This window comes from Lepidochelys olivacea (genome assembly GCF_965140295.1).
Source record: "Lepidochelys olivacea isolate rLepOli2 genome assembly, chromosome: 1".
Classification (NCBI taxonomy): domain Eukaryota; kingdom Metazoa; phylum Chordata; order Testudines; family Cheloniidae; genus Lepidochelys; species Lepidochelys olivacea.
The window spans coordinates 122,238,907-122,383,085 of NC_140411.1; the positions used below are offsets into that span (position 1 = coordinate 122,238,907).

The 144,179-nt window shown below is 41.1% G+C and overlaps 1 protein-coding gene across 4 annotated transcripts; it reads right to left on the bottom strand.

Moving 5' to 3' along the window:
- Positions 1-232: 232 nt before the first annotated feature.
- Positions 233-98,368, bottom strand: UBE3A (ubiquitin protein ligase E3A). Of its 4 annotated transcripts, none has more exons than XM_084628512.1 (14): positions 98,296-98,368; positions 75,087-75,154; positions 65,842-65,988; positions 65,079-65,132; positions 56,722-56,766; positions 30,860-31,170; positions 21,560-22,815; positions 13,573-13,717; positions 7,828-8,033; positions 5,626-5,790; positions 4,405-4,560; positions 4,237-4,310; positions 2,235-2,378; positions 233-1,905 (listed from the first exon to the last, which is right to left on the bottom strand). In XM_084628512.1, the coding sequence occupies exons 4-14, from the start codon at positions 65,096-65,098 to the stop codon at positions 1,785-1,787; spliced, it is 2,643 nt and encodes an 880-aa protein (XP_084484638.1). In that variant the 5' UTR covers positions 65,099-65,132; positions 65,842-65,988; positions 75,087-75,154; positions 98,296-98,368; the 3' UTR covers positions 233-1,784. The 4 variants fall into 4 exon arrangements, with proteins under 4 accessions (XP_084484638.1, XP_084484636.1, XP_084484637.1 ...); XM_084628510.1 differs by having other exon boundaries at positions 65,079-65,193; XM_084628511.1 differs by lacking the exon at positions 65,842-65,988 and having other exon boundaries at positions 65,079-65,193; positions 98,296-98,327.
- Between the last annotated feature and the right edge of the window lie 45,811 nt (positions 98,369-144,179).

Here is a 144,179-nt window from a genome sequence, read left to right on the forward strand (position 1 = left end):
GTCTCATTTAAAAAAAAAATCAATTTTTAAGGCAATCTTGATGGTTTCGGCTCACTCATGGTTTTTGAACACTTAGGGTTGGCAACACTGAGTTATGTCATTTCTGGAGAGCTTAAGGTTTGTCTCATCCTCAGCATACAATATACTTTAAATAAAGGTTTCAAAATAAATAGTTTCATGATGCCCCATGTTAATTTATGAAAGGAAATCACTGTCTTCTTTTTCACTGAACCATGGTGAAAAACGTCACTGTTTTATTCAGCATTATAGTTACATAACAGTTGTCTGTTTCTATTACTAGAAAGAATTTATTAAAATAATCCTGAAAAGACATCTTTTCTCCCTCCAATGATTTCAAAACTATGCCCTTTACTGCCAATTTCACACAAATCATCAAATGGATTCGATCTGTAGTAGAGTCAGTTATAGCAATTGTCAAGGCACAAGCTCAGCTCTGCACATCAGCTGTTGCTTGTTGTAAAACGAGATAGGCCAATTATGTCGTCTTAGTTAAAAATGCATAATCCCTTTATTTTATATTGCAACAGGAGAAGTTAACATTACATATACAGACTACGAAAGGTAAAGGATTTACTTCTGATATGATTTGTAGATTTAAATTCAAAACCTATTGTATATTTTATGTAGCAGAGGAAAGTAACCTTAGTATTTCCTTTCCAACAGTATATTTAACAGTTGGGAATAAACAATATAAAGTAAGCCTTAAAAGTTTGTTTTAATCATTTTCAATGCTGTCTATTGTCAGATGAAAAATATAAGGTACAATAGCCATCCCTTTTGATATGTTGCAACACTGATCATGTGCCTTGATAAAGGAACAACAGTTCATTAAATAAGGATGATGACATAACATGTAGGGAAGACTTTGGATTGTCTATTTAAAATGTCAACGTAATAGGCAATTAATAATAAAACTTCATTTTAAGTGCACTTCCACATGCTTTTTGTTTATAATATAGCAACTTCCTATCCTTTTTTCAACAAACTTCATTCTCTACTCTAAAGCTGTTTGGCTGAAAATGCACTTTCCCCAGTAAACTTTTTTTTTTAAACAATGTAACTAAAACTCCTACCCTTTCAGAGACTAAAATATGTTTTGCTAATTTAAAACACAATATATTACAAGACATGTGAAGACAACACATAGTGAAATGAGTTTTAATTGTTGTGCTGTGACTAAAGTAAAGTTCTCAAGGCTGCAGTTTAACATTCCAAGTTCTCCCTTCCATCTTTATTGATTAAGATTTTGAACAGAAACTCTTTGGGGGCTAGAACAGCAGTAATTGCATCACACTGTTTTCCAAGACTTCAAGTTTCAAAAGCAAACTTCAAAAAAGTACAGTTCCTGATTTGATTAGATACAGGGACAAAAATATAGCACATACTTGAAGGTTACAGGGTCTACAAATGATGGCAATATTTTCCTTGGGAGAGTACAGTTTGTTTTCTTGTAAATACTCAAAAAGGCTCAACTTCAAGCAGTAATAAACACAAGCAAAAGTGATTTAACCCTTAAAATAAATATTCAGGAAAACCTCTCTGTACATACAAGTGAAAGAATAGGTAATACTTTCACGCTAAAAGAAAAAATAAAGAATTTGTTCATATAAGCAGCTGAAATCTGCTGTTCCAGCCCAGTGTCCCCAGTAAAGAAGGGAGGCACAAACACAGGTGACTACTGTAGCTCACTATCTTATGGCCTTTTTTGGACAGGGACATCACCACCACCAATTTTAATCCCTTTTGTTAGACTGATTTATTTATTACAGCATGCCAAATCCTTTGGCATATGTGATGGCCTTCAACAATCTCTCTTTAAGTTTTTCTTTGCTTGAGTATTCCGGAAGCAAAAGGACATTAAAGCATGTGTGAGATGTCGGTAATCTGAGGAAAAACAGAAAAGGAAGAATTCAGCCATTGGAATGCAAAACGCACACATATAAGTATCATCATCTTTTCGAAATACCATGCTATTTCATCTGCTTCCATAGGTAAGAACAAACAATACTCCAGCTTTGCTTTAAAATTTATACCTGTTGTTTTCACGTAACCTTGAGGTCAAAGCACGATAAAATATTATTAAAATGCTAATTTAAGAGATACTTAACTTTAATGTAAAGATTTGGCTGCTAGTATTTTCACTTTGCAGAACTCGTCTTAATTTTTAAGAAGTCAAAATAAAATTTTTACCAAATAAAAGGTCAATATTTTACCTCTCTGTGTCTGGGCCATTTTTGGCTATAATCATCTTTAATTTTCCAAGTCCTCCCACAGGTGCTCTGTCCGTGCCTGTTGTAAACTGCAAAAATAGTCTTTTCTGCTCATCTGTAAATGAATGGACTATTTCCCAGAATTCCCTATTGAGAGGAAATTAAAAACACAGTTGAGAAAGCAAGAGAAAAATATTGTTAAGAATATTTGATACAAACAAGACCTCCCCCTACTTGTATGTAACTTTCACAACTGCCAGAATTATGCAATTTGGAGCTGCTAACTGACACATTATCATATATGACACCATATTTGATCATCTAACACAGATACAATAATCAGCATACAAACTGAGCATATAGGAGTTGAACAAGATTGCATTCAAACATTTGCTAACTGCGGAAGTTTTGAAGCTACATTTGAAGTATTTCAAAATCCTTGAAGGTTAACCTGTTAACTTTTTAAGACTGTTTCAGTTTATTCTAAAATTAGCAAATAATTTGCAGATGCTGTCCATTTCTTTTCAATACTGTTTGTATTTTCTATATTTTTCAACTATTCTTATTGCAAAGCATTGTCTATTCTCTGATAATCTTGTTTCTCTCTTCTTCCTATCATATTACCAAACATATCAATATTTGTCTGACTAAACAGTTCAAGTCACGTGTCAGTTACCAGCTGTGTGTTAAGATCAAAACTGAGGTGAAATTAAAGGTGGCTTCCAGAAAATTAGAGGAATAAAAACAATAATTCATCAAAAATGTGTCAGCCTGATTATATGTAAAATAATCTGAGCAGTTTTTGGAGCCCCTACATTTTTCTATAATCATAACTATGGTAAACACATTATTTTGCACATCCTCGTTCTTGACAAATAACATGGTTTGAAGGCCTTTTGTTTGGATTATATGTGATAATGAATGAACTCACTAATGGCCCACCAGAACAAATTATGACACTTCCACCCATCACAAAATCTTATTAGGATAATTCATCATTGAGGAAAAAACATCACCATCTCTTATTTCATGGTCTTGAAGATCATCTGAATATATCTAGACTTATAAGAGAGACTACACACACAATATTTCATTCACATTTGGGAACCTCAATACTAGAATGATGTAGACAGACTGGAGAAGGATTAGAAGAGAAAGACAACCATGGGCCGGAGGGGAAAGCAGACAGCCGAAGATTACAAGAACTATACCATCCTCTCCCAGAGGAAGATGGGAAAGCTCTCTACAGCATTATTCCACTTTTGACCCGACAAGCCCTTCTGTGCAACATGGGCTCTGTGAGTGAGAAGGATGTGGTTGAGCAAACTGTGGCATAAATCCTGTAAGAGCAACCCCAAAGGACTTTGAATATTAATCTACCTGCTACCCCTGCTGTGTACTAAGGAACTTCTCCCCTGAAGGGTTGACTAGTGAATTACAGGGGAACTTTACCAGCCCGGCTCCTACAGATTCTCTCACACTAAGAGAAGAATTAATTGGAAATTCTGCAAGCAACAAGATGTGGAATTTCCTTTCCTGTATGTGGGAATAATCCAGGTCGGAGATGAAAAGGCCCTAAACGTTTATGAGACACATTTTTTACTAAACTAGGCAAATAATAGGTAGCATAGTGTTAGAAATAATCCTGGCCAGTTGGGGATTATCTAATGAGTCCCTTCCATCTCTCAACAAGAAAGCACACGAGTAAAAAAGATCAAGAGCAAAATAATCATCATTTTTTACCCTTCAGTTTCTTCAATAGCTTTTGATAAGTTTTCCCTTGTTTAAAGAGTTTATTCTATAATAGCATGTTAAACATCTTATCATTTGCTGACTTTATTAAATACTCATAATTCAGTAATAATAATAAATGATACTTGGCTCTTGTTGGACTTCAGTGTGTACTTCAAAAACATGAACCTCACATTACAGATAGTGCCTCTTCATCATGAATTTAGTAAAATACAGTTTACTTGTATATCCCTTGAAAAGTTAAAGAACTTACCTAATAATAAGAGAGTCTCTGCTATAGCCACCATCATATTCTGTAGTTTCTTCTAATGCTTGAAAGTCTAGATTCTGTAAATGTAAGACATTTTATCACCACCCATAATTGTATCTTTGGGATAAGAAAACCAGCAATTTGTTTTGTTGCACATTCCAGATTTCTTACCCTACTTCCACAAATAAGTAATTCAATTTCCTCTGGTCTAAATAAATATTTCAGTGGAGACTCATTGGTCACCATATGGAATCCTCTCCGAAAGGCTTTGAACTGCTTTTCTACTGATTTGTTGAGAATGTAGTCCGCGTACAGATTGACAAATTCCTGTAAGAAAACAACCCCAAAACTTACTTAATAGTTAAAAGCCAAATCCTACCCTTCAAAAAACAAGATACACCCAACAAGACATTTTGGACTAATGTTTTAAATAGGGAAAGCAAGTATTTCATGGCATTGTATAATTTGTTTTCTCATAACTGGAACCAAGCCAGGGTACACTGCTGGACTTGGCCCACCTACAATCAATCTCCGAGGCAGCTGAGCTATGACTGGACAATTGTGTTAACTTTACATGTACTGAAATTTTTCAACAGAAATTATCCACATGCACACACAAAATAGTCCAAGTGGATTCCTCCCAGTTGGTGGACAACTTCATTTGAGAAACCAAGTTTATGAGCAAGGAAAAATTCTCTTTCTCCTACGCACACATCCACCAATCTGGAGGACTCTGGTAGGGCACCGCAAGCAGTAAATAAAGTTTAAGCAATCACAAACAATGGTAGGATTCAAAATCTAAGATAAAAGCTCACTTCTATGTGTATCAAAATTTTGTGTAGTCTAAATTTGTATGAAATCTAAGACCATTCAGCAACAAATTACAACTAAAGGAGACAGTAGATGATCTTTTGGTCTGGCACATTTTCTTAGAAGATGATGCTCAGATGCTGAGTCCAAAATGTATCTGGGGAGATACACAATGTGAAGTCTGGTATGCACATTTCAATTTACTAGTTTTATTAACAGTTTACTCAGCAATCTGAATATACACAACAGAATCCCGAATAGATATCTAGGTTAATAGTTGCTTGTAAACAGCAAACATTAAAAAGGAGTCTTAAATTTCTGACTTGTTATACATAAACGTGTGTTACAGAAAACGTATAATACAACTGGTGTTCTCAAAGTCATACATGCAAGAGAATTTTACAGAAGTGTTTTCTTCTGCTTCTTAACCCAGTTGGACTATTAGAATTTTAAATTTAACTATTTCTTTATCTCTAGCTGAAATTAATGTTTTAGTTACATGCCTACAGAATATTGACTGAAATTCTGAGATACATAGTAATAACAAAGATCATTCCACCGTTAGAGTGCCATGTGAGTTACCTTTCTGTTTTCATTTGTAATAGGAATTTTATCTCCATTTTCCTTTAAATCATGCATCATTGGATTGCCGAAGAGATCCGTATGAGATATTTGGAAAGTTATCATCATATCATCTTCCACACTTCCCTCATACTGTAACAAGTCTCTTAAACTCTGATAAAGAACCTAATAAAATAAAAACATTTGATGATATATAGTGGGACTTTTATTTTACAACTCTATCACCAATGATAATCAGAGTACAGCTTTAGATACGGATTGTCAAAAAACATGCTTGGATTGATCAGCTATATCTTTTGGGTGAGGTCACAACTTTGTACCAAATCCCAATTGTTCATGATTGGGACATAATCACTAGAAGTGACAGGAAAACGTTTGTGCACATCATGTGAAGAGGAGGAAGTTGACGTGTTGCTAAATACTTGACCCTGTCTTTGAAAAATAAGCACAAGTTAGGGTCAGACATTGAGCAGTATAAGTGGAATTTTAAAAAATGAATTTAAGTTGTTTGAAGGGGTTTAGGGAGCCCTCCGAGTCCCTACACTAAAGCAGTAATAAACCCTGCACCTCTGAGGAACCGCCTAGGAATACCTCCCAGCAGCAGCAGCAGGGGATGTGCAGGCAGTAGCTGTTCAAGGACTCCCACTAGGGGACAGAGGTATGAGCCTCTCAAGGATGCAAACTGAAGGTCAGAGAAAGTGAGTGCTCTTTAATTGGAGAAAGTATAGTGAACTTTCCCCATAAACTTATTGTAAGTTTTAGCTGCAATCCTCATCCTCTCACCAGTTGTCTTCCTCCTATGCTCCACAAACACTTTCAAATGTACCATGTTAGTAATCACTGATTTAGGAACACTGCCTTTTAAATAAGATCTGGCTTTCTTGCCCTCTGAATTCTGGCTGTGGTACTCAACAATATCTAACGTGGCCTGACTACTTTGAATTTTATACAGTTTTAAGACTCTTAATCAGCATTTAAATATCTTGGTCTGTCTAATGGAGTTTATGAAGGGTGATATTAAAGTAGGGATGGCAGAGTAAGGCAACTGTGGAAAAGGAATGGAGGTAACAGGTAAACTGAACTTTTAAATCCACCCGTTTTCTTCCCACAAAAATGAGACTGGTCACCCCACATTTTGTAGCCTCTTGACAATTCTGAATTCACTTGTTACTAAAAATAAAACTAAACTGGGAATCTGAAATAGCTCAATTTACTTATTACAATAAAAAAATGAGTTTAAAGTTGCTATAAGCCCTCAAACTACAGCTGAAAGAGTGGCCTGACTTGGCATACTGTTGGAAGGAGAAGCAAATTAAACAGACCAGGGAATCTATAAAAAAATTAAGCTATTTTTTCTGATACAGTAAAATAAAAGGCATTTATAACCACCTTTATCCTATTCATTTTCTCTTTTCTTTCTTTGAAACATTTGCGATAGTGGAAGGATTTACTACATAGCTCTTACAAATAAAAATGGAAAAATTACCCCCAAATTAATTTAAATAAATCATTCTAACAGCACTAAAGCACACTAGGTTGCTTGTTAAAAAGCTATTGGTGTTCTTTGGATGGTTGAAGGCACAGGACCAAAATATGTGAGATGTGCCTTAACTGTTTACTCACAAATAGTTATTGTGGCTTATTGCTATTTTACAGCAATCAGCAAAAGAACCTTTCCTCCCACCTTTATCGCTATTGTTTTTAAGGTGAGACAATAAAAAGCATGTGAGAAAACTCATAATTGCTTAAAGAATTTGTGAATCATCTCCATCTGCCACAACTGCCTTTCACTTTAAAAAACTTAGTCACCACAGCGTAGCAGAATTTTTTAAAGTGTTTTACAAAAGATTGGTAAATAATATTCTCATTTTGCAGACTTGGTTGTTGTGGCATAGAAGGTTAAGTGACTTGCTCACATTCGTGCAGCGAGGCAGAAACAGAACCTACGTCATTTGACCTCCAGACCTATTAGCTATCCTATTGCTAGCCAATGCATACTCCTCCAAATTAGATGTACTGGTAGCATCATGTACCAATCCACACATTTTAACAAATAACCATAGAACGTTTCCACTAACCTGACAGGGCATTTCACTTTCACCTATTCTGACAGTAAGCTTGTGTTGAAATCAAATCTTAATTAAATGAATATAAATTTTCCACAACCTGGAGTAATAAATTCAAGGAACACAATGAACTTACAGGGTGAGAATCTGCCAGATCACGGAAAGTTCCTTTTTTGCCCATTAGCTTCCTGTAGACAACCATGGGAAAATGTACATCCAGTATACAGTTATTGTAAATAGCCAGACCCAGTACTATGCCAATCAGTGTAAACTGACCCTCAGTTTCAAAAGAGGATGGGTTAAACCAAAACAGTTTTGTAGACTCATCATATGTGAACATACCTATAAGAAATGAATTTAAATGATTACTTTTATATTTAGAAAAACAACAAAAATGTAGAGTAAACATGAAGTTTAAAAATCCACCTTCTAAATCATCTGCACCAGATATACATGGACAATTACATTTTAAATTTAGTACTGTATAATTTACCAAAAACATTACATATTCATAGCATGAATTAATTTTTCCAGTTTTATAAAATGTGATGCTCACAGCCTATAGAAACACGTATGTCAGTTATAAAGCCACACATTTATAACCAATCTCCCAAAGTCTCCCTGCAATGGGATGGCACCCACCTCTCATGAGTGCCTCCTGGTTGAGTATGTGTGCCTGCAGACTCTCAATTTGTGTTGACCCTTGTCAATGGTTTCTCAGGGAGGTTTTCAACAATTTAGCCCCCCCGGCTGACTCTCTCACACAGTCTGTATGTCAAACAGAACAGACCCCTTCCAGGGTATGCAGTCCAACTGGTGCCTATCCCAGTACCCCTCTGTTGATATCTCTGCAGCCCTCCACGGGCTTAGTCCTTAAATAGTCCCAGCTCTGGTATGGGGCCATACCCCAGGGTTTGCTCCCTGGAGTAACTGACTTCCTGCAGCCCTCACTGGGCTCAGTCCTTATTCAGTCCCAGCAGCCAACCAGGAACGCCTTCTTGCTCCCCCTCAGTCCCTGCCAGCAACTCAATCCTCCAGTTCCAGGCAGCAACTGACTGACTCTGGCCCTGCAGTTCCTTTTATGCGAATCTGCTGGGCCCTGACTGGCCGCTTGGAGGACTTCTCTTCTGCTGCTCTCTGGGATGGGGTATGGTAGGACCCAGAGGCCTCCAGCAGAAGCCTCTGGGCCTAGCGCACCCCATTACATTCCCCAAATCACAAAATAAGGTATCCCACTCAAGCAACCCCCTGCTGACAAAAGCTGAAGGCCAACAAATTCTAGCTCACTTGGACCAACAGGGTAAGTGAATTCCAAATCCAGGATTGAGACCCATTCAAAAAAGTTGGCCTGCCTGCAGGAATTTAGGGTTATAAAAGTATTTTAGTAGATCTCAACTAGTGGAATGGTGCATAGAGAGAGAAGCAGTCTTTAAGGGACTGTCTATATGTGGAATTACTCCAGAACAGCTATTCAGGAATAACGCCATATGTGGACTCTCCTCAATCCAAATTAACGTTCAAGCGTAGACAAGCCCTTAGACAGCAAGGCAATGGACTGGAAACCCCAAGCAGTTTTTGGAACACAAGTATATGTTCCCTATGAGACACATTACTAAGTAAAGTGGGAGGCTACATTCTGCTTTTTGAATTCAGTGAAGTTTCAAAGTGGTCTTCCAGACTACCACTGCAGCAAAAATGGTGGCATGTACTTTCTGTAAATTGAATGAAAAGTTAAAAACATAGAATAATGAGCAACTCTTGCAGTGTTTGCTGTTCTGATGGGGGAATAATTTAGAACTCTAGTTTATCTGAATCCATATTCATAAGATATCACAGATAATGCAAAAAGTAAAAGTTAAGTCAGAAAACACATTAAGATTGTAACAAAACAAGGCAAGCAATGAGAGCCACCATAAAGGATGAAGACTGCAATATCTTTTAAAAACAGTCTTGTCATAATTAACCTAGACCCCAGCACAAAAAATTACTTATTCGCTTCCCCTTTACCATAATGATTTTTGATAACAAGCATAATAATTTTTACTCATCCTTCACTTTCTTCATGATTTCAATTTTACACAGCTGTTTTAAATTAACTTTTAAACAGATTTAATATGCAATAGGTAACAGAACTCATCTATACTAATTTCCTAATAAATACTTGCTTATTTTTATGACACCTATTGGAGTACAAAGATTTCAAGCACCCTAAATTATATTTTTGAGATTTTTCTTACACTCCCATTGAAACACATCCAGATGTTCTTCAAATTCACAGAAGCGACACCTTACACATATAATGACCTAACCGTGATGCTATAATGCATGTTACCTGTGGGAAAAAAATGTAAAACAACAGCAAGTAGAAAAATCTGAAATTATTTAGTTGTATTTCCTGTTTAAGGACATATACAGAATTGCATTATGAAAGCAAACATTTTTTATCTCATCAAGCCATACCATTTCTCATTATATATATATGTATTCTGAACACCAACAAGTCATGTCTAGTCTAAATCTAATGAAAACTCAGCACAGAAACAAGTCTAAAGAAATCCAGTATAAATTTCTTAATAAAGGGAATTAATGGAAATACTTACCAACTCTCATCTATGCTGTTGAATACAATTTCAAACCTCAAGCACTACTATATGTCCATGCTCAGAGGATAAATGTGCATTTCTAATCTATTTATCTAAATTTTATGTTTATTCCATATCTAAAACTACAATAAGAACGGTAAGGTTACAAAGTAAAATAGCTGAATTAGGAAATTACAAAATTAAGGAGGACCATGCAACAAACCTTAATTCTGTCAGGTTGAGCATAGGTATGTATTTTCCCACAGGACCCCCCCCTCGTAATTCAGAGCCTGATTCAAATCCCATTGTAGTCAAGCTGTCAGTGCACAGCTTGGAGAGTGAATGAGTCTCATCCTGTCTCATTCACTAAAGAAGATCCAAGACCTGAGTTCCATTACCAGTGCTAAGGCAGATTCCCTTTGGGACCTTGATCAAATAATTTTCTGTCTCTCTGCATCAGTTTCATCATATACAAATTAAAGATACTACCTACCTCTCAGAGAGCCCTAAAGCTAAAGCTAAACTAATTGGTGTTTGTAAAGTGTGATGAGTTTCTTCAGTGGAAGGCACTGCAAAAGTACAAGGACGTATCATCACGTTTCCCATTCAAATCAAAGACCTATACAATTCCTGTACTACCTTCATAATATACTTTTCCTATGCAAGAGATGTTTGGATAATTTCATCCATTTTAATCTTTTACGATCTGCAATGATTAAGTTCCTATGGCTGCAGATATCTGAAGCCTGGTATACATCAGTGGTTAAGATGTATAAACCACAGTAGGCAAGGTTTAAAGTATCCAGAGTCACATGCACAAGGCCAAAAAAACACACAGAGTTCGAGAGAAAACTGCTGCCTGGAGTCCTGGACAAACTAAGAAGGTACCAGAAGTTTGCTATATTAACTGTGACACTTTCTCATATATATATATATGTATATATAGGTGTGTATATATCTACTGTATGTGGAGAGTGCACAAAACGGGTATAGCGCTGAATATTATTATTTTTTTAAAAGAGTAACAGATTTTGCTAGCTTTCAGAAATTTGTGCTTTATTAAACTACAAAATTCTATAAAGACTTCGAAGTTTAATAAATGTACTTTGATTGCTCCTATCAAATTAAAGAATATTCCAACTCAAAAATTTCTAGGTATCAGAGTTATACATAAAAGTTTTTTGTTACCACATTAAAGGTTTTAAAAGGCACAACGCACTTAATTCCCATTAACTTCCCCGTTACTCCCCATTGTGCTTTTGAAAATCTCTCTAAAATGTTTGATAAATAAAAACCAATAACCTACAAATTTCTCGCATTGATTTCACTAAAAGGGATAAAGCGGAGAAAATCTTCAGTCTAAGGTATACGTGATGCAATATGAATGTGATCCTTTTGGTTGCTATAGTTTTATTGTATGTACAACATGGAATATGACAAATTAATTGAAAATACATTTCACTTAGAGGCGGGCGGGCTGGCCAGGCTGACACCTCTACAAAATGGCAAGAGTTAGGTATCTCACTGCCAGCTCTGATGCCTGCCAAACCCAAATGTTCCCCAACAGCAGTGTGCTCTCTGCCCTTCTGACTTGGCTAGTAACAACTTAGAGATATCTCTTTCGAAGTTCCTTTAGGGTTGTTGCTGGCACTGGAAGCTTGTTTTCCGGCAGTTTAGTTGCTGACCCCCTCAATGCTGATTGTGTAAACAAACGCCTAACTAAAAGGCAGGGACTCCTTTTCCATTTAAAATGGGATGGTGGGGAGGTTGGATTTCAGAACAAATTATTTACTTTTCAAAAGTGTGAATTTAATGAAACAAGACATCCTTTCAGAGGAAGATTTTTAACACTCAGATATCTATCTTCACCAAATAGGTCATAAAGGGCATGAAATAAGTCCACTGAAATGCATCAGATACGGAAAGACTTCCTGACATGTTTTAATTTAAAAACTTTGTGCACAATAGGTGTAAAAAGGTGGTTACATATGAACAGTTCAAATTGTAATTGGTATGTTAAGGAGACATTTTAATTCCTCTCCTACATTATGCACTATAAAAGTGAAACTGAAAAACACTCAAAAAACTTCTATTTTCTATTTATGTTGTCTATACATTTCATTATTCTGACCTTCAACAATGAAAGGAGACTAGCCAATTTCATGTTTGTTTCTATTCCATTTCACTTTCACTTTCAAGTTCTTACAGTGTAGCACAATGATGCAGTGATTGATTACCCAAATATTCCCCTGTTACAGCACAAACTGTTTTGATTACAATTTTTAGAAGATTTTGGGAAAGTCTCTAGGGATCTTTTAAGTTTTGTAAAAGCTTTTCTCAAAAAGACTAAATTTGGGGACAAACTGGACCCAAGTATTCCTTTAACATTTCTTCCTCCTCCTCATCCCTACATAACAATGTCCTTCAGCTATATTCAATTTTAAAGGGGAATGTCAACTTGATAAATCATACCAATCTGAATTTTTAAAAAAAGTTACAATTTTAAGAAACTAGACAGACTTTTTTCAAGTTCATTTTATTTTTTTGGCATAGAACCGTGTATTGTTGGTTTCATTGTATCCCCTATAGTCAGTTCTCTTATATGAGTGGCTCTTTCACACAGCAGTGGAGAGTGAAGGGAGAACAGGACAGAAAAAACATTTTAAAAAAACCACACCTCAAGAAAATGTGATTGTTAAACCACAAAAACCGGTAGGGGAACCCAGGAGTAGGTGTAATACAAAAACTACTGCTTTTCTTTTTAATTGATTTGCATTTGACTGTATTTCTAAACTTTCCACAACAATTTAAATCAGCATCACTACTTGAGAATAAAGTTAATCCTTTTTTATATTGCCAGATTTTGAAAACTTGAAAAAAAAACACCTCACCTCGTTATACAGGTTTGCCTTGGACACTTGGTAAGACATTTTTTTCCCCTCAGATATGATTACTAACCCTAGAAGCAAAACTTGAAGCCAAGGGGGAAGCCGAGAGAAGGTTTAGATTCAAATTTTAAGAAGCGGGTAAAAATAAAAATATTGCATTATTTGTTAGTGATCTAAATGTGTACGTGGTAACTTTCACTTGTGGCAATTAAGGTATTTCAGTCATTCCAGTTGTCCTTGGGATGGCGGCTCTGTCAGATGCAGGATCCCAACCTGAATCAGATGCCCTTTTCGCTCAAAAGGGATACAGAGAACCATCAGAAAGAGAGTACCTATATTAGGGAGTAGATATGGGGAGAAACTGTGTGTGCATGAACTTCATAGAGATGAGGGAGTTATTAAATTGCATACCAATATCAGGGTTGAAAATTTCCTCCACAACCAGTTGAAAAAACTCTTTGGAAACACCTCCTTCGTCTACCCCTTGCTCTCCTTCAAATTCCACGTATAACTGCTTCTTCAAGTCTGCAGGATTTTCCATGGCAATCATCTCTAGCTATTGGGTCAATACAAACATGTCATTAGTATACCCATTTTACTAGAAAAAATGATGAATACAGAACGAATACAGGAAAAACTGAGAAACAGAAAGGCAGGCAGATGCCACCCATAAGTGTAAATATGGGAAGGTAATAAAAATCCAGAATCTGACTAAGTGCATTCTGTAAGCCACGAATTTGGGGGCAAAGGTATCTAATGAGGACTATCATATCTTACCAATAGCATAAATGCATTAGTGCCCTGTCTCTTATTTTCAGTATTTTCATTAAAGTTTTTGGTTTTGAGACAGATAAGTCAAGACAGTGTAAATAGAAAACAGAATAAAATACAAATAAACTACAAAATTTATCAACGGAATAATTAAAAATTGGGATTTCCATTACGGTCAACTGAATATCATTTAAATGCTTGAATATGAGTAACTCATTGTTCTTCACATTAAAAGTTTGGTGAAATAATTATTTAAACAAATGTCCTTATTAACACCTTTCCCCCTTTATATCAGTTTTCAGTGAAAGGAATCATTATATTCAACAGTCTCCCATATCTATACCTAGCTGCATGAAAACTGAAAAAATGGAAAATAAAGGCAAAACCAGAAAGGGAAGAACAGAGTATCAGGCTCACCAGCTTCTCCCATCAACCTACCGAAGAACCCTTAGAAATCTCTTGTACTAATTTCTTTAGTTTCTTTAACAAAACTAATGTATGAAAGTAGTGCATGTGTGAATTCATTAATCCTATAATTGACTCTTTGTGAAATGTCCAGTGATTTCTATACAAGAATCTTTGATGGGATTGCATCACTTTTCTGTCTATCCACGAGTACTCTTTTGGCATGAGAAAACAAAAAATATTTAGTCTTCTGGATTACCTACACTGGATTTTTTTGCACCAGAGGACGCACACCATTATGCAGATGCATGAACGTAAGCAATAGCTTGTTGTGGTGCATCTTAGTGCAGTTTCCACACCTGCATAAATCACTTTTTACACCTGTGCAGTATGTTTACATCTGTTTACAGGGAGTTTGCATCAGTGCAACTATATTGAGGTTCTCGATGCTGTTACAAAAAACCTCAGCATAGACAAACTCTTACTTTAATTGTTCTTGTTGTATGCATTGCCACACAACAGAAAATCCATGCCAGAAATACTTGCCTATAATCCCAGATATTCCAAATTATACCATTCATTTAGTTTGCTGATCAACCATAGGAAAAAAATCTTAAATTTAATTATTATTGAAATTATTTGCATTATAGTAGTGCCTAGAGGCCCTAGCCCAACTGTGCTAGCCTCCCCTCCCTGCTGCCAACCACCCTGCCCCAAACATACCTAAGACTACCTTCCCGGTCCCCATAAACTTACAATTTAAATATAAAACAAGAGAACAGGTGGATACAACATAAAGATAGGGGGAAGGACAAGGTAACAGTGAGAAAATTACAGGTGTACTGTGATCACTGCTTAAGAACTGCCTAGCCATTGTCAAATGTTTTCTAGGCATCACAGAAGAGGTGAATGTTAGTTCTGGGGGAATTCTGCACCAAAAAGTTAAAAATTCTGTCCACAATATTTTAAAATTCTGCAAATTTATTTGTCAAAACAACAATATAATCACACGTTTCAAATTACTTTGGTAATTTATTTAGAAATACCTGTCAACAAGTATGTCCGTAACAATACAGACAACAAAAAAGATTCAGGAAATGTATTTGACAAATAGATTCATTAGTTCAAATGAATTCAAAACTATGATTCATACAGAACTTTGAGTATTAATTAAACTACAGTATAGAACCATATTTTCTGTACCCCTCAGAAGTAGTGCAAAGGCTTGGGGAAAAAGTTAGGGTTAATGGAGGAGCTGAGGGAGAGGAAAGTAACTGCTGGGAAGGACCCTGGGTGTGAACCTTGAGGGTTGTTGCGTGTGGGTTGGAGAAGTATGGAACAATTTATTTGGGGGCTGGTGGGAAGAAGGGATTGTTGGAGAGCCGCCACCATGCAGATCCCTAGCCTCTCCCATTCAGTCAGTCAGACACCTCTGTCTCTTTCCCCAGGTGTTCCTGCACCCACCTTCCGCCAACCCCACGTGTCCCTGCACCCCCACTCAGTCATCCCCCATTCCCGGTGTCCCTACACCCCCACTCCCATTGAGCCCTTCCGCAGTCTGTCCCCCCAAAAGCCCTTCTGAACCCCAGTCTATGTGACCCCTGGATACCGTGCTCTGTCTGTCCCCCCAGTATCCTGTGCCTCCTCACCTGGCCTAACAGACAGGGCGCTCTGAGGAATGCAGCCTCTCCTCTTCGCTATCAGCTGCTGGCTACTATGGCCGCTGAGCCAGCTGCCCTCTGTTCTGGTGCGACAGCAGCCCTTGGTGGGCAAAAATTGTAACTTCAGCTCCTCTCCGACAGAATGTATTTTCTGCAGAGAAAAAAAACCTCTGCAGGGGACATGAATTCTGCATGTGTGCAGTGCTGCAGAATTTCCCCAGGAGTAGAATGTGGAGGAGGATAATGTAGTGGCCTTGTAGATTTTTATGAGGAATTCCTCTCATGCAAAAGGGGCAGCATGAGAGAAAGTATGTAGGTGTTTCCTAGATAATTTGACTAACTGGCAATGAAGGCAAGCATCACTAGCAGAGCAAAGATGGGTACTGATGGCTCCATACCATATACAAGAGGGGGAGGGAGGAAGAGCTAAGCCTTCAAGGGTCCTAAAAGTGAAGCAAAGAGGTTAATGGAACTAACTAAATGGGGAATGATCAAATTTTATATCAAATTTACAGGACCCCAGGGTACACACAGTTGTGGTTTAGCTGAAAAGGACTGCCCATTTGGCTTCCCATATCTTCAGTAAAAATTAATTCATATTTAGTCTCAAGGATCAAAATATTCTTGAAAGAGATACTATCTTTTTTCAGTACTAGTGCAGCAAAACACCATAAAGTTATATTAGTTCTCCCCACAACTACACTATATCTACCTTTTGTGTCTCAGTTCAAATTTAGGACTGAGAACTTTTCACAAAAGAAAATCTTTTTTTGGTGTGTACAAGGGGTCCTGATCGGGGATCACATATGCTACTGCAATACAATTATTAATAAATATTTAAACTAAGTATGAAGCGTATGCCGCAAGGATTTTCATAAAATTATATTAAGAACACTGGACTACAGAGAGGCTATTTCATTACTTTGAAAAAGTCACAACTGTGTTAATGAAGGTTCTGTCACAGATCTCCACCTTGGGTAGATAAGAGTCCTCCCGCCTACTCCGTTTCTGTTTACAGTTGGCTTTAGTACTACCCACTGAATTTTCCACTGAATGCATCCAATGAAGTGAGCTGTAGCTCACGAATGCTTATGCTCAAATAAATTGGTTAGTCTCGAAGGTGCCACAAGTACTCCTTTTCTTTTTGCGAATACAGACTAACACGGCTGCTACTCTGAAACCTGACAATGTATACACTATGCCTGTATTTTTTAATCACAACATAGAAACACTATAACATTATTCAAATCCTTAATTTTGGAAGCAGAAAATTAAGTATGTTTAAAATTAGTTTTATTTTAATAACTATTACTTTTAGATTTTTTTAAAATTCAACATGGTTTGTCAGAAGAAAATTCAGAATCTTGGAACAGAGTATCAGTGATCTCTGCCTAATGATTGTGGGAGCACATCCAGCATAAGGAGGAAGCTGCACAATCACAGTGGGTCTAGTGTTTGAAGGGAAAGTAGTATCAGAGTCTGGTGGCATAAATCATTTTAAGTATAACTTGCATGAAGTGCAGACACTTGTACTCCAAAAATGACCCTGTCACTGCATACTTTCATAGTTATCCCCTAATGACTCCAGGCAAATCAGCTCTATTTACATATAAGGATAGTTTTCTTAACTGCCAGCCCTCCAAATTCAGCCTGGAATTAGTCAGTCAAGCGAAGTTCTTTCTTGGTTTGTGTGGGACCATCGACAATAAAGATTCTGCAAGTGGAACTTAATTCCATTCAAGGAGTATAAACTGGAGAGGAATTAAGGTTGCTCATTCATAGTTGTAATGACTTTGAGGTGTTAAGAATAAAAAACAGTAAAATTAACAAGACCTCAAGACACACAGGGAGTAACTATGTTCAGCAAGATTCACTCTTTTAAAACAGTTACTATTCAGACTATAGCCACACACTAAAATATATAGCATGTATTACAAGGAAGCCAGTTTCAACAAGTCCATTCTAATCCAACAGATGAAAAAAAAGTGGAACAGCTTCCCTACAGGTATAAGGAAACAGACTGAGCAAAGAAATGGAACCTTAATAAAATTATACATAAAAGGTATATCAACAACAATCACGACCACCTTTCTATCCTTCCACCAAGAAGCAAATTAAAGCAGCTATCTAGCAAGTATTTAAATTACTAGTTTAATATTATATTAAAATACAATAGTGGGTCAGCAAAGTTTTATTTTTATACTACTTTGCAGTACTCAAGCAGTGTGATCACGGAGTGACTAGCAGTCTGTTTTTTCAAATGTGCAACTTAAAGTTATTTATGCTACTTATTAATAAATTATGTAGGAGATTTTTTCAGGTAACTAATTATATGTACTTAAGTGGACATACTCCTCCTAACTCAATTTTAATAAAATCATAAGCAATACATTTGGGGAGGATTACTGCATGCCTCAGCTGATGTAATGAGGCATCTGGTTGAAGGGACTAATTATTCACAATGCAGTTATTCCATGAGTGAATCATATGAAACAATTAATAAATAAGAAATTACCTAGATCTGTACATTTACTGACTGCTGAGTATGTAATGACTTACTGTTCCTCAGACAGCTTAATTAATGTTCACAGCAATAAAATAGTTTCATAATATGCAAAAACTCCAAGATAAATTAACATGAAAGTTGCAAATTTAAATGTATAAAAGTCAAAGTATTAAAAACATTCTTACAGCAGCATTAACTCACCCATGAACTAAACACTGTATAAAAGTATTTAACAAAGTAACTATTTATCTAATCAGATCTGAAAATTTTACTTTTAAAATTGGAGAACTGATCCTGACAATCCATTTACTAATACTTTCAATGATACTCAAGCTTGAATGCACTAAGTCACTTCTGAAAATGGGACTTAGATGCCCACATCATTCAAGTCCTTTTAAAATTACACCCCTAGTCTTACTTAACTTCCATTATGATCAGGAAAATTTGTAAAGGATATTAACTACAAATTGTTTTGAATACCAGTGAGGACAGAGAAATAAGAAGGGCCCTATAAATATTTGCATGAAAACTGGAATACTTAATACTTGGTTTGCATTTATGTGATTGCTTTTTGTCGAAAGGCCTCAAAATGCTTTACAATGAGGTGGCTAAGCATATTAGAGAACCCAGGTGCCCCAAAGCCCAGTTTTTCCCTCTAACTACTAGATAACACTGCTTTCCTGTTCCAGGGTTTTTACCTTGTTATGGACCAAGGTAAAAACCCTGGAGTAGGAAAGCAGTGTTATCTAGCAGTTAGAGGAAAAAACTGCGATTTGGTGCCATACATATCTCAAACTGTAATGTAACAAGAGAGAAGTGTTCTAACTAGTTTCCCTCACTTTGCTGTTATACAAGAGCCAGGCCAAAGGGTCACATTTTGTATCCTTGCACAGTATTTGTTAGGTCTAATGGATTCCTTCATGTCCACACCAGCCTACATGGGATCCCTTACTGCATCTGTTGGTGAGGGCACCCACAGTTCGCTTGCCTAACGAAGAAAGTGAAGCTTCACTTCCCTAATGGTGGAAAATAAGGTCTTTATTTCTAGGAATGGCCAGCAGTTCTTGTCCCCACTAACACACACCACAATTCAATTCCGCTTGTCTTAACTGAGATCAGGTTTATTAGAAAGCGATCAAAACTGAGCCAGTTCAAAATGCACATGTTCCTCAGATTAACACTGGTAGGCAGGGACATCAGTTCTTTTGTTCTTGTCAAAAGATTTTAATTTCCTTCCACAATAAGCAATCTCCTTCTAAGGTTTGGTCTACACTACCAATGCATGTTGGTACAACTACATTGCTCAGTGCTGTGATTTATTCACACTGCTGAGTGACATAGTTATATCAACCCAACCACCAGTGTAGACTGGAGAACTTTTCCTGTCGACAGCTACTGCCTCTCAGGGAGGTGGAGTACCTTCACCAATGGGAGAAGCTCTCCCTTCAGCGTAGGTAATGTCTTCACTACCTTCACTGGTGTAACAGTACCGCTGCTGCGCTGTAAGTGTAGATAAGGCTTGAGTACTTTTTTGCATATTTTTTTCCTCTCTGATCAGTCCTCCCTGCATGAATTTACAACATTGAACACTCCTTTGAAATTGGCTGTTATCTAGTTTTAGCCCATCCTCTCAGAGTATTATGAACAGAAAAAGTGTACTTTACCTCCTGCTGTCTCCCACAATTTATGCATCTAGAAGCCATGTGGAGTTTATGCAATAATCCCATTAGGTTAAACACAACACTACATATTTGGTTATAGCTATAAACCAGACAAGCAGTGAAATCACGAAGCACATTCTTACTCAAATGATAAAAGATTGGTACACAGGGTAAACTTAAGCTTTACAACAACCTGGCTGTTTCTCAGGTGCTGAATGTGTCAGATAAGTTCAAAGGGAAAAAAGCCATTTTCCCTCCACAAGTTCCATGCTAGTACTTGAAGCAGGACTCTTCCCAGTTTGGTCATACTTATCACCACCCAAGAAGCAGCCAGGCTGTTTGAAAGTTAAAATGTACTCACAACATTGAACTGGGAGCTCATTTAGGGCTCTCAATTCTGTTTCTTCAGTAACAGTATAAATTAAATAAATTTAGTATCACCAATGTAGTTTGTTAGCAACAGAAATTGTAGGTAAACAGTAGCTGAGCACATAGAAAAACTTGGAAGGGGAGAAGTGGTCTGAGACGATTGAACCTTAAAAAAAGTTAAATTGTTATATTCATACAAGAAGATGTTTACAACTTCTCTCCATTATATGTTATTTATCTACTATGTACTATTTTTCATAGTGAATGCCTTGCATAACCCACTATTTCCTTTGTGCTCAAAAGTGGTTCTAACAATTTTTGTTTTTATACTGGAGTTTTAATTTAAGAAGCCATATCAGAGTATCTATTAGCAGGTTACTGGTGCAGTTTTCAGGTGCTTGAAGCCACTCTTCCTTCTGCCCTACAAGGTGTGGTTTACTAATATACCTAGATGAAGCCACAGGAGTCTTTTAAAATGTAAGTTTTACTCATTGTGTGTGCATTCGAAACTTTTTTTTTTTTTTTTTTTAAATAAAATAGAAACTTCTCTCTTTTGTGGAACTCAAAACAATGTAATGGCTTTTGTTCAAACTCCCTCCTGAAAAATAAAATTCACCTTTGGATTAAGGTCAAGTACAGAACATTTCAGCCCAAAAGGATAATTTAAAGAAAGTTTGTTCATGGGAAAATAAGGAGCTTCTATAGACACGAAAAGAGTTGGCATGCCAATGTCCAGTAGCAAGGGTTCCATTCAATACTGAATACTGTACTACTAATGGACAAGATGTTTATCAGTTTAGGTTCAAAGTCTGCAAACATCAGGAGTCATACTTACTATCCAAAGTAGTCCCATGATGCTGTACCCTCAATAGTGTGTGCAGGATGGGACCTTAAGTTTGTACGATGCATTTCACCTTGAAGACCCCTAATAACTAATAGGTACATTTTTGCTTTTGAGGTAGTGAAGGGTTCTAGCTACTATTACAGCATAGCATATTTAAGTTTTACATTGTTGCATGACTTACCCTGACAAGTGCATCATCTATGATGTGATCACGCCTCACTTTGAGTCGCAAATATGGGTTCAACTGCTGTCCTTGAACTAAACTGTAGAGCACAGTTATGCGTCGTTCACTGTACATGCGGATTCTGTTGTCATAATACAATCCCAGGTTCTTGGTAACAGCATTCAATATAAAGGGACATGTCATAAAAGAGAATTTATTTTCTGTTTCTACTTTGAAGAAAGTGTAGTCTTTGTCCATTTCTAGAACATCATTCAGTGGTTCATTAATAAATTCTTCAAAAGGGATAAGTGGTTTTCGGCAATCTATAGTTTTTACACCAAGCTCAGTTTCCAGTGGGTCCACTCGAGGCCCTTTCTTATTTCTTCTTTCCTCACCCAGAAGCTCTTGAAGAGTTAATTCACTGGATTCTGGGAGGGGCTCTTCATCTTCCTCTTCATTGTGGTCTGTGTCCACATCCCCTCCGACTACATTTGCATAGTAAACCATTTTCAAGCACTTTGAAGCAGCAACAATGGCATCATCATCATTCACTAGATTGCGACTGTTGAATTCATTGCTTATGACTTTGTAGGTGATAAGCTGTTGAAATGTTTCCATCATTCTCCGAATCTGCTCTGCACTGTATTTAGACCACAATCTGACTAGTTTTGCTTGAGCTGCTAGAGGTAGCTTGCTCATTGCTTTGCAAAACAACGGCAGAGCCATTTCCAGATATTCAGGGCTATGAAGATTACCATTCTCCATAACAATTACAAACAAATTCAGATAGTTAGGATCCCGAGAGTACACATTATGGTAAGTCAAGTCACATTCTACATTAGGTGACAAGTACACAAGTGCATTTAAAAAGGCAGTTTCTATTTTTTCATTTGAAAGCAATCTACTGTAGACCCGCCTGACTGCTTCAATATCTACAGATACTTCGTCAGGGCCTAATTTTTGTAGGTTGTTATCTCCTTGTGTGTTGTCACCTATTCTCGATGAAGAGGACGACGATGCTCCGGAATCTTCCTCCATCGCAGCAGTGGAACAGGCAGCTTTTTCTTTTTCATCTTCATCCTTATCTTCGTCCTTTCCTTGAAGAGACTTCAGCTCTTCCTTGGTGTGCTGCTTGGCCTTTCGGAAACTTTGTACCAATGCCTCAGCACTAGAAAACACTCTCCCAATGACACGGATTAGAGGAGAATAGTCCTCTTTCTCTCTACACAGTTCAAGAATTTCATCTACCTTCTCTTCTGTTAGGTAGGTCACATCTATAAAATTAAAAGAGAGACCACACTTGAAATTTACCTGATACAGTAAATACACTCACTTTTTATGAAGTTGCAATGATATACAACATTTTTTTTACCACCACCTCACATCTAATACCTCCTACTCTGACAATGTTGAATGAGTTTAAGACAAATTTACTTTGTAATTTCATTAACATGAAGAAACAAACTCATCTATTTACAGTATCTATCCTACCCTGGTTTTTTTACTCCTTACTTCTATGGAGCTCTGTGACCTAGGAGTGAATTGCAATAATGAGACAGATTTGCAACAGAATTGCAGGAAAAATGAAATAGATTTGGTAATATATAACGGTATTATAGCCTGGAAACAAAGTCAGTAAAATGTTTAAATGTGTAAAACATTAAAAACTTTAAACCATGAAGACCAACCCATCAACGTACTTGGTAAAACTGCCTCCATTTGATGTTATAGGACAGGATACCACTGTTTTAAATTAATTTTTACACAAACATCTGTTGATCAAATGCACATTAAATTAACTAAGCTGAAAATTACAAAAAAAGGGTCACTGCTCAGTAGCAACTATTTATGTTAAGGTACCGTAAGAAATGTTAACTTTTAAAAAAAAGATTCTTCACAAGAGTGCTAGTCAATTGTTGATTTTGTGATACAGTAAATGAAGGATAATATAGTCATTTATAGTAGTAATTTCTAAAACAGTTTAAAAAATCTCATGAACATGAAACATAACGTCTGAAAAGCATTAAAAAAAATACATAATCAATATCAATCTCAGAAATTGATGCTGCAATGTATATGACATACATAACTGGCCTCGAATCAAAGGGGTTGCTTCTGTATGTGCTGGGCCACTTTATTAATTGCACAAACTCTAGTAGGCAACCTTAAGAATATCTGTTAATGTTAATTCAAGTCTACACAAGTTGATTTTTAAAAAGGTAGTTTCAGTGGGTGCCAAACTGTCATTCTCATAGATTTGAAAAAAAATCTTATTTTTGAAAGGTTTCTTTAAGATTTATCCTTTTTCCTCTTTATTGTTGCTGCTTTTCTCTCCATTCCTTCAGAAGCCCTGATCTTGCAAACAGCTAAGTTGTTTGTAAGTTACTTATAAATTACTTTACCTACACCAATCTCATTGATTTCAGTGGAATTACCTATGCGCATGAAGTTACTACTGTGCCTAAATGTTTATAGGATCCGAATGTAAAAAGGTTAATAGATCCAAAAGTCAGATGGGACCATAGTGATCATCTAATCTGACCTCTGGTATAACACAGGCCAGAAAACTTCCCTGAAATAATTACTTTTGAACTAGAACATATTGTGACAAAGCTCTGAGCCTGTATTGGTGGTCCCGCGCTTCCAGGCAGATTCAGTGGCCTCAGAAGCTCACTAAGGCCCTCAATATGACCTCCCTTTCTCAGTATAGCGGCAAAGGTCACAGGTTATTGAGCTGCTTTCATCACAGGCCAGTATGGGAGGTGGGAAGGTGGAATACCCACAGTCTCTGTTGCTCCTGAGAGCTTAGAAGGTGCAGTTTGGCCTCCTGCCTGGACCAAAGTCTGCTTCCTCACTCAAGGGGATCTCTGTAAATCACGGGGGGAAGGGGGGAACCTGGGCCCGCCCTCTACTCCAGGTTCCAGCCCAGGGACCCTAATAGTAGCAGCTGTTGGCGGTTTTCCCTTCACCATTGAAGCTACTTTGATTCTCTAGGCCACTTCCCCATGATCCCCTTTTTCCTAGCTTCACCCTAACCTCAGGATTCAGCAATGCTTCCTCTCCTCCAGCTCCTTTCACCTGGGCTTCCCCGAGGGAACTGGAAAAGAGAGCTTTTAAGCAGTATGAGACAGACCTTGATTGGTTCCAGTTGTCTCCATTAGCCTAATGGCCTTAACTGACTCTTTGCCTGTTAACTGGGGTCAGGTGCCAGCATTAACCTAACAACCTTAACTGGTTAATTGGCATCAAGTGTCTTGATTAGCCTGGCATAGCCTTTGTTTGGCTATCCAGAGAACAGGGACCTGCTCATTCTGAAGCTGATATACCTGCCTTCTACTACTCTCTTATATCTGTCTAGTCTGTCACAATATCTTTTTAAAAAAACACACCCAATCTCAATTTATAATTGCTAGTGGTGGGGAAACCATCACAACCATTGGTAAACTGTTCCAATGGTTAATTACCCTCCCTGTTAAATATTTACACTCCATTTCCAGTCTGATTTTGTTTAGCTTCAATTTTTAGCCATTGAATATTGTTATACTCTTGTCTGCCAGACTGAAGAGCTAATTACCAAATATTTATTCCCCATGTAGGTACTTATAGACTATAATCAACTATATAGACTATAATTGTCCCTTAACATTTTCTTTGTTAAAATAAACAGATTGAGCTCCTTGAGTCAATCACTATAAGGCATGTTTTCCAATCCTTTAATAATCCTCATGGCTCATTTCTGAACCATCTCCAGTCAATCAACTTCATTCTTGAATTGTGGATGCCTGAACTGGACACAGTATTCCAGCAGCAGTTGCATCAGTGCCAAATACAGAAGTAACGTAACCTCTCCATTCCTTCTCAAGATTCCCGTTTACACATCCAATGATTGAATTAGCACTTTTGGCTGCAGTATTGTACTTGGAATTCATCGTCAGCTGATTAGCCACCGTGACCTCTAAATCTTTTTCAGAATCACTACTTCCCAGGACCGAGTGCCCCTTTTCGTAATTATAACCTACATTTAGCAGTATTAAGACACACATTATTTGTTTATGCTCAGTTTACCAAGTAACCCAGATCACTCTGTATCAGTAACCTGTCCTCTTCATTATTCCACTCTCCCAATATTAAGTCTCCTGCAAGCTTTACCAGTGATGATTTTATGGTCTCTTCCAGATCACTGATAGAAAGTCAAATAGCATGAGAGCAAAAAATGCAAATAGCAAAAAATGAAGCCCTCTGGGATCCTACTAGAAACCTATCCGATTGATGATGATTCCCCGTTTACAATTACATTTTGGGAACATCCTATCACTTTGCAAGTTTTAATCCATTTAATATGTGCCATGTTAATTTTATATTGTTCTGTTTTTAAAAAATCAAAATATTGTGTGCTACCAAGTCAAATGCTTTACAGTAATCTAAGTATATTACATCAACACCATTATCTTTATCAATCAAACTTGTAATCTCATCAAAAAGATACATCAAGCTAGTTTGACAGGATTTATTTTCCATAAACCCATGTTGATTGGCATAAATTACATTACCCTTCTTTAATTCTTTATTAATTGAATCCTTTATCTGCCACTCCATTATCTTGCTCAGGATAAACATCAGAGTGACAGACCTATCATTACCTGGGTCAACCTGTTTACCCTTTTAAATTATTGGCACAACATTAGCTTTGATCCATTTTTCTGGAACTGCCCCAGGGTTCCCAGACTTAGTGAAAAACACATTAACGGTTCAGCAAGGTCCTCAGCCAGCACTTGTAAAACTCTTGAGTGCAAGTTATCCAGACCTGCTGATTTAAAAATGTCTAATTTTAGTAGTTGCTGTTTAACATCTGTGACATTACACCCCATATTCTTCATAGAAATGTTATGATATGAATATGGCATAACTAAAATGTTTTATGCAAGATGGGTCATGTGAGGTATCACTGGAAAGCTTATGATTTATTGAATGTGATTATCCAATTTGTATGTCTGTATCATTTCTGTATCTGAAGTAGGAAATATTGGCTATGTCATAATTACAACTGTGTGTATACTTGGGGAATGCCCACCAGACAGTATGCAATCAGCCTGGATGGGCCATCAGGAAGGACAATAGGACTTTGAAGATATTAATCTCCCACCTTCCTGACAAGTTTCCTGGGATGCTGCTTTGATGCTGCAGGTCATGTGATCATGTCACTTGTTACAGGTTACAGCTTCCTGAAAATAGAGGAAGGACTCAGCTCTTTAACTTCTTGTTCATGTGGAAAAAAGCAGACCCCACTCATTTGCATTAAAATGTTATTGCTAAAATACAAAGCTGTAGTACTGAATGCACTAGAAAGTAATTCTATTAACTACAGATATGCTTTAGGTTTGTTTCAGCATACATATAGAAATCAAATTGTGATATAAAAAGAAAGTGATAGTCAACTATTTCAAACATTTTCAGTTCTGTGCCACGATAAGTCTCCTAAACCAGGTTTATGAAATACTAAATTCACTGGCTCTGGATTACAGAGGTTATTAGCTGTAGTGTATAACAAATGGATCATTTTATGACAGTGATTATTGTTGAAATATACTGCATTTCAAATCTCACCCACTTCCAACAAGAATATATGTATCATATTCTTCTATGTTAACATCCAAAAAACATATCTAATGCATGTTTCTGACCAAATAGCTTGCATTCCAGGCACTTAAAACAAGTTTTATAGTTTCATACCTTATAAGCACAGTCCATCTGATCTATTTATATACTGGTAACATTACCAGTAACATAAGAACTACCATACCAGATCAGTCCAATATCCTGTCTCTAATAGTTCCTTCTATCATTAAGTGTGTTGCCTTTCAATTTCATTGAATGTTCTTGTGTTATGAAAAATGTAAATAAGATTACCAGATCCATCACTTTTGTACCATTCGTTATTTTAGCTCTATCATGTCCTCTCTTATTAGGAGTTTCCCTAAACAAAACAATCTTTTCAATCTCTTTATATGGAAGCTTTTTCAGGCCTCTAACTGTTTGTCACTCATCTCTGGACTCCTAATTCTGCCATTTTTTTGAGAGTAATCAGAACTGAATACAGCATTCCAGATGAGTGTGCACCATCAATTTATGTAGTGGCATTATATTGTTTTTAGAAATATTTTTCAGCGCATACTTTATACATCTTCACATTTGCTTTTTTGAGCATCATTAAACATTGCATAGAGATTTGCACTGAGCTCTTGATACCACCACCCAGGTATTTTTCCTGTGTGGTCACACTTTTTAGGACCCAGCAATATGAGTAGTTCAAGTTATTTCTTCCAAAGTACATTACTTTGCATTTTCAACAGTGACTTATTTGTACTATTTACCCATTCACCTAGTCTTGTTACATCTTTCTGATATTTGTCTCATTTAACCTCCACAATTGTGAGCCATCTGCAAATTCCGTCACCTCATTATTCATCCTGTTTTCCAGACCTTGAAGATATATATGTTAAAGAACAACAGAACATGGAACTTTGGGATACCTCATTGCCAATCTTTTTCCTTGCTAAAAATTAACCGTTTGTTCCTACTCTGTCATCTGTGCTAGATGTTCTGTTCTTCCAGAGAGTTGTCCATGAGCAGAAAAAGTATGGTGCTAAGGCCATGATCAGTAGCAGCATAAAGCATCTCCACAGAGAATTTTCGGCAACAAGTCAGCAGAAGCTCTAGTACTGCCACAAATACTCCCCTGGTTGCTCTTCGAACACTGCTAACTCCTTGGAGGGTTGCTCCTTTCTCTCAAGCTGACTGAAGAGACAGAGGCTGATGTGACTCCCTTCCTGAAGTGATTTAACCAAAAGAAAATGGTCTCTCTCCATAACAGCAAATGAAACAAAGGTCCCCCACTTTCTTCTATGAATTGGGGCTGCAGCTTTTTGAGACTGGCCTGAGTTAGGGGAAAGCTCACTGTTGGGCTTATGGTCAGTAGCACAGACGGCTAAGGCAAACCCAGATGGTTGTTTAACAATGGACTTGGTGGGCTTTGTTTTGGGGAAGCTGTTGAGCTTTTGGATTTAGTCACTTCAAAATTGCTGTTCCAAATCAAATGTAATAGCAGGCTGCTTACCCTTTTCCTTGGCATTTTAAAGTTTGATTGCTGCTTCCCCAGCAACTGCAGCTGCAGAAGGATCACCGCAGTAATTCAGGATTTCAAATTCCTCAGAAGTAAGTTTTGGTTCCAAAGCTATTTGGGAGCCTCAAATGGACTTCAGAATTTTTTTCCTCTAGGCACTAACGCTCAGCAGAGGATGGTCAGTCGGTCCAAGCAGCTATGGAGACAGGTCAATACTGGCAGGTTCTGCAATGGTTGGGGCCTACCCTGAAGCAGTGACTCACAGGATTGGTCTGCCTCCAGAGTTCCAAGGAAACTATTGTCTAGAATCTATGTACATAGCTGTGAAAAAGTAGAGAAACTAAAGACACCCTGTTAAAATATAGAAAGATTAAAGGTATAGATTAGACAGAATGCCCTCTCACCACAAAGATGCAGAACATGACACTTGCGACAATCACGCTGTTTAGATATTGGATCCCTTTCCCTAACCCTGTAAGAAATTAGGGGTCAGGTCCATCTCTTACTATGTTCTTGCACATAGTGCCTAACACAAATGGTCCCCAATCTTGACTGGGGCCTCTAGGTGTTATTGTAATACAAACAAACAGGATGATACACTACAGGTGCAATCCATTCCTTTATCCTTGCTAAAAAGGCTATACCTTCCTTTTAGTTAATTGTTAGTGAAACCCAACTTGCATGTCTGCACAACCTGTTGCAACCGTACCCTAGTAATACTAATTTTGGAAATGTGATGGGCACCTCCACAGTTAAAGGCTTTGGGTTTTTCAGTTAATGTGGGATTTCAGCCTTTGCTAGGGATGAAAGTAAAGTATTGGTCATAACCAAAGTTACACAAGTCACTCAGAGTACAGATGTAATTTCCTGGAAAGCCAGAAGTAAATAGGCTTAACTGTTTACATGTTCAAAAGAGTATAAAGTGATAGTTATGGGATGCTGTATTTTTTTCAGACCTCTAACTTACAAATGAATGTGTTTTAGCACGTTTTAGCTTTTATAGATGTAGGTCTAAACAAGATCTTTCCACAGGACAGGTATTTTTTCTGTTTACAACCAAGCCATTAACATTATACATCCTTAGGGTTTTTTTTCTTTTTATTTATGACATTAAGCCAGCAAATGTGTGTGTTTACTGTAGCAATCTTATCTGTAAGTTAATGATTTGCATGTGTGTCGAATATCACCAGGCTCAGCACAGAGCCACACTGTAAGAGCTGGCTGGTTTTCTGGAATTTGGCCATAAATCCTCCTCATCCTAGTACCAAAGGAAGGTACAATTCAAACCCAGACTCTAGAATAGACTATTTTGACTGGCTCTGCCTCACCCAAGCTTGAAAACCATGAAACCAAGCTGGCCCTTTCGCTGTTCCTTTCCTCCTTTACCTGTCTGTTCCCAAACACAGAACTCAGGGGCCAAAAATGAAAGGTGCAATCTTGAGAATCTAGTCAACTGAGGAGTCACATGACTGAGCAGTAAACTGGCAGTACTGAAGCATCCATTACATTAGCATGTGACAACACTAACTTTTGAAATTTTAAGACAAAATAAAAAATGTTTCCATAATAACCTAACCCACCCATATATTTTAGCAGGAATGTGATGAATACCCAGTTTGGAATCAATTCTGGACATGAATCCAGCCCATTTGCAATATTTGTAAAAATCGTATTCTAAAATGCAGCCCAAATACTGAATACTTAAATAATTATGTAGCAACAGCCATGACCGGGCTTCTTTCCCCTCCACATCAAACCTGCAGCTCTCTTCCACTGAGAGCCTTAGATTCCCTTTCCAGCATTTTATCCATAGTCCTTGAATTCTGTGTCTTCTCCTTCCACATATAACCCTGTCGTTCTGTCCAGAAATCTCCAACCAATTTCCCACAATATCTAGCCTACTCTAGTACAGTTTTCTTTCCCTTTCTCCATACCAGCTACCAATATCAATGTAACAGTAGTTAGATATTCATAACCACTACTTGCTATCCAACAATTCTGAACATCCTAATAATCAAATCACTAGTTTTTATTACAGTATCTACCTCCACCCCAGAATACTGTATAACTGTTTACACATGATACCTAGAGTTGTAATTTTAGATCTATATACTGGACATGAGAAAGACAAATCTACAAGCTTCCACCACCACCATTTTTAGGAATTTTTATTTTATAAAGATTCTAGAATGCCTTACCTTTAAAGTCATCTCTGGGGCCTTGCATTTCCTTCTTGTTCATTTTTCTGTCAGTACAGGAGTTGTTATGGGCACCTTTGGAATTGTTTTCTAGGTAAGCTGAGCTCGTTCCTTTCTTGGAGGGATGAGGATCACAGAGTTTTGCATTAATCTTATAAAGCTCGAGGGCCTTAATGGCTGCTGCATTGTTATCCATACGGCGAAAAGTTGGACAGGAAGCACAAAATTCATTCGTGCAGGCTTCATTTCCACAGCCCTCAGTTAACTGGTGGTAGTAGCGTTCTATTAGATGTTTTGCAGCTGCTCGCTTCCTGTACCAAACATTCAAACAGTAAGCACAAGGATTAGTACGGCTTTCACATACAAAGCTCATTCAAATTATCATCAAAGCAGAGATTAGTCAGACACTGAAATAAAACACTTCTGAATCAAAGTATATGCATTAGGAGATTTTGAAAATGCAGGATTCTCATTTTGACAAAAGAAAGTATATTTAACGCACAATTTAATTTCAGGTCATATGTAAACTGAAAGAAAAGCAGGTTTTTAACCATGTTTCTCCAGGACTAACAATTCTCAGTTCTACATTCAAATGTAATACTTATGTTTAGTATGAAAATTCTGCTGGGGGAAACTAAGTCACTCAGTTAAAACAGAGGTATAAATTAACTGAAGCTAAGGATCTTGATGTTCCAAATCTAGAATTAGGGTTCTGTCCCGTTACGGGCAACATTTCACTTGGTTGGCCTATCAACACCTCGCATAAGCACTTGTGTGACACTCACACAATCTGAAAGTCTTGTAAGTTTGTTTTATTTTATAAAAATACTAGAGTGACATTAAGTCTGTCCAAGCTGAAAAGCACCCCTTGATTAATTTAGGACCCGATCCTGTTATAGGTGCTGAGCACCTTCTACTCCCATTGAAACCAGCGAGATATAGATCCTTTAAAAATTACATTTCCATTTTTACAGCATTCCAGGAACAAAAATGGAACCCTGTCCAATGTTTATTTACTTAATACTCATTGCTGAAAATACCATAAAAGAGGAGCTCAAGCCTAAATGACACTTTCCCCTGGCTCAGATAAGGCAACTGAACCCCTGACTAGCCTTTCACCAGATCTTCCCTTCTCTTTTTTTTTTTCTAATTATATTTGGTGGTGCAGCACTTTCTAAAATAGATACTAACCTAGTGCCATGTACTATTTCAAAGATACAGCTGCCTCCTTCTCCCTGGTTTCTTTTTGAAGTAGCAAGCTGCAAAGAAGAATCTCATCTGAGCCTAGCACTGTCAGTAACAAAAATCCTGTAACTGGGCAATGAATGACACAGATACATCTAGATACAAGGATTACAGAGGAAATATGTTGTCACCAGCACTGGCTGTGAACCCAGAACAGCTGGAGAACTCCACTGCTCTACACTGAACTAAAAACATGAGCATCTACTTCCACGACATGTTTGCATTTCAACAAAGTGTGAATGAGCATGGTTCTATTTATATTTTACCATTTAATTCTACTTACGCCTTCGAATAGTTCTGTAAAACATTACAGTCCTTTCCTACAGTTTTACACTTGTGTAACAACAAGATTTAAATAAAACATTATCCAGGTGAAAATGAAAAAATATGTTTAGATTCGGGTTACAAACTATAAACCTTTAATCTATCTATCAAGTCCCGAGTTCAAAATTCTGCTTCTCCATGTAATAGCTGATGACAAATACTTAAAACTGAATAAAGTGCATTTTATCACAAATTTTTAGATGTTTTCTTCAACTTTTGTAGAGAAAACACAATATTGGACTCAGGGCTTAACAAGTACTGTACAAGTCAAAGACGACTGACTTTTCAAATATTTCATTTTATAACACAAATGTATTCACAATTTGTCGCCTTGATCTTCTGAATGCCCAATTTTGAGCCCAGAACCAAGAGAATATAAAAGACATCCCAGATACATCACACAGAGCCTAAATGAACAAATAAAAAGAGAGATGTGCCAGCAAAATCAAGTCAACTACTGCAGATGATAGATAAGCCAGAAGCAGATTAGAAATGTTTAAATACCAGTCCAAAAAAAAAACAAAAAAACAAAAAAAAAAACCAACGTTGGAAAACCTGCCACTGATTTGTTCAAAAGTTTCTGCCTCTCATATCCACTCACATTACAAAATTAAAGCAACTTTTTACAAACAACTCCTCCCGCTTTTGCAAACCTTAAATATAAAACTGTAAAAACAGGTCCACAATTTAGATACATTTATTTGGTAGACTGTAATGTTAAAAGTAGGAGATTTGGATGTTTGGAAGTGGATATATATACATGAAATTAGAACCAATCTTTGTTTCTCATAGTGTCTGTGGTTCTTTTAAAACTAAAGCTGCTTTTAGCTTACTAAGGAAAGTGTAGGCCTTGCCTTGATACCTCATTTGTTCGCTTCTCTTGTGATTACTACAATGCATTACTTTTACCACCTCCCATCATGGAACATGTACCCAAATAAAGTCCATACCACTACTCCTTTCATCTCCCATACCCCCTTTAAGACTTTTTCTCCAAGATACATACAAGATGATAATTTTTTACATAAAACCCTGATGTCCAACAATAGCCACATCATATTATTGCTGTAACATTTAGCCTTCCTTAACCCATTCCCTGCATTGTTATCCTCGCTTATTTAATCATGTCTAAATTTAGAAAGCAAGATCTCTGGCGTAATCTTTGTTTTTTATAAAGTGCTAGTACTTCTTTAGGTGTTATAGTATAAATCCTCCCTATTCTGAGCTTTTAGATCCAGCCTATTTAGACTTAAGTGTAGGTTAGTATCTTCTATATTTAAACATAGAGGAAAGGATCAATTAAGAACATAAGAATGGCCATACCGGGTCACAATAATGGTCCATGTAGCCCAATATCTTGTCTTCCAACAATGGCCAATGCCAAATGCTTCAGACGGAATGAACAGAACAGGGCAATTATTGGAGTGATCCATCTCCTGTTGTCCAGTCCCAACTTCTGGCAGCCAGAGGTTTAGGGACCCCCAGAGCATGAGGTTGTGTCCCTGACCCTCTAGGCTAATAACCATGGATTGACCTATCCCTCCATGAACTTATCTAATTATTTTTTTTTTAAGCCGGTTATACTTTTGGCCTTCACAATGTGCCATGGCAACGAGTTCCACAAATTGACTGTGTGTTGTGTAAAGAAGTACTTCCTGTACTGTTTTAAACCTGTTGCCTATTAATTTCATAGGGTGACCCTGGTTCTTATGTTATGTGAAGGGGTAAATAAAACTCCTTATTCATTTTCTCTACTTCATTTATGATTTTATAGACCTCTATTATATCCCCTCTTACTCATCTCTTTTTTAAGCCAAGGAGTCCTAGTCTCACTTCTCATATAGCAGCTGTTCCAGACCTCTAATAATTTTTACTGCCCTTCTCTGTATCTTTTCCAATTCTAGTATAACTTTTTTGAGATGGGGTAACCAGAACTGCATGCAATATTCAAGAAGTAGGCATATTCACAGTTGATCATTTATGTGTGACAGAGGCCACTCTCCTTTAGAAGGTAAACTAGGACTTCTTCAAAACCACAAGCCCTTCCACTTTCGCTCTTATGAAACCTAGGTACACTATTAATATACCCAGACCTATTTTAGTATGGCAAATTATTTTATTTTTATCACGTCATATTTGAGATTACTGCTATATTTGGTAAACAAAATAAAGACTGAGGTCTGCCACTATCTATAATAGGAATCTTAATCTAAGGCAATGGTATTCCCCCTGGGGTCCTACACCTAAGGTTTCCAAAGGGATATGCACTTCCATTTGAAATTTTTTTAGGGGTTTGCAAATGAAAAAAAAGTTGAAAACCACTGCTGTTAGGGACAGTTGTCCTTTGCTTCTATATTCATCATGATGAAAAAGAGAAAAGCGTAACAGAATATAATGCATCATGCATGAATATTACCGGTTTCAAAATATACTACATAAATGTTTCTGTAGAATATCATCCACACAATTTTAATGTCAGGCTTCAGAATCAATGTAAAAATTGATTCTACCAAACAGGACAGGAAGGCATTTCCGCATAAAGATCAATCGGGGTGAAATGTGACTGTTTAAACAAAGGGACACTTACATCACAAGAGAACTTTAATTATAAGTGCTCAACTAAAGAAAAGCCAGAAATTACTCTGTGCATCTCTAACTCAACTATGACAGAGGCCAAAGGTCACTCCAGAAGCTAGGTTCACCTGTCCAACTGCTGATTGCTTCTCTTAGATTACTACCAGCTTATAACACCCAGAGGTTTGTTCCATTTACTAGTCTAACCTTCCTTGTTCAGAATCATTTTCGTTTTGTTTGTCACCTATCCAGAGCCTTGTGTACCCTACGGAAAATTAGACCTAAATTCTGTTGCACTATGTTGCAGCAGACTGAAGATTCCACAACAGTTTCAGTTACATCAACCCTGAGGCTTTTACTGAATTCCCTATGGAAATGAATCATTCAGTCACTTCAGTATTGTAATTATGTAATCTATTTCATTTAATATTTGATGCTGCCCGTAATTTATTATTTTCAATGTGCTGAAAATTTAGTATTAAAATGCATAACTGAATATATACAGAATTTGTTATGGGGAAGCTGGAGATTTTGGCAATTTGGACACGTGTGGAACTACCCGAGCTGCTGTTTCTGTGACAGCATAATGCATCATAAACATGTGGACAGAGCACCAGGTGCCTGAACAACAGATGTCTTGCCAGTACACATCTGCCAATAGGCCAATGTGGCAGCTCGCACTCAGACAGTGAGCTGTGACTACTAGGTGGGGTTAAGCTGGATTGCTTGTAACATACACAGATGAATCCGGAGACCCATTTGGAGATTTGTTGGGAGGAGAGGGTTTGACCCTTGGTTTGGCAATGGCCACGAACAGCTTTGGTGATGTGCAAAAGGATCGAGTCCTGTGAAGGTAGAAGCCAGTGCACGGGCAGATAAAGTGAGTGCAGGACCGTCACTGGGGGAGGCATGCGGTTTGGGGCAGAAGACAGGTAGGTGGATGCACTGGCTTAGGTGCAATTCTGACAATACCTTTGGGAAGAACTTAGGGTGGAGATGTAGGAAAACTGCGTGTGTGGGGTTGGGGGGCAGGGCGCGGGGGATCTGTCATTATCGCTGCTAGCTCACTGACCTGCCTGGCTGAGGTTATGGCTACCAGGAATGTCACTCGCATCGAGAGGTGGGAGAGGGAGCATGTAGCCAATGGTTCAAAGGGTGGTTTTGTGAGGGCACAGCAGATGAGATTAAAGTCTCATGGGAGTATGGGCTTCAGTACTGGAGGAAAAGCGTTCAGTAAATCCTTCATGAAGCAGACAGTGGTGGTGGAGTGCGTAAACACAGACATGCCATGCAGAGGGGAGGAGAAAGGCACTGCCAGGTGCACCTGTATAGAGTTGAGGGCTAGGCTTCACGTTTTTAGGGCAAGAACGTAGCGTAGGACGACTGGTACAGATAGTGCACCTATGCCATAAATTGTTTCCGTTTAGCTCGGTAGCATGCCCTGGTGGATTCTCTCCTGCTCTGAGAAAGAATTTGCTGCATCGCAGTGGAGCATGCCTGGACTACCCTCTACCCCCATCCAAATACCAGGCTGTGAGGTGAAGAGGGCGCAGACTCGTATGCCGGATTCTCCCCTGATCTTGTGAGATAGATTCAGGAGCGTGTGAAGGCAGAGCGGTGTGCAGGTGGCGAGTCAGAGAAGGTCCATGAACCAGAACTGACAGAGCCAGAATAGGGCTACGAGTATCATGGTGACTCCGTCCCAGCAAAGCTTACATAGAAGAGGAATGGGAGGAAAGGCTTAGTGAGGTATTCTGTACAGAGGAGGAAGAGAGTGCCGGCACTCCAGTTTTCCCCCTACTTCTCCAATGCAACAATAGAGGGGCAGCTTCTGGCTCTCATGAGTGGCAGAGAGATCCCACTGAGGGGTGTCCCAGTTCTTGAACAGGTACCGTAGTGGGGTGTCGTATAGCTCCCACTTGTGATTTAAGTGGAGAGTCCTCCTGAGAGTGTTGGCCAGAGGATTCTGGGTGTCTGGGAGCTTTGTGGCTTGAAGCATTATAATGTTTTCGATGCACCAGTTTCAAAGGTGGACGGGCTCAGAGCAACGCTGCTTACTGATGTATACCACTGCCGCGTTCTCCTCAGAGAGCAGCTGAACATGGAGGAATTGAATGAGCAAAAGAAAGGCCTGACAGGTTAAGAGGACTGCCTGGAGCTCTAACACACTTATAGGCATCCTGGTCTCCCACAGCTTCCATACTCCCAGGGCCATGTGGTGGTCCAGGTGGGCTCCCCAACCTGTGAGGGAGCCATCTGTTGTGACGGTGATATGTGGTACTGGAGGTGTGAAGGGGGTGCTGATCATGACCTTGAAAGGATCAGCCCATCATGTGAGGGAGGCCAGCACCCTCCAGGGAACGATGACGCTAGTCTGCATATTGTCCCTGCTGGGTCTGTAGATGCAGAGGAGCCATGCCTGGAGGCAATGCATGTGGAGACGTGTGTGCGGTGTCACATAGGTGCAAGCAGCCATATGGCCAAGGAGAGCAAGCTGGAACGTGGTGTAGAGTCTCTGATGTAGGTCTGCAAGGATGGATGTCAGTGTTGCAAAGTGTTCCGCTGGGAGGAAGCCTCTTGCCTCTATGGAGTTGAGAGACACCTAAAACGTGTATTGTTTGTGTAGGTATCAATACTGACTTTCCCTCTTTGACACAAATACCTAGCAATGACAATAGGTTGATCATTTAGGAGATTACTTCCTGGTGCAAAAGCACCATGAGGAGCCAGTCATCGAGGTAGGGATATACCAAGTAGCCGAGATGGTAAATTTGGGAGGCTGCCACACTGAAGACCTTTGTGAACACCTATGGAGCGGTCACTATACCGAATGGAAGGACCAGAAACTGGTAGTATTGGTGTCCTACCCAAAAACTAAGAAACTTGTGGTGGGCTGGGAGAATATCCACATGTAAGTAAGCGTGCTTCATGTCGAGAACTGCGAACCAGGCTCCCGGTGGGAAGGAGGAAATAAACTGATGCCAGTGTTACCATATAGAATTTGGACTTTCTTTCTGATAAAACCCAAAGATCTAGAATGGGGCGGTGTCCTCTACCCTTCTTCAGGATGAGGAAGTATGGTGACTAGAAGCCTCTGCCCTTGTATTGAGGTGGGACAACTCTATGGCCCCCTTGAGAAGCAGCAGAGTGTCTGCTTCTTGTTGGAGAATGCATTGATGGGGTGGGTCCCCGGGGGAAGAGTTGCTTAGGTGGGAATGAGACTAATTCTATGGAGTATCCGTGGTGGATGATCTCCAGTACACAACTGTCTATGGTGATCTTGTCCCAATTGTAGGTGAATAAGGCAAGATGGCTCCCAAAGATGATATAGGGTGCTGCGGATGCCATCAGGGAAGATTCATGAGTCTTGAACTGATTGTCAAAACTGAGGTTTCAGCTGCTGCTGGGAAAAGGGTTGTGGTGGAGGTGGGAAGTGTGGCCGTTGTGAGTGGTGCTTCCTACATGGCGCCTCCTACAGGCATAGGTAGTAGGCTGGGTAGGGAGTGTGTGGTGGTGGTTCAGAATGGTTGTCTCCGTTGCTTGAGTCTTGGGGCAAGAGTGGATATACTAAGGGAAAGTAGCAAATGAAGGGATTTGTTCGTCTTCTTGTGGAATATCTTGTGCTCATCTAAAGGGAGGTCCTCAATTGTACTTTAGACCTCACTGGGGAATCCGGATGATTGGTGCCACAAGTCCTAGTGCATAACGAATCTTGTTGCTAGAGACTGAGAGGACATGTCAGCTAGGTCCACGGCGATCTGGAAGCCCACCTTGGCCACCAGTCGCCTCTCGTCCACCAATGCCTGGAATTGCTGCTGTTAGTTCGGTGGCAGCTTGTCCTTGAATGTTGCTAACCTGTTGTAGTTATAAAATCATACTTAGCTAGCGTATCCTGGTAGTTTGCAATCCGGAACTGTAGTCCCACCAAGGAATATACTTTTTGGCCTAGCATATTCATCCTCTTTGCCGCCTTGCCCAGAGGAGTAGACTTCTGTGGGTACTAGTGTGCCTGCTCTGCTGCTGTACTGACAGTGGGAGAGCTGGGGAGGTGGGAATGTAAAGAGAAAATCTGCCCTATTGGCAGGCACGAAATGCCCTCTTCGGTGTCAGGAGTGTGCCATACTGCCTGCATCAGTTGAAGAATGGCCTTATTAACGGGTAGAGCCATCCGAGGTTTTGAGAATGTCCAGGAACTGATGTCCTCTTCCAACAGAATCCCCAGGTCTGCCGCTATCCTCTGGAGCAAGTCCTGGTACTGGCGATGGTCATGGGAAGAGAGCGGGAGAGGAATAAGCACCTCGCACGACAATGAAGCAGCAGCAGTGGAGACCGGTGCAGCTGATGGTACCGGTTTGATGTCTGCCTCTTCCTCAGACGGGTGGTGCTGCTGGGTGAACAGGAGACAGTTAATAAGATGCCTGCAATGGTGCCTGGCATCTGCGACAGGAATCCCAGGGTGCCCTGTCTGGCCAAGAAGACAAGTCCCTAGGCTGTGGTGGGCCCTGCAGGTACCGGTACCAGGTCTCTGCTGCTGGATCATATGCTAGGGCGTAGGGCAATCTGAGCTGCAAGTCCAGACTTCAGTGGGACATTGGAGAAAATGAGGCTCTGGCTCCAAGAACTCCTCAGATGGATCTGGCAATAGGTGGACCACTGGTACTGGAGGGTTGCAATGCTATAATGGGATGGGCTTCTCTGGCAGCAGTAGGAGAGGTTCATCTGCTGGGGTGGGGATGACATTAGTGAGTGGGCGGGGCGGGGGGGGCGTCTAGAGAGGAGTGGAGACTGTGGTTATGGAAGGATCAGCTCCTCCATTGACAAGAAAGGCTCAGAGCATCAAGGAGTCTGTCGTATGCCTCTGGAAATGCCGGAGTGCCCAGGTAGTGTCCTTGGGGCCGGCCTATCCAAGAGGCGCAGGGATAATGGTAAGATGGGCGATATCCTTGCCTACCAGAGCAGTCATCGGTACGGTCAGATTCCATTTGCACCTGGCCTTACCTGCCACACGGGGAGGAAACGCTGTGCTTAGAAGCAGTCTGCATTGGGAATCTGCTCTTACACCCATGAGAGTGTTTTTTTACTCTCCTGTCAGGACTTGACCTTTCTCTTTGGTACCAATGGATCCAGGGCCTGGGGAGTATTCACAGGGGTGCTCACCGCTGGAGACAGACGTTGTACTAGGGTTTCTGGTCTCATGGCTTCCTCCATCAAGTACTTACAGAGGCAAAGCTCTCGAGCTTCCTTGGTTTGGGGTGGGAAGAACTTGCAGATGGAGCAGCGAGCCATGATATGTGCCTTGTCAAGGCAGTAAAGGCACCTCTGGTGCTCATCACTCATAGAGAGTGAGCACAGGCAGGAGAAAAAGTTTTAAATCTTGGAATCCAGAGCATAGTTCCCATGGGTGAGGATGGCCCCCAAAGAGGGGAAGAACTTACTTGCTATCTCTAAAATGACAAAATATAACTATCTAAAACTATGTACATTGAACAAGGAGTGGTCATTCTCAGAGCAAAACTAAGAGCATGAAGGAACAGGGGTTCTAACTCAGCAATAAGAGGGAACTAGAGTTGCACTGACCCGCACTACCGATTATACCCCTGGCTGGGAACAGAAAGGAATGCACCACGCACATGCAGGTGAACGGACACTGCTAAGATGTGTGGAATACATATTTGGACCATCACTCGAAGAAGAATATGTAGTATACACAGGGTTTTAGTCTTTAATACTTGCATATCTCACAGGGTTATTGCAAGTATAATGACAAAATCTGATAATGATGGAGGGGCAATATAAATAACTATCTGGAGATAGATCAGCAATGAAATTGTTAATGTTGACACTAAGGACTGATCTACACTATTTTTGTACCAATTTAAACATACTTCTATTTTTCTATTTCTATTTTAACTATTTTTCTATATTTAAACCCATAGAGTTAAAATAGTGCAAAAAGCGTGTGGAAGTGACAAACTAAACAGAGAAAGAGGTTCTCTTATTCCAGAAAGTGCATCCACACGAGGAATTATACCAGTACAACTAGAGTGGTATAATAATGCCAGTAGATTTCCCCATATAGATAAGCCCTAAGTCAAGCAGGACAGTAGAAATCCTATACAGACTCCCCTCAGTTTACAAGTATTATACACTAATACCCACATCTGAAGACTGTTTGAATGAAACAGAATATTTCATAGGCAGTGTCCTCCTGGTATGTCTAGTTTCAAAGTAACAGCCGTGTTAGTCTGTATTCGCAAAAAGAAAAGGAGTACTTGTGGCACCTCAGAGACTAACCAATTTATTTGAGCATAAGCTTTCGTGAGCTACAGCTTACTTCATCGGATGCATACTGTGGAAAGTACAAAAGACGTTTTTATACACACAAACCATGAAAAAATGGGTGATGATCACTACAAAAAGGTTTTCTCTCCCCTGGATTTGTGCTGGAAATGGCCCACCTTGATTATCATACACACTGTAAGGAGAGTGATCACTTTACATAAGCTATTACCAACAGGAGAGTGGGGTGGGGGGAGAGAAAACCTTTTGTAGTGATCATCACCCATTTTTTCATGGTTTGTGTGTATAAAAACGTCTTCTGTACTTTCCACAGTATGCATCCGATGAAGTAAGCTGTAGCTCACGAAAGCTTATGCACAAATAAATTGGTTAGTCTCTAAGGTGCCACAAGTACTCTTTTTCTTTCTGGTATGTCTAGTTTCTTCCAGAAATGTGTGTAAATTTCCCCAAAATCACAGACATAATTTTGCTTTTAGCTATTACAAAGAAATATCTCAAATCTTGGTTTTTATTTTAAATAAACTTTAACTTACACTGACTGTTTTTGTAGAATAATGGAGAATGCTTACAGACATTCCTTTGTAAATATGCCACAATTCAATTACAAACAACCACAAGTTCAGAGGTGTTTTAATTTTTATTAGGAACTAGCCTCTTAAGTTTGTCTGTTCAGTACTATAATTTGGGTTTCAAGATTATAGCATTTAGCATGCCCAAGACTAGTATGCAAATTGTGGAATAGATTATGGGGGATTATTTGTTTTATTGAAAAATTCAAGAACAGTTTCTCCATAATAAAAAGAGAGTATATATTTTAAATACATGATAGCACTTGAATCTGCATTTCTCAAATAACTCAATACTTGCACAAGAAATTGTTAATAAGCGAAACATGTAAGTGCAACACATACATAACTAGGCAACCAAGCAAATGAGAGATGTATAAACATTTTACCAGCTTCAGAAGAAATTTAAAACCACATCTCTGTCTACTGTTTTGTTTTGAATAAAGAATTCACAAATAAAATTCCAAAGTTCTGTTATCTGGTGTTAACCTAGGTTATTAACTGGTGCAAAAACACAACCTTTAAGTGTTCAATTTACATAACCACACATTTTTGAATGAAGCATAATAAGATTTTGTAATAACTTAGCACAACAACAGTATAAAGTATGGTGGTTTTTTAAAAAAAGGATTACACGCATGCTAACTTTTATACTTTTATGTACAGAGCAGCATCACTATTTAATGCCTTGAGGAAAACATATATATTAATGTTCACTGAAGTTTACAATCTCCTATACTAATTAATTCAGTAGGAACTCGAAGTACCAAGGCAGCATTATCACTATCTAATTCCTTTCTCTAACAAGCACAATGAAAAAAAATCAGCGTTAGATTATCCACAACAAGTGAACTATGTCAACGGGCATCATGTGGAAATTATGGAAGTAAAAGGCAAACAGTGCCAGTTTTCTATGTAGAAAACAAAAGAAAAATAATTTAAAATGTTTATGTTTTAATTCATGAATTACTGTTTGCCCTTTATTATATTAAAAATAAATGAAATAGGAGATCTTGCAAGACAAAATTTTGAATCACCGATTCAGCTGCAGTATTTTTATAATGCACTTCTGGAAACAACTGTAGCTGAAACGAACAACTAGCAGCTAAAAGTGAAATTTATGTGAGAGTTTGGAGGCAGGCATTTTTCTCCTCTTTTTTCCCCCCCTAGAAGTAGGGTCTACGAAGTGAAGATGATGATAACTACTGAAGCAGCACACTAGAAGCACCCCAAGGAGGAGAGGAGACAAAGATGTGGTAGCTGTGGTATGTACCTCTGATGGAAGCTACTTATGCATAAACTGTTACCTGATAGAGCCTTCATGGCAGAGAAGATTCAAGGACTGGAGATGCAGCTGGAGATGACAGAATTCAGATGGGGATTTGATGATTTAAAACAAAGAGGAGGTGGCACAAACTCCTCAATATTTGTTCGTCAGGTGTCCACAAAAGGAGGTCAGACTGCCAGAGGAGGAGGGCGATCAATGGAAGAATGTGACCATGAAGACAAGGCAGAGGAAAAGACCAGCTAGTGGAGGTGAAATAGAGTTGAAGGAGGAGAAGAAACAGGCAGATGGGATATCGAGGAAGAAAAGAAGGGAAGTCAGTCCTTGCAGAAGAGAGAATGGAGCTAGCCAAGGACTGGAGCCCAAGGAAAAATGAAGATGATGTACAGGGGACTGCAAAAGAATGTGAGATTCATACCAACATCAGGAATAGACAGGTCTCTATGTGACCAGGGACTCCATCCTAAGAAGAATTGACGGGCCTGTCACTAGACCTAAGAGAGACAGAAGAGTTCATTATCTGTCAGGAGAAAGGACACAAGATGTAAACATGAATTTCAAAAGGATCCTGATGGGAGTGGGGGGGAAAAATCCACCGACTGTGTTGAATGTCGGGATGAATGACCTTACTAAATTCCCAATGGACTAGATCAAGGATAATTACACTAGGCTTGGAAAGATGCTTAAAGATGTGGAAATGATCTTCAGTCCCTAAAGGAGTGTGAAGATGCGGCAAGATAATGAAGATGAACAGATGGCTCAAGAATTGGTACTCTGAGGAAGATTTTGGGATGATTGACCATGGGAAGGCATTCACAGAAAGAAGACTCTTCTCAACTGATGGACTCCACTTGTTTACCTGGGATACTAGCCTTCTGGAATAGAGACTGGAATGATTGATAAGAAGGATTTTAAGATAGGGAATGAGGGGAGAAGATTTTGAGAGAGACTCATGTAATGTCCATGCCTGGCTTCAATACTGAGGAGGAGGAAAATCAGCTAAACGAAAAAATACTAAGGAATAAAGGAAAACGAGAAGGTAAGAATAAGAACAGCTAAGAGAAAAAAGTGTGTATCTATAGATAGGAGCAATAGTCAGGTAGGTAATACAAAAACAACGAAGAGTACTTGTGGCACAACAGTAGTTAGTTGAAGGCTAATCTGGCTAGAAAACTAATGGGCGAGGTTCAAGGGAAACAACGGAGAACACCTGTACCCAAATGCAAGGAGTCTGGGCAATAAAATGCAGGAACTTGAACTACTCAAGGTCAAAATGGATCTTATAGGGTTTACAGAAACATCCTGGAAAAGCGCTCATGACTAAAACTCAGGTATTAGCTATTTAGAAGAGAAATATAAAAGGTGGTGGGATAGTGTTGTACATTAGTGATGCAGTAAACTGTGAAGAAGAAAGAAGTGATACTACAGACAAAACAAATCTGTTCGGGCCAAAGTGACTTCAGAGAAGGGTTATAAAGAAGTTCTATTGGGATAGTGTTAGGGGTCTGCTACAGACCTCTAGGGTTGGGCTCAGCTATGGATAGAGATTTCTTTAATATTATTAGAAAGAGAAATACTACTGGGAATTGTGTCATAATGGGAAACTAACTTCATGGATATAGACTGGAGAATAAATGCTACAAACAACAACAGGGCACAGTTATTCATAGATGTGACAGATGACAGTTTTCTTCATCAAGTAGCCACTGAATCAAAAAGAGATGATGCAACTTTAGACTTGGTTTTGGTAAGCTTTGAGAACATCATAAAAAAAGCTGGTCATAAGAAATAACCTTGGATTGAGTGATCACAAGTTGATTCAGTTTAAATTAAAGGAAAGGATAATCAAAACCAGGTTGTCATCTATGGTTTTTGATTTTAACGGGACAGACTATGAATTAGATGTGGAGGAAGCTTGGAATTTCTTTAAATCAAGTGTACAAAAACTATCTCCAATCTGCATCCCAAGCAAGGGGAAAAAACTTGGTAGAGAAAAGGCTCCAGACCCAACTAAATGAATAACCACCTCAAAAAGGTTATTAGGAGTAAGCAGAGAGCCTAAAGGAAGAAGGGTTTGATCAGCAACAAAAGCTACATCTTAGAGGTCAGAAAATGTAGGAATAAAGCAAGAACTATTAAAAGCCAATCTGAATTAGCTCCTGCCAAGGAAATTAAAATAAATACAACAAGGATTTTTAGTTATATAAATAAAAAGAGAAGAAAGAAAGAATGAGGTTGGACTGCTATGCAGTGTGAATGGGGAGGAGATTAAAAATAATGTAGGTATGGCCTAAAAACTAAATAAATACTTTGCCGTGGTTTTCAGTAAGGATGATAATATAGAACATGAGTATGAAGACAGAATGACTGATGGAAACGAGTACACAGAAATGGAAATGACCACATCTGAGGTAGAAGAAAATCTTAAAGCACTGACTGTGATCTGGATAATTTCCATCCCAGGATACTAAAGGAAGAGACATGTAAGATTACTAGTCCAATAACAAGAATTTTTAAATAAATCTATTTGTGGGTAGTCCCATATTATGGGAGAATAGCTAATGCTGTACAATATTTAAGAAAGGGGGGAACTGTGATCCAAGGAAAAAAAGTGATCCTGAATTACAGACCATTAGTTAAATCTCAGTAGTATGCAAAGCTTTAGAACAAAATTTGAAGGAAATAATTAAACTCTTGGAGGTAAATGGAAAAGGGGATGTAGTGCATCATATGTTTACCTTCATGCCAGACTAAGCCTATACCCTTCTTTGAGAAGATAACATTTTTTAGATAAGGGAAATGCAGTAGATCTAATATACTTGGTCTTCTGTAAAGCATTTGACATGGTATCACATTGAAAATTAGTTAAATTAGAGAAGATGAAGTACAAGAATTATATGGTAAGGAACCGGCTAAAGAGGATAAGGCAACAGGCTGTGCTGAAAGGTGGAACTATCGGACTACAGAGAAGGTCTTAGGACCGATTTATTCACTATTTTTATTAATGACCTTTGCACAAAAAGAGTAGGAGTACGCTAATAAAATTTTCTAATGATTATAGCTGTTAAGCGATTAAAAAATTAATTGCGATTAATTGCGCTGTTAAACAATAGAATACTTAATATTTAAATATTTTGGATGTTTTCTACATTTTCAAATATATTGATTTCAATTACAACACAGAATACAAAGTGTACAGTGCTCACTATTTTTTATTACAAATATTTGCACAGTAAAAAAAGATATCCCATTTTTCAATTCACCTAATACAAGTATTGTAGTGCAATCTCTATCATGAAAGTTGAACTTACAAATGTAGAATTATGAACAAAAAATAACTGTATTCAAAAACAAAACAATGTAAAACTTCAGAGCCTACAAGTCCACTCAGCCCTAGTTCTTGTTCAGCCAATCGCTTAGACAAACAACTTTGTTTACATTTGCAGACCATAATGCTGCCCACTTCTTGTTTACAATGTCACCTGAAAGTGAGAACAGGTGTCTGCATGGCACTGTTGTAGCCAGCGTCGCATGTTCATTTTCATCATCTGAGTCAGAAGCCACCAACAGAAGGTTGATTTTCTTTTTTGGTGGTTTGAGTTCTGTAATTTTCACATTGGAGTGTTGCTCTTTTAAGACTTTTTAAAGCATGAGCCACACCTTATCCCTCTCAGATTTTGGAAGGCACTTCGGATTCTTAAACCTTGGGTCAAATGCTGTAGCTATCTTTAAAAGTCTCACATTGGTACCTTCTTTGAGTTTTGTCAAATCTGCAGCAAAAGTGTTCTTAAAACAAACAGTATGTGCTGAGTCATCCTCCGAGACTAGTACAACATGAAATATATGGCAGAATGCGGGTAAAACAGAGCCAGAGACATACAGTTCTCCAAGAAGTTCAATCACAAATTTAATTACCGCATTATTTTTTTAACTAGTGTCATCAGCATGGAATGGTGGCTGAAGCATGAAGGGGCATACGAATGTTTAGTACATTTGGCACGTAAATACCTTGCAATGCTAGCTACAAAAGTGCCATGCAGTTGAATGCCTGTTCTCACTTTCAGGTGACACTGTAAATAAGAAGCAGGCAGCATTAGCTCCCGTAAATGTAAACAAAATCGTTAGTCTTAGCAATTGGCTGAACAAGAAGTAGGACTGAGTGGACATGTAGACTCTAAAGTTTTACACTGTTTTGTTTTTGGGTGCAGTTATGTAACCAAAAAAAATCTACCATTTTAAAGTTTCACTTTCATGATAAAGAGATTGCACTCCAATACTTAAAAAGAAAAGAAGTACTTGCAGCACCTTAGAGACTAACCAATTTATTTGAGCATAAGCTTTCGTGAGCTACAGCTCACTTCATCGGATGCATACTGTGGGAAGTGTAGAAGATCTTTTTATACACACAAAGCATGAAAAAATACCTCCCCCCACCCCACTCTCCTGCTGGTAATAGCTCATCTAAAGTGATCACTCTCCTTACAATGTGTATGAAACATTGTACACATTGTAAGGAGAATGATCACTTTAGATAAGCTATTACCAGCAGGAGAGTGGGGTGGGGGGAGGTATTTTTTCATGCTTTGTGTGTATAAAAAGATCTTCTACACTTTCCACAGTATGCATCCGATGAAGTGAGCTGTAGCTCACGAAAGCTTATGCTCAAATAAATTGATTAGTCTCTAAGGTGCTGCAAGTACTCCTTTTCTTTTTGCAAATACAGATTAACACGGCTGTTACTCTGACTCCAATACTTGTATGAGGTGAATCGAAAATAGTATTTCTTTCATCATTTTTACAGTGCAAATATTTGTAATAAAAATATAAAATAAGCACTGTACACTTTGTATTCTGTGTTGTAATTGAAATCAATGTATATTAAAATGTAGAAACATCCAAAAATATTTAATAACTTTCAATTGGTAATCTATTGTTTAACAAAGTGTTTAAAACTGCGATTAATCATGATTAATTTTTTTTTTGAGTTAATCGTGGGAGTTAACTGGAATAAATCGACAGCCATACTAATGATGCAAAGTTGGAAGGTATTGTTAATACAGAGGAGAATCAGAAGATTATGTAGGAAAAAGTACGTGATCTTGAAGTAACAGAAATGGGATGAAATTTAACAGTACAAAGGGCAAGGCAACGTACTTAGGGTCAAATAATAAAAATTTCTGCTATAAGCTAAGGGCTCATTTGCTGGAAGTGACACAAGATGAGAGACCTGCATGTGCTGGTTGATCACAAGATGACTAGCTCTTCAGTATGATGCAGCTGCAAAAAAGGCAAATGTGATGCAAGGATGCATCAGGCTATGCATTTACAGTAGAGATAGAGAAGTATTAATGCCATTGTACAAGGCACTGGTAAGGCCTCATTTGTAATACTGTGTAAAATTCTGGTCACCCATATTAAAGAAAAATTAATTCAAACTGGAACATGCGGAGAGAATAGCTACTAGGATGATCAGGGGAATAGAGGGCCTATCTTATGAGAGGAGACTGGAAGAACAGGTTAGCCTCCCAATAGGAGTTGTGGGAGCAAATACGTAATTAGTTTTGAGAGAGAGCTGGACAAATTTATGGATGGAAGTATATGAAAGAGTTGGTTGTGACGATAGAGGTTTGGGCTCAGCAGCCCTATGGGGGCCTTCCGGTTTATGTCTTGTGTTCCTAAATCTCATGCTTCAGGGTGTCAGCCAGTCACAAAGGGATTTTTTCCCCCCTCTCTATGTATTTTTTTTTTTTTGGTCTCCTTCCTCTGAAGCATCAAGGATGGCCGCAGCTGGAGTTGGACAATGGACGGGTGGGCTGATCCTCTGAGTATTCTCTCTCTCTCTCAGGTGCTTGGATGGCTGGTTCTGCTCATATGCTCAGGGTGTAACTGACTGCCATAGATGAGGTTGGGAAGGCATTTCCCCCCAAACTCAGGGCTTTTTTCAACTTCCTTTTCTGCATAGGCTGCATGCCACTTGCCTAGATCATCTGGACACATCTCAATTCTGTAACATTGCAGGGGCCTCAGGTATTGGTGCAACTTGGTCCAGCTATTCTCTGCTTGTGGCATATAGCAGTTTAGTCTCCCTGTGAGCTGTAATACTTTGGTCTAATATTGGTTGTTGGATTAATATGTGGATTTTGAATGGTGCTGGTGGCCTGTGATATACAGGTGGTCAGACTGCATGATCTGATGCTCCCTTCATGCCTTATTTTATGATGCTATGGAAATATAGTGAAAGTCACAAGACAACATGGGCCAACAAGGGCACAGGCCAATTTGGGAGCACAGCTACTGCCTTTTTAGAAAAAACGAGGAGTCCTTGTAGCACCTTAGAGACTAACAAATTTATTTCGGCATAAGCTCAAATAAATTCCCAAATAAATCTGTTAGTCTCTAAAGTGCCACAAGGACTCCTCATTTTTTCTGATACAAACTAACATGGCTACCACTCTGAAACCTGCCCTTTTAGAGTTTTAATTTACAAACTTTGGGTACGTTCTTAATGGCCATTGGTCTCCAGTCTGCCTGCTCCAATTGGCTAGCATAATGATGACAGAACTAGAATGGATGCAGAAGCAAATTCCATATTCGTATTATTTACATTAACACCCCCATATAGCCAAACCACCGCTCATCCCAAATCGCATTTGTGTATCAGTTATCCCTCGTCAGTTTCAGAAATACTGAATCCTACAAATTCTTGCATTTTATACGCTTAATGGCTTATAAGGTGAAAAATTATAGGAGATGTAGTTTCTAGACAATGATTGTATTGATCATGAGTAAAGTAGTCAGGATTGTAGGAGGTATAAATAGACTGTACCACCTTTAAAAAAGGCTGTGCCTTAGTTCTCAGATCAGTCATTTCTGAAAAGGCCATGCAAGAAAATGCAGCTTTAATAAACTAACCCGAGGATGCTTTTTGTTTCTGAAGTAATAGCTTGTATACTGCGCTGAATAAACTCAGTTGAAGGGTGAAGTTTTTATTTGTCTAAGATTCAGTTTATTACTAAGTGAAAATGAAGCACCCTCAAGTTATTATACTGAAGTTTTTTTACTTTTATTGATACTTTGAGAGATTACAAAATCAAAATAGACTTCAAACTGCTGAAAGGTCTGTTCAGTTATTTAAAAAAATTTCAAGCATTTCCTCTGTTTTCTTCCTCCTCACCCTCTTCAGTTAGTGAAGTGTGCAGGAATGAGCACAAGACAGAATCGGGAAAGTCCTGAGCTCCAATCCTGAGTTCCCCACTAGCTGTGTGGCCTTGATCAAATCACCATCAACTTTGTCTCCACAGGTGAATATTATCCCCTTTTACATATTAACTTCACGGGCTTGTGAGGATTAGTCAGTCTGTATATTGTCTTGATACCAAATATATAAAATATTAAGTATTATATCCTCTCTATCCCTCACCCTCCATGATTTTTTCCCAGGTTAAAAAGTCTTGTCCCCAGTGTAAATTCAGAAACGTTTTTCATGTGGTGTTTCAAAACTGAATTGGGTTGGTGGTGGTTAGAATTCTCCTGAAGCAAACAAATAATGTAGACAAATATACGACTAATTTTTCTGTGATTCTTATTTTCTAAAAATATATATCCTATTGAATTATGTCCAGGTCAGCTTACAGCAGCACTAGGCCACATGGGAAACTGCACAGATGTTGCGTGCCTCCAAAACATGTATAGGTGCTCTTTTTGAACACCTCAGCCAACTGCCTAAATTGCCCCTTATGTCCTTGTGACGAAGTGGGATATATTTGTATCAAATTATAGACTCTATTTCGTATTATGCGTTTAACTTGTATTCTACACTTACCCAAGGCAAGTCTACTGAATTGCATTCCAAAAAGTAGCCCTGCCCAGGAGATGTTTGCACCACCTCATTGAAAGACTATCACTGAAAAGTCATCAAGCTACTGGATTTGATGGTCTCTAAGCTGCTGGCAACTCTCATGGAACAATGTTTTTTCACAGAGGGCGCCCACAGGGGATGCATACACAATTGAGGCAGAGGGTTGGAGAGTTCCAGTAGAGTACATGGCAAGAAGACAGGCTATTTAAGGCCAGAGGTAGTGGGAGCAACCATCGCCACCTATAAGGACTTGCCGAAGAGAGGGCAAGAGGGGCTCTGTTCAGCCTGAGCAGTGACCAACCTCTGACTCACGAAAGGGAAAGCTCAGACATGGGGAGGGTGTGCCTTGGTACTTTTTGTTGTTTTCAGAAATCTGTAACTTTAGTACTTTAAAGAGTAGAGTTTCTGTGCTAAAGAAATACCTTTGCTAAGCCTACAATCCTTGCTTTCCTGCTATATTGTCCCTAAAGGGGTTAGTTAAAGCAGAAGCCCAGTTGTCCACAGCCTAGGTAGAGCTTTGGAAAGCATATGTAAGCAACTGGGTGCTATGGAGATATAAAGCACAGGTTTCAAGGTCTGGGGAGTCTGTATAAAAGAGTCTCCCATGCCAATGAAGGACTCTGACAAGAGGTCTCGAAGTATGCTTGTCAGATCCAGAGCTAAAACAGTGACTAGACTCTGCCAAGACCCAGGGGACATAAGATGCATGTGGGACCCAGCAGTTGGGTACATTTGCAACAGACTGGTGTCCATACAGAGAGGATACTGGGCCAGGTTTTAATAGTCCTAAAGTAAGATCTTTTTGAAAGCAGGAGGCAGAAACTCCTAAATAAAAAAAAACACTTAAAAAAACACAAAGAAAGACTGACCTATAATAAATTACATAACCCTCCAGAGTCTATATGGAGCAGGACTGGTAAGTGATAAACCAATGATATATTGTAAATTTGCTTTATATTCATGTGCATATTTCATACGGTGTTCCAGGTATATTCATATTTATTTTTGTACACCTGTATTTTAAACTTGACGTTTTCCACTGTAAATTTATTCTTGCAACTTCACAGCAAGATGTTAAATTATGCAATACATTTTCAAAGAACAAGAACTGCAGGTAAGTAATTTGCTTTCTCCAAAAGATGTTCATCCCACTAAACTCTCCCTCTTGGAAACCCAAAGGCTTGAGGACTGTCTCCAAACTAAAACAAGGACTAATATGGAAATATGAAAACAGAAACAATGGATTTAAAATAGGGAAGGAAGGTACCTTCCAACAATGAGAAATTGAGGGTTAAATGCCAGAGACAGTCCCAGAATGAGAGGAAAGAGATATTTCCAAACAAAAAATACCTACTGCAGGGAGGGGGGAACAAAGTTTAAGCACCCTTAAATGGGGAACAGGCTCTGTAACACACATAATCCAGTAACGGATTCCTGCTCAGATGACAACTTTGGGTAACAATGCTTCATAAAGGCGGTGGCTTTGCAAGTAACCTAGGCACAAACACATTTTAGGCTGGCAGCTGAAGCAGCTCAGTCCTGAAGAGAGTCTTGACATAACCTTCAAGCTTCTGTGGCTGTAGCATGGAGAACAATAGGCACTCTTAGTGGAGGATTACTAAAGTTGCTACCAGTTATCAAGGGCCGTAATGGCTCTGAGTTGGGAAGCTGAATCGTGCTTTCCTGATGAACAGAGCATGACATTTCAAAGAAATCAGTGGCTCCCTCAATGTACTAATTTTCTTTGAATGCATGTGTTGCCTGGGCGCTGTGTGGAATTTCTAGTACAGCCTGGTGACAGTGAAACGCAGGACTCTGATGTGGAAGTATTGCTGTAGATATAGCCCCTCTTTAGACCTGCAAAGAAGGAACTGATGCCAATGCAGAGTCTTTGCATTAAATATGGGTGTTTGATTCAGAGGCCGTGGCCAGAGTGTTGAGCTATGTGTTGGATTTACTTGCATTTTTGGAAGAGACTGGGGTGGCTATTGGCCACTCTCAGGATTGAAGGCACACGGCGACATCTGAAAGCAGATGATACGATGTAAGCCCACCCAGTCCTTGACCAGACAAGTACTAGTCATGCCTCTCTGTAAGGGACATATACTTGGGGGTATTTTTGGAAGCTGCTGGAGTCTTCCTCCCTCCCTTCTTTCGCAAGTGATAATATGACAGAAATGCAGCATCAAAGAGATGACTATGCAATAAGCACAACCACAAGAAAAGTAGTGATGGAAACAGGAGGGCTCAAAACCCCTAGCGTTTCAAAGTCTTGACACTGAAAAGAATAAGCGGGGGGGGGGGGGGGGCACAGAAATGAAATGTCTCATCAACACACCCGGACACCTGTCTTGAAAGATGGCGAGAGGCATCAGTGGAGATCTGATGTAGTGTGAGAATCAGGACAACAGCCTGGAGATATTGATGAGGCAGGCAATAAGATCTTGCTGCATCAATGGAAACCCCCCCCCCCACAAATTAAGCTGGAACAAGCTTTGAAAGTGAGACTAATCAAAGGAGGAAATTAGAAAGGGATATTGTGTGAATCTAGTAAGGGGGCGGAAAGGATGAGGCAACTCAGCTAAGATAGCAGGGACAAACCAGGCACTTGAATGAGGTCTGTGAAAAGCACATTTATGACAAAAACTTGACAAATATGAGTCAATGAAGTATGGAGCTAGAAGTGGGAATCCAATGAAACCGAAACATTTGGATAAATAAAAGTTATTATGGGGACAAGAGCCCTGTTTCACTGGAGAAAAGGGAGGAGGAAATGCAAGGGAAGAGACACAAAAATGTTTCGTTTTTTTTTTTTTAAATGTCAATTCTTGATGTTTGGCAGTCACATGAAGAGGCGAAAATATCAAACATATAAAATGTACATTTTCCTGGTTTAGCTGAAGTGAATTAAAAGCATTTGGCTATCCATGATGCTGGCACATAGCTTTAACAGTCTAGGATCTGAGTAGAGAAATCACAGTAAACTAAAGTAAATCAATCTGCATATTCACAGTGCAGTTAGCAAAACTGAAAAGTGATTATGACAATCTCTGCATTCTAACTGGCTGACAGACTTTACTAGCTGGAGTACATGGATTGAACACTGTAGTTATTGTTCTAACCGTACAATGATTATGCAGATCAGACATCCAGAATCAGAGTGCCAGGAACTGCATAACTAAAACAAAATGTACCATTTTGTGTATTAAGAGCAACTGTGTCTGGCAGACTGCAGAAATTCTGCAGTCGGTGATGAATAACCATATGGTTATTCAGTTATGCAGTTCCAGGTTCTTCATTTCTGCAAGTGTAATATCCATATTCATTGTATACTTATTGCTCAAAAATATGCAGATCCTCAAAATCTGAGTGTCTAACAATCATTTTTAGCCGAAGTGCAGGGATCTGAATAATCAGAGTGATTCCAATCACTGTCTCATTAACTCATGTAACAAAATTTTTTCAGTCTGTGTGTAAAACAAACATGGCACCCTCAGATTCTCATTCCTTTCAGCTCCAAATTCTAAAAGAAAAAAAATCACAGAAAAAAACAAAAATGGGGCTGTCAAACTGTTGAAAGGAAAACAATTTTGACTCATTTCTCCTCCTACGCTTGATAGGTATTTTACAGCAGCTGAGCATCTTGCAGTCTTGAATGCATTTATCCTGACAATATGAAGCAGAGGGACTGTCCAACATGACATAGGAAGTCTGTGGCAGAGAAGGAACTGAATTTAAACCTAACTCCTAGACTATTGCCCTAACACTGAGTCATCCTTCCTCTATTAACTTCTTTTGGACCATCTCTCTTCATATGTCAGTTAGGCTCTTATATCTACAATATTTGTGTGTTTCTTTTTGTATTCTGGAGTTTTTCTTCCCAACTGTAGGAGAATTTAAAGAAACCTTGCTGAGAAGTGCCTTGCTGACCTGTAGAAAAGGAAGGTCCAAAAGAATTTATTTCCTTCTCAGTAGTTTTATAGCCTTTTTTCAAATCTCTTTTTCGTTTTGAAGTATGAATGAGCATTTCTGCATAACTTGAGCACGCTTCCAGTTAACCTGAAAATAATCAGGGCCAATAAAGTCAGCAGCCCTGGATTCTACTCAGCTCTTATAAACAGGGAACACATCTAATTATAATTATAATGCTGCTTTGGAAATTAGCTAACTTGCAAGTTGCAATAATCAATATGGAAAACAAGCACAAACTACATTATACAAGTTTCCATACCAGGTCAAGGATCGTTCTCTCTATTCTGCAACCCACTTCCAACAATATACAAAACCTGATGTTTTCTATTTTGCTAAGTATCTGACTAATCAAGTTGTTTTCAAATGTGTGCTATGAGATGTTAAAACTCTAGGAGTATAATTAGGGCCCTACCAAATTCATGGTCCATTTTGGTCAGTTTCATGGTTATAGGATTTAAAAAATCATAAATTTCATGACTTCAGCTATTTAAATCTGAAATTTCACAGCATTGTAACGGTAGGGGTCCTGACCCCAAAAGGAGTTGCGGGGGGGGGGGGGCGGAGAGGGGGAAGGTTATTGGCAGGAAGGAGGGTTGTGGTACTGCTACTGTTATTTCTGCACTGTTGCTGGTGGGGGAGGGGCAGCTAGGTTATGGGCGGGGAGGGGGGTTGTGGTACTGCTATTGTTACTTCTGCACTGTTGCTGGCAGTGGTGCTGCCTTCAGAGCTGGGTGGTTGCTGAGCGGCAGCTGCTGGCCAGGAGCCCAGCTCTGAAGGCAGAGTCACCATCAGCAGCAGTGCAGAAGGAAGGATGGCATGCTATGGTATTGCCACCCTTACTTCTGTGCTGCTGCTGGTGGGTTACTGCCTTCACAGCTTGGCCCCTGGCCAACAGCCGCTTCTCTTCGGCTGCCCAACTCTGAAGGCAGTGCAGAAATAAGGGTAGCAATATTGCAACCTCCCCCCCTTAAAATAACCTTGTGACCCCCGTGCAACTCCCTTTTGGGTCAGGCCCTCCAATCTGAGGAACACTGGTATCTTCCAGTGAAATCTATATAGTATAGGGTAAAAACACCCAAAAGACCAGATTTCACAGTCAGTGACACGTTTTTCATGGCTGTGAATTTGGTAGGGCCTTAAGTATAATTTAGAGAAACATAGTGGGTGAGAGAACACCTTTTATGGGACCACCTGTTGGGTGAAGGAGAAACTTTTGAGCTCAATAGAGCTCTTCTTCAGGAGTACAATTTGACATGCTATTAGGTCTAAACGCAGGGTTGTAAGTTTCAGATACTGTATTATGCTACCATCTGCTGGCTGGTACGAAATGAAACTTCTAAAAAAATGTTATTTCAGTGAGAATTATATTTCTAGACTAAGAACCAAATACTACTCTTTTGGAGAAAAATACTAAATTGGACATAGGTCTTGCAGAGACAAGGTGGGACAAGTATTTTTTATTGGACCAACTTCTGCTGGTGAGAGAGAGAAGCTTTTGAGCTACACAGAGGTAAAGATATTACCTCACTCATTTTGTCTCTCTAATATCCTGGGACCAACTCACCTACAACAACAGTGCACAGGTTTTGCAAGGAGACAGCCAAATGATTTTCTTGTTTGTTTTAAATGTACACTTAAAGGTTTATTTATTTTTGCAAAAAGCTGCTGTTGCATTTAGCTCAGAGGAGCGTTAAACATAATACACAAAACCCATCTAATTATTGCTTACTATACTTACATTCGGCTAGTTTCAATGTTTTCAGAGTGAGGTTCTCCTGGTGATCTGCAAGATGCAGAAAAGAAATGTTAAGAATCATTCTTTATTCTAAGAGACTAAAACATGCTGGAGAGGAAAATCAGAAAAGGAAATGTTATCTATATTGCTAGGTCTATAATGTTTATATTACCTTTAAACAGTATAAACAAGCAAATGAAATATGACTTGCTTATTCATTTTTATTAGTTTAGTTAAACTCTGGGGGAAAACATGGCTTATGTAAATATGTAATGACAAAGGCTGAGAATAAGATTAAGACAGGAACGATTCTCTAGTGAGAAAGGCAATGTTTTCAAAGCTCATAGGATAGGAAAGTATAAGAGATTTTTGTTGGTCATTTTCCCTTCCAGGTTTCACAGTCAACTATGGGCCAAATCGTCACAGCAAGTTCTGTATTAGTAAGTTGCACTGAAGTTCCTTTATCACCACAAAAACAGCTCTGTGCCAAATGGACTGATCTTGTACATGGTTGAGCCTTGTGTGGCGAGAGAGACAGAAAAGTTCAACAGAAACAAAGTGTGAAGCACCCAACACCTGAAGTAGCTGAGAATAGATTCTAGTCACCTCTCCCTCACAATGCTGTGTCCACAATGCTGCAGCCCTAGGCTTGCTGTAATCCCGCAGAGCTGTTGGTGGTGAGAGACTGGGGCGGTGTGTGTGGGAGGGGCGGGGGGGGGGGGGGTTACATGTATTTTTCTGCCCTTCCTTCCCAGCTTAAATAGATTGATGTTTTGGAAGGTGAACATTCCCAGCATGCCCCCCACATGTCATCACCCTCTTCTTAGTTATAGTGAAGCCAGCCCAGCCCATTCAGGTCACTTCCACCCCAGTGGGAGTAAGGGAGAAACTGCCTCAGCTAAAATCATTCTCCAGTACCAAAATCATTGTGTCAGCTATGAGAATTATCAACTCTCACAGCTGCTCCTGGGAGGGTGAGAATCAGCCTTTTCCAGATGAGAAGATGACTCTGTGATTGCATTATATAGCCTAGCAGCCATATGATTTAGTCCTAAATGCTTAGCTAATTCTCATTACAATGTTCCTGAGTAACTGAGATTTTTTTTTTGAAGAAAAGTTTTAACATGAAACACACAAGTGAATTTTTAGTTACAAAAATAGTTTATATTTGAATAGTGTGCAAGCTCACCTAAAACTATAAAAAATGATAAAGCAAATGAAATATAAGAAATAAATATGTACTGCCAAATCACTCTACTGCAAATACAAGTATCAGCCCTTATGTACCACAGTGATGTGCCACATTACAGAAAACTTAAGGAAAAAAAACTGTCAGCCCATCCAGTTGCTCTAATTTTTTTTTAATGTATTTACAACTGATTTTAATAATTTTATAATACTGTTTTATATAGCTTTAATTCTGCGTTTAATGTACTTGCATTGTACACATATAGCTAAAGATAAACCAAATGTTTCCATACTGATTTTTATTCTGTAAGCAACTTTTGCTACTATTAACTATGCTTTAATGTCTCCTCTGGGGATAAAGCTTGCTCTTCCACCCCTAAATTTTCTTACACAGAGCATAGGGATCATTCTCATTACCCCTCATATTCAATATGAAGGAAAAGCCAGTGGAGAGGATTACAAGGCATAATGGATTGCAGCTTAATTCAGTGTAGATGATAACTAACTTTGCCTCCTTTTTGTCAAACCCAGATCTGTGGAGTGTCCGTCTCCTAGCATCTGACTGAAATCAGAACCTGCATGAAAGCCACTGACTAAAACTCAGTCCAAACAAGACACAAGCGAACCTGACTGGGAGAACTGCAGCATCAAGAGGAATGGGCAGAGATTGTTTGATCTTTTCCAATAGAAAAGTTGGATGTTTTACATTAATACAATTTTATAGCCCCACAGCCTGATCCTCGTGAGCCTGAGTCAGCTGACCTCAGCTCTGAGACTAAGTGCTGCAGGTTTTTATAGCAATGTAGCCATACCTTAAGATGCTCTGTATGACCTTTCCACTCTGAAGTGGATCTTAATATAGTTGCTTGAGCCTTAGTTATTTCTAAGTCTTTACCAGAATAACACCTCTATACTTTTAATAGCTATATTATATGGCTACCTATAGTCATTCCACATGTAACTGAAAGTGGACTCTTTGAAGCAGAGAATTTCTGGTAGCCTGCCTAACTGAGAGGTAGTTTCTTCACTCATGCTCCATCATGAGGTAAGCGGAATGTCCGGGTTCCAGTAACACAGACACAGGTAACTAACCGCTTTCATGTTCTCTCCACAGGTATCGTTGCGGAGAGTGGACCAGATGATATGTCTGGGGCGAGAAAGCAGAAGGAGACTCCGCTGGTTGGAAGGCATGAGATGCGCTGTCCTGAGGTTGGGGGTTCCACGACCACCACCCCCAAGAGGAGAAGGCGGGTGGTGGTGGTCGGGGACTCTCTCCTCCGGGGGACTGAGTCATCTATCTGCCGCCCTGACCGGGAAAACCGAGAAGTCTGCTGCTTGCCAGGGGCTAAGATTCGTGATGTGACGGAGAGACTGCCGAGACTCATCAAGCCCTCGGATCGCTACCCCTTCCTGCTTCTCCACGTGGGCACCAATGATACTGCCAAGAATGACCTTGAGCGGATCACTGCGGACTATGTGGCTCTAGGAAGAAGAATAAAGGAGTTGGAGGCGCAAGTGGTGTTCTCGTCCATCCTCCCCGTGGAAGGAAAAGGCCTAGGTAGGGAGCGTCGAATCGTGGAAGTCAACGAATGGCTAGGCAGGTGGTGTCGGAGAGAAGGCTTTGGTTTCTTTGACCATGGGATGGTGTTCCATGAAGGAGGAGTGCTAGGCAGAGACGGGCTCCATTTTACGAAGAGAGGGAAGAGCATCTTTGCCAGCAGGCTGGCTAACCTAGTGAGGAGGGCTTTAAACTAGGTTCACCGGGGGAAGGAGACCAAAGCCCTGAGGTAAGTGGGAAAGCGGGATACCGGGAGGAAGCACAGGCAGGAATGTCTGTGAGGGGAGGGCTCCTGCCTCATACTGGCAATGAGGGGCGATCAACAGGTTATCTCAAGTGCTTATATACAAATGCACAAAGCCTTGGAAACAAGCAGGGAGAACTGGAGGTCCTGGTGATGTCAAGGAACTATGACATGATCGGAATAACAGAGACTTGGTGGGATAACTCATATGACTGGAGTACTGTCATGGATGGATATAAACTGTTCAGGAAGGACAGGCAGGGCAGAAAAGGTGGGGGAGTAGCACTGTATGTAAGGGAGCAGTATGACTGCTCAGAGCTCCGGTACGAAACTGCAGAAAAACCTGAGTGTCTCTGGATTAAGTTTAGAAGTGTGTGCAACAAGAGTGATGTAGTGGTGGGAGTCTGCTATAGACCACCGGACCAGGGGGATGAGGTGGATGAGGCTTTCTTCCGGCAGCTCACGGAAGCTACTAGATCGCATGCCCTGATTCTCATGGGTGACTTTAATTTTCCTGATATCTGCTGGGAGAGCAATACAGCGGTGCATAGACAATCCAGGAAGTTTTTGGAAAACGTAGGGGACAATTTCCTGGCGCAAGTGCAAGAGGAGCCAACTAGGGGGGGTGCTTTTCTTGACCTGCTGCTCACAAACTGGGTAGAATTAGTGGGGGAAGCAAAAGTGGATGGGAATCTGGGAGGCAGTGACCATGAGTTGGTTGAGTTCAGGATCCTGACGCAGGGAACAAAGGTAAGCAGCAGGATACGGACCCTGGACTTCAGGAAAGCAGACTTTGACTCCCTCAGGGAACGGATGGCCAGGATCCCCTGGGGGACTAACTTGAAGGGGAAAGGAGTCCAGGAGAGCTGGCTGTATTTCAAGGAATCCCTGTTGAGGTTACAGGGACAAACCATCCCGATGAGTCGAAAGAATAGTAAATATGGCAGGCGACCAGCTTGGCTTAATGGTGAAATCCTAGCGGATCTTAAACATAAAAAAGAAGCTTACAAGAAGTGGAAGGTTGGACATATGACCAGGGAAGAGTATAAAAATATTGCTCGGGCATGTAGGAATGTCATCAGGAGAGCCAAATCGCACCTGGAGCTGCAGCTAGCCAGAGATGTCAAGAGTAACAAGAAGGGTTTCTTCAGGTATGTTGGCAACAAGAAGAAAGCCAAGGAATGTGTGGGCCCCTTACTGAATGAGGGAGGCAACCTAGTGACAGAGGATGTGGAAAAAGCTAATGTACTCAATGCTTTTTTTGCCTCTGTTTTCACTAACAAGGTCAGCTCCCAGACTGCTGCGCTGGGCATCACAAAATGCGGAAGAGATGGCCAGCCCTCTGTGGAGATAGAGGCGGTTAGGGACTATTTAGAAAAGCTGGACGTGCACAAGTCCATGGGGCCGGACGAGTTGCATCCGAGAGTGCCGAAGGAATTGGCGGCTGTGATTGCAGAGCCACTGGCCATTATCTTTGAAAACTCGTGGCGAACCGGGGAAGTCCCGGATGACTGGAAAAAGGCTAATGTAGTGCCAATCTTTAAAAAAGGGAAGAAGAAAGATCCTGGGAACTACAGGCCAGTCAGCCTCACCTCAGTCCCTGGAAAAATCATGGAGCAGGTCCTCAAAGAATCAATCCTGAAGCACTTGCATGAGAGGAAAGTGATCAGGAACAGCCAGCATGGATTCACCAAGGGAAGGTCATGCCTGACTAATCTAATCGCCTTTTATGATGAGATTACTGGTTCTGTGGATGAAGGGAAAGCAGCGGATGTATTGTTTCTTGACTTTAGCAAAGCTTTTGACACGGTCTCCCATAGTATTCTTGTCAGCAAGTTAAGGAAGTATGGGCTGGATGAATGCACTATAAGGTGGGTAGAAAGCTGGCTAAATTGTCGGGCTCAACGGGTAGTGATCAATGGCTCCATGTCTAGTTGGCAGCCGGTATCAAGTGGAGTGCCCCAAGGGTCGGTCCTGGGGCCGGTTTTATTCAATATCTTCATAAATGATCTGGAGGATGGTGTGGATTGCACTCTCAGCAAATTTGCGGATGATACTAAACTGGGAGGAGTGGTAGATACGCTGGAGGGGAGGGATAGGATACAGAAGGACCTAGACCAATTGGAAGATTGGGCCAAAAGGAATCTGATGAGGTTCAATAAGGGTAAGTGCAGGGTCCTGCACTTAGGACGGAAGAACCCAATGCACAGCTACAGACTAGGGACCGAATGGCTAGGCAGCAGTTCTGCAGAAAAGGACCTAGGGGTGACAGTGGACGAGAAGCTGGATATGAGTCAGCAGTGTGCCCTTGTTGCCAAGAAGGCCAATGGCATTTTGGGATGTATAAGTAGGGGCATAGCGAGCAGATCAAGGGACGTGATCGTTCCCCTCTATTCGACATTGGTGAGGCCTCATCTGGAGTACTGTGTCCAGTTTTGGGCCCCACACTTCAAGAAGGATGTGGATAAATTGGAGAGAGTCCAGCGAAGGGCAACAAAAATGATTAGGGGACTGGAACACATGAGTTATGAGGAGAGGCTGAGGGAGCTGGGATTGTTTAGCCTGCAGAAGAGAAGAATGAGGGGGGATTTGATAGCTGCTTTCAACTACCTGAAAGGGGGTTCCAAAGAGGATGGCTCTAGACTGTTCTCAATGGTAGCAGATGACAGAACGAGGAGTAATGGTCTCAAGTTGCAGTGGGGGAGGTTTAGATTGGATATTAGGAAAAACTTTTTCACTAAGAGGGTGGTGAAACACTGGAATGCGTTACCTAGGGAGGTGGTAGAATCTCCTTCCTTAGAGGTTTTTAAGGTCAGGCTTGACAAAGCCCTGGCTGGGATGATTTAACTGGGAATTGGTCCTGCTTTGAGCAGGGGGTTGGACTAGATGACCTTCTGGGGTCCCTTCCAACCCTGATATTCTATGATTCTATGACAACTAAGGTACTCTCTTGCTGTCTTGCTCCTGGAGACCGTTTCCGGTATAAGGACTGTTCTCAGCTGCAGGCCCTTACTCCCTGGCAGTCTTATTTTCTTATTAGATTTCATTTATACTTTACCGTATATCTTGGTGGATTTCTGTACTTCACTTATTTCCATCAACCTATTACTTATTATTTGTATCACAGTAGTGCCTAGGAAGCCCCACTCTGCTAGACACTGAACTCACAATGAAAACATGGTCCCTGCCCAAATTGTATTGCAGACGTTTCAAAGTAACTTAAGTAAGTATTTTGTATTTTTAAAAAACTTACTGTATTACTTGGGTGCTATACAGTGATAGATGGTGCAAAAATACTGAAATATTCTGAAACTCTTTAATTTCAGAGCTTTTTTCTTTTTTTAAAAACTGATATTAATACACAGTCCTAAATGTACTCTGACCAGGTAACCATATAACTAAATTTATAATTATGCTGAAGCTGTAATTTTAATATTCAGAACCATTGGAAAGAATGGACAATGTGCACGTTTACTTTCCTCTACCTCAATATCTTCTCCCTTTAAGTCATTTGTTATCACCAGCTGATTTTTAACATTTTAAGTCTGCTACTGTTCAATTTTGCTTGCTATGGGGGTCAATTTCCCTCTATTCATTTAAAAAGAAGACTAGCAAAATGACTTCTGCCCAGCAATGAGACAAATACAACTTTCTAGTCTCCTACTCCCAATGAACAAGCAAGTTTCCTTTGTAACATCGAACATCCAGCAGCTGTCTAGAAAAGAGTCTCAAGATCTTTTCTGAATGTCACCTTAAAAGCTGCAATATTAAACTGTCAATATCCATGTGCTAGCTGACTTAAATTGAAATTACACACACTACACTATAGTGAGCCAGTTCCATTCACTTCTACATTTTCATAAACTAATGGGAAGGCAAAAAATAGTTGCTGGTATTAGGGGAATTGAAGATCAGCAGCAGCAGTTTCCAACAACATAATGCAGCAACACATTCAAAGTGAGAAGGGAAACAGAAGAAAGCAGAGACACCAGGAAAACAACAGCAACAAAAATAAAATAAAAGGAAACAGGTACCAGTCTTTGGCACCAATTTGCTGTAGAGTATATCCAGTATATCCCTATAATCTATATTCATCCCATCTGGTCTTCCAAAAGGTGACATCACTAGAGAGTAGGCACCCAACCCCAAGCTGTCCTACAGGCTGACCAGTTTATTTATTTTTAAAGTAATAGAGACCTTTATGGTTATGGAAAAATCAAGCAACTTCAGAATAAGCACAGGAGCTCACAGAATCGTTTCGGTAGATACAAAGTGCAAAATCCCTATAAGTATTTTTTCCTAGGTTTCCAGCGGTACTGTTTACAATATGATTTAGTTAATTATTATTTTTCTCATTAAACATCAGAGATTAAAAAGGACAGGACATGTTTTTAAAAAATAAAAGATGTAAGAATCATGTCAAGTTTAAAAAACTTCAAGCGAAGCTTATAACACTAATTAAAACAGTGTGGGAAATCAATCATTACAGGACTGGAAGTTCACGAATTTGATGAGCAGCTATTTATTAATATCAAAAAATTAACAAAATATAGTACTACTTTTCTAAAAATGTAAAATACTGAAGACAATTACATTATACTTAAACATGCTGAAATGTTTTCTTTCAACACCATTTGTTTAAAAATCTGAACAGAAGAGTTAAGTTACTTTACAATAACAGTTTTAACAAGACCCCAAATGCTCTTACAACTTTCAGTCTTGTATTAGATTGCAGAAACAGTGATCACAAGACACCAACTAATCTGAATACTGCAGCATGAGCTAGCAAATTCAAATGATGGCTCACTTCCAACAACACTGGGAGCAACTTCTCCATTCTGCAAGCCACTCCTTTTACCTCCACTGTAACTCCCTAGGAGAGAAAAGTAAAGGTATGCAAGTCTACTAAATTTCAGTATCATCAAGTTTCCTGGACTAATGTTTTTAGCAAATACTCACTACTTAAATGCATATTTTAATAAGAGGCTGGCAAGATATTTTTCATTATTTTTTATACTGTTATAACAGTAGTTGGAGGCTTGAAATTGTGATCTGCTTCTTACCAATGCTTTTCTTAGATCTTTGGCATACAGTGGTTTGCTGTTGAAGGGTAAACATGAGTCCTAGGATGCTGACATTTCAGGCAGCATAGGGGAGAATTACATGGACTTTCATATTAACACAAGAAAAAGTATAGGTCAAATGTTAGGTCTCGACTAACCATCACACTGTCCTTTCAAAGGCTACTTGTATTCCATTTATACAATTACCTTCAAGTCATATGAATCAACTATTCTTTAAATTAAGTATTACACTAATGATAATATTTAGTTAATTCACAAAAATACCATTAAATCTTTTTATGTTTACCTTTTACAAGTTGTGGCCATTCGGTGACATCGGGGTGATCACAGTTTTGAGTCACTGATTAAAAACAGGTTGTCACACCAGTCATTAAGTTGGACTAAGCCTAGGCTTAACAACTCTAAATAAATAAAAACAGTTAAAAGTCCTTAAAAGTTAACATTTCCAGCCAGTACACTGAATAAACATAACACAAAGATAAAATAATTACAGATGCTAAAAAATAGTTTTAGCTGATAAACTTAATGCTATGCTGCCAAAAAGAATTATAGGGCCATTCAAGACCAGCTATGATTTCTACTTTAATTCACTATAACAGATGGTACTGGTCCATATAAATGAACTTTAATACTAACCCTGAAGTTTGTTAGCTCAGTAAAAAAACACACGCAAACCTCACTGACCAATGGAAGATACTTCATTTCAATATAAGGAACATTCAAAGATTTGGAAACATTACATAAACATGAATTACAGTTCAGTTCTCAGTATAATACTATATTTGATACTATGTTTCCTTAATATAACTCAATTTTAATTTGTTTCTAGAAAGATTGTTGGGTTTCCAGGAACTTCCATATAGCTTATTTTTTGCTATGTGTTTCATCTAAAAATAAGCAGAATGATCGAAGTCCATGCATGAAACTGGTCGGATATTTGACAGGAGCAATAAACTTTACAGTGTTTGGACATCTCGTTAGAGTGTCAGCCCCATTTATAGTACAGATTGTGTAGTCTTCTCCTTACATTTAAAAAACAATTATTTTACCTGTCAATTTTTTCCTGTGATGTGTCTCCAGTGGCATAAATTGTAGGGTTGGTCCTCTACTCTGTCAGGCAGGTGGCAGCCAATGATAACTCAGCAATACTCGTGCCCAAAGCGCCCTTGGACCACCCCAGCTGATTACTTCCATGTCTGAAAAGGAACCAGTTAGTCTCTTACCTATTTCTATTATCTGTCCTAAACTAAAATTAATGGTTAAAAAAACAATCCTCAACACTTAAAATCACCCCATTCTCTCCTCCTCCATCCCACTCCCACACTCCTAGCAGGACTGGATGGGAGTATAGTACAGAAAAAAATGTGGATCCTATATCCTGTGATGGAGTCAGCTCACAAAAAGCAATTAAAAAGCAGAAATTTATCTAAGTTGATCTCTTAGTCCAGAAGGATTAATTCAAGACAAGCACTGCCTTTTGTTTAAACATGTGTATATGCTACTTATACACTTAGTGAGTGAAAAAAAATTGATTTTAGTTTCTTCTAAAAATAGTGATCAGTTAACAGTCAGTGGACACAAGTCCAGGACTGTGCAATAGCTAGGAAGTTTCCTTCAGTGAGCTCTCTCTCTGACCGATACAGACCTTAAGGCTCTAACTAGCATTATCTTCACACACACATATGAACAAAGGTACATGGCCTACTGAGGTAAAAAAAAGGCTCCAGCATTCTGCAGCTGACTACCACATCTGCTAATGGCCAAATCACACAATTATTTGGTGAATAATCAGGGAGTGCATTGAAGGCTTGATACATGTCACCCAGCGAAGCCCCCTACTTTCAGCTGAACAGGTCACAAGAACCCTTGCAGAAGGGATCTAATGTTGACAAGTATTAGCAACAGTCACTAATTCTCTTCGCTGAAGTATACCACAGCTCATTATGATCCTTAAAGGATTCAAACTTTTTGAAGTTTCCCAGCTCTGCCACTGACTCACTAGGACAAGTCATTTCACTATTGGGCTTCAAATTCTCCACCTGTAAAACGCAGTAATGATACTTACTACCTTTGTAATGCAGTTTGAGATCAACAGATGAGAAGGGCAAAGTGCAAATATTACTAATACCAATATCAAAATAGTGAAATGACATTTCCTTTGTACATTGAGGGTTGAATGAAAGGGAAATAGGAAAGGTGACTGGAAATATGAAAAAAAAAAATCTATTCTGGAACTGCAGAAAGGGTTATTATCCCTCTTCTTCTGGCAAACCTAATGGCCACAAAGAGGAGAAATCTAAAACAATCTAGATTACTGGCTGCAACACCTCTGAAAGCATCTGAGTGAGGAAGGAATGTTAAAAAGTAACCTTATCAAAATCAAATTAAGGCTCAAGGTAACTGGGGACCTAATGGTAGAAAACAGAGGGATCTAAATGCAAATAACCATTTCCAGGAAGCTGGCACTAGGTTCAAAAGCTCAAAATAGACTGCCACATTTCCCTAAGATCATCAATGGCAGAGACATAAATCCTTAAGGTAGTGGTTCTAAAACTATTGTCCATGGATCATTAGTGGTCCACGGAATGAAATATCTGTGATCCAAGCAAGCGATGGTGATGCAAAACAGGATGAAAAGTTTATAGTATTCCTTTAGGGCATGATGACCTTTAGACCGGTCTTGTGCCATTTTCTATCTTCTCAATTTGTTTTAGAGAAGAAAAGGAGCCCTAATTGGAAGCAATGTAATTTCCTTTTTCCTTCTTGGGAAAGCAGCAGGAATTGCATGTTTTTATTCAGTTTTGCATGGGTGCAGTGAAGCAGGTTTGTAAGGATGCATTTAGAAATGAAAAATAAATCCATGAATAACTGAATTCTAGCCCCTTCTCTTAAGCCTAATTGGAGTGCCTATAGATAGAGAAGAATGGAACCTAATTTGGCTACACCCAATATCGTTATTTTGGATAAACTGTGTGACATGAGCCATGCTACAAATTTGAGGCATCTGGAACAGGAATGGACTTCTTACTTAATTGAAAAAGCTATCTGATTGGGGTCAAAGGAAAGTAAAGGAAAGGGGAGGTTTTTTCCCTGCAATATTCAGATGGTCTAACACCACTCACCATTTTCACAATAATTGGGCTTTTTTCCTTCCTTTTAAAGTGGTGAGGTGGACAGGATGCCAAAAAAACATTCTTGGGGATGATAAATGCACACTGTGAGCTCCTCTCCTCAGTTACCCTGATGAAGATTTATGGATTTAGAGGCCCCTCCCTTCAACTATTTTGGCCAAGTATTTTGGTGCCCAGCAGATGGAAGTGTGTGTTACACAGCAGATTTCATTCTGCTCATCTGAAGAGAACAGATTCCTGAAAAGACTATGGCTTTGCCATAGTACTACATATAGGTCACCATTGACATGGGTTCAATTCTGAATAGTATGTGTTTATAGGGACATACTTGAGCTACTCATCATAGTGCTAGCTGAACAGCTATGAGCCCCAATACTTTTCGGTGCAGACTCTTCACCTTCTATAGTTAAAGAGTTTATTCTGAGAGGGTCTCTATGTGTGCCCTGAGGATTCTGTCAGGCTTATGTCTGCAGCTCGTTAGTGTCTAGCTCCTGGAGAATGGTGCTTGCTTTTGTGCATTGCTTGTTCAGCCACCAAGGCTTTCCCCAGAAAAGGGACTGAGTTTTGCTTCCAGATTCTCCATACAGCTTTACCTACTAGAAGATGATGTAAAGTGGTCTCAGTCAGGACTGGGCCTAAGGAATAAGGGCTGACAAACTACAGGTTGTGAGACTTTCTTGTTGGTGAAATTTGCTTCTTTAAAACCCTAATTAGAAATGACAGTTTGACCATTCTATCTGTTAGAAAAAACTTTCCTTTCTGGAGTATTTTTACTATTGCCTCCAAACATGGTAGAGGCCCATGAGAAAGAAATTATGTATGTTTGCTGCCAGGGTCAAAATATGGACAAGATGAACCAATTGCCTAAACAGAGAACTGTCAAAAAAATCTTCTGGAGAGCAGTGAAGACAGCCACCTGATTTTTGTAAAGCTGCTTGGAACAGTGCCTGGCCCAAGTGAGAAAGAAATTAACTAGATAAACTGTAGCATAATTGGTCTTAAAAGTACTTTTACACTTGACCTCTCAGAGTTTATGCTCCATTCTATTTTCCTCACTAGGATTTGACTTCCAGTTTTTAAAGGATGCCTTTTTGGATGAAACTGCCTCTTTTACTCTGCTGTTTAGCCATGTTAGTATTTTTGGGTCCTCTTACTGTCTTTTTTGGGGGGGAGGTGGGAGGGGGAGTGCATTTAGTTTGAACCTCTATTACGATGTTTTTAAATAGTTTCCATGCAGCTTGTAGGCATGTCACTCTTGTGACTATTCCTTTGAATTTCCATTTAACAAGCTTCCTCATTTTTATGTAATACCCCTTTTGAAAGTTAACTACTACTGTTGTGGGTTTCTTTGATATTTTTTCCCCTACAAGGTTGTTAAATTTAATTACATTATAGTTGCTATTACTGAACGATTCAGCTATATTCACCTCATGGATCAGATACAGAGTCCCATTTAAGACTCAGAAATTGCCTCTACCTTTGTGGGTTCCAGGAACTAGCTGCTGCAAGAATCAGTCATTAATAGTGTCTAAAAATTTCCTCTCTGCATCCCATCCTGAGGTGACATGTACCCAATCAGTATGGAAATAGTCAAAATCCCCCATTATTATTGGATTTTCTGTCTTTATAGCTTCTTTAATCTCTCTGAGCATTTCACAATCAGGTGATCAGTAGCATAGTCCTACTGGTATACTCCTATTATTCAAGTATGGAATTTCTATTCATAGAGATTCTGTGGTAGTTTGATTCATTTAAGATTTTTTACTAAATTTGACTATCCTTTTTTCACATATAGTTCCACTCCCACTCCAGTAGGACTTACTCTCATTCCTCTGTGTTTTGTACTCTGGTATTATCCTATCCCATTGGTTATAATTGTTCCACCAACTTTCGTGAGGTCAGTTATATCAATATCCTCATTTAATAGCAGGTGCTCAAGTTCACCCATCTTAGTATTTAGACTTCTTGCATTTATATACAAGCACATATAAAATTTTTCAGTATTTAGTTGTCTGCCTTCATGTGATGTGATTAAATGGGACTCGTTTGACCGTTTCTCTTCAGTTCCTATCTGTACTTTATCAACTTCTATCCTCTCCTCTTCATTAGGATATAGAGTATCCCCTTTAATAAATCCTCTCCTAAGGGATGTCTCTATCTGAACCATGTGTCCCTCCATACCTGTCTGCTTTCCCCATGCCCTTAGTTTAAAAATACCCTTATGACCTTTTTAATTTTACATGCCAGCAGTCTGGTTCTGTTTTGGTTTAGGTGGAGCCCATCCTTCCTGTATAGGCTCCTCCTCCTCTCAAAACATTCCCAATAAACCTAAATCCCTCCCCCTAACACGACCATCTCATCCACGCATTGAGACTCTATTGTTCTGCCTGTCTAACTGTCCCTGCACATGGAACTGGAAGCATTTCAGAAAATGCTACCAGGGAGGTTCCGGACTTTAATCTCTTACCTAGCAGCCTAAATTTGGCCTCAAGGACCTCGATCCTACCTTTCCTTACGTCATGGGTACCTACGTTTACCACGACCACTGGCTCTTCCCCAGCACTGCACATAAGTCTATCTACATGTTTTGAGAGATCTGCAACCTTTGCACCCAGCAGGGAATTCACTATGTGGTTCTATCTGTCATCACAAACCCAACTATCTATATTTCCACTGATCAAATCCCCCAATACTATTGCGAGAGGATACCACCTGGAAGGAGGGTCCCAACTATGGAATTGTTTTTCTCCCCTCCAGCTTGATATTCTCCTTTGAGTCTTTCATCCTCCTCGACAACACAGAGGCTGATGGACCGGCGGTGACATCGCGCTACTGTGTCCCTGAAAGTTTCATCTGTGTACTTCTGTCTCCCTTCACTCCTCCAGTTCAGCTATTGCAATCTCAAGAGCCCATATTAGTCTCTGAGGGCCATGAGTTGCTTGCAACAACTGCACACGCATGCCTTATGCCTACAAAGAAGCTAATCGTATGTGGTGCATTCAGTGCAACAAACTTGATAGCCCTGTTCTGCCACTGGACTTCAGCATGCATTATTTTTACTCTTGTAGAGGTTTTTGTTTGTTTGTTCTTTTCTGGGGGAGAGGAGGGGTGTTATTTGCCGAAGTTTAGAGTAAGGCGTATCTGGCTCTCACACACCACCACAAAACTCCTGTTTGCTTCTCCTGTTCGGTAGCTCCCTCTGGTTGCTCAGGAGCTGGCTTTTTAAACTCGTTTTCCATGAGATAGCCATGGTCCTTTGACAAGGGATCCTAAAAGCAAAAGGGATAGCGTAGAGGAACAAGAGAGAAGCAATCATAGAGCCCTGTGAATGTGTTCCAGCAAAGAGGAGTGTGGAGAAAGAGAAACCACCAAAGGACGGAGTAAAGCTAGAGAGATGGCACTTCTACAAAATTCAGTGATGGACAGGATGAGGTCAATATAGTTGAACTGCTCATTAATAGTGACCATAACGTAATTAAATTTAACATCCTTGTGGGAGGGAAAATGCTAAAGAAGCTCACTCCAGTGGTATTTAACTTCAGAAAGAGGAACCACACAAAAATGAGGAAGCTAGTTAAATGGAAATTAAAAGTTACAGTCGCAAGAGCGACATGCCTGCAAAATGCAAGGAAACTATTTAAAAACACCATAATAGAGGCTCAAACTAAACGTATAACCCAAATTAAAAAAACATAGCAAGAGGATCAAAAAAGTGCCACTATGGCAAACAACAATGATAAAGTAAAAGAAGCTGTAAGAGGTAAAAAGGCATCCTTTAAAAATTGGAAGTCAAATGCTAGTGAGGAAAATAGAAAGGAGCAGAAAATCTGGCATGTCAAGTGTAAAAATATAATTAGGCAGGCCAAAAAAGAATTTGAAGAGCAACTAGCAAAAGACTAAAAAAAGAACAGCAATAAATAAGTCAATAAAAAAATTAAGTACATTAGAAGCAGGAAACCTGCTAATTAGTGGGGCCATTGGACCATTGAGGTGCTAAAGGAGCATTCAAGGAAAACAAGGCCATTTCAGAAAAGCTAAATAAATTCTTTGCATCAGTCTTCACTCCACTGGACATGAGGGAGATTCCTACACCTGAGCTACCTTTTTTAGGTGACAAATCTGAGGAACTCTCTCAGATTTAGGTGTCAGTAGAGGAGGTTTTGGAACAAACTTATAAATTAAACAATAAGAAGTCACCAGGACCATATGGTTTCAACCAAGAGTTCTGCAAGAACTCAAATATGAAACTGCAGAACTACTAACTATGGTACGTTTTCTATTGCTTAAATCAGCCTCTATACCAGATGATTGGAAGGTAGCTAATATACAGTCCACCTGTGGAACTCATTGCCAGGAGATGTTGTGAAGGTCAAAATTATAACTGGGTTCAAGAAAGAATTAGATAAGTTCATGGAGGATAGGTCCATCAGCGGCTATTAGCCAAGATGATCAGGGATGCAATCACATGTTCTGTGTCCCCCTAAACCTCTGACTGCCAGAAGCTAGGCTTGGTCAATAAGGGACAGATAACTGCCATGTTCTGTTCATTCCCTCTGAAGAATCTGGCTCTGGCCTCTGTCAGAAGACAGGACACTGGGCTAGATGAACCACTGGTCTGACCCCGGGTGGCCATTCTTATGCTCTTTTGCCTGCATCTGCTATCTCTAGCCTTAGGACTCATTTATTTCTCTACATGAGGTATGTCCAGCCTTGCATTTCAGACTCTTTCCTAGGTTTTCTTTTGGATAGGTTGCTCTTACCTTAGGTTCAGCATGAACAAAAGCCATTTATTTTTCCTCCTATACACTGTCCACTACCTCTGTTCATTACTGTCAACATGAGTCTCCATCATAAAGTGATAAAATCTGGAAGTCATTTGAACTCCATCTCTCACTTGGGTCATAACCAAATCTTGCTCCATCTTTCTCCCCATCATAAAAAAGAATCCATTCCTTTTCGTCTTTTGCAATGGCAAAATAACTTGTTTACATCTCAATCACCTCCACCACTGTAAATTCCTTCCAGTCTTTGATACCCACAGCTGCTGCTGAAACTACCTTCCATATCAGCTGTTAGACCACATCACCCCCTTTTAAATTCTTCTAATGGCTCCCTCTTGCCCTATGTATCAAATTTAAAGTTCCTGTCCTTGCAACAAAGATAGTACACAGTTCCACTTCAGCCTTCACGTTTGACCTTTTGTTCCATCAAGCCTCTTCTCCACCTGTGATCCCCTCTTAGTTTCCTTCTCACACTCCTATCTTCTTTCTTGTTGCTTCTTATGCAGATTACCTTCCCAGTGTCTGTTCACCAATCCTCACCATCCCCTGACAGCTCTTAACAAAAAAAAAACCAAAAAAAACCCAAAAACTTCCCCCATATTACCTACAGGATGTGATTGTGCTTGCTCTCTCTCTCACACCCTCCCCGCCATCACTTACTGGAACTACTAAGATGTGCAGATACTAAAATGGAATAACCATTTGATTATGTTCCTGTAATCATCATCCTTCTTGGTGTTCCCCACACCTAAAATTAGATTGCAAGTTCTAAAATGGGGTAAGGAATGTGCCCTTATTTTATAAAGTGCCTAATTTGTCTAGTACACATTCAGGGACTATGTTAAAAAAACCCAACCATGACAAATAGTTACATCATTCAGAGCAGAGTGGCCAGTAGGAGAAAAGTCAGCATAAAAGTAGTGGCCTAGATTTCAACAGGAGCTGTTACCATCCACAAAACTTTTTGCAACTGAGGAGCAATTTTTTGGAGAACAAGAAGCAGGTGGGTGGTCTCAGAGGTGCTGTGGGCACAAAAATGACTGAGCAGTCACTAGCTGCTACCTGCTTGACAGAGCAGAGGACCAATTTCTAAAGTCTCCCAAGAACAACTGTATTATGAAAAGGAAACATCACAGCTCTTGCAAAGAGTTACATCCGTCACGAAAGCAAAATCTATAGCTAAGGTTGTAACTCAATTTTCATTATAAAGCTCACCCCCCCAACAGTTTTACGTTGTTCGTAACTCTTTAAAAACCTCTTTCCTTCTGGGCCAATAATTTAGCACAACAAACTTTTTTGGGGGGTTGCTTTTTAAAAAACAAAAAAACTCCCCCCGATACGTTCAGCAGTTCTTTAATTAGGAACACCACCTCTTCCCACATTTAAACTGTTCCAAAAAACATTCTGTATACTATTCAAAAGTGGCTGAAGTTTAAAACTTAAGCATTCCAATTCCATAACGTTAGTCTTTATTAATGGACAGTCACTCAGTAAACTAGAAAAAAATGTAACAATGATTAAAAACATCACTTTGGGCATGTGCAGTTCTAAAAGGTTTTCAGTCAATTACTGGTCACTACGCTCGGAAATTTTAGAATTCTGCAGCTATATTTTTTTGTATCTCCACAAAAGGACACTTGAAAACCTAGCTAGTTATGCAACTGTTTTGAACACTAGGGTTTTTCTTCTCTTACCCATATTTTTACCCCATAAAGTTTAAAGGTTGCAAGATATTTTAAAAGTTTAAAAATTAAAACATTAATTTTGCTACACTGCACATGTGTAATATTTTCAGTTCTAGCTCACACTGTTAAAAGTATCAACAAAAGAGAGACAGTGTGCACTACAACCACTTTAACATTACTATTAGAACCTTAATTTCTGCATTTTCTGATATTTCAATTTCTAAACTGAAAGCTATGTTAATATCAGCTTTTGCACTGAATGCTGTCCTACCTCTTAGTTTGTACTTTGAAATTAGCAACTGAAGTTTCAAACTTCTAGAAATTTTGCAAATGTGTTCAGCAGTTAGATCAAAATTAAAAGTGGTCTCAATTCTGATTCAATCCACATAAGTACAAATATATAGTAACAGTAGTACGTTAGGTTTGTGAAACAACTTTAAAGGGGGCTCATCAAGGCTACATCATTTTGTGCTTCATTTACTGAATCCCTGAACGTCAAGTGACTGCCAACTGTCAGAACTGCGTATCATAAGGGAAGAGATATTACAACTTAAATGTTTGAAAATAAAAGAATATGTCTCAGTACTTCCCCTGAATGGAGTTTTTGTTATCATTCTCATTTTTATAGGCAAGTTTTGTTAAAGAGACAGTTGGCAACAAGTTGCACGTACAACACATGAAAATACAGTAGACATACCATATTTTTCCACAGCTTCAGAAGTTTGTCCTTGCAAATTATGAAATGGATTTCCACTGTTTCTGAACCTACAATACAAAACATCACATTTCAGTTTTTGCACTGACGAACAAGTTCAACCAACGTGGAACAAAACAAAGCAGCCTCGAAAAACTAGTGTCATTTACTGGATGAACGTTCTCAAACAAAAAACATGTTATGTGCACAAAAACAAACAGAGTGTAATTCACAAACAAGATAAAATGTTTACAAACACATATGCAGCATTAAGGAAAACTGTGAAAAATCAAAACAAAAAAATGCCTTTTTCTGTTCTCCTTGAGGATGTAAAAAGACTTTCCCAAGAGACCCACATAATCTAATATAAATATCCATTTCCCTCTCTTTGATGTAGGATCTTGGGAAAGCCTTTGGAGAGACTGAGATGTATAACTGCAAAAAAAATTTAAGGCTGCCGTTACACATCATAAAGCAGCAGAAAAGAAGAAAAAAAAATCACATTTTTTTGGTGTTTTTGCTGAACATTTAATCTTTGAATGTTATAATGAATTCCTTTTTATGGAGTTGTAACTATCAGTAGAATCAAGCATAAAACTGACAACAAAATCTGCCTTAGCATACTACCTTATTTTATTCTATTTTATTTTTGTGGCAATTAAACTACTCATTTAGAAATTTACTTTTGAGGGAATAGGTGACAAAAAAAATGTATCATATATACTTGTTCAAAAGCCGAATTTTTTTTAGTAAAAAAGGGAAGCATCAGAGAAGGGGGTCGGCTTATGAACGGGTATAGAGAGGGAGAGGTGGGACACAGTCCCTCCCCCCAACAGAGGGAGCAAGGAGAGGCAGCAAAGCCAGAAGGGAAGAGGCGGGGCCAGAGTCGCTTCGCTTCTGGCCACGCTGCTCTCCCCCGAGCCTCCGAAGCAGCTGTGCTGCCTGGCCCGGCCTGCCGGAGTAGGCTGCTGCTGCGCCGCCCGGCCCTCCCCAGATAAGGTGGGAAGGGATGGGATGGGGAGAGTGTGGGGTCACGTGGGGGGTGGTCACAGGGGTTACTCCCCTGATCCCCAGCTTCTCCCCCGCAAAATATGTCCCCACCAGTTGCTGTCCTGGCCCTTCAGGGTAAGCAGCTAGCATGCCAGGACACTTTGTTTACTTAGGTTTACCTCTGTGCCTGCGGATGCTCGAGGTAAACAAACCATCTCGGCTCGCCAACGGCTCATCCTTACGGCCCGGGAGCCAAAATTTGCTGACCCCTGAATTATAGGGTCGTCTTATGAATGGGTCATAAAAATTTTTAATTTGTACTTATCCATCTTGTGGGGGTAGGCTTATAAATGAACAGGCTTATGATTGAGTATATATGGTACTCAGAGTTAATGCTGAGTCTTTTAAAGCTGTGTTACTGTGGTTCAATAGATAAAAATGGTCAGATCATTAATTTAGTACAGAATACCATCTTCGGGTACTTTGAAATGAAATAATAAAAGGAACCATTAGGATCATCTAGTCCAACCTTCAACACAGGGCATAGAACGTCATCTGTAATTCCTGCCTCAAGTACACAACTTCTGGTGCAGCTAGAGCAAATCATTCAGAAAAACATCCAATCTTGATTTAAAGATGCCAAGGGATGGAAAATCCACCACATTCCTTGGTAAATTGTCACTAAGTAGACCGCGTTTATCTAGGCTATGTTTACACTAACGAACTTACAGTGGCACAGCTGCACCGATGCAGTTGTAAGATCGCTTGTGTAAACCACTCTATACAGATGGGAGACCTCTCCCATCAACATAATTAAACCACTCTCAAGAAGTGGTGGTAGCTACGTTGGCAGGAGAGAGTCTCCTGTTAACATAGCGTTGTCCACATCAGCGCTTCTGTCAGAGGGTTTTTCCCCCCCACACCCCTGAGCAACATAGATTATATTGCCAAAAGTACTAGTGTAGACATATCCTTAGTCTCACACTGCATGCCAAATTTTTCAAGAGCAGATTTTTTTTCCATTTTTTCCCTTCCCCATTCTGAACTCTAGGGTACAGATGTGGGGACCTGCATGAAAGACCCCCTAAAGCTTATTCTTACCAGCTTAGGTTAAAACTTCAAGGTACAAAATTTGCCTTGTCCTTGAACCCCATGCTGCCACCACCAAGCGTGTTAAACAAAGACCAGGGAAAGAGCCCACTTGGAAATGTCTTCCCCACAAAATATCCCCCCAAGCCTTACACCCCCTTTCCTGGGGAAGGCTTGACAGAAATCCTCACCAATTTGCATAGGTGACCACAGACCCAAACCTTGGATCTTAAGAACAATGAAAAAGCAATCAGGATCTTCAAAGAAGAATTTTAATTAAAGAAAAAGAATCAGCTCTGTAAAATCAGGATGGTAAATACCTTACAGGGTAATCAGATTCAAAACATAGAGAATCCCTCTAGGCAAAACCTTAAATTACAAAAAGACACAAAAACAGGAATATACATTCCATTCAGCACAACCTATTTTACCAGCCATTTAACAAAAGGAAATCTAACGCATTTCTAGCTAGATTACTTACTAACTTAACAGAAGTTCTGAGGAGTTATGAAGAGCATTCCTGATCTGTTCCCGGCAAAAGCAACAATAAGTACCTGCAATTATTTCATAATCTTTAATATTGTTAGCACACAGATTCACTTAATAAAGATGATTTCTCTCTGGTAATATATATACTCTGTATTCTTAGGTGCCATCACATCTATTCCAGTAAAAGATTAGTTACTCACAAGTGGAACTGTGACCTCTAAGCTATGCAAACCACATGAAAATTTGTCTTAAAACTTTATTCAACCATGTAGCTTGTGTGGCACATGAAACAAAGCTACTACTTTACTGAACACTTCCGACAACTACTCTGACACCCATGGCATGCGACTGGGACTAGGAAATTAAAATTACAAGCAACAGTGTGCCACATTATTATTTTATGTTAGAATATGAATTTAAAAAAATGCATCATATGAAAGCACATGAATTGCTCAATCTGGAAAGGAATAAATGGAGGTGATTGCAATGTTTACAATTTTCCTGGAAGCAGAGGATACTGCAGAGAATCCGAAACAAGCAAAGTTCTCCACACACTAAAAGTGGCAGGTCCAGAGACATTTCAGCAGTAGCACGAAGAGGATTACAAGCTACTAAATCAGTCATTAAAGAATTTAAACAATACTGTGACCAAAACAGGAATATCAGGTATCTAACAAAGTGGCTGGCAACCTGAAAAGATAAACAGCAATCTGCAAAGCCATACCATGCATATCAAGTTAACATACATAATGAAACGAAGGAAGAGAATACCTCTCTGTCTGAGAACATCCAGAATTCTAACAATGTACTAAGAGAAGTACCGTAAATTCACCCAGTCACTGAACATTTATGATCATAATTAAAAGTAAGAGGGTAACAAGAGGGTAACTCCTAGATAGCCCAGTTATGACTGAGACCCTACCATGTTAGGCATTGTACAAAACAGAAAGTTCCTGCCCCTCGGAATTTACAATCTAAAAAGAAAAGACAAAGCAGGAGAAGTGGGGACAAAGACAATTTGCCTAAGGTCACACAGACTGTGGCAGAGCCTGGAACAGAACCCAGGTGTCCTGACTCGCTGTCCCTGACCCATTGTCTTCCAACATTCACCACCACCAACAGCAGATGGAATCTGTCTCAGCAGCTGAACAGGCCACTGTAGAAGATCTTTGAGAAGTACACCTCTACCCCCGATATAATGCGGTCCGCGGGAGCCAAAAAATCTTACAGCATTGTATGTGAAACTGTGTTATATCGAACTTGCTTTCGTCCCCGCTCCTTGTCCCCTGACCGCCCCCTTCAGAGACCCCCCATCCCTAATCACCGCCAGGACCCCACCCCCTACCCAACCCCCCTGCTCCCTGTCCCCTCAATGCCTTGCCCTGACAAGCACTCACCGGCAGTGGCGGGAGGCGGAGCAACGTGGCCCCAGCCCGCTCCACTCCACCAGCTCCCCGTCCCGGCGCTCCGCTTCCCACCACCGGTGAGTTGGGGGAGGTTGGGAAAAGGACGCCCCCCACACTCACCGGGGGCGGGAAGCGGAGTGCCGTGGCTGGGAGTTGGCAGAGTGGAGCAGGCTGGGGCCAGGCTGCTCTGCTTCCCGCCACTGCCGGTGGGGGATGGGGGGGGGGGGAAATCGCTTCCCCCAAGGCCCCTCCGCCGAGCGACACAGCTGGAGCCAGGGTGAGGGAAGCAGAGCGGGCTGCTCCCGGCCCCCCACTAATCACCCAGGCCACTCTGGGCCTGCAGGGCCCCCAAAAGTGCCCCCCCATAGCTCCTGCCTCCCAGACCTGGGGTGGGGGAGGGGGGAGAAGAGGCCTACTTTACCATGTAGTATGTGAACCCGTGCTGTATTGGGTCACGTTATATTGCGGTAGAGGTGTAGCTACATGATCAGGAAACATCTGAGATTCAGAGTTCATAGTTATTGTCCAATAAGAAGCAGAATAATCCTGTCAAAGTGGTTCATGACATCCACATGACCGCCAGCTTAAGACACTCTATCTGTGTTTTACTAACTGGCACTTTTAGGTTTGGTTACCTGTTCCATTCTATTTTAAAAATGTCCAAGTAAGGGGGGAGACGGGGAGGGGTGGTGGTGAGGTAAGCTAAGCCCTGAATTCAGCGGACACAAACCCCTGGCAAGTGACAGGGGTCTAGACTTACATAACCCTGACCCATGTCATGTGACTGGAACAAAAACCCAAAGATTAGTTTTTTTACCAGCACTCCTCTGACACACATCTTTACTATAATAAGAAACAAAGTGATGTCGTACAGGCTATGATAATGGACATTGCCAAAAAAATTGCTGTTTGGAACTGGTCCAAATAACTGAGAAGAAAACAGAGACTAGGTGTGTGAAGTAATATCTTTTATTGGAGCAACTTCTGTTGGAGAGAAAGACAAGCCTTTGAGCTTACACGGAGCTCTTCTTCAGGTCTGTGAAGTGTACTCAGGCCTGGTCTACTCTACAGAGTTAGGTCGATGCAAGGCAGCTCACACTGACCGAGTTGTGTACGTCTACACTGACTGCCTGGCTTGGCGAGCATATCTAGTAGCTGTCCATAGCTGAGTGCAATTGGCCTGTTGATCATGCTGGCTACATGCTACAGACGCACTCCTGCCTGGAATATACAAGAGATATTTTTCAGAGTAGCAGCCGTGTTAGTCTGTATCCGCAAAAAGAAAAGGAGTACTTGTGGCACCTTAGAGACTAACAAATTTATTTTAGGCAACTAAGCCTAAAAGTGTCATTAGGAAAAACACCCTCATTCAAAGATGCTGGAAGGTGAGCACCTAATTCCATGAAAGGCTGAGTCAGGTCCAGAAAGCCTTGAAGGATTTACAAGTCCAATGGGTGGGACATCAGCATGCTCTTCAGCATTAGAGCAATCTGCAGGCTGCTCAAGCCTCCATTTTGAGCTCCTCAGTGACAATGGGAACAATCATTAATGAAAATGTGACACTGTCCAAGAAATGCCAACAACTTGGGCAAAAAGTAGGAGAATTAGAGAAAGAATTAAAAACATTTCATCTGTCCTTTGAGTTTTACTGCAGGAGAACCAGGGATGGAAACAGGCAGCCTCCCATGGTCACTGCAATCAAACCTTTGCTGAATTACAAATGCAGTTGCAAGTAGGGGTAAGATGGCTTCCATTATAGGTTCCCATGCAACAGAGTCCTCATCCTCCTTCTCCTCAGAGGAATGACAATGAGGGAGATTTATATCCCTCATATTATGATTATGAATGTGATTTATGGCATGATGTTCCAGATCAGAGAGATTGTCACCCTAATTCAGTCAAGCTTCAGAGGGGTAGCCGTGTTTGCCACTTTTACAGATCCAGACTAAGAGTCTTGTGGCACCTTATAGACTAACAGACGTATTGGAGCATGAGCTTTCATGGGTGAATACCCACTTTGTCGGAAAGCTCATGCTCCAATACGTCTTTTAGTCTAAAAGATGCCACAAGACTCTTTGCCTAATTCAGTGGTTCTCAGCCTCGCCAATCAGCACACAGCTGTGGCCCATGTGACATCCTTGGGGCCATACAGGTAGTACTGGATACGGCCCACAATGGTAAATAGGTTGAGAACCATTTCCCTAATCCAATGGTCCCTGTCACTAGAAGCCATCATGTCAGGTGGAGACCCACTGAGGGGGGCAATCAAAATGGTGACAGCGAAGAAGTGGTAAATGAGACTACTTCACTTTTTCCTGAACAAATCTGAGCCATTGTTCCATCCATGGGACCTGTAACAAGAGCTGGCTTCCAAACTGGGAAAGAGAAGCTAAAATAAATGAATGGACAAATCAAGATTTTTGTTTAGTGGTTGCGGTTTCACTGACACCCAATCTCAAATCAGATATTCCCACTGAGATTATAGGTAAGCATCTAGATGAGAAACCACAATTAAGAGAAGCTAAAAATAATCTAGTGCCACACTCTTAGGGGGAACTAATTTGTAGAATACAAAACAAAGGGAGAATAAGAGCCCTCAGGATTTTGAAGCTCAGGATTTTGGGGAGGTTATGATTTAATCTTCCCAGATGCCAACTGTGATAATCTGGTCTACAAATGTTAATAGTAGGATTCCATCCTGATTTTAGGAATAGGATTGCCTTGGTGGTCAATGCAAACAATACCCAGGGCAAAATCCTCAATGCTGCCAAGCATGCATATGGAGCATGGCAGGATAGCTCGGCTAGGCAGGATTTAAAGACAAAAGGAAAAACAAGATCTGTTGTGACCATTCAAGGGAGAAAGGAAGGAGAGGAAAAGGGCCTCAGAGATAAACAGGGATAAAGGAAAAGATCAAAAGAGGCCTTCTTATTTCGAGTTAAGGGACCGTTAAAAATAAATACATTTTTTATATGTATGTATGTATATGTATGAAGATGTCAAGGAAAGAATTCCATATTGGAAGTTAATGATGTCACTTTGTAAAAATGAGTACATAGCACCTGGAAAGACTTTTTCTAAATCTGTACCTGTTTAGATAGAACCTTGGGTGGTGTCCCAGGACTGAAGCCTAGTGCTCCCTGTCCACAATAGGACAACATGCTCCACCAACTCATAGGGGTTCCCTTATCCTGGGATTCCTGTGGGCGCCCCAATGTTAAAATCATGATAGGCAATACAAAATGTTAGTGGATACCAGGGTGTCAAACAGTATCTTACCTGTAGAACCAAGTGCACACTGGGTCCTTAAAATCAAGGAGATATGAATTGGATAGCTACACTGGTCAACCCTCTTTATACCTTTTAAAGGTAAAATTCCAATAATAATAATATCTGGGGCGCAAACCGACACAAAATTTGGCAAACAAAATTTGGAAGATGATATTGGGATTCTTGGGAGTGACACCCATGATTATAAGACACACATTTCATGGATTAGAAAAGGAATAGAAACTAATCCTGATTCAAGGGATTCTCTTACTACATGAGAACCATCAATGAATCCATCCCAGTGCCTCAAGTAGAACCCTCCCATGGGACCAATTAATAAGACAATTCCATAAATTGTGGGCTACGCATAAACAAGACTGTGGAAAGCTCAGTGGAGAAGTGCAAATTGTGGGAAGTGATCCTCCACCGAAAAATAGCATAAATACCCTCAGGAGGCAGACAAGGCAGTTACTCAAATTATTAAGTCCTTAGTGGACCAAAGGATACTAGTTCACACAACTAACAAAAATAATTCTCCTCTTTGGCTAGTCCATAAACTGGATGGTTCCTAGAGGTTAACCATTGCTTATCGAGCACTGAATCAATGGATTCCTGAAGTTGCCCTCTCAGGTAGCATCCTATCAAGATCTATTAGAACGAGTAACTGACAGAAAGAAGTAGTTTTCTGTTTTTGATTTAACTAATGGCTTCTGGTCTGTCCTTGTGGCCCCAGAAAGCCAATATAAGTTTGCTTTCATGCACAAAGGTCAACAGTTTACACAAACCCTACTTCTTCATGGATTTAATAACGCTCACATTATTTCATGCAGCCATAACCAAGTTTCTGGCTCCTCTTTTAGAAACTGATCAGGTATTGGTACATGATGATAATATATTAGTTGCCTCAGAAACTGAGGAAGCACACAGAGAAGGCCTAACTTGGTTGTTTAAACTGCTGACTGAGACAGGGTTAAAATTAAGGTTCAGATAGGCAGGAATAAAGTATCCTTCCTGGGAACTGAAATTGGCCCTGATAGCAGACAGCCCCTTCAGGAACAAGTCCAAGGTATCTTAGACCTCCCAGTACTCTGAACATGAGTTGAGATCCGTTCTGAGATTTGCAAAATTCAATAGGGAATTTATTCCAGCATTTGCTGAAATTGCTAAACCGCTGTATAGACTTCTCAAGAAGGGAGAAATTTGGGAATGGAAGTCTAAAACACCATCAAGCAGTCCATGGCTTAACATCAAAAAGTGCCCAGATAGCTGCACCAGCACATCCTAACCTACAAAAACCTTTTATTTTGAAGTAGGAGCTTCAACTACAGCTCTTTCTGCTGTGTTAATGCAGCTTCAGTTAGGCAAGGATAAACCTATCACCTATGCTTCCCTGCTTCCTAGCTGAGTGGAAGAAAGATTTTCTGCAAGCAAAAAACAAGTTGAGCAGTGTATTGGGCCATTCAATATTTTGAATCTCTTACAGAGTTAAACACACAGTCCTTAGGACTCTTCACATCCTTCTAAAATATCTTTTCTCTGGGCAAATTAAAGATGGACAGGTATCAAATTCTTGGCTGGCACACTGGACTTTAGCTTTAATGGATTCAGATTTGCAGGTAAAGACCCTGCCTGGACCATCTAAAACTGCTTTAGGTTTATTGGTAGGTGGGAACCCCCATGAGTGCCCACTTCTTCAACTGAGCACTCGAAAGAAATATCTTTCTGAGGCTCCAAATGGGATGAGAAAGCTTTTTGAACTAAAATGTATTCAGGTGTGGTTTACAGATGGTTGATCATACCACATTGATGGAAGAGCCTACATTGGTTTTGCACTTATAGATCCTGTCAATTAGACAGTGATTGCAAGCAAATGTAATATACATTTGGCTCAGTAAGCTGAATTGGGTGAAGTGAGTTTTGGAAAATGTTTCCTTAGAAGAAGATCTGTACTTGTGTTCTGATTCTCAATGGGTGTGCATGGCTCTAGCTGACTGGCTTTCAGAATGGGAGGAAAATGCTATGTGTAGTTCAGATGGTAAACCTGTACCACTCACTGATTTATATCTGTATACAGTTACCCTTTTAAAAAGCAGAAGAGATGAAACTTTAATTGGCAAAGTAAAAGCTCATCAAAAGCATGTTCCATTCTGCTGGGGGTCCTATCAGGCTGATTTTGAAGCTAAACAGGGAGCATTAAATGTACCCTGCTGGCAATCTCCACAACAAAGTGTTGTAGCAAGAACTCAAACACCAGAGTCAGAAAATACAGTCTTGCTGAAATGCAGAACAAAATCTCTCTATGAAATCTCTCTTTAAAAAAAGATGAGGGAGGAATTCCTCTTCGAATACTACCTGAAGGGGGTGGTCTACTCATAGCAAAGCCACAAAGCCAGCGGATGTGAGTAATGCCTAAACACTTACAAAATGACATCATGTATCTTGCATGTGATCAAGAGGGGCACCAGAGCATTGCTCATTCAACTGAATGTCTATTGCAAACAGCTTGGTGGTTTTGATATTGACCAATATGTCAGAAATTGCTTGCAGTGTGATTCTGTCAACGCAGCTCAGGGAAGAAGCAAGATTCCCTTAACAAACCCAGAGGCTATATGGTCCATACATTAAGGTGCAAGTCGATTATACTGGGCCCTTACCTACCACACCTAGAGGAAATAAATACCTCTTGGTAAGTGGATACTTTCACAAAATGGATTGAAGTTTCATAGTTATCTGCCAATTATAGTGTTTCAGTCACAACATGTATGTCACATAGCCACAGTATACCACCTGTCGCAAAAAGAAAAAAAAAAACCCCTCCATCATTCGGAAAGCACAATAGATAAGTTTGTGATAAGAACCAGCATATTACAAAAAGGTAATTGATGAAAAAATTTCCCTGTTTGTTTATGCAACAAACTCCCCTTTCCGTATGATTGAGAACCCACACTTCATTAACATGGTTCAGTCATTAAGACCAGGATAGAATCCACCCAAAAGAGCAGATGTCACAGGCAAATTGCAGGATAAAGTGTATGAAAGGGAATTTGAGCAGTGTGCAAAAGGTCTAGAGGGTAAAATTGTTAACCTGAGTCCTGATGGGCAGAGCAATGTTCACAACGATCCCGTTGTATGTGCTTGTGTGACAACAGAAGAAGGGAATGTCTTCCTTACAGAAACAACTGATACATCAGGAAACGCGCACACAGCAGAATACTTACAAGTAGTAGCAGTAAAAGCTATAACAAAATTTAAAAAAAAATTCAAATGTTTAGTACGCAGCTTGGTCACAAACAATGCTGCAAATGTATCCAAGATGAGAAGAAATTATTTAGAATAGAGTCCCAACCTAATAACATACGGTTGCAGTGCTCATTTGATGCACCTCCTAGCCAAAGAGTTCAGTGTTCCAGAAATAAACGCTAATGTTGTTGAAATGGCAAAATACTTCCGTAACAACCACTTTGCAGCAACTGCTCTGAAAAAAGTGGGAGGAACCAAACTAACTCTCCCACAAGACATGCAATGGAACTCAGCAGTGGACTGTTTTGAGCACTGTATCAAGAACTGGCCTAATCTGACGACAGTTTGTGAACAAAATCGTGAAAAAAAGAGATGGCACTGTCACTGCCAAAGTTCTCAACATTGGGCTTAAGAGAAATGTTGAACACATGCTGAGCTAAGGGTGAACCATTCAAGAAATATATGTTTGCTGATGGTGTTTTAAAGAAAGTCACACCAGTGAACTGGTGGAAGTCACGTAAGCACTTGGATTCAGAGACTGTTGAAGTGCTAATCTCACTTTTAACAGCAGTATCTTCTTCTGCTGGTCTAGAAAGAATATCTTCTCCCTTTGGACTAATTCATTCCAAATTGAGAAATCGTTTGGGACCTGAAAAAGCAGGAAAGCTTGTTTTTCTTTTCCAGATTATGAACGAACAGGAAAATGAAAGTGAAGATGACTGAGTTAGCTGCAGAACTATTTTAGTTAAAAAAACAAAACACAAAAACAAACCTGATTTTAAAAAACTTGAATGTTTAACTAAATTCAAAAATTCATATGCTTATTTTGTTAAAATATTATATGTTTGCTGTTGAAGAAAAAAAATCCAGAATACATAATGTTATTGTTTTAGTTAAACAAAACAATTTAAATGTCTGACTGGTGATATTCTCCTCCTAATACAGCATGGAAAGAAAATCCTCCAAATATTAATGATTAACCTGTTGAACTGGAGATAGTTCACCTCCCAATGACTTCATAAATATCTGCTTCCATTACCTTTGGTAAATGAAATAACCAATCAATCATTCATTTGCTAATATAGCTGTAAAGCTAATCTGAAAAGTTTTCAAAATAAATCACTTTAAAAATGTATACTGTGTACCTTCTAAAAATGAAATTTACATCTAACTCCGAGTTGTGAAGAATATGTATGAAGGTTATACCAACCAACAAGAATGCACTTTTATGTAGAAATCCATGATTAAATAGAGTCTTCCTGACTAGTGATTTAAATCATGATTTAAATCAAATCCACCCTGCACGTAACCATTACAAGGCACATGCGTAACTCAGGATATATAGGAGGGTGTTAAGAGCTTCTCTGTGTGGTGGAGTAGTGATGAGACTCTAAACAGGAAAAAAAAAAAAAAGATGCATTTGCCTGCAGCCGGTATGCCTCGCTGGACCACCCAGCAGGAAGTGAGACTGTCTACCTACTTCTATTGTAGTTTTCAATAAATGGTTAAAATCCACCCAGTTTCTCTTGAATCGACTGAATTGCTCTGGCAGAAAGGCAGTTCATAACAACAGTGACACACAACTTGCAGGATCATGCAAAACAAAATAGTTGCACGGAACTTTATATTCCTACATGTACAGCAGTCACCACACGATCCTTACCAGGCTACAAAAAGAGCAGGGCCAGGTGGAGCATACCACAACACCACACACTACTCTGGCTCACTATCTTTCAAAGCCTCCCTGAGCTGTATAGGTCCATGTTGAGCTCTTCTAGTAGCCCTTGTTACCTGGATGTTAAAATTCAGCAGACAGCCACTCCACCTCCACCTCGGTGGAAAAATCTTTCCCCCTTTGTTTCACATATATTATGCAGGACACAGAAGGCAGCTCTAATCATTGGGATATTTTTCTCACTGGAGGTCCAATCTTGTGAGTAAACAACGTCAGTGACCCTTCAGACGACCAAAAGCACATTCAACTGTCATTCTGCATCTGCTGAGCTGGTAGCTGAATGGTTCCTTGGTGCTGTCAAGGTGGCTGGAGTTGGACTTTGTGACCTAGGGGAAGGCTGGGCCCCCCAGGATCTCTACCACTGGGTGGGAATGTAGAAATGCCAGTAATCTGCTGGTCAGGAAAGCAAGTCCCTGCTTATAGTTTCTGAACAGTCCTATATTCTTAAAGATGTATGGGTCATGTTTCTTCTCTAACAAGCCCACATTGATGTTGGTGAGGAATCCCCAGTGATCCATGAATGATTGCATAACCACAGAAAAATAGCCCTTTTTGTTGATGTACTCAGTGGAGAGGTGGCCTGGTGGCAAAATAGGGATGTGTGCGCAGTCTATCGCTCCACTGCAGTTCAGGAACACTACTGCTGCAAATCCATTGACTAGGTCCTGTGCATTACCCAGAGTCACAGTCTTGCATAGCTGGAGGCGATTAATGGCCCTGAAAAACTTGCATCAAAACTGCCCCTGCGGTCCATTTCCCGACTCCAAACTGATTCCCGACTGACCAGTAGCAAACTGGTGTTGCAAGTTTCCACAGTGCCATCACCACTCACTTCTCCACTGTTCGTGTAGCTCTCATTTTGGTGTCTCTGTGCTAGTGGGTTGGGATGAGCTCAGCACAGATCAAGAAATGTGGCCTTGTGCGTCCAAAAGTTCTGCAGCCACTGCTCATCATCCCAAACTTGTATTTGATGCCATCCCACCAGAGTTTGTTTCTCAGGCCCGGAAGCAGTGCGCCACTGTCTAGAGCTGCTCTGTGAACGCCACCAACAACCCAGAATTGGTTCTTGTTATGCCCCACAGCCATCCATCCTCCAAGGAAGGCCGTTCCCCATTAATTTGGTTCTTCTTGTGGCTCTGCAAATGCTCCAGGATTGTGCGCCCTGTGCTTGTAACACTCATGACAATAGTGCAGAGCTGTGCAGGCTCCATGCTTCTCTCAGAGATGGTGGACAGCAAGAAGGACTGCGTCGGTTTGTGGGATTTTGAAAAAAAAGTGTAAGAATAGTGGGCTAACAATGTATGTAAACATGTAGCAATACTTTTAAAATGATTTGGATGAAAGCTGCAATATGTTTGGCTGAAAAGTCTAAAGCCACGTCTACGCTACAATGTCTGACATAGCTGCAGCACTGTAGCTATGCTGGCATAACCTTGTAGTGTAGATGCAGCCTATCACAATGGAAGGGTTTCTTCCATTATGATAGGAATGCCATCTCCCTGAGTGACAGTAGCTAAGTTGACAGAACCTATCAACCTAGCTGCATCTACATTGGGGGTTAAGTTGGCACAGCTATGGCACTTGGAATGTGGATTTTTTACATCCCTGAGCACTGTGGCTATACCAACCTAAATTTTAACTGCAGACCAGGCCTTACAATCCATGTAGTTATAATGACAGCGAATGCACGTATCAAGACTATAAAGCCTCTTTCACCCACCAAGGAAAATCCAAGTTATCTGTTCAGATGAGTATCAGAAGTTTCTCTTAAAACACATTTTCTGCCCCCCTCTGACTCCACCCCGTGCCCAAGTAAAAAAAGAGCAGGATGCTTCAAAGAAGTGGTTGGCTCACCCCTCTTGCCTCTGCCACTGAAGTGAGGATTTAAAGACATCACCAATATAGCTCCACAGTTGAGCATTTGCAGTTCTTCCTCTGAAATTCTCCACTATTCTGCAAAGAGGGTGGGAAAGGTGGAAGGAGGTAGTAGAAAAAACTGAAGCAGGTGACACCATCCCTACTTCCCTCAAACCATGGGGTTTGTAAAACTGATAAGGGGAAGCAGGCTCAACTTATTAAAAAAAAAAAGGTTGATAGTTAAAAAGAAGATATTTATATTGAATCAACTGGCCTTTTCCTCCAGTTGATATGAAATGCTTTTTATAGATAGTTTGGGAGAAAGTCTTAGGGGAGCCTCAAAGAGAAGCAGATCACTACTTCCTTTAAGTCTACCCCGGGAAAAAATGTTCTTCATTCTAATGAATCTATTGTCTTACGCTATTTCATTTATATTGTTTAATCAATAAGCCATTTTATCCTTTATTCCCTGCTCCACAATCCATCCCCCACATAGTTCTTCCTCCTCTTCACATGAAAGTCATCCTCTCCCCACCTGCCAATATGAGTTAACACTCTCGCATCTACAGATCTATTAATTCACACATGAGTAGGGCCCTACCAAATTCATGACCATGAAATCTGGTCTCCCCCATGAAATCTGGTCTTGTGTGCTTTTACTCTATACTATACCAATTTCACAGGGCAGACCAGCACCTCTCAACTTGGGTACCTGACCCGAAAGCCTGTTGCAAGGGTGGCATGGTATGATATTGCCACCCTTACTTCTGTGCTGCCTTCAGAACTGGGCAGTCGGAGAGCGGCGGCTGTTGACCGGATGCCCAGCTCGGAAGGCAGTGCCCCACAGCAGCAGCACAGAAGTAAGGGTGGCAATATCATACCATGCTACCCTTACTTTTGCGCTGCTGCATTCAGAGCTGGGTGGCTGGAGAGTGGTGGCTGCTGGCCAATGGCCCACCTCTGCAGGCAGCAGGGCAGAAGTCAGGGTGGCATGGTACGATATTGCCATCCTCCCTTCTGTGCTGCAGCTGTCTTCAGAACTGGGCTCCCTGCCAGCAGCCACCACTCTCCAGCTGTCCTGCTCTGAAGGCAGCACCATCACCAGCAGCACCACAGAAGTAAGAGTTGCAGTACCACAACCCCACCCACCACAACCCCCGCACACACAACTCCTTCTTGGGTCAGGACTCTACAATTACAACACTTTGAAATTTCAGATTTAAATAGCTGAAATAATGAAATTTATGATTTTTTAAATCCTGTGACTGTGAAATTGACTAAAAAGGACGGTAAATTTGGTAAAGTAAATTTGGATGGTAAATTTGGTACATGAGCATATCTAAGTACTGCTCTCTCCCTGACCAAGTTCTTTCTGTCTTGATCATTACTTAAAGATAGGAAACAAAGGTAGGAATCAATGGTCAGTTTTCAGAATGGAGAGAGGTAAACAGTGGTGTCCTCTAGGGGTCTGTACTGGGCCCAGTCCTATTCAACAAATTCATAAATGATCTGGAAGAAGGGGTAAACAGTGAGGTGGCAAAATTTGCAGATGATACAAAACTACTCAAGATAGTTAAGTCCCAGGCAGACTGCGAAGAGCTACAAAAGGATCTCTCAAAACTGGGCAACAAAGTGGCAGATGAAATTCAATGTTCATAAATACAAAGTAATGCATATGGAAAACATAATCCCAACTATACATATAAAATGGAGTCTATTTTAGCTGTTACCACTCAAGAAAGAGATCTTGCAGACATTGTGGATAGTTCTCTGAAAACATCCACTCAATGTGCAGCGGCAGTCAAAAAACGTGAACAGAATGTTGGGAATCAACAAGAAAAGGATAGATAATAAGACAGAAAACATTATATTGCCTCTATATAAATCCATAGTACACCCACATTTTGAATACTGCTTGCAAATGTGGCTGCCCCGTCTCAAGAAAGATATATTGGAATTGGAAAAGGTACAGAAAAGAGCAACAAAAATGATTAGAGGTATGGAACAACTGCCATATGAGGAGAGATTAATAAGACTGGGACTTTTCAGCTTGGAAGAGAGACAACAAAGGAGGGATACGATAGAGGTCAATAAAATTATGATCGGTGTGGAGAAAATAAGGAAGTGTTCCACTCCTCATAACACAAGAGCTAGGGGTCATCAAATTAAATTAATAGGCAGCAGGTTTAAAACAAACAAAAGGAAGTATTTTTTCACACAACGCACAGTCAACCTGTGGAACTCCTTGCCAGAGGCTGTTGTAAAGGCCAAGACTATAATTAAAAAAAAATAACTAGATAAATTCATGGAGGACAGATCCATCAATGGCTATTAGCCTAGATGGGCATGAATGGTACCCCTAGCCTGTTTGCCAGAAGCTGGGAGTAGGCAACAGGGGATGGATCACTTGATGATTACATGTTCTGTTCATTCCCTCTTGGGCACCTAGCATTGGTCACTGTTGAAAGACAGGATACTGGGCTAGATGGACCTTTGGTCTGACCCAGTATGGCAATTCTTATGTACTAATTCTCAACCAGGGTTCATTTCTCACATTTGCTTCCTTCAATCCTGCTTCCATGCCACTGAGTGTGTCTCAGGAACCTGAAAGCTTCCTCTATTTCAAATCTATCCTTCCCATGTCTAGTACTGTCATCTTCCAAAAAAGTTATTTCTACTTCATTTAGTCCCTTACCTACACAACACGAGACACCTGTTTACTACCTTTGACTCCCTGCTCAAGCTTTTGTGAATGCAAGATTCCTGTTTCTCCAGAATTTCACTGATTTATTTATTTATTTTATTTTAAGAGAATTCCTGTTAAGGTTAGAGTGAGTGGCCCTTGTTTAATGCTTCCCTCTCCTTTCTTGTTGCAGAATCAGGAGGTAGGATCTGGGAAACATCTCATCCATGACAGCACAAGGAGGTAACCCTTGTTGCACAAGAAGAGACATAAAACATTAAGGGTATTTCTATGCTACAATGAAACACTCGCAGCTGGCCCATAGCCCTGCAAGCCCCAGCAGCTGCCCAGGCTGCGGTGCTATTAAATTGCAGTGTAAATGTTTGGGACTGGGCTGGAATCTCAGAACCCAGCTTCCAGCTCGATCTTGAACGGCTATAGTGCAATTTTACAGCCTTGCAACCTGAGACCTGTGAGTGCGGATTAGCTGACAGAGGCCAGCCATGGGTGTTTTACTGCAGTGTAGACATACAGTAAAGCATTGGCAGTTCTCTCCAAATCCACCTCAGGAGATCTAGCTACTAAGTGCACAAGCATCCCTGGAGAAAAGCGTGGACCAGTTTCATAGCTATGAGGAAAATCAAACACCTAAACTTTCCCACACTCAGCCCCCTACAAAAATGTTTCACTGCCTCCTTTGTTATAAAGAATCCATTTATGTGAAAGTAACCAGTTTGAATATCATCATACCTTCTCCTGCACTCTCCTGTTCCAAGTATGTGTATGGAAGATCCCAAATCCCTGCTCCATGAAAGGCAGGGAGAGAAAAAGAGGATCAATGGAACCCCTTTCCATTCACCTTTGAACCCAGAGGGCCTGTAGAGAGGTGGTGGAAAGAAAATCAAGAGACTCAGGATAAGATTTTCAGAATTGTTGAGCATCAGCAAGTCCAATTAACATAAATGGGAAATGCAGGTGCCCAGGACCTCTGAAAATCAGGCCCTTAGTGCATAGGCAGTTTCATTACATGTAGGCCAAAAGCAGAAAGCATGACCAAGGACTACCACACACCAAAGAAGCACAAGTACGTGTTTTCCATGGACCCTATGCGGAAATATGTTGCCTGTCTACTTACATGAATCATCTACTAGGAGGGAACTACACATGGACCTACTCCTACCAGCTGGTGATGATAGGAAAGACTTATTCCTTCATGAGAATTTACGTTAACTCATTATGAACCTCATTTATTTATTACAGACCCAATCCCATTAGTACTCAGCTTCCTCAATTTTTATTGATAATGTTTTTGAGAGATGGGAGGGAGAGAAGAAAAGTGAAGCTATAGTTTGTGTATGCTTTTACATAAACAGTTTACATTTATATACTTTACACTGTCTTTAATAGCAGGATGTCAAAATAATGTACATAAATTAATCACATCTCAGAATACCCTAATAAGTTAGATAAATATTACATCTATTTTACAAATAAGTAAACAGATGAGAAAATATATTTGCAACGCAGAAGAGATGTGGTTCCTCATCAACTAGACTTCTTGACTTTTATGCATTCAAAACATTACATTTCAGCAGTGTAGAAGTTTAATACAGAACAGAGGTTGATAAAAATGCATTGAAGGTGTCATGTCCAAAGGATTATTGAAGATGCTAAACAAGCAAACAGCACTAAACTATCCCACCTACAGCATCATGATGCACTGTACATCAACACTTAAATTGTTAAAATAAAAGCAATGACTTTAAACTGTACAGAACTGCATATCAAGTATCTCAACTATCCAGAATATTGGTTAAATGGGGCATTCATGTTATTAATAAGTATAAATTAAGCTATTAAATTCTTTACACATCCCACAAAGCCTGTTGTGATACATAACAGGCAAGAAAACTTTGCTGATGCAGAGAAGTGATCAATACCTCTCCTTTATTATAACAAAAAAATGAAGCTGGAAAAATTGAGCCATATGCAAGATGCACAACTTTTCAGGGTTCTATGAACTGAAAATGCAATGGGACTGTATTGGTTTAGTTGACATGGTGGTTGAAACTCCAACAGCTTGTCTACACTAGTAACACTAGCAGGGAGTTGTTATGGTGGGAAAATTTAGACGATAACCCAGTGTTGATAAATCTATTAAGGTCTTGCAATAGCATTATGATCATGCTTTCTAACTTTTTAAAAAGTGAGCATTGTTTTTTTTGTTTGTTTTTGTTTTTTTTAAAGTCAGAGTTCTACTAAATAGCTTCTGAAATCAACCAAAGTGCTACTACTATTTTTTTTAAACTTTGCATGCTAAAAATGTAGTTTTAATTAACTTAAGAAACATCTATCTTAGCTAACAAGTTCTGTAATAAGTTTCAGCCCAACATAATATAAAACAGACAGCTCTTTAGCCTTCTGAAAATAGTCATTATAACAGGACAAGTTAGGTCATGTGACAATTTGTGTCAATTTGTATTTGACAAACCTTAAATATTTTTAAAAGGCCAATTTAATACTACCTACCAATGTTTTTCTTCCATTAGTTAACTAAAATCCACAAAAACTGCCAATCAGAAGGAACATCACTGACATTTGCCTCTTAGCAACAGCAGCAATAAGCAGAATGAGTTTTAAACATAAACTTGTGTAAATTTTTAAAAGGAAGAGAGGTACGAAGCTGGAATTTTCACAGGAGCTGGATTTATCCTGTGGAACTCACTCCCACAAAAGGTGGTAATGACCATGAACCTCACCATTTTCAGAGCTAAATACAAAACAAATTTCCTCAACCTAACTTTCCCTCTATAACTTCTTTTTTCAAAGACGGAGGAGCACAAAACCCATTCACACTAAAATCAAAACCAAAAATAAATTTTAAGCGAATCAAATTATTTCTCTTAAAGCCTAGGAATGAAGATTCATGTTTTTACTTAAATATTGGTAAAAGTCAAAAAAGCAAACAATGTTGGGAATCACTGGGAAAGGGACAGATAGATAAGACAGAAAATATCATATTGCCTCAATATAAATGCATGGTATTCTTGAATACTGTGGGCAGATCTGGTCACCCCATCGCAAAAAAGATATATTGGAATTGGAAAACGTACAGAAAAGGGCAACAAAATAATTAGTGGTATGGAACAGCTTCCATATGAGGAGAGATAAATAAGACTGGGAGTTTTCAGCTTGGAAAAGAGACGACTAAGGGGGGGATACGACAGAGGTCTATAAAAACACGACCGGTGCGGCGAAAGTAAATAAGGAAGTGTTATTTACTCCTTCTCATAACACAAGAACTAGGGGTCACCAAATGAAATTAATAGGCACAGGTTTAAAACAAACAAAAGGAAGTATTTCTTCACATAACGCACGGTCAACCTGTGGAACTCTTTGCCAGAGGTTGTTGTGAAGGCTAAGGGCTTGGCTACACTTGTGAGTTACAGCGCAATAAAGGAGCCCTGGGCGCACTAGCTCACTACCCGTCCACGCTGGCAAGGCACATAGAGCGCTCTGACTCTGTGGCTACAGCGCTGCTGGTACTCCACCTCGGCGAGTGGAATAACGCTTGCTGCGCCCTCACTGGAGCACCGCGGTGCCAGTGTGAACGAGGTGTTGCTTTACTGCGCTCTGATCAGCCTCTGGAAACGTCCCATAATCCCCTTAAGTCAAGTGGCCACTCTTGTCATTGTTGGGAATCGGCTGTAGGAATGCGGAAATGCCCTTTGAAAGCTCTGTTTCTGACAGCCGGCTGCTTATCTGCTCCGAGACAAAGCAAGCCATTAGTGTGGAATGCTGTTAGAGAGGGGGGGGGGAAGGGGGGGGTTCTGCTGCTGTCTGAACTTACAAGACAGCATGCTGACATGCCCTCAGCCTCCCAAAAACCCACTCTCCCCCCAAACATACACATATCACACTCCCTCTAACACTCCACCCCACCCTCCCCCTTTGAAAAGCACATTGCAGCCACTTGCATGCTGGGACAGCGGCCCATAATGCACTGCTCCCAATGCCGCTGCAATGGCCGCAAATGTGGCCACGCCAGTGCGCTTGAAGTTGTCAGTGTGGATGGACTGCAGCAATTTCCCTACTGCGCTCCGCGAAGGCTGGTTTAACTCAAAGCACTCCACATCTGCAAGTGTAGCCATGCCCTAAGACTAAAAGAGGATTCAAGAAAGAACTAGGTAAGTTCACGGAGGGTAGATCCATCAGTGGCTATTGCCCAGAATGGGCAGGGATGCAAAACCATGCTCTGAAGTGTCCCAAGCCTCTGTTTGCCAGAAGCCGGGAACACGCAACACAGAATGGACCACTTGATTATCTATTCTGTTGACTCCCTCTGAAGCACCTGGCATTGGATGCTGGCAGAAGACAGGCTACTGGGCTAGATGACCATTGGTGTGACCCAGTACAGCCATTCTTATTTATTTTGAAATTCTTGGGAGGTACTCATATTGTAGTGATGGAAAACACAAGAGTAGAGAGAGCAAGGATCTTCTTTTAACTTCCAGTGTGATAAATCGTGCCATATATTACCTAATACTGTGATAACTACTTGTTCTAAGACTGGTTTATGTTGTATCAGTTGACACAAAATTACAGTTGTTCTGACTGAGATGTGCAGCTAAAAGTGACCAAAACTAGGAATAATCAAAATCTGAATATACAGATAAGTCAATATGATGGATGTTATGTGAGAAAGTTATTCAAATTAATTTTAATACACATTTTAGAGATTTAATTTACAAGATGAATATGGTTACAGTTCACAAACACTAACAAACACTAACTTTCATAGTATTATAAAGTGATAGAATCTGTATCTTTAAACCTGTTTCCCAGCTTTTTTGCTTTTTCAGTGCACATGATATATTAAATTATTTGTTCTGGTAGCACACAAAATGTGCTAGCCACTTTTCATTAAAATAAAATAAAAAGCAAGGTCTCTGCCCTAAAACTGACTTTTTGCCACAGATACAGTAGGTTTGATGTCCTGCATCAAATAAGACTTCGAATCTGGAAAACTGATCCTTGCAGGCCCTTGCATCTGTAAAGAGTCCCACAGAAGTCCATACACACAGGGCCTTCTTGCAAGTCTCAGATCACAAGAATGGTGCCTAGAACACATTTCCCGCCCAAAGATGCTTAGAACCCAGCGGCAGTGTGGATATTACACAGAAAGTGAAGGAAAGCTTTCCTTAACAGTAACAACCCTAACAAGATAGTGTTTATAGTTTCCATATGCTTACAACTAATCAATTTAATAAAAACATTTCCACAGCTCCAGCATTTCCCTCAGCCACTGGTACAACTTCAGAACATACTACTTATGTTATAACTTGAGACATGATCAGAAAGAGTCCAAGGAGCACATTCCAGCCAATATATTTGTTTTTTGATGCTAAATACTGGCACAAGAAGCAGTAAAATCCTGCAATCAACATTAACTAAATAAAGTGAACTGAAGAGCAGCTTGTTTACAGCTCAGGAAGTCCAACTCTTCAACCAGGATGACATATTACACAAGCAAGTCAGCTTGCCCCCTTGAATAGACTACCACATTTATATGGCCCCCATCACAGTAGCATGTGAACACCTCCTAATCTTTAATATTTGTAACTCTCAACACAGTATGAGATAAGGAAGTACTATTACCCGCACTTTAAAGAACTAAGGCACAGTCTATAAAGTCTTTTGGAACCCGCAGCAGCAAGCCTTTTGGCCCGGGTTCACAGACTCAGGTTAGCGCGGCTCCTACTAGTGCTCTGAAAGTAACTGTGTAGACAGTGCTCTGAAGTTGTGGCTCAGGGTGGAGGCCAGGGTTTCAAAACCCCAGCTCCGGCCCACACCACAACTTCAAAGCCCTGTCTACACAACTATTTTTAAAGCACCGGAGTGAGCCCTGCTAGCCCAAGCCCATTGCCCTGGACTCGGAAGCTGGCTCCTGTGGGTTCTAAAACGCCGTGTAGACCTACCTAGAGAGGCTAAGTGACGTGTCCAAGGTCACACAGGAAGCTGGTGACAGAGCAGGGACTTGACGTCTCCCCAGCGAATGCCCAGAGCACTGGTCAGGCTTCCTCTCCACCCCCTTCTCTCAAAGCCGTAGCCCCATGTTAACGAGACCTCCCACACCGCGTGCACCAGAGACAGGAGGCCGCTCACACCATGTACCTTGCCCCGTGGGCACCTCCCCGCAAAGAGCGGAGGCCCCACCAGCACCTGCCCGCTGCCTCGGAGATCACCACTGACCCCCATCTCCGGGCACCTGGGCAGCCGCCCCGCGCTCTCCATCCCCGCCCCGGCACCGGAGGCCCCCCGCCCGCAAACCTCTGCGGCGAAACCGAAACCGTCCCAGTCGGGACACGCCGGCGGGCGGGCGGGCCGCGCCTGGGCCCGTCGGCGCCTGTCTCCGGGCCGGGCTGAGCCGCCCCCTAACCCCCGCGTACGGACCTGCGCGCTGCGGCCTGCTCCCCGGCGCGGCCCTGACGCTCTCGCTGCTGCTGCTGCTGCCGCCGCCGCCCGGGCTCATGCGGGGCCCGCGCTGCTCTCGGGGCGGGGGAGGCGGCGCCGCTGCCTGTGCCGGGCCGGGCTGCGGCGAGGGGACGGGGCTGCGGCCTCGGCGGGGTCCGGAGGGCGGCGGGTGCAGGCGAGGGCGGCGGTCGGTCGGTCGGGGAGGTGGGCAGGGCCCGCTTTGCGCCTCTCTCACCCCGAACCCAGCGCCACCATCTTGGGAGAAACACGAATATCGGCGCGGCGCAGCCTCGGAGGACTCGCGGGCATAGCAGGGTATCCCGGCATGCACCGCGCTCGAGATCAGGGCGCGCTACTTTCCGCCCGGAACCATAGAGGTCCCACCTTTCCCAATGGGCGGGGCGCGGAGGCAGCCGAGGGTCCCGGCGCGGATGCCGTCGGCACGCAGCGGTTAGGCGGCCGCGCGCGCTGGCGGCCATGTTGGGGTCGGACAGTTCCCTCCCGGCCCCTGGAGTCACCGTCACCATGGGGGGAGTTGGGCAACGGAGGACGGGGGGAGTTAGCCAAGCCCAAGGGTTCGGTCTCGAGCCAGGCCCCGCCCCCGCCCTCCCCCCGCACGCAGTCCAGAGAGGGGTGTAAAAGCCATGGGCTTGTGTCAGCGCTCCGGGGCGGGGGGGGAGGTCACACGCACACGCTGCACGAAGGGGCAGTAACAGGGTTGCACGGTCCAGCCCTCCCAAGCTAGGGGAGGCCAGGATTAGGGCTGCCCAACCCTGAACCTTAATTACCTGCCAACAGCAGAAATGTCAAATATTGTCTGCAGCTGTGGGAAATGAGTGGAAAAGCTCACGCAGAAGGGCCTCTGTGTCCCCTGCATTTCAAGTTCTGTGGTGGGGGGTGGGCCTCAATGTAGGAAAGCCGGGGGGGGGGATTGTGGACAAGCTAGGGAAATAGCAGGCGTTTAGGGAGCCTGAACCCAGTGCAGATTGACTGACACAAGCTACCATGGATGGGGGAAGCAGTGGGCCACATCTCTTATATCTTCTAAACCTCGTTGTACCACATTAGGGTGGCCCATACCTCATTTTAAGTAACCAAACCTTTTTTCACTGATTTTATCCTTAAGGTGATCTCTTGTCCCTTATTTTAAGATATATTGAAGTGTATCTATTTCTCTGAAAACATCTGCTCAGTGTGCAGTAGCAGTCTAAAAAGCTAACGGTGTTAGGAGCCATTAGGAAAGGGATGGATAAGCCAGAAAATACGATGCCACTATATAAATCCCAGTACGCCCACACATTGGATACTGCATGCAGTTCTGGTCGCTCCATCTCAAAAAAGATATATTGGAATTGGAAAAAGTACAAAAAAGGGCAACATAAATGATTAGGGGAATGGAACAACTTCCACGTCATAATAGATTAAAAATACTGGGACCATTCAATTTGGAAAACAGATGCCTAAGGGGGGATATGATAGAGGTCTATAAAGTCACAAATAGTTTGGGAAAAGTGAATAGGGAAGTGTAATTTACTCCTTCACATAACACAAGAACCAAGGGTCACCCAATGAAATTAATAGGCAGCAAGTTTAAAATAAACATAAGGAAGTACTTCACACAAAGCACAGTCAACCTGTGGAACTCATTGCTAGGGGATGTTAAGGCCAAAAGTATAACTGGGTTAAAAAAAATTAGATAAGTTAATGGAGGATAGGTCCATAAATGACTATTAATCAAGATGGTCTGGATGTCCCTCATGGTATGTCAACACAGCAAAGAAAAACCCACACCAGGCCTACATTGCTATGTTAGACTTCCAGGCTCAGATTGGAGCCTGGGCTCTGGGACTCTGAGGGGGTCCTCCAGACAAACCCAAGTTTTTCTTTGCTGTCTAGACATAACCTAAGCCTCTGATTGCCAGAAGCTGGGACTGGACAACAGGAGATGGACACAGTTGCCAACTTTCAGGTGGTAAATAAGCACCCTGACTTTCACAATAAGCCAGAAATCAAGCTAATCCCATTTCAAAACAAGGCCAAAACAAGCCAATCCCTAAGAACCCCAACACTTGCTGTGACTCGATCCCCCCCGGCATGCAGTCTGGGACTGTGGTGGGCCTGCTATGCACCCCTGACTCTCCCCCCCTTACCTCTGCTTACCTGGAGCCGATCAAAAAAAAAGAAGCAACAAGCTACAAACCAAACAAGCAACAAGCTACAAACCAAACAAGCAAGAAGCTAAAAACTAGCCAACAAGCAACTCACAAGACAATTAAGCCAAAACCAAGTCCAATTTCTGCATTTTTTTCATGGGTTTGGCGTATCTGCAGATGGATCATTTGATAATGGCCCTGTTCTGTTCTTTGCTCTGAAGCATCTGGCACTGGCCACTGCTGGAAGACAGGATACTGGGCTAAGATGGACCATTAGTCTGAGCTAGCATGGCCGTTCTTATGTGTTAAAACTTATAACTACTATTTTAAACATTAAATTGAAACTTCTGATAATTGCATTGCATACTTGAGGGCAGTAGAAAGGTATACTTGAGAGAAAAATACATGATATGCTAAGGGAAATGCTGTGTCCCTAAAATGTCACTTAAAATAAAGCATTGTCTCTTATTTTTTGTGTGGTTTTCCCTTATTTCCATTTAACAACGGTGATCACCTTATACTAGACGTAATCTGAATGTATTAAGTTTAGGGATAAACATTCCATTTTTTGGCTCCTTGCTGTTTGAATGTATTTGTTCATAGCTATAGAGCTATGAGTTTTGCCATTGACTTGAGTGAAAGCAATCCTGGGGTCTTAGGCCCAGATCCACAAAGGGACTTGAGCATTGCAATGTTTTTGAGTGTCACAACTCCTAACTTTTAGGCCCTTAGAAACACTGCAATGCCACAAAACCTGAGTTAAGTGCCTAGACTTTTATACAACGCACGGGGAACCAGGTATCTAAGCTGTGGTCTACACTAGGACTTTAGGTCGAATTTAGCAGCATTAAATCGTTGTAAACCGGCACCCGTCCACACGATGAAGCCCTTTTTTTCGACTTAAAGGGCTCTTAAAATCGATTTCCTTACTCCACCCCTGACAAGTGGATTAGCGCTTAAATCGGCCTTGCTGGGTCAAATTTGGGGTACTGTGGACACAATTCGACGGTATTGGCCTCTGGGAGCTATCCCAGAGTGCTCCATTGTGACCACTCTGGACAGCACTCTCAACTCAGATGCACTGGCCAGGTAGACAGGAAAAGAACCGCGAACTTTTGAATCTCATTTCCTGTTTGGCCAGCGTGGCAAGCTGCAGGTGACCATGCAGAGCTCATCAGCAGAGGTGACCATGATGAAGTCCCAGAATTGCAAAAGAGTTCCAGCATGGACTGAACGGGAGGTACGGGATCTGATCGCTGTATGGGGAGAGGAATCCGTGCTATCAGAACTCCGTTTTCGAAATGCCAAAACCTCCCAGGGCGTGAAGGACAGAGGCCATAACAGGGACCCGAAGCAGTGCCGCGTGAAACTTAAGGAACTGAGGCAAGCCTACCTGAAAACCAGAGAGGCGAACGGCCGCTCCGGGTCAGAGCCCCTAACATGCTGCTTCTATGATGAGCTGCATGCCATTTTAGGGGGTTCAGCCACCACTACCCCAGCCGTGTTGTTTGACTCCTTCAATGGAGATGGAGGCAACATGGAAGCAGGTTTTGGGGACGAAGAAGATGATGATGATGAGGAGGTTGTAGATAGCTCACAGGAAGCAAGCGGAGAAACCAGTTTTCCCGACAGCCAGGAACTGTTTCTCACCCTGGACCTGGAGCCAGTACCCCCCGAACCCACCCAAGGCTGCCTCCTGGACCCGGCAGGCGGAGAAGGGACCTCCGGTGAGTGTACCTTTTAAAATACTATACATGGTTTAAAAGCAAGCATGTGAAAGGATTAATTTGCCCTGGCATTCGCGGCTCTCCTGGCTGTACTCCCAAAGCCTTTGCAAAAGGTTTCTGGGGAGGGCAGCCTTATTGCATCCTCCATGGTAGGACACTTTACCACTCCAGGCCAGTAACACGTACTCGGGAATCATTGTACAACAAAGCATTGCAGTGTATGTTTGCTGGCGTTCAAACAACATCCGTTCTTTATCTTTCTGTGTTATCCTCAGGAGAGTGAGATATCATTCATGGTCTCCTGGTTGAAATAGGGTGCTTTTCTTCAGGGGACACTCAGAGGTGCCCATTCCTGCTGGGCTGTTTGCCTGTCGCTGAACAGAAATGTTCCCCACTGTTAGCCACGGGGAGGGAGGAGGGTTGAGGGGGTAGCCACGCGGTGTGGGGAGGCAAAATGTGACTTTGTAACAAAAGCACATGTGCTATGTATGTAATGTTAACAGCAAGGTTTACCCTGAAAGAGTGTAGCCACTGTTTTATAAAATGTGTCTTTTTAAATACCGCTGTCCCTTTTTTTCCTCCACCAGCTGCATGTGTTTCAATGATCACAGGATCTTCTCCTTCCCAGAGGCTAGTGAAGATTAGAAAGAAAAAAAAACGCACTCGTGATGAAATGTTCTCTGAGCTCATGCTGTCCTCCCACACTGACAGAGCAAAGACGAATGCATGGACGCAAATAATGTCAGAGTGCAGGAAAGCACAAAATGACCGGGAGGAGAGGTGGCAGGCTGAAGAGAGTAAGTGGCGGGCTGAAGAGAGGGCTGAAGCTGAAAGATGGTGGCAGCATGAGGAGAGGAGGCAGGACTCAATGCTGAGGCTGCTGGAGGATAAAACTAATATGCTCCAGCACATGGTTGAGCTGCAGGAAAGGCAGCAGGAGCACAGACCACTGCTACAGCCCCTGTGTAACCAACCACCCTCCTCCCCAAGTTCCATAGCCTCCACATCCAGATGCCCAAGAATGCAGTGGAGGGGCCTCCGGCCAACCAGCCACTCCACCACAGAGGATTGCCCAAAAAAAAGAAGGCTAGCATTCAATAAATTTTAAAGTTGTAAACTTTTCAAGTGCTGTGTGGCATTTTCCTTCCCTCCTCCACCACCGCTCCTGGGCTACCTTGGTAGTCATCCCCCTATTTGTGTGATGAATGAATAAAGAATGCATGAATGTGAAGCAACAATGACTTTATTGCCTCTGCAAGCGGTGATCGAAGGGAGGAAGGGAGGGTGGTTAGCTTACAGGGAAGTAGAGTGAACCAAGGGGCGGGGGGTTTCATCAAGGAGAAACAAACAGTTAGTCATGAAACTGGTTTTCAAAGCTTCTCTGATGTGTACCACGGCCTCCTGTGCTCTTCTAACTGCCCTGGTGTCTGGCTGCGCGTAACCAGCAGCCAGGCAATTTGCTTCAACCTCCCACCCCGCCATAAACGTCTCCCCCTTACTCTCACAGATATTGTGGAGCGCACAGCAAGCAGTAATAACCGTGGGAATATTGGTTTCGCTGAGGTCTAAGTGAGTCAGTAAACTGCGCCAGCGCGCCTTTAAATGTCCAAATGCACATTCTACCACCATTCTGCACTTGCTCAACCTGTAGTTGAACAGCTCCTGACTACTGTCCAGGCTGCCTGTGTACGGCTTCATGAGCCATGGCATTAAGGGGTAGGCTGGGTCCCCAAGGATAACGATAGGCATTTCAACATCCCCAACAGTTATTTTCTGGTCTGGGAATAAAGTCCCTTCCTGCAGTTTTTGAAACAGACCAGAGTTCCTGAAGATGCGAGCGTCATGTACCTTTCCCGGCCATCCCATGTTGATGTTGATGAAACGTCCCTTGTGATCCACCAGAGCTTGCAGCACTATTGAAAAGTACCCCTTGCGGTTTATGTACTCGCCGGCTTGGTGCTCCGGTGCCAAGATAGGGATATGGGTTCCGTCTATGGCCCCACCACAGTTAGAGAATCCCATTGCAGCAAAGCCATCCACTATGATCTGCACATTTCCCAGGGTCACTACCCTTGATATCAGCAGATCTTTGATTGCGTGGGCTACTTGCATCACAGCAGCCCCCACAGTAGATTTGCCCACTCCAAATTGAAAAGGAGTACTTGTGGCACCTTAGAAACTAACCAATTTATTTGAGCATAAGCTTTCGTGAGCTACAGCTCACTTCATCGGATGCATACTGTGGAAAGCGTAGAAGATCTTTTTATACACACAAAGCATGAAAAAATACCTCCCCGCACCCCACCCTCCTGCTGGTAATAGCTTATCTAAAGTGATCATTCTCAGGAGAGTGATCACTTTAGATAAGCTATTACCAGCAGGAGAGTGGGGTGGGGGAAGGTATTTTTTCATGCTTTGTGTGTATAGAAGGATCTTCTACGCTTTCCACAGTATGCATCCGATGAAGTGAGCTGTAGCTCACGAAAGCTTATGCTCAAATAAATTGGTTAGTCTCTAAGGTGCCACAAGTACTCCTTTTCTTTTTGCGAATACAGACTAATACGGCTGTTACTCTGAAACCACTCCAAATTGATTCCCAACTGACCGGTAGCTGTCTGGCGTTGCAAGCTTCCACAGGGCTATCGCCACTCGCTTCTCAACTATGAGGGCTGCTCTCATCTTGGTATTCATGTGCTTCAGGGCAGGGGAAAGCAAGTCACAAAGTTCCATGAAAGTGCCCTTACGCATGCGAAAGTTTCGCAGCCACTGGGAATCGTCCCAGACCTGCAACACTATGCGGTCCCACCAGTCTGTGCTTGTTTCCCGAGCCCAGAATTGGCGTTCCACAGCATGAACCTGCCCCATTAGCACCATGATGCATGCATTGGCAGGGCCCATGCTTTCAGAGAAATCTGTGTCCATTTCCTGATCACTCACATGACCGCGCTGATGTCGTCTCCTTGCCCGGTATCGCTCTGCCAGATTCTGGTGCTGCATATACTGCTGGATAATGTGTGTGGTGTTTAATGTGCTCCTAATTGCCAAAGTGAGCTGAGCGGCCTCCATGCTTGCCTTGGTATGGCGTCCGCACAGAAAAAAGGTGCGGAACGATTGTCTGCCGTTGCTCTGACGGAGGGAGGGGCGACTGACGACATGGCTTACAGGGTTGGCTTACAGGGAATTAAAAATCAACAAAGGGGGTGGCTTTACATCAATGAGTATTTCAGGCAGGACTTCACGGAGGGTTCCAATAAGAAATGGTGCACCTAAGTAATTGTTCTTATTGGAACAAGCAGGTTGGTCTGGCCTCTGATTGATACATGGCTAGATTTACCTCGCTGCACCTTCTCCGTGAGTGACTGCAGTGTGACCTAGAGGAATGACTCCCCTAGATAGGGGTCGGGGGGGGGGGGGTTTGCAAATGAGTACAAAACAAATCTGGTCTATTTCTTGTTTTGAGCCACTCCATCTATCTTTTACATCTTTGGCTGGCAGCAGACAGTGCAGAAGGACTGCAAGCCATCCACATCTCATGGCTGCTCGGCAGAAGATGGTACAGGAGGACTGCTAGCAATCCGTATCGCCTGCCTGCTCACCATAAGATGGTTCAATAGGACTGACTGCAGGACTAAAGAGAATGACCTGGTCAAGTCACTCCAAATTTAGTCCCTGCGCCCATGTCTGCCCAGGCACTCCTGATCAACCTCACAGAGGCGACCAGGAACACCTCGGACATGACGATGACGGCTACCAGTCCTACTGTACCATCTGCTGCCACAAGGCAATGGGTTGATACTGCTGTGTAGCAATGCAGTACCACGTCTGCCAGCACCCAGGAGACATACGGTGACGGTCACCTGAGTGGGCTCCATGCTTGCCGTGGTATGGCGTCTGCACAGGTAACTCAAGAAAAAAGGTGCGAAACGATTGTCTGCTGCTGCTTTCACGGAGGGAGGGAGAGAACGGGGGCCTGACGATATGTACCCAGAACCACCTGCGACAATGTTTTAGCCCCATCAGGCATTGGGATCTCAACCCAGAATTCCAATGGGCAGCAGAGACTGCGGGAAAGCTACCCACAGTGCAACACTCCGGAAGTCGATGCTTGCCTCGGTACTGTGGAAGCACTCCGCCGAGTTAATGCACTTAGAGCATTTTCTGTGGGGACACACACACTCGAATATATAAAAACGATTTCTAAGAAAACGACTTCTATAAATTCGACCTAATTTCATAGTGTAGATATACCCGTAGAATGTGATCTCCAAAAGCCAGCACACGTGGACCCACCTAAGCAAGCCAGTGGGAGATGTTGACAAAAGGTTGTGTTTTAGGCCTGCCCTTCTCATGGAATTACATGCCTAAATCCAGGCTATAGGTAGGCACCTAACTCTGCTAGTGATCTATAGCCAGGAAACTCTCTCCTGGAGTGAGGTAGCTTAGACACCTAAAACATTTCTTGTGAGGAGTTAGGCACCTGTTTCACTCCACACAAATCAGCTGGAGGAAGTGTACTGCCTACTTTATAACTTTTAGCTCACTGATTAGCACAGTTATGTGGAATGTGGGAGCTCCAGGTTCAATTTCCCCCTCTGCTTGCTGGATAGAAAGGATTTGAACAGGGGTCTCCCACCTCTCACAAGCATGCACTAACCACTAAGTTAAAGGATATCCTGTTGTGGGGGTTTTTCAATGTCTTCTGTTGAAGCTATTCCACTTTGGGTATATGCTAAAGTAGTCTTTAGAGTAGGGGGACTGGACCCTTGGTCTTCCATCTGAGAGGGAGCAAGTGTGGGCCAAGCAAGGAGCCATAACATAAGGAAATGTGCAGCTAACTTTTCAAAGCTAGTTAGAGTCTGAGATGAAGCCCATGTTCCCATTGTTTGCAGAAGGTCCATATATGATTTCACATGCAATGAAGCATTTATATTTTGCCCCAAGGTTCAGATTTTTCCAATACCAGGTTACTTCCATTTGAAACAGTTAATGTTCTATCAATTTTCCGCTGTAATTAACTTTGTTTTTCCAGTGTAGCTTCTGTAGCTTTGCTCTGACTCCCACATTTAATCAGATCAGATACCCCTTTGATTGTGCTGCTCATATGAAGCTCTTATATGGGAACCAATTTTGGATTTTACCTTTAAGATGATATAGTAGTATACCAAATAGAAAGATTAAGCTCCACCAACTTGCTACAGTTTTTGTTGTAGAAACCCTGGGATACAGCCTAGGAACACACAAGGCAGATATTTGCATCTGCTAGAAAATGTACTGACTCTATGACTGAGTTGCATGTTTGCTTCAGTCACATAAGCCTCCAATTAGCTTAAGTTCTTGCTGCAAAGGGGAAAACTTATAAAACAGCAGCAAACAGTGATGTCAGGAGAAAGTGTCACAACCCTTACCCCAGTAGTTGAGCTACTTGTATCTTTGTTCCTATGACGTTATTGACATAATCTGGGACTGTATAGATCATTGTTGCAACCAAGGTCCTGCAGTGGTAGCAAATCTTGTATAAAGGGGGTCAAATAAGGTGTCTAAGACAAGTTTATGGTTTGCTGGTTGTGATTATGCTGTCTATATGTGTGTATCCTTTTGGTAGTTAAAGTTATGAATATTGGCTCTATACTGTCTGTATTTCAAACTTATGCTATGCTTCTGGGTGACACCCCAGACAAGTTGGTGTCAGCTCTGCCTAGCCTGCTTGATGGCCCATTACGGACCATCAGCTATACAACTGACCCATTGAGAGAAGGCAGACATGCTTTGTGACTCAGCAAGGTATGCAGGGACATGCCTATGGACAGAACTCTGAGGTTTTTCCAGGCCATGTGATGGAATGCTTGTCTTTGGGACAAAGAAAGAGAGACCACATGGCAAGAGAATATAAAAAGCTGCTGCAGCTCCTCCATCTGGTCTTCAATCCTACTTCTTACCTCTGGAGGGACTTTGTTACACTGAAGCTTTGAATGAAATGACCCATCCCAGCTGTGGATGTACTCCAGAGACTTGATTTGAACCTGCAGTTTATTCTGTCACTATTGCAAGCCTGAACCAAGAACTTTGCCATTACTGTATGTAATTGATTCCATTTAACCAATTCTAGCTCTCATTTATATCTTTTTCCTTTTATGAATAAACCTTTAGATTTTAGATTCTAAAAGATTGGCAACAGCATGATTTGTGGGTAAGATCTGATTTGTATATTGACCTGGGTCTGGGGCATGGTCGTTTGGGATTGAGAGAACCATTTTTCTTTTACTGGGGTATTGGTTTTCATAACCATTTGTCCCCATGACGAGTGGGACTGGTGGTGATACTGGGAAACTGGAGTGTCTAAGGGAATTGCTTGTGTGACTTGTGGTTAGCCAGTGGGGTAAAACCAAAGTCCTCTCTGTCAGGCTGGTTTGGTTTGCCTTGGTGTGCATAGAAACCCCAGCCTTGGGCCGTAACTGCCTGCTTAAAGCAATTTGTCCTGAATTGGCACTCTCAGTTGGGTCCCACCAGAACCAACATCGTTACAGTTCCATCTTGGAGAATTGAAGTCTCATTGAAGGGAATGTCTCCTGTATGCATTTCTTGCAGGTGTCTCGAGTCTAAGGCTATGTCTACACTACCACAGTAAGTCGACCTACGCTACGCAACTCCAGCTATGTGAATAATGTAGCTGGAGTCGACATACCTTAGGTCGAGTTACCGTGGGGTCTATACCGCGGGGGGTCGATGGGAGAAACTCTCCCATCGACTTACTTTACTCTTCTCGTCAAGGGTAGAGTACAGAGGTCGACTGGAGAGCGATCTGCTGTCGATTTGGTGGGTCTTCACTAGACCCGCTAAATCGACGGCCGGTGGATCGCTCTCAGAGTGTCGATCCTGGCTGTAGTGCAGACGTAGCCTAAGAAATAACTATTCCCCATCCCCCACCCCCGCCCAAGGGACACAAGTGGTCTTTTGGTTAAGGCACTGCATTGGAATTCGGGAGATTTGGGTTCAATTCCCAGGTTTACTACCGATTTTGTTTGATCCGGAGTAAGTCACTTCACCTCTCGGTGCTTCAGTTCCTCATTTGTAAAATGGAGACAACAGTATTTCCTTTGTCTGTCTTGTTGAAGTGAGTTCTTGAGAAGAGACTATTCCTTTCTATGCTTCTGTACAGTGCCAGCGCACTGGGGCCCTGATCTTGGTTATGGCCTCTAGGGTTTACTGTAATACAAATAATAACACCAGCACATTTGGGAGGAAGGGCAGAGAAAGTAGTTCACACCCACCTCTCTCTGGCAGCAGGCCTGGACCTATCAAGAGTAACCTCATCTCAGCAAGACTGCTTGAGAGAGCAGAGCACAGATGTTTCTATATTTCCCCTTTAGTGATGGCATCTTCAAAATCCTTCCCCTGTAGACAAGGTTTAAGTCTCATGGCTGACTACCCAGACATTTTTCTTTGGACATCTTTGCAATTGAATTGTAAATTCTTCACTATTATTCAGCCTTCTCTCCCATGCAGTGTACAGTGAGGATATGTATTAGCATAGAATGCCAGCACTGCAGACAGTTCTAACACCCTTTTTCACTGTCCTTCCATTGCCTAGTGTGTTATAGCACACATTTTCCTAAAGTCAGGAAATGTACTTCGGTTCAACTTGGTGTCCAGTTCTGAAATGAACTCATGTGCAGTTGCTGTAATTACAAAAGATGCATAGAATCAATCTCTGTTTCCTCAGAGATCCCAAACTTTCTTGCCTGTTTTTATAAATCAATGTGAAATCTATACTGATTTAGCTTTGTTTATATATTGTTGGAAGCTAAAGACCAGAGTACCAGTAAACCTACAGGCTAACTTCTTTACTAACCTACATTGCAGTACTTAGAAATAAATGAGACTGAACCTCATTAACACTAAAGCCACTTTACACTGCTCTAGAAGTGTAAAGGGGCCTTTAAGTAGATGTAAAATGAAAATTGTAAAGTGATTTTAGTGTAAATAAGAATCAGGCCCAAATAAATATGGTAAAACTTAATTGTGACTTACAGTCAATTTTGACCAGTAAATGTTCAGTCCCCCTAGAGCCTAGCAATTACAGACAGAAATATGAAGCACTTTGTTGCCATGTTTGCACTGATATGACTCAGACCAGAAGTGATTCTATGCTCTTGGGATTGTATCATAATCCTGAAAGGTTGAGTTGACCTTACTTCTGTTAAGAGAGGCACCAGATAATAGACTAGTGCTTCTGCACAAGTGGCTGGGGATTTAACAAGCACCTCATTTGGAAGCTTCACTATTTTAAAACAGATGTTGAAAATCAATGTATATGTTACCAGCATTGGAAGAACATCTTACTGAGCTATATTATATTGCCAGAGATCAGCCATTTAATTTCAGTTTTTGTATGGAAGTGGATACAGTTTAGTGGTGGATTTAATTTTTAGTTAGCATTTTTGTTATTTGCAGAGGACAATTAAATGCTTGCAAAAATGAAAAAGGTCAGCCAAAGCACTGGTAAATCTACATATGAATGATTCTGAACCCAAAAGCTGCTGCTTGTAATGACAAGAAGGGAGGTGAAAAGTAAACATTGATTGAGCTTCTTGTTGGGGTCAAGGTCAAGAAAAATGTATTTTTATGAATCAATCCATTTGACAATATGCAGGTCTATTTTAGAATGATGTTTTCTACTCCATAGTATAAACTACCTTGTCTCACTTTAAATTAAAAACAAAACAACTGGATGATGCTGAAGATTCTTTTTTGTCATAGGTGAGGAATGAGACAATACATTGTTTCAGGTCAATATTTACTTTTGTACAGTTCATTCATTAACAAAAATATCTAAATTAGTGTTTCTGTATTCAATATGTTATTATTTTGCTAAATGAAATGTTCCCTGATTTTCAATTATTATTCTGATTAATTCAGTTTACACTGATAATGTTATATGCTTCAACATGAAATTGGAAAAAATAACTCTCCTGAAAACAAAAAGTTAGCCTTTTCCTTACAGGACCCAAAGGAGATGTATACACAAACAAATCTTTACCATGGAATTAAAATGCTTTGGTTTGACTTCTTCGCCAAGGCTCCCAATTTCCCAAAAACCATTATTACAATTATATAGAGTTCTCAATTAAAATTTGCTTGACATAACAAGCGCTTGTAATCACTTGTGAAAACTGGAATCAAAGTGTTAGGGTAATATGTAATACTATTTACTTTTTAATGTTGGCAACAATACTTTTATAGATACAGTATTTATAAGTGAGCCATATGGGTTAATTACTTACTAGATAGGAAATATTTATCCAGAATACTGTATCTACCATGTCTAAATTATTCTTCAGAAAGAACACTCATTGGCAGAATTTGTGGTCAATTTGTGAAATACTGAACTGAATGTCTCAGTGCAATGAAGGTCATTTTAAACTAATTTTAATATTATTTTAAACACTTAGGGCCATATCTGTGGTATGCTGATTTACCCCACTTGTTGATCTGACCTCAGTCCCACTTTGACAATACTCACGTTTATGTGGATAGGAAGGGATAATGGAACAATTCTTCATCTAGAATTTTCATAAAAGAAACAAAAGATCATTAACATTGGTCATTTAAAAAAACCACAAAGCAAACAACCTTTGTTTCCTTTTCACAGAAGTCATGTGTTATTTACACCAAGGGAAAAGCGAACAGACCATCTCAGTAAGTGATGCCCTGTGACATTTCATATATGTTCTACATTACCATTATTGTGCTGTTCAATGAAAAAGTGTTGTTACCATGGCAAGTGCTATATAACATACCAGTTTAACTATAGACTATTTATGTAGATCATAAGAACTTTAGTCTGTTATATGCAGCAACATCCTGAGCCAAATTTTCCTTCTTAGGCAAGTAGTGCTACAGGGTATGGAGAGCTGGATTTGACCTATGTATTTTTTTCATTTTTAAATTTTTATTTTCTTCACTCAGTAAGTTACAAAGAATGTTTTTGTCTTTACCTTGCTTTTTATTTTTAAATTTTGCATTCACTTCTATACATGAAAAACAAACGAACAGGCTGAACCATAACATTTGAAAGGATAGGTTTGAAAATTTATATTAGACTAAGTGCTCTAGAAGAGTGCATGTACACGCAGGCCTGCCGATGCGGGGGGTGGGGGGATTGCCCAGGGGCCCGGGTGGTTTAAAAGGGCCCAGGGGCCCTTGGCAACTGCTGTCAAGTCCTGGGTTCTTTTAAATTGCCCAGGTGGGGGCCACAGGGCTCCTAGGTGTGCGTGACTGCTCCAGGCCCCGTGTTTGGGGGGGCCCCATGGGCTGGTGCGATTGGCCAGCATGGTCAGTCCCGGAAGTGATGGATTTGTCACTTCCACCCTGGGCCCTGCACCCCGCCAGGGACGGCCCTGGGGCCCGGAATTGCTGTTGGCGGGTCTGTGTACACAACAGAGGCCATTTTTACCCTAGTAATGAGCATTTAATAAACAATAGCTGCTAATATTTACTTAAAAACATGTTGTGGTCTAGGTAACCCAACAGGTTATTATTGTACTATGGTCTAGTGGGCCAGTAGAATAATTCACTGGTCATTCACATAGCACTGTTTAGTTTTGGGTTAGGGTTAATAAGGAAGGATTTGTAGTCTAATCTAGGCTCTAACCTCGGTAAGCACCTCAGGTGATCTACATATTGTTATGCAGGCATCAACAGGTATTTCTGTTTCGCATAGGGTAGTCTACGCTTCGAGCTGTGATTCCCAGCTCAAGGAAACATACTTATGCTAGCTCTCATTGAGCTAGCATGCTAAAAATAGAATGCAGCCATGGTGGTGTAAGCGGCAGGATGCGTTAGCCATCCTGAATATCTGTCTAGGGTGTTGGATGGGTATGTACTCGGTGGCTAGTCTGTCCCGACAAGAGCTTGAGTGAGTATGTCTCCTCAAGCTGGGAATCACACCTCCACTTGAAATGCAGACATATAGTAAGTGAAAGAAACTGGAAAACTAAGGGTCTGAGCAAATTTTGACACTTGGGAAGACATGGCATGTAGCTGTTGAGTTATGCAGTATCAAGAAAGAAGGAGCTGTTCAAGCAGCAGGAGAAATTACCCTCTGCCTTAGTCTCTGATTAAGTCAATTCTTCAAGAAAAGGTGCTCACTGGGGACTAGGCATTGGGGTTGGGCTGACATTCCTGGAAGAATGGATTGCCCTGCATGCTATTTGACCATCTCATTTCAGGACTGGTGTATCTGTGTTCATAAAACAAGTTAAAACATAGTGTATATCCAGATTCCACTTTACTGATTTGTCATCCACTGGGAAACCAACCTCCAATGCCCTGAAAACCTGCTACTGCTTTCCAGATGTTGACACTCTTGTCAGAGGACGGGGAAACAACATGATATTTCTGTAACCAGTCCCAATATTATTCAAATTTGTTCAGTTTGTATCTGGGGAATAGAAGTTTTTGATTACATATCTGCTATTAAATGAACTCATGCTAAATAAGGATTCCTTTGGTTTCTTGCATTGGTATAATATAATGAAGGAGAGTTTGTATCTAGGCAGTGTTTCATCATAATGTCTAATAAAGTTACATTTTTTCCCTACTGAATGGGAGCAATCTCAAATTCAGTTGAAATTTGGACTTCCACGTGGGCATTAGGTCAGTGGGGTTAATGTCAATATTTACTTGTTTATTTGTCCTTTTATATGATGCACCAAACAACGACCAGATGCATTTACAATGAACAACACAAATATCAACATTGAATAGCAGTCAAACCAATATTAACTAATAAAAGCATGAACAAAACTGTCCCACAAAAAACAAACAAGCAAAACAACACCCAGAAAACCTAATTTCCCCATGCAGATTCATGGAAAAAGTCTAGCTAAGTAGATAAGCCATGTAACATATCCTAGCATTGAATAAATTTGGGCTTTATCAGACCAAGGGAGTGAGTTTGAGTTGAAGGCCCTCCACTGAGACCTCATACATATAAACTTGAAAGCCATTAGCTAGAATGTCTCAGATGATGAGCTGTGAGGTTAAAACATGAAGAACGTGATGTCCTCTAAGATACATCGGATCCAAATCTTAAAGGGCTTGACAGATCAAAACCACCTTTTTGATTTGCACCTGGAAAATGAATTAGAAGCTAGCGAAGTCTATGGAGCATCATTATACTCTGGTCCCTGTGAGAGACTTCCCAAGTAAGTGAGTATCTGTATTCTGCAATAGCTGTGGTCTTTGCCTCCAAGATAAACACACTGCAGTTACCTATGGATAACTATGGCAAAGGCTACATCTCAAAGAAAAGCCCTGAATCCCCTCAACAAATATAGATGATAAAAACAATCTTGGCTGCCACTGCTGTCTCAGCACCCAGAAACAACCAAAGATTCAGTTCTTCTTCTCGTGTCCTTGTCACAAACTAGATTTTTTTGCAGAACTGTGCACAAGCGAGGACTCTTTCCGTCACTGCAGCAAGGTCCTCTTTGTACAGGTCTCGGCAAATGAGAAGGTGCTCCATGGTCTGCACTTCACTGCACTCGCATGTATTCATGTTATTAGAGTAGCCCCATTTGATCATGATAGTCTTTGATCTGCCAGTTTGCGTGTGCAGGCGGTTCAGACATCACCATGTTGACCAGTTTGTATTGACCCCTCTGGAAAGATCCTCCTGGGGTTCCAGATCTATTTCAGCGCATCCAACTGCGCGTAGTCTTTCATTTCAAAGCCTCAGTAGTGCCTTGCCAGCTTTCGTATCCAAAGCCACAACAATGCTGATAAAACTCTTTAGTGATTTAAGGCATTTGCTTACTCCTGTGTGACTATAATGGATGCCTTGGATCTTCCATCTGCTGTGATTTTTCCCTCTGGCTTGCTACCTTCCTCTTGATATCAGGTGGTTCAATGCCAGCCAGTAATTACAGGCTATCCTTTGGTCTTGGCTTTAGACATCCTATTATTACATGACAGCTGTCATTTAGAACTGGGTCTAGTTTCTTGGCATGGACAGATCATTCCCACACTGGACGTGCATACTCTGCTATGGAGTAGCACACAGCAATAGCAGTGGTTTGCAGAGTAGCTGGATTGATTCCCCACTTGGAGGTGACCAACTTTCGGAAGATGTTGTTGCAAGCACAAACTTTTCCTTTTGTCTCCTCTACATGTGCTTTGAAGGAAAGTGTTCAGACCAATGTCACCCCCAGGTAGACAGCATTTGGGTGATTAGCCAGCGGGTTTCCATCCCAGGTGATGTAGTTTCTGCTTGGCGTCTCGATGGCATAGGTGAAAAGCAGTCACCTGTGTCTTGGTTGGGTTGGTGTGAAGCTGGTTCTTATTGTAATAAGTTGAGAGGTTGCTCACAATCTGTTCTCGATAGTGGCAAAGTCCTCCTGTGACGTGATGCTTAGATCATTGGTGTCTATGAAGCTCCTCATATTGCTCTGTATGGGCTGGTCATTGGTATATATGTTGAAGAGGGTTGGTGCCAGCACACTGCCCTGTGGGAGGCTATTTCATTGTTGTCTCCAGAGGCTCTGTTTCTTGCAGTTTTATGTAAAAACGTCTGGTCTCCGAAGTGATTGGATGAGCTGCACTAGGTGGCAGTCATTCATCATATCATAGACTTTGCCAAACAAGTTTTGATGGCTGACTGTATCGTATCGTATGCCGCAGTTATCATCGTGTGATCCTACACCACATATTCTTCATAGAGATATGCTTATGATATGAATATGGCATAACTAAGGTATGTATTATGCAAGATGGGTCATGCAAGATATCATTGGAAAGGTTATGATTTACTGAATGTGATTATCCAATTTGTATGCATGTGTCATTTCTGTATCTGAAGTTAGAAATATTGACTATGTAATAATTACAACTGTGTTTTCACCTGGGGAATGCCCACCAGACAGTATGCAAACAGCCTGGATGGGCCATTAGGAAGGACAATAGGACTTTGAAGATATTAATCTCCTACCTTCCTGAGAAGTTTCCTGGGATGCTGCTTTAACACTGTAGGGTCAGGTGATCATGTCACCTGCTACTGGACATCATTTTGGACTTCTACTATTTTTCTACTGGAAGGGGGTGGGGGTCATACTAGGAAACAAAGGATTCCCGCCATATGTAAATCCTATTTAAGGCGTGGGGTGAGTTAATCTTGGCTCTTTTCCACTGCCTCCCCACCCAAGAAGGAAGACTGCTGGAAACACCTGAAGAAACAAAGGAACTAAGATGGGGGAGAGGGAGGAAGGGGCTGAGCCCAGGTGAGAAAGGTCAGCCTGTGGAGGGTTTACCTGGAGATTTAAGCCGCAAGCAGTGCAGTTTACCTTAAAGAAACTCTGCAACCTGCATAGAACAACATTTAGGGTGAGAAATTACTATTTGTAGCAAATTTCTTTTATGTAATAAGCTTAGTTTATGTGTTTTGTTTTATTTGCTCAGTGATCTGCTTTATTCTGTTTGCTATCTCTTATAATCACTTACAATCTACCTTTTGTAGTTAATAAACTCACTTTTTGTTTATTCTATAACCAGTTTGTGCAATTCATAACTGGGTGGGGGGGAGGTGGGGGAGAGAGACTAAAAGCTGTGCATGTCTTCCTCCATATTGAGGAAGGGAACAAATTTCATTTCTATGCTGTGTAGATCTCTATTCAGTACAAGACAATATAAAATTTTGGGTTTACACTCCAGAGGGTGTGTGCAACAGAGTGCTGGGCAATTCCCTGAGCTGAATCTTTGCACATAGAGCTGATTGCAGACTCTGTGTGATTCTACAGCTGGGTGTGTCCCTACCTGTGTGTGTGTGTGTGTGTGTGTGTGTGTGTGCGCGTGCACGCAGGAGGACAGGTGAGGGAGCCCAGGCTGGTGGAACTAGCAGGCTCAGTGGGACCCCAATATATCAGGTGGCACCCCAAAAGGGGGGTCCAACCTGTCACACATCCCTCTCTTAATCCGTCTTCTATATGCTGGATGATATTTAGTATTTGGCCATACAGGACTTTCTTGGTCTAAATCTGGCTCGTTCTGGTACTAGATGCTGTTTGATATGAGGTGAGAGGTGACTGAGAATAAGACATTCATAGAGTTTATAAAGGTGGCATAGAAGTGATATTGACCTGATGTTCTTTGGGTCAGAGGCATCTTTCCCTGCCTTCAATAGAGCAATTATAAGGGGTCATTGCCATAATTTAGGTAATCTAAGGGTTGATGACCAATTGTTTAAAAGGCATAATGCCCATAATTTGGTTGCAGGACCAAAGTTCTTAATCTGCTCCATGAGTATTTTGTCGAGTCCAGCTGCTTTGCTATTCTTTAAGTGACTTATTCTGGCATTAATTAATTCATCTATTGTATATGGTGCATGTTAGGATACAGATATGCAGGCCTGCCTGTAAAGGCTTATACTTTAAGAATTTAGATATATGTTTATTATTTAGCTAGTAATAGAGGTATACAAGAAAGAATCTGTGTAAGGGCCTTCTCTCACTGTGACAGTCTGAGGCCCTGTTCTTAGGCCAATGCCTTTGGCTAAGCAGCAGAGGCAGCCATAAGCTGGGAAGCGACCGGTCGCATCCTCACATTCCAAACTAGTCAATCTGGGGCTGTTAGAAAGGTGATCCGATCTATCACCTCCAGAGAAAGGGAAGAGCTTAGAAGATGTAAAAAGAAATTTAGTCTGATAGTTTTCTGTTTGGTAAGAACTCACTTATCAATAGACACAGCTGGGAAACCCTTATGTCTTTATAGATGTAGTTGTGAAATCCTCACTTCTGTATTGTTTTGTCATTATAGTTCCCACTTTGCTATTCTTTATTTTCATGGTCTCTTTCTGGTTCTGTGATTGTTTCTGTCTGCTGTATAATTAATTTTGCTGGGTGTAAACTAATTAAGGTGGTGGGATATAATTGGTTAGCTAATCATGTTACAATATGTTAGGATTGGTTAGGTAAATTTCAATAGAATAATTGGTTAAGGTATAGCTAAGAATATTACTATATAAATTAGGGGCAAACAGGAAGTAAGTTGGGATTCGAAAATAAGGAAAAAGGAACTTGGATTTAAGCTTGCTGGAAGTTCACCCCAATAAACATTGAATTGTTTGCACCTTCGGACTTTGGGCATTGTTGCTCTCTGTTCATGCGAGAAGGACCAGGAAGTGGGAGAGTGAAGGAATAAGCCCTCTAACAGCGCACTGAAATTATTTTCTTTCAGATGAGTTTGTCATCTAATTAGTATTGTAGGCTGCTTGTTCAGAGCTTTCCTGTTGAGCAGAAACCAGTGTGCCACCTGATTTAGCTATGATATTGTGGTGTTGCTCTACTTTTTTTGGATCATTATTGAGCTTGTGAAGGGTCAACCAGGCTTTCTGATTAGTGTGGGTCATGTCTATTCCTTCGATTAATTCTTTCCCATTCTGTTGCCTTTCGTCTTCTCTTTTGCACATAATTTCTATGTTGCTGTCAACAAAGGTGAGGTCTGGATTATAGTTTCCCCTCCATCTGGAGCTGTTAAAGGACCTGGGTAATTTTGAGCCATAGATCAGGCTTAGGTGATATGCCTCAGCCCACATCTCGACGAAGTCGCCATTCCCATAGTTTTTGCTATAACGCCATGTGACACAGTGGCTATTAAAGTCACCAGTGATCATGTGTGCTTTGCCATGGTCTAGGTTTCCTGGGCTCATAAAGGCAAACCTCTCCCCGGGGGCTTATAAATGGATGTTATGGAGATGTTGTCCATATCGATGGTCCAGACTTCAATGTCGTTTTACTCTGTCATAGATGTTGTGTTGACAGTGAGCTCTGGTTTCATGAAGATAACACTATGGCTAATCTCATCCCAGGAATCCATGACCTAGTGTTATTTGGCCCTCTGTATGTCTCTTGGAGACAAAGCACATGACATCTGTAGTCAGTGCACATCCTGCGAGGATGTCCTGTTTTACTTCCTCCTGTGAGTTCTTCAGTGTTTACAGAGATGACCAGTAAAGGATTCAGTAAAGTACACTTACAGTCAATTATACACCTTTGAGTCGAATCCACCATAAGATGTAAGATGGGCTCTTCACCCCATCTACACTTGATTTGGATAAAAGGAGTCCATTTAGTGAATATTATTTATGATACTCCACTTGATTTTTCCCCTTTATTTGTCAAGCAGAGGCTCTTGTTCCTTTGAGAAACTTTGATTGCTCATCCTTTCATGACACATCATAGTGGTTGTGTTGGATCATATTAAAGAAGTTCTGTATTAAAATCACAAATGAGTTTGATTCCCCATAGTTTAACATAGTGTAACAATGGAAACAGCACCCAGAGACGCCCCGCCCTTTTGTTGTATTCATCTCGCTTTGTTAACAACTGTGATTAAAATAGAGATAAAGGATGTATGTGGATGGATGCTTGGTGTGGATAATAACTGAATGATCAGGGAGGTGCCAGCCTAAGAATCCAGTGTCCATCAGCTGAAGAAGGCGTCAAGTGGAAATAACCAGAGGACCCCTGGAGGGCAGACTGGAATCCACCCAACAGCCTCAAGGATGGGAGAACCAAAGAACAAGATAACATCTGGCAGCACGGAACCGTCAGGAATGTGACATCTGCTGATTGACTCAGCAACAGCATGATGAAGTAATTCCCATAGATTGGCATAGGAAGAAATTCCTATTAAAATGGACTCTAGAAAGTGAGAACTTTGGGGTCTGATTCTGCAAACCAACTTCCAGGAGCATCAGATGAGCATCTGACAAGGCCCTGCTTCCCTCCTCATGTCCAGGCCACCTGGCCAGTGGCTTGGCATGAGCAACTCTAAGGCTGGTAACTATGATAACAACCTTGCAGAACCTGTGTGTGAGTGTGTGTATAAATGAATGTGTGAATAAATATGAAATTGAATGGAATGTTATAGCTATAACTAACTGCTTTCTTTCTGTATTCAAAATAAATGTGGCATTTTGCCTTTCCCCCTTTAATAAGATCCTGCTGGTTTTTATTTTATTGGTATAACAGTTGATTGTTCTATACTTACTCAAATGTGACAGAAGTGACCAAAGAAGGGCTTTATTCAGATTCTCAGAAGAGTAATGGAGTAGATACAATAGTATGAAGTTAAGGAAGGATAATTTAATTGAAGAATTAGGAAAAGGTTTTCACATAATCAGAGCAAATGGGCAGTGGAACAGACTACTAAGAGCAATGGCTGAGTTGGGAGTACTGCAGATAGTCAAAAAGAGATTGGGATAGGAGTTCCAAAGGTGTTGGTCTAACAAAACTCCCATTTGGTGTCAGTGGGAAAATAATTTGGACAATACTGAGCATTTTTGAAAACATGATCTTAGATCAATTATTCCTGGCAATGATATAGATTGTATGTAAAAATTCAAATTTGTCCTGAGAGCGTCAGTGGAGAAGCCTGAGCTGGCAATGATTATTAGGAGAAGTATTTCCTTCACACCTTTCTAATGTACATTTTCCTGGACTTTAAAGGGGTTCAGATTGGATGACCCAAGTGGCTTTTTTCCAGCCTTATAATTTAATTTAAGGTTCTATGATGTCTGTGTAGAATGCCCTTTAACATTAATCTTTAAATCTTTTAACCAAGTGGGGAAGCTTGCCTGGGTATGTTATTAAACACAAGGCACAAAGCCAAGTACTATTAAGCACCCAAACACAGTGCTTTTTCAAAATACAGCAACCCCTGTTGTGATTAGAGAGTGGTTGAGTGTTTTGATTACAGATAAAATAAACCAAAAGGCTTGAAAAGGGGAAGTCTTGTGAAATGAAAAAGTAGATTCTGGCAGAAGGATGGAGCAGAGATTTCAGAGGAGATAGTGTTCTCTAGTGTGCACAAACTTCTCTGCTCGTTCCTTGCAATTGTTGATCCCTTCTGCCTTATCTTCCCTGCTCCCAGTCAGACTTTCCTTTCCCAACCATTCCCGTTCCCTCCACCCCCAGCTCTTTGTCCCCACTCTTCTTCCCAGCAAATCCTAATTTCAGCCCCTGCTCCTCATCTGATCTGTCTCTCTTCCCCTCTCCACATTCTTCCCCCCATCTCATTGGTTCCCAGTCCCTTGTCTCCCCCTTCCTCCCAACTCCCAGTTATCTCTCTATCCCCCAGCTTCCAGTCCCGGTCACGTGTCCACCACATCCCCTCCCAGGCTCCTTGTCCCAATCTAGTCAACCAACCCCCTTGGGTCCTTCCACTGAGTCTTGCTCTTTTCCCCTCTGCATTTGAATCAGGCATATTCCTCCCTCACATTGCCTGGGGCCCAGACCGGGGTAATTGAAAACACAGGAAAGACAAGCTCCTTCCTTTTATTTCTGGTGCCCATCCCAGCAACCCAGAGTTGCAATTGCTCTACGCTGTTTTAAAAAGTATTAAGTTCATGGTCTGATTGTGCAACCTTTACTCACTTTGGAAAGCACTCACTCACACCAGGAGGTCCACTGAAGTCAGTGGGGCTACTCCCACGAATAAGGTTTGCACCATTAGGCCCCTCAATTTAGCTTTACTAGCATGTTATTCAGGGTATGAAAATATCTAGTTAACTAATATCTTCTGTGGGATGAGAAATGGTTCCTAGGTATATGGCTCAAGACCAAAAGCACATACGGTACATTGCAAGAGTAGGTCAACTGAGGTGAGTAGAATTCTCAGGAAGAAAATTAGCAAACATTTGGGAGAGTGCCAACGGCCTGGTTTTCACATATTAGGCCCCAGTTAATGTAGCTTAGTTGTCTGTAATTCAGTCATGAACAATATGATTAAATTGTCCCTTTCTGTGGGAAATCTTGCAGTGGGTGGGGGGGATGAAGGAGTGGGAGAAGTTACTTGAGAAACTCTGTGGGGGTGAACTGCATAGAGTTCTCAAGACATCAACCCCACAGATGGGGAGGGGGTCTACATAAATATGCAGTTGTCTCAGGTTTTGTGGTAAAAATTCCATGGATCTTAGGGCATCTATATAGAAAAAGGATCAGTCCCCGTCAACTGCTGTCTAGGGCAACCTATCATGTGATAGCCAGGTTTTTAAATAACCATACTATCACTGGCTTCCAGCCTGCATTTACCCCTTTCCTCCAAAAGAGGAGGACTTAATACAGGAAAATTCAGTATTAAGTTCCAGCTGGAATTTCCAATTTAAGTTCTTTGGAATGTCTGGGGGAATGATATTGCATAGTGCGCTGACAACTGACTTAATCAGCCTGCCAGCTGGCCACTCCCCCTCATCCCAAAGCCAGAGCTCCAACCCGGTGGTGTGTGCATGGAGAGGCACATACTGATTTGGTGGAAGGAGAGTGGGGAATTGATGACATTTTGACACTACTGCCTTCCTTCCATGTAAACCAGCCTGATTCTGCTTGCACTTGTGTAAATGGGAAGGAGGAGGATATGGCCTATAGTTCTTAAAAATCAATTAACAGAAGTATTTTAGGATGCAGCTGGATGAAAGTCATCGTGTGAATATAAGAGTATTATATCAGAGGACAGCATTGATGTACTGCCAGTATTTCAACAAGGTGCGCTCACAAGATCCTTTTACCTTAGCTGGTGCTTAAACCCTTATTTCAGGACTGTGTGGGGTGGAGTGAAGGGATGGGGAAACTTTTCATTTGTTTGCCTGTTAAAAACTAATAAAATAAACAAGACACTGTCTTATAACCAAGGAAGGAGCCATCAATGTGGTAAAGAAACACATTAATCTGCACTTATTACTGGCAAGGTTACACCTTGTTTCTGAAACTTTTGTTTCTTGACTTTAGCAAAGCTTTTGACACGGTCTCCCATAGTATTCTTGTCAGCAAGTTAAGGAAGTATGGGCTGGATGAATGCACTATAAGGTGGGTAGAAAGCTGGCTAAATTGTCGGGCTCAACGGGTAGTGATCAATGGCTCCATGTCTAGTTGGCAGCCGGTATCAAGTGGAGTGCCCCAAGGGTCGGTCCTGGGGCCGGTTTTATTCAATATCTTCATAAATGATCTGGAGGATGGTGTGGATTGCACTCTCAGCAAATTTGCGGATGATACTAAACTGGGAGGAGTGGTAGATACGCTGGAGGGGAGGGATAGGATACAGAAGGACCTAGACCAATTGGAAGATTGGGCCAAAAGGAATCTGATGAGGTTCAATAAGGATAAGTGCAGGGTCCTGCACTTAGGACGGAAGAACCCAATGCACAGCTACAGACTAGGGACCGAATGGCTAGGCAGCAGTTCTGCAGAAAAGGACCTAGGGGTGACAGTGGACGAGAAGCTGGATATGAGTCAGCAGTGTGCCCTTGTTGCCAAGAAGGTCAATGGCATTTTGGGATGTATAAGTAGGGGCATAGCGAGCAGATCGAGGGACGTGATCGTTCCCCTCTATTCGACATTGGTGAGGCCTCATCTGGAGTACTGTGTCCAGTTTTGGGCCCCACACTACAAGAAGGATGTGGATAAATTGGAGAGAGTCCAGCGAAGGGCAACAAAAATGATTAGGGGACTGGAACACATGAGTTATGAGGAGAGGCTGAGGGAGCTGGGATTGTTTAGCCTGCAGAAGAGAAGAATGAGGGGGGATTTGATAGCTGCTTTCAACTACCTGAAAGGGGGTTCCAAAGAGGATGGCTCTAGACTGTTCTCAATGGTAGCAGATGACAGAACGAGGAGTAATGGTCTCAAGTTGCAGTGGGGGAGGTTTAGATTGGATATTAGGAAAAACTTTTTCACTAAGAGGGTGGTGAAACACTGGAATGCGTTACCTAGGGAGGTGGTAGAATCTCCTTCCTTAGAGGTTTTTAAGGTCAGGCTTGACAAAGCCCTGGCTGGGATGATTTAACTGGGAATTGGTCCTGCTTTGAGCAGGGGGTTGGACTAGATGACCTTCTGGGGTCCCTTCCAACCCTGATATTCTATGATTCTATGATTCTATGAAAACTATACATAGTATATTAATAGTACAACAACTTGTCCAATTTGTTTCAGAGTAACAGCCGTGTTAGTCTGTATTCGCAAAAAGAAAAGGAGGACTTGTGGCACCTTAGAGACTAACCAATTTATTTCAGCATAAGCTTTCGTGAGGTACAGCTCACTTCATCGGATGCATACTGTGGAAACTGCAGAAGACATTATATACACAGAGACCATGAAACAATACCTCCTCCCATCCCACTCTCCTGCTGGTAATAGCTTATCTAAAGTGATCACTCTCTTTACAATGTGTATGATAATCAAGTTGGGCCATTTCCAGCACAAATCCAGGTTCTCTCACCCTCCGCGCCCCCCCTCCCCCACAAACTCACTCTCCTGCTGGTAATAGCCCATCCAAAGTGACCACTCTCTTTACAATGTGTATGATAATCAAGGTGGGCCATTTCCAGCACAAATCCAGGTTTTCTCACCCTCCGCGCCCCCCCTCCCCCACAAACTCACTCTCCTGCTGGTAATAGCCCATCCAAAGTGACCACTCTCTTTACAATGTGTATGATAATCAAGGTGGGCCATTTCCAGCACAAATCCAGGTTTTCTCATCCCCCACCCCCTCCTCCAAAAACCACACATACAAACTCACTCTCCTGCTGGTAATAGCTCATCCAAAGTGACCACTCTCTCTACAATGTGTATGATTATCAAGGTGGCCCATTTCCAGCATAAATCCAAGTTTAACCAGAACGTCTGGGGCGGGGGGTAGGAAAAAACAAGGGGAAATAGGCTACCTTGAATAATGACTTAGCCACTCCCAGTCTCTATTTAAGCCTGAATTAGTAGTATCCAATTTACAAATTCAGTAGTTTCTCGCTGGAGTCTGGATTTGAAGTTTTTTTGTTGTAAGATAGCGACCTTCATGTCTGTAATTGCGTGACCAGAGAGATTGAAGTGTTCTCTGACTGGTTTATAAATGTTATAATTCTTGACATCTGATTTGTGTCCATTTATTCTTTTATGCAGAGACTGTCCAGTTTGACCAATGTACATGGCAGAGGGGCATTGCTGGCACATGATGGCATATATCACATTGGTGGATGTGCAGGTGAACGAGCCTCTGATAGTGTGGCTGATGTTATTAGGCCGGAGAGTGGTCACTTTGGATAAGCTATTACCAGCAGGAGAGTGAGTTTGTGTGTGTGGTTTTTGGAGGAGGGGGTGGGGGATGAGAAAACCTGGATTTGTGCTGGAAATGGCCCACCTTGATTATCATACACATTGTAAAGAGATTGGTCACTTTGGATGGGTTATTACCAGCAGGAGAGTGAGTTTGTGTGGGGGGGCGGAGGGGGAGAAAACCTGGATTTGTGCTGGAAATGGCCCAACTTGATTATCATACACATTGTAAGGAGAGTGATCACTTTAGATAAGCTATTACCAGCAGGAGAGTGGGATAGGAGGAGGTATTGTTTCATGGTCTCTGTGTATATAATGTCTTCTGCAGTTTCCACAGTATGCATCCGATGAAGTGAGCTGTAGCTCACGAAAGCTTATGCTGAAATAAATTGGTTAGTCTCTAAGGTGCCACAAGTACTCCTTTTCTTTGTCCAATTTGTGTAATTTGAAATGTGGGAAGGAAGTGAAAGACTATAAACAAAAGGATCCTCCACTGGAAAAATGTATTGCAAATACCTGACACCTGGTGCAATCTGGTTTATTCCAGAGGCAAAAAATAAAATTGCTCTTCTGAAGTTTCAGAGGCAGAAACAATGTCTGGCCTGATATAGCTAACAAGAGTGGATACACTCCATCATCAGCAGAGAATTCATTGCAACCATATCTTCAGTTTGGTTGCAGAAGTTTAACCAAGGGGCCAGTGAAAACCCTACAAAGCTCCATCAAGCACATCAAGTCAAGGGCTCATAAATTAGGAAAGACCAGATTTACGGTTGCCTGTGCAACTTTAATTTGACCCCCTTGTGCATCCAATCAACGCACTGAAAGATACAGGGATTTGTGGATTAAAACCTGTATCATAATGCAGTTATTCAAGGGGTAAAATTAAGGTTTCATGGGAACCATAAGTCTTGTATTTCCTGACTTAAAGTGCTTGACTTTGCAAACAAAATAACTTTAACATATCATTTTTATTCATACTGAAATAACACATATGGAGCTCCAGTCATGGACTAAGAGCCCATTGTGCTAGGTGCTGCACAAACACATAACAAAAAGCTGGTCCCTGGTCAAAGATCTTAGAGGGTTTTTGTATGTCATTTCCTAAGTTTTTTTTTTTTTAAAAAAAGGAGAGAAGTTTAAATTAAAATTCCACTATGTGCAATTGTAACAACCTCCCCATCATGAATAACCATCAAAATTTGAAAACTGAATCTCTGGCACTGCAACACAGACTGCTACCACCTGAAGTACAAGACTAAATGCATTCTCTGCACACAAAAGTTGTGCTGCTTTGACTATGCTGGTATAGTTAAAGTGGCACAACTTCTCTAGTGTGGGCTCAGGGCAGAGGTATGAATGTGCTTATTTATACCAGTGCAGCTTATTCCTGTATGGGAAGGCACCTTTCTACTAGTATAAGTGCACCCACATCAAAGGTTGTGCTTATTACTAAATGGTATAAATACATTTAAAAAACTTACCTCACTTTAACTGAAATTGTTTATATGGGTACAAAAATGTGTTTAAACCAGGACTAACTACATGAGCTAGCAGCAGGAGAAGGTTGTTATCTCAGAGGGGAGGGGAGACAGATTCTGGACAGGAGGAGCCTAACCCATCTGTCTTCAGGAGGCAGGGGCTCCTGCTCCATGTGGTGCCCTAAGAAGTGGGAGATGAGGTTCCTGGGGCTTGGTGCTGGGACCAGGGTCATGACCCAATCTCCACCTTCTTGGATGGCACAGCGAAGGAACCATTCTGCACCCTCTCTCAAGGTGATGAGAGTCATGCCGATGTGTGGTGTCCAGAAACCCCCAGAAGAAATTCTGGGAATGTCAGGTATTAGAATTTGTCAAGTGTGTGAACAAATATATGATCATGCAATTTTATGTGCGCAGAAGTGGAGGATGGTAAAGGCCTTGCTGATGTTTGATTTTTCATGCTTTTGATTTTCAAATGTTGGTAATTTTGTTTAAGTGGAAAACAAAGTCCGGTTATTTTAAGAAAATTGTAATGAACTGGCCACTGCGTGTGCATGTGCCACTGTCCTGTACTGCATACCAGAACAGCTCTGTGCCATAGATCCTATACTGCCAAGTGTTAAAGACAATTCTCTACCTGATCAAGTAGTAGAGGGTCTTTGCTTTTGGAAAAGGAGGCTCTGAATTCTATCCCTGCTAGCATCAAGATGCTCCAAGTGGTCATGATGTGAAGTATAGTGGCAACTAGGATATATACAAGTGGCGACAAATGTGTTACAATATTATGATAGTTTATTCTGTTTTTAAATATCATAGTAACACTAAACACACCACAAGAAAGTTCTTTGTATTTTTCTGGGCTCACGCCTTAGCAACTTTCATGCATACTTTACATGCACAGCCCTGCAAACGGTGGCAAATGGCAAGGGAAAGTTTGACACATATTTGCAGGTTATAGCCAGAGAAACTGCAGATGAAATCCTGGCTCTAGAAGTGAACTGTGCAGTATAATTCTCTCTAAAAGCTGACTGGACCTTGTAAAAAAGGTGCTTATCTATACAAAGTTTTGGCCTGGCACTGAAAGCACTGTTATTGCCTAAGCTAACTGTGTGTCAATTAAGGTTAGACAGGAGAGTGACTTTTGCTGGAATCTCCTCTGATTATTATTTGTATGTAGTACCTCAACCCTCTCCCCCACCACAATCAGGGATCAAGCTCCCGTTATGGTAGGTGCTGTGCACACATAACGAAAAGACAGTCCCTGCCCCAAAGAACTAACAGTGCACATGTGAAGAGACACACAGGTGGATACAACAAAGAGATGGAGAAGCACAAGATAGCACTGAGAATGTTATAGCAACAAGTAGTCATCAGCGCATACCAGAATGCTCTGAGGGCCACATTCGCAGATAAAGTAAATCAGCAGAGTTCCACTGACTTTGCCAGTTTACCGCGGTTTGGGGGTTTCCCACAGTGGTTGCAACCTGTTGTCTGTTCTAATGGGTTCCATACTAATTACTTTCCGCATAAAGAGGATTCTTCTAATTTCCTTAGGTGACTGTCTAGCTCTTTTATGCTTCTGAAAACAGCACTGTGGCTGAATGTAAATTCCTAGCATTTCCTTTCAGCCTTTCCTTTTCTGCTCTCCCTCTCACTAATATAGACTAGTTCAGCCCAGTCCTGACCCTATTTGTCCACTCATTGACACTCAGCAGTTTTTCTCTCCCTCCATTTTATTTTGTTTCAACAGTTCTTTTGGATCCTGGGATTTGAGTTTCCTACCAGTAGAGAGAGATAAGAGTTTGAACTTTCACATCAAGCTTTTCATGGCAGATCTAAAGGGCACAGTCAAGCTCAAAGAGTAGGCAGGGTGCCAGGTAAACAACAGAAAGCTCTTGAACTAAAGATATCTGACTTGTCTCATTTAATTTTTGGTTTTGAATCTGCTTTATACCTTGCCAGGTTCAGCAGAGAAGTCTGAGTAGGCAATGATCATGTAAGAAAGCTTGTTCCTTTGCACAACCAATTGTTGTGTCTGGTCTGAGCTGAGTTACACCCTTTGACTTCAAAGGATTTTTGTGGGTCAGTTTCTCTATGCATTACTGATATGTATTTGCAGTTTTCATGGATGCATGATACAAAGGCTCGGACATACTCCCATAAATGGACTATGGGCCTGATCCTCATTTATACAAGGCCCCTTTACAATAATGGCAATGTAAAGATCTCCTTTTGCTCAGAGTGAAGCAGTGACACCAATAACGTGTCATTGTAATATACCTATTCAGAACACTAAGTTACTGCGGGGGAAACGCCTTCACAAGGAGGAACATGCATGTGTCACTACTGAGTCAGAAGTGGTAGTAGTGAAAGCACACACACTTAAAAAAAAGCAGCCTATTTTTGTCTCTTCTAAGACTATTTCACAAACCTAAAAAAAAAAAAAAAAAAAAAAAAAAGTCATAAAACTGGCCTGGCTTTTGATTTTGTAAATAAAGTCATTTTATGATCCCACTGAAATGAATAAGAGTTTGCTATGAACTTCAATAGATCCAGGATAACCCCCCCAAGTCTAATGTGATATTATTCAGATAATGAGATGTATAGAAAACAGCTCTGTTTTTCAGTTTCCTGTTTGAAATGGGATCTTTCTATTTATTTGAGATGCAGGGACTAAATTTCAATATTTTCTACAGACTCTCATTTTAAAAAAATAACTTTCTTCCTTTTACTATCACCAATGAGCATTTTCTTCAAATTGGTGCATTACAATCTCTCCTTCATATTTTCCTTCTGGTTTTCAAAGTCATGGCTTCACCTTCTCTTCTTTTCTGCTTAAAGAGAGCCAGGCTGATGGGTGGCCAGCTTGGTTCATTTTTTAGAGATGTGACATACTCACTCAACTCTTAATAAATGAATTATGCTGTCTACTAGGTCGAAAATTCTATTATGCACAGGGTAAAATGCTGCCACAGCCAGTAGGAAGATACGCAGAGTCTCTGGCAGATACAGATGAAAAAGAGCAGTCTTAGCCATTTTTGCTACTTCTGGAGAACCAAATAGCAAATATTCTTTTGGCAAGACCCCTAAAGTGCAAATCCAAGTCACAAAAGATGGCATATTCTCTCAACAGAAGGAGCAGATATCCCTTCCACTATCTCCTCAAGTTTTTCACCGTCTCCTCTATCTACCAGGACCACTTCAGTCTTATCTAGACTGAGTTTTTAATCCAAGCTCCAGTATCAGGCAAACTTTAGGAAAACAGTGAAATGGTCACACAGAGCCAAGTATCATCAGAATACGTACAGCACTTCAGCCCGAGTCTTCTCATTTCTGTCCCTTAGAAGCCCCACATATACATTGAGCCGGATATTGCAACACCCACGAGTGAGCTCACAGGTCACTTAACACTACTCTCATCAGCATGCCACTGGACAGTGCAATATTTCTGTATCTACTTGAGGCCTACCCAACTATTTTACAGGCTGGTCATTGTCCAATACCTATATTGCTTACTTCTACAAAGAACTAATGAACTTCTTCGCAATTGTGCTTGGCCCAGACCAGCGCTTTTCATGGAAAAATTCACATGAGGGATGAATAGGTGGCCCTCAGTTGCATTATCTTTTCTGAATAATTTCAAAGTGCCCAAAGGGCAGTGATGTACATTCCTCCCTTCCCATTCCTGAGCCTGTCCATTCTTCCTCCATCCTACCCTGTCTCCACTTCTTCCCTCAACACAGGTACTGTACCACATTGAGAATGGGAGGGGGGAAAACCATGCTCAGAAGCATCTGAGCTGCCCTTCTTTATGGAAGAGGGGCTACTCATATACAGAGAGTCCACTTTGTGCATGGATCAAGGGGGAATGATCTGGTTATCTGCAAAAGTAATTGTAACAGATAATGAACAAGGGACCAGATCTCCAAGAGAATGGAAAACTACCTGAAGATGAGTGTTTGAATCAAAGATCATTTCTATTTGCTACCCAAAAAACAGACAGACATGTAGTGTGTATAACTAGACTGATCAAGGTAACTGGCATTTCATCCAGTCCTTTAAAAGAGGTCACAAAAGAGGAAAAATCGATTGCTTAAAAACCTGTAACACCCTCAACTTTTGGCAAAGTTCTAAGCAAAGTTAATACAAGAATAACTGCATCATTCATGGCTAACAGTATAGTGCATCATAAATTCAGGACAGAGAAAAGTAGTACATGCATGGTGCAAACAGTATATGGAGAAGTATGGAAATACAGTAGAACCTCAGAGTTACAAACAGCAAACACCAGAGTTACGAACCGACCGGTTAACCACACGCTTCATTTGGAACTGAAAGTACGCCACCTGGCAGCAGCAGAGACCAAAAAACCCCCAAAAACAAAAAAAACCACCCCGCACAAAAAACCAGTACAGTACTGTGTTAAACGTAAACTACTAAACAAAAATAAAGGGAAGTTTAAAAAAAAACATTTTACAAGGTAAGGAAACTGTTTCTGAGCTTGCTTCATTTAAATTAAGATGGTTAAAAGCACCATTTTTCTTCTGCACAGTAAAGTTCAGTTGTAAACTTTTGAAAGAACAACCATAATGTTTTGTTCAGCGTCACGAACATTTCAGAGTTATGAACAACCTCCATTCCTAACTCTGAGGTTCTACTGTAGTTTGAATAGCAATTCCATTCCAGGTACATAAAGGATATTAATAGGCTTCTATGGTAACAAAAGAACTCTGAGTGTGTGCTCTTCTTCAAGAAGGAAGAGAATAGAAGACCTTTAACCTTTTGAAAAGTAATTAGCAAATGCATTAAATTAATGATTACTTTGTTGGAGTTAGCGCAGTTAATGGTAAAATGTCAGCATTTGTTCCCAAATACATTGAAAATTGTACTATATAAGTAGTCAAAAGAAATAATGTGTGTCAGGAATGTAAGCTCACACAACTAAGTGACATGAGCTGATCCATGTGTGGATGTGTAAAACTGATTCCATTACTGTGGTGGCTATACATCACTGTAGCTTAGGTCGACTTAATTTTGTGGTGTAGACTTGCCCTTAGTGAAACTTGGCCTCTAGTCAGAACGTTCTATAGACAATACACAGTAATCGTACAGTATAGCAGTAATAGGATTAACTCAATTATCCCACTGGACTTGTTCCTAAAGTGTATTCCTTAAAAAAACCCTGTAGAAATACCACAGTGGTCCTTCAGAGGACTAGTCACAGACTCTATACTAGAGCTGGATTAAATGTTTTTTTTTTTTACCAAAAGTTATTCATTTTTTTAAAATTCAAGTTCAGTAAAGTCAAGCACTTTTTTGGTGCGGGGAGGGAGAGGGGACATAAAATTCCTGTGACGTGCAGGAGGTTTGTGCATTTTTCAACCAAGGAAAATATGAGAATCTAAGGCCTGGTCAGCGCTACAAACTTAGGTCGACATAAGCCATGTTAAGTCAATCTAATAGTGTCTGCGTCTACACACTACCGAGTCCCTTCCGCCAACCTAAGTGGCCTGTAAAGTTGACTTCTGTACTCCACCTCCGCGAGAGGCGTAGCGCTTGGTTCAACATCCATGGGTCGACATGGGGATAGTGTAGACACTGCGTTGTGGAATTCGAATGAATTGGCCTCCAGAAGGTGTCCCACAGTGCTCCACTGTGATAGCTCTGGAGAGCACTTTCAACTCTACTGCATGTCAGCCAGGTACACAGGAAACAGCCACTCCCCTGTTAAAGCCCCAGGAACTTTTGAATGTTCATTTACTGTTTGATCAATGTGAAGACCTCACCAGCACAGCTGATCATGGAGATGCACCCTGGCTCTTTATCTTCTGAAGATTATCATATACGGCTTGGAGGGTCAGTAAGTTTGGCCACCCCTGTTATAAAGCATGTTTTCCAATCGTTTAATAATTTTCATAGCTCTTCTCTATACACGCAACAATTTTTCAACATCCTCCTTGAATTGTGGACACCAGAACTGGACATAATATTCTAGTTCTGGTGACACCAGTGCCAAATGTAACCCCCCTACTCCTACTCAAGACTCCCATGTTTATGCATCTAAGGATCCCATTAGCTCTTTTGGCCACACTACTGCACTTGGAACCTAGGTGCTGACTTTTGGTTTTGCCAGTGGGTGCCCCACCTGGCCCTGCCCCTTCCTGAGGCTCCACCCCCACTCTGCCCGAGGCCCTGTCCCCACTCTGCCTCTCTCTGCTCCCACTTCCTGGTGGCTCGGTCTAGCACCTGACTCCACCCACTCACTCAAAGTGACACAGGTGGTTCCCCTCCTCAGGGTAGGAAAGGTTGCCTACTGGTTAAAGCACAGGCCTGGGGCTCAGGTGTTTTGAGTTTGATTCTCTGCTCTGCCACAGACTCTCTACTTAGTCTTAGGAAAGTCACGTCATCTCTCGGTGCCCTAGGTCCCCCCTTCCAAATGGGGTGAATGTTTCCCTGCCTCCTAGGCTAAATCTATTCATGCCTATGTGATGATGCGGGCAATGGACGTATCAAGGTTTTGACATTCAAAGCATCCCCTGGCAATGAGTTCCATGGGTTGACTATGTATTGTGGGAAGAAATACTTCCTTTTATTTGTTTCCTATCAGCTCTAAGATGCCTGAGGGTGTATTTCCAGTAGATACAAATGTTATCATCTTTTTCCAGTGGCAGTGTGCTTTCTTTTCCTATTAAGTTACTCAGCAATTAGAAATAAAGTCTTAAAAACATTGTAATCTATTTATACAATGCATTTGATATGTCTCCAGCACAAATGAAAACACACTCCAGTTCAAGATATTAAAGGTATAAAGATTCAAAACATAAAAACAAATTTAAAAATTGAACTTGCATTTACAAATGACTGATCTAAAAGCCTGTTTTAGCTCTGGAAACAGTTCAGTTTTACAATGTAATAAGAAATCCTGAGTATGTATCTACAGTGACTGAACTGGACGATTAACTGTGGCTTAATGAAAATACAATATGACACAATTTAAAGAAAATTTGTCCTCTAAACAATGTCATTTTCAAGGGCATACTCAAATGTTAAGGAAGTTACTAAAGAGACCAGTTCTAAGGCTGTAACAACCAGGTAGAATTAAAAGGAGTACTTGTGGCATCCGATGAAGTGAGCTGTAGCTCACGAAAGCTTATGCTCAAGTAAATTTGTTAGTTAGTCTCTAAGGTGCCACAAGTACTCTTTTTCTTTTTGTGAATACAGACTAACACGGCTGCTACTCTGAAACCAGGTAGAATTAAGAGCACTCCGGGAGGTTTGTTAATTAAAAAAAAAAAAAAAAAAAAGAAGTCCTCAAGATCCATTGACCATTTCAAGACAAAAGATTGAGAAGCAGAGGTATGTACAATAATGCTTCCTCTGATTTCCATCAAGAGCAATTGAAATGTCTCAAGGAAGCACTGACTGTGACACTGAAAATAAAACCGATCAGCTTTGTGGGACGAGACTTGAGGTCAGCACTCACCAGGTCCCTTCTCTCGACCAAGGCTAGCCAGAAACTGCACTCTCCTGGGTCTCATCCTATCAGCTGGGTGGGAACTATTCCACATGAAGTGCTTTGAGTGCCCCTCTGGCCCAGGAGCTGCTATCACTGCTGCTGGGGGATTTCTAACTCGCACAGGCTCTCAGCCGCGCAGCCTGAGGGGGCATTTGAGAAACTCATTAAAGACTCCCTCTGTGTGTGAACGGGCGGGGAGGACAGAGCAATCCAGACAGCGCTCCTGCTCCCAGCCTGGGAGCAGCAGCCCATACAATGGGGAAGTTACATTTCCCACAGCCCAGGGGAGAGAGGAGCAGCTGATCCAGCTCCTCCAGGACAGCCAGATCAACTTCTTGCTCAGGGAGGAGTAAAAGCCTGCTCTGCCCTGGAAACAGACCACTTTTAGCTGCCGTGGGAGCTGGGTTACCAACTGCAGCCCCATGCTGCTCCTCTGCTGGCTCCCTGCCAAAACAGCTGATAGGCGGCGGCGCACAACAGTTGGCTGGTTAGAAACCGCTAATTCAGTCGCCTGCCGAAGGTTTGTGGGGCTCCGCATGCGCGAGAGCTGATTTGCAGCTGCCACAACTGATTATCCCGGTGGGTCCAGCCCTGGAGCACCCACGGAGTCGGCGCCTATGCTTGGAGCTCATGTTCAGCTGATTATCCACCACGACCTCCAAGTCTCTTTCAGAGCCACTGCTTCCCAGGATCGAGTCCCCCATTCTGTAAATATAGCATGCCTGTTTTGTTCCTAGATGTATACATTTACATTTGGCTCTATTGTAATGGATAGTTTACTTGCACCCAGTTTACTAAGAGTTCCAAATTGCTCTCCCTCAGTGACCTCCCCAAATCTTTGTGTCATCTGAAAACTGTCAGTAATGATTTTGTTTTCTTCCAGGTCACTGATAAAACTATTAATGAGTGTAGGGCCAAAACCCAATCCCTGTGGATCCCACTGGAAATACACCCACTCAGTCATGATTACCTGTTTACAATTACATTTTGAGACCTATCACTTAGCCAGTTTTTAATGCATTTATTGCATGCCATGTTGAATTTGTTCATTTTAGTTTCTTCATCAAAATGTCATATGGTACCAAGTCAAACATCTTACAGAAGAATATGTGTGCTATAACCAATACTATTTCCCTTTTGCAACCAAACATGTAATCCCAAGACCTCCCACCCCTCCACATCTAAGTAGTTTGACAATATCTATTCCCCATAAACCCATGCAGATTTCCATTAATTGTATTACTCTTCTTTAATCACATCCTGTACATGACATTCCTTTATTACGCCTGGGATTGAGGTCATGCTGACAGGCCTATAATTACTCAAGCTGATCCAGGGACCTCTTGGTGCCAACTGGCAGAGAGCACAGGAAGTACTTCTTAGGGATGTGTACAGGAATTCCCTAGCTTGGATATATGCATAATAGTTCACCGAAGGGTAGCACGTGAAGTCTCTACTGAGAGCCAATAGCCCACAGGTCATCACAGATGTTACAAAATGTATTTATCATAATATTTAAGGAGTTATATTTTTATACTGGAAATTAGGTAGTAAGATCTTGGAGTTATGGCAAGAGGTGACATACCTCGGAAATGTTCCAGTCTGTTAGGAGTTAGCAGACACCCGTCTTCCTGTCTGGTTATTTGGGTATTATATCTGCCTTCTATCACTCTCCTGTAGCCATCTGGCCTGACCCTGTCACTATACATCTATATATATATATATACACACACACACAAACAGGCCTACAGTGTGAGGCATATATTAGCCCCAGATTAAGCAGGTCCCTTTTCCCTGGGAAAGATAACAGGAGAGGTTCCAGAACAATCAGGAACTTGCTGGAATCAATTAAGACAGGCAGGCTAATCAGGGCACCTGGTTTAAAAAGGACCTCACTTTAGTCAGTGAGGGGCACACAAAGAACTGAGAGTGAGAGGGCAGGCTGGCTGCTGTGGTCTAGGCTCAGCAGAGCAGAGACTCCCAGCCAGGACTGGAAAAATAAGGACATGCCCCAGGTAGCAAGGGAGGCCACCTTGCTGTTGAATGGTTCTTGCCTGGGGCCAGAACCACTTGGCAGTGGGATGGTCTTGTGGTAGCCACAGCTTGTCCTCCTCCTCACAGTCGGGGCTGGGGGAGTTTCTGCTCCTCTGTGCCAGGACTTCAGCCTTCCCCACATCTCATTCCTGCAGGGATTGGTTGTCACTGGACCTGCAGCAGTACAGGGAGCCCTCTGAAACCCTCTGCCATAGGGGTGAGGGAGCAGGACCATGACAGCAGAGCTGCAGGGATCTCTTGGTGCTGCTACAGGGCCAGTAACACCAGATCCCTGCAGGTGCAAAGGGGTGGGCTACACTTACACTCACTGTTACCAACTGCTTCCTCCTGCCCCCCCCGGCCATCGATTTCAGTGTGTCTCAGCTGAAATCAACATTTAGCAACATTGAATCCTGCCAGGACTATTCAGACATTCTTGTTAACAGTAATTAAGAACTGAATGGACATAGAGACCTAAGTACCATCTCAGCCCTAGAAGGGGTTTCCCCACAATGGTGTGGGACAGGTTGAATTACAAGTTTACTGCCACTGCTTAGGGCACGCTGTTCCAGAGATAAAGAAAGAACCTGAGTCTCTGGGTTTGTCATTGTGGCACTTTTCACAAGCACTACATCCACTTTGAATAATAAAAAAAACAATGCCTTTCCTTCCCACTCATGGCTCAAGCTGCCACTCCATCACCTTCTATGTTGCGTTGATATGGCAACAGTCTGCAAGACTTTAATCGAGATCAACACTATAGCACTTCCTAGCAATTTATGACCATATGCCACCTCTGAAAAAACCTTCTTCAAAGCTTCCCTGCTTTCTATTAAGCCCCAAGGTCATTCTTTTTATTCTTTAAACACTCTCTTTACCTTTATGTTATTTCCTTTTCCTTTCCAGATCACACCAGTTTCTTCCCTCAGATACAATGTATACCCCTTTGAATAGAGATAGACTGTACTGCAATAATTATTTTGGAAACAGCCTGAGTAGTGCTGAGCACCCACAACTTTTAGGCCCGTACATGGTAAAACCACCCAGATGAACAGTCACTATACATTCTTCCTAGAATTTCACAGAAGCAGCTCCAGTCAAGATGATTGTTGTATGTTTTACATTATAATGACAAAGAGGGTCAAATACGGGCAAACAGTCTAATATATACATACCCTGGTAGAGCTGTAAGTTGGATTCAGGGACCTCATGGAGATAGGATGGTTATGCTTGTTGAATAATTAAACCATTGGCCTCATGTGTAGCTGAGGAGGCTGAGTCATGCACTAAGTAGACTCAAAAGCATCATTTGGGGATGAATGGAGAAGAAATTCTCTAAAGGGCACGTAAAATTTGATCCCAATCCAAACATTTTTTGAAACTCAAAAATTCTGCTGGTGGATGCAATTCTGCTGATTTAGCTGTGGATGCTTTTGGGAGAAAGTTCTAGAGTTCAGGAAAACTCAGAAGAATCTTCATACAGAGGCCATGGTGGTATTTTCTTACATGGGTGGAAGACTGGTAGTGCTCTGGAAAAGCATTAACTATGCAAGCATGAAGTTTATTTTATTTTTTTAAAGTGGAACTTTTCTCTTCTATGGAATCCACAGAAGAAAGTCTGAAATTTGTTAAGAGAATTCTATGAAGCAGGTTTCATACCCACTGCACACCACCTTACACTGACAGTCTGGAATCATGTTATTGCAGAGTTTTCTGTCTGCATTAGTGGCAGACTCAACCTTGTCTTTACGTGTTCCCATTTTGGAGACCTCCATCTCACCCTCTGCAAGGGCTAAGAACAGTTGCAGTGACTGCACTCAGGAAGATGAAGGGTCAGCTCCTTCCTTACACCCACAGGGGTGAACAGCACCCTAAATAGCAGGCAAAGATGATATGTGAGGCTATTGCCCTGTTCCCCCAACTCCACCCTAGCATCAGTTTAGGGAACAGGACCCATCCCGTGCACATGAGCATGTCAATAAATGAGTGTAGCAACAGATCAGCTCTCCTATGTGTTGGGCAACTATGCCTCAAGTTCCTCCCCAAAACACTTAATGGGGTGGGTGTGCTTCTGCACTGCCCCTTCCATGCACTGTGCCCAGCTGGCACAACAGACCATAATTTGCACTATTGCTTTCCAACAAAAGTACTCTTTGTGTGCCTTAGTCCATACATTGTGTGTGTGTGTGTTTTTATCTTTCATCAGTTAAAGAGTAGTAATTAAGTTTGGGAGAAGTGTTTGCAAGTTCTGTTTTGAAAAACTATATTAATATTGTTACATAGTTTGTCAGTTTTACTGAGGATTTTAAGTTATCATACTTTGATAGATAGGGAAAAAGGAGTTCAGAGTATGGCATAAGCAATCCTGACCCAATGAACCAAAGCTCCAGGGTTCATTCACATTCTACAAGATTAGTATTCATTTCCTTATAGTATTTTCCTTATTGTAATCCTCAGAGTTAAACTGGAAAATACCTACAATAATTCTTTTTAAGGCTGATTTTCGAAGTCCATTAACTGCCTCTTCAAAACAAACAACTCAAAAGGTGAAAAAAAAAAAAACACCCCACATACATTCTAGGAACCTCTGAGACTAAGTTGGAGATAGAAGCCACAGACTGTAACTCTGAGTTCAAATGTCTGATCCAGGCTTACATAAGGTCAAGAGACTGAATTAATCTCATACATGCTGGTAATATTTAAGAATTTTAGGTATAATATCCATATTCATCCAATCTTTGTTCATGCCAATTTTAACTGCTGTTTCATTCACACCAGATCTTTCCAGTGGTTTTGAATATTTAATGACTAATTTTAAAGTTAAATCACTTTTTGAGGTGTAATGGGTAAGAGGAGGTGCGCTCTTTCCTTGGAAGCGACGAATCTGTGAATACTCCGAGTGTCTAGAGGAACAGGAGCTGGACGCTCCAGGGAGACACTCAGAGGGGTGGTGCATAGCTTGTGTTGCCTATGGCCAGTGGAGTTGGGGATTTTTTTGTATTTTAGAAAAGTCAAAACTCAATAATGACATTATTTCAACCATCTTAACTGGATAGTATAAGACATCAGCAGAATAGCTATCCGTTTTCTCCCATTGTGACCCCAATGTGTAATTATGCTCATTTGCAAGTCATTTTTTGTTCTATATTTTCACCAACACATGGCATTAACCTAGCTGGCACTAGCATTTTCTACATTGCCCTCTTCTCATTCATCATCATGTCAACCAGAGATAAAACGAAATAGCCATCCCCTAATACAAAGCTTCAGATACGTATGAAACATTTAGTCCCATCCAAATAAGACTTGGATAACAGCATTTTCTATTTGTTGTCTTAACAACATTCTAAGTGAAGGTTTATTTATGAGCCTATTGCAAGGCTGGCCACTGTCTAAAGTAGATTATTCTGGACTGGAACTATCAAACCTCTAGAGGTAGTTGTGCCACAATTTATTAAGTTTGTGCTGGATCATTTGTTCCCAAGGACAATCTATGTGCACTATTTTTGGGCTTTGAGGGACTGGATTATATAAAATAAAGCAATGCAACTGAATTTTATCAGTACTGTTCATGGTACACCAAGTGCTTTTTCTTCTGAGGGCCTGCCTAAACTAGGATAAGATTATGCATCAGGATATTTACCTGCAAATTTTTGGTCCCTTGTCAGCACGGTGTTCATGGTTCCCAAGAGCAGCCATGATCACGAAGCAAGTGATTTTGTAGAGGTGGAAAAGTAAATCAGTGTACAGAATGAAATAATGGTATTTTGACCTCTGACTTAGAGCGGTGAAAAGTGACCCTAATTTTAGAAACATTTGACTAGGGAACACCTAGTGGCCAGTCCAGACCTCCTTCCCTTCTTTCTCCACCCTTCCCCCCCACTGCCCTGCTTTTGTACTCCCCCACCTGCGTTGTCCTCCCCTTAGTTGTAAAGCATTGACTGATTTGATTTTATAAAAGAGAAAAAGAAAACTAGAGCGGTCTTTTTTTTTTGGACCTTACAACAGTTTATGACACCATTTGACACAAGCTTATGCTGGACAAGATGTCAAGAGTTCTTCCTAGACAGGTTGTCATGGCAACTGACTTGATGTTTTCAGGTGGCTCTTCACCATAATATCAGCACCTAGAGATCCCAGAAGAATGGACTGTTGAACATTCAACAGCTTTGAATTATGTTTGTGATTTGGTATACAGAGATCTCAGCTTGCTTAGTACCATGGCAAACCCCATTAAAAATCCTTTAAACGTTTTATTAAAAACAAAGAAAAGAAAAAAAACAGTTAAAATGACAGGTTTAGTTAGCACTTTAACAACATTCCTTGTTCTCTTTCCCTTTAGCTGAAGAGTTTTCAGGAAGAACTAACCCCCCTGCCTGACAGTCTTTTAGATGGTGTTAAAGATGGTTATAACCATTGCTTTTCAAGAAAAGAAAAGTTAGCTGAGAAGGGTTGGACCTGCTGTTGCTGTTAAAGTCTGATTCCATTTCCTATATATGGAATTGAGACACACATATAGGGAAAGACAAGAACAAGGTAAAAAAAAATGAAGCCTCTGTCTCTGGTGTTGACTCTCCGTTACAACCTTTCTGCTGGAAAAACAAGCACAGAACATGGTCTTATTAACTACTCCAAGACTTGCAAACTTGTACCAGCAGCGAGCTGTTTAATGTATTGCATTTAACTGCCTTCACAGCAATGTCGCAAAATATGCAGTCTTGGCTGGCTACACCAGATTATTATTAGACAGATAAAAGAGGAGGTAGAGCAAAGAAAACAAATAAGGTGGGGAAGAAAAAGGAGACACTTGGAGGGGCGTGTGAGATGTTTCTCACACACCCCTCCAGGTGGTAATTTGGGATTTAACCAGACTTGGCAATGTCATCTGGCTCCCTCCCTCCGGCATAGTCTGCTCAGGCCAATTCTCAGGATTAGCCCATTCCCTCAATTTTGTTCAGCAGCAAGGTCTAATTTCCAACATACCAATTTTGGTTCACTAATTTCCACTTCCTCTTTTTCACCAGGCATGATCTTAACACAATCCTTGCATTATGTCAGTAGGCCTTTTTGTTTGGACTAAATTCAGTCTGTCTCCCTTTTGCACTCCCCACTTCCTCTGCCAACAGCATTTATTGGTTAGAGTTATGATGACACTTTTTAAAAAAAAAATATGAGAAAGTTTATAAAGTAAGTTGAGCTCACATTTAGGGTAAATTTGTAGACCCAATCACCACAACATGACCTACCAAACACAATCTCCAGATGGTTCATGTACATGGATGATATTTGCTTGGCCTGAAAGGCCAGTGTAGGGGCAAGGTTGTGGAAGATTGGTGAGGAGCTAAGTGGTGGACTGAGTACGTGACTGGATGTAAGTGGAGGATGCAGGCAATTTCAGTGAACTTTGTCCGACGGACCCTGCCACAGACAGTGACCTCCAAAGAAATGAAGAGAACGTGAGCAGTGATATGGCAAGGAATGGAGACTGAAACCAAGTACATCACAAACTGTATCAACATGCTTCCACTTACATCATGCTCAGAGCCAGCTTGAGTTTAACATCTTTTTGAATGGTTAATGGCTGGCATATGATCCAACACCAGTGTTTCTCGGGATACTCTAGATCATACACTCACAAAAATACTATCTCACTAAATTTAAATTGCAGCAAGGGAAGGTTAGGTTGGACTTTAGGAAAAAATTTCCTAAGCACTGGAATAAATTGCCTGGGGAAGTTGTGGAATCTCCATCATTGGAGATTTTGAAGAGCAGGTTAGACAAACACTTGTCAGGAATGGTCTGGATAATGCTTTGTCCTGCCATGAGTGCAGGGGACTGGATTAGATGACCTCTCAAGGTCCCCTCCAGTCCTATGGAAGTAGCGCAAGAGATCAAGAACAGAAACCAGCTACTGTCTGCTATTCAGTTGGAAAATATTGTGTCCCAGTTTGGTTAAAAACTCTGCCACACTAGACTAATAGACACACAGCGTAAGCATACCATGAGAATTATTACAGGCATATTGAAGCCAATAATATTGGCACTGTTACCGGTCCTGGCCAGTATTCCTTCACTTAACATCTGGTGTCAGAATGCAGCCAAGAAACTGATCAGCCAGGTACAGCAAATGCTACATCCCTGAATGCTGGCAAGTGTAGTAGGGGCATTGACAGCAGATTGAGGGACGTGATCGTTCCCCTCTATTTGACATTGGTGAGGCCTCATCTGGAGTACTGTGTCCAGTTTTGGGCCCCACATGACAAGAAGGATGTGGAAAAATTGGAAAGAGTCCAGCGAAGGGCAACAAAAATGATTAGGGGACTGGAACACATGACTTATGAGGAGAGGCTGAGGGAACTGGGATTGTTTAGTCTGTGGAAGAGAAGAATGAGGGGGGATTTGATAGCTGCTTTTGGAACCCCCTTTCAGGTAGCTGAAGAGGATGGATCTAGACTGTTCTCAGTGGTAGCGGATGACAGAACAAGGAGTAATGGTCTCAAGTTGCAGTGGGGGAGATTTAGGTTGGATATTAGGAAAAAGTTTTTCACTAGGAGGGTGGTGAAACACTGGAATGCATTACCTAGGGAGGTGGTGGAATCTCCTTTCTTAGAAGTTTTTAAGGTCAGGCTTGTCAAAGCCCTGGCTGGGATGATTTAGTTGGGGATTGGTTCTTCTTTGAGTAGGGGGTTGGACTAGATGACCTCCTGAGGTCCCTTCCAACTCTGATATTCTATGATATATTGGAAAACCTGGTATTGTACTCATACAATCACAATATATTTTATAGTTTAATGTTAAGGTTGTTAAATGTTATGGTATGCTGCATGTTACAGATGGTAATTAAGTTTATTTTGTTCAACTTTGGTTTTTGTTTTGCATTGTGATGCTTTTACTGAAAAGAATAAAATTTTATAAACATAGTAGTTAAACATGTGTGATAAGTTTTAAACCTTAGTGCAGAAAGGACAAGTTGTATCTTATCACGTTATCTACTTGAGGTGAACCCAAGGAGGAACCCAGGGTTAATATATCTCTCGTTCTAGAGAAGAGAAGCCCTGAATATTGCAGAACCAGTCTTTTTTTTTTTTTTTAAAAAGGAGGAAATTTCCTCCTGAGACCATGAAGTTTTAAAATGTTCTGAAGAGCCATTAGAAATCCAAAGTCAGTGTAATATTTTTAAGGTGAGTATTGTTGAATATTTAAGATATGCAAAAGTGATAAAAATCCATAAAGGTTGCAATGAATTGCCCATACAAGGAACAATGGTATTATTATTTCCCCAGCTAACATGCTAACTCCGATAGTGAAAGCAGTGCATTGGTTTAAAAAAAAAAAAAAAAAAAAAAAAAAAAAGGAAGGTGTGCCTATGATTTTGGATGTGCTAAATAAAGTTACCTTGTGGAGGGGAAGGCAAGGTTATCATACCATGCACAGGCAATTCCTTATATTCAAATATTTATGATATGAAAGGGAACTATATTACCTCTTTTATACACATGTCCTTCATTGGCTTTCTTTGGGGAAAATTTACCCAAACATATGATAATCAAAAAACCTCCCAGTAATTCCAGGTTTCCCTTAGCTGCACTTAATTATACTGCACAAATATAAATCAAATTCACTCATTAACTTTGAAGTTAACCAAGAGCTGTATTCTCATACACTAGAAATACAAAACATCCTGTCACTACTATTGACTGGTTGTTCGTTCAAAGACTTCTCCTCCTCAAAAAAAAAATAGTCACAAACAGAAGAAAGAGGGGCAGTATTCTCTCTACTTAGGGTTCTCTTTCAGCTGAAATAAAGACAGTATAATTTGTCTCTCAGATTCAATCTTCTTGCTTAAATGTGTCCTGTTT

What these genes read in the sequence shown, in the direction of transcription:
- UBE3A (XM_084628512.1), bottom strand. Translation starts at nt 65,098, where the DNA reads ATGGCCACAACTTGTAAAAG. An exon ending in ATGGCCACAACTTGTAAAAG is followed by an intron (nt 56,767 to 65,078) that starts GTAAACATAAAA and finishes TGCATCTTGCAG; the next exon opens with ATCACCAGGAGAACCTCACT. An exon ending in CCCCAGAGATGACTTTAAAG is followed by an intron (nt 22,816 to 30,859) that starts GTAAGGCATTCT and finishes TTAATTTTATAG; the next exon opens with ATGTGACCTACCTAACAGAA.